Genomic DNA, 144,179 nt, shown 5'->3' on the forward strand with positions numbered 1-144,179 from the left:
CGAAAGATCTTCTAGAATGTAAGTTTATAGGACAGCACAGTGCAGTTAAAAGGCACAGACACTTGGGATGTGGAGCTCGTGTGTGTGTATTGTTTAGAACTTGAAATATGATTTTTTTTTCAAAACAGCTTATATTAATTTTTTTTTACATATATGATCAGTACATGTGCTGGGATTGACAAAGATATATATCTTATTTGGATTTTAAAGGCACCCCAAGTGTCTGTGATAAAAGGTATCTATGACAGGGACACAGCCCAGTGTTGGAATAGTGTAAAAAAGTAATTCTAAAAAAATATATATACTGTATATACAATAAAGTCTATATATACAGTATATTTTTTTAGAATTACCTTTTTACACTATCCCAACACTGGGCTGGGTCTGTCACAGTGTGGTATCTATAGGTTTAAAGCACCAGCCTGTTCAAGTATTACCCTATTTAAAATTAATTAATACCCGCTGGTGTTATTATTTATCAAAAAACGTCTGTTGATAATTTCTTAACAGATCATAAGGATTATTTGAACGGATTCAGATCGTGGCCGAGATGATCGACTAGGTCGTGTTCATTTAGGGCCGAACAAGATGATTTCAATTTACTACTCGGCATTTGTGTAATTCACTCACAGATGGACAGCAACATTCACTACTATATGTTTTTATTTTAAAAACATAAGGAGTGGTCCATTAATTACTTCATATTTACTTCATAGTAGATCTATGCAAAATATAAAAATCCAAATTAATTTGTAGAAAATCATGAACATCCGAGCGGCTATTTTAAAGCCTAAACATTGATTAAAATTGTTATTATTTACTCGTAAAAACAGTCAAACTCCTTCGCTTTAACCATAACTTTATTGATGCAATGAAATATTGACAGTATTTAATTTAATTGCAACAGCAAATGTTCTCCACTAAAATAGTCTTATGTTTCTCACGTCTGACATTTTTCACGACCCTCCCGTGAGATTCGTAAGATCTTACATTTTTCACGGGTCTGACGAATCTCACGCTACACCGGAAATCACACTTCGTTGTGATTGATCATGAAATCCTGTCTACAGTCATTCGCACAAGAAGTTAAAATATCGCAAAGCAACGTTACATTGATAGTACTAACAATACATCACCTTTTGCGTAATGGCTAATTGATGTATCAACGGATTAATTTCGGGTTAACGTTTTATTATTGCAGAACATTCTTAAGTAGCGTATTTTATTATTACATTAGTATAAAAGGTAAAAAGCTGTAACACATACGCCTATGAATCAAAACTTATCTATCTTGAATTGCAATCTATTAAAATGCATGGAAGAAATGGAAATCATGAATCTCAAAAGTGTAAGCCCTTTTTATTGTGTTACACAATTATTACGCCGTCTGAGTACGTAAAATAGTAACTGTTTCTCGCACAGCTTTTTAAGCGTTATCATTGCTTTAATCTGTAAAACGACTTGATGACAACAAGCAGTTTCCTTTTCCATTTACAGATTGATGTACATTTTTATGTATTTAGCAAAAGCTACTTAACCCTGTGAGTAATGGAGAACATAATGGTTTCGATACTAGAATGTAAAATGTCAAGTGTGAACGCTCTTTTTGTTACATGTATGATTGTACACTTATTAAAATGATATTTTATGATCAACAGTTCATTTCATACATGTATTTGTTTAGGTGGCGTAGTTGCCAACTTTTGTCATCTATTATATTGTTTATTATAATAACGGTTTTTTATTTGAAACCACATTTGAAGTTTTTGGTTTATCATTTTGGGGGCGGCGAATTGGTTCGGCGAATTGGTTCCCCAGTTAAGACATAAAAAAATTCTAGATGATGTTATCCATTTATCGGCTTAGAATTAAAGTAAAAAAAAACGAAGAAACGTTATGGCCAAATTCACCTATTTCAAGGGCTGGAAAACTCGTCAGTTTGCCATAAATGTGTTCAATTTTTTTTTTTTACTATGAAAAAATAATCGATAATTGGAAATTTCTATATTGTTTCTTTTTTCGGTAAATCGCCATTATAATACCGAATCTTTTGAATGGAATTCAACTGCACAGCGAAACATAAGTCACTTTTAAAATCTGGACAAGATTGATATCTCGGGAGCATTAAAAAAAACACAAAATTACACGAAATTTGGAAGTTTGATTGAAACTGTACGTGCACTCGATTTTTAACACAAAATGCTTTGTTATCAGTGATCCCGAAAAGTTTATGATATTTGCTTTTGGTATGAAACTTGGGCAAACGCATCTTGCAATACTTCTCTTATATTTTTACATAAAATTTCAAAGCAATGCATGCACGTAGGTCTAACGCGGGATTACTATTTTCATTAAGGATCATTTGGGAAACGATACACAGATCGCTATTATATTCAAAATTGGGTTAAGTTGGATCGTGTCGGTCGTTTTTGGCCTGCAAGCCATCTGATTTGGAAAAGTTGTTCCGGTTAGGTGGTTTCCTGCTTACATTTGTTAGTGCATGATTGAACGAGAAACCAGCTGCAATCGTGCCAATCACAACTTTTCGGCCCTTTCCGTCACTCTTCGGATTAATGATAATAGACGATGTAGTTCCGATTGCAATCGTGACAATTCGGGCGATTCCGTCATACTGCGGAATCAGACGAAGTAATATTACGGAAATCTAAGCTATTTTAGTTACTTCGGTAATCCCAGTTTGTTATATAAATAGGATTTCTATTTTTACTTGATTTATCGGTTTAAACCGTAATAAATTATAAACGAAATTGTTCCGTTTCAATTCTTTTACAAGACGCAAAAGTTAGTTTCTTTTATAATTGTTTTTTGTCTGTATTACTGTAGTAGTATTCCGTCTCCAAAGGGTGGTCCTGCTTACCAAATCACACAGAATATAAGTGCATGATCGAGTTATATTTAGATCTACTGAACGCGGTGAGGTAATCTAAAAAAAGCTCATTAACCTTACCACGTGCTGATGTACAGATAGCGCATCGTATCTGTGATCGTGTAACATAGTTGATACATGCTTATTAATTGGTACCACGTAACGAAGTATCTTATTGCATTTACTTGTCTATAAAGCTGCTATATAAATGATATTAGCTACTGCCAAAACGAATGATTTCTCTGCGAAAAAAGTGGAAATGAAATGTGCACACTTGTTCTCTTCAGTATGATAGATAGATCTAAACGTTAGTATTTTTACGATTGATTATTTTCTTTTATATTAGTTTTATACAATAGAGAATAGGTTTCAAATCGTTTTGACAAAAAATATTCGTTTTTACAAAATAAAAACTAAATAAACCCTTTATGATATACAAATACCGTAATTAAAAAAAATTTTGATACTAAATTGAAACAAAAAAAACAATTTTAAAGGGTTGGGATGAAGGCACAACTGAGCAAGCCTTTCCTTTTAAAAGGAAACTTTATTAACATTGATCTTGAATCGTTTTTTAAGTGCACAATATAATTTAGCCGCGCCATGACAAAACCAACATAATGCGTTTGCGGCAGTCTGATCAGGATCCATGCTGTTCGCCGCTTACAAACCCTATAACAAGTAGAGAAACTGACAGCGAACAGCATGGATTCTGACCAGACTGCGCAGATGAGCAGGCTGGTCTGGATCCATGCTGGTCGCAAGCCCATTCTGTTGGTTTTGTTATTATCATTATGTGTTTTTGCCCTAGAATTGATGCTTTTTCTTGAAACAAATAGTTCAAATACAACATGTATTTTCTTTGTCAAATAAAAATGCAACGATCCTGATTACTTGTTGTGAAATGAATTTACCATATTGCTTTATCGATTTTTATGATTGTAAAATTGAATTTTTATTTATAAGAAAAATGCCCTTTATCAAACTTGTCAAAATTCGAGAGAAAAAAATGTTCACAAATATTGAACAGAAGTATAAGTTTATAACCATTCTGTTCTTATGATTTGAGACAAAAGTGTTTCCGGTAAGGATTTTGATAATTATATTGTGTTCTTCAGCTCTATAAAAACAGTTTCTATTAAATAACTAATGGCTTAGAAATGTATTATTTCAGATAATCCTACAGTATTTGTTTTAAAGACTCAGTTTTCTTGATTTGATCTGATTGCATCAGGAAAAAAATTTATGTCCTTAAAAGAGAAAATTTTGTTCTTTATTGATGGCATATAAAGTGTACAGCTTCTTGCGTTATTTTCGAATGCAATGTTCAGCCACTAGATATTTTGAAACTGAGATGAGTACACTTGAGTACCTTGAACTTTTTCTATGTGTCAAGTACACAGAATGTTGTACTGTAACGGATAAAAAAATGTAATATCTACGTGTGTGTTTTTATCCGACAGAGTAGTTATTTTTATGAAATGTTTAATGTATCTTGTCAGAAAGTCAGAAAAATAACAGATTTTACTAAAATTATATTATCGAATTAGTTTTGCAGAATGTAATGGAGAAATCTAACTTTTTCTATCAGAGTCAATTTTTTTCATAGATGCCGGTATTACACTTATTATAATGTATTATTTCTGCACACCCATGTCATTTATAAGTACAATTCATTCAAGCCTATTTGATATCGGAATTTCAGAGGAGTAGTTTTGGATCTCGACAAATCAAGCACCTGAAATATGTCTTAGATTGTACAAGGTTAGCTTTTAAAAAAGCTAGTAGCGACTCGCTTCGTAATTTTTTTCAAGGGGTGTGTTTAAATGTAAAAATGACAGTTCTGTTAGCTGAAGAGACTTCAGCGAACAACAAAATAAAAGTGAAGTCAACACTGGCCCGGTGCCCGATGGCCAGTGTATATAAGTTCAGGCCAGTGTAAATTTAAGAAAATTTTGTTAATTATTTAGTAGAATAAATTCAAAACTGGAATTCGGGCCAGTAAATTCAAAATCTTAAACTCATTGACTGAAAGTGACATATAAAGTTCTCTCAGTTTAACCAAGATGAGTATGAGTATGAGTATATATGAAGGTGCATGTAAACAGATTGAAGAACCTATGTCTATGCACATTTACTATATGGCCTGTTGACCTTGACCACAAAATGTTAGATAGGTAGATTTCATAAAGATGTCTCTTTATACAAAATTAAGTTGTAATACATGTATGTTATTTAGTATTGGAATGAGAGGCACAAGTCCTTAGGTAAACACAAGTTGTCAATCAATTCAGCCAGAAAAGCCGGGATTCTACTAAAAAATATAGGGATCCCAGAAATTGACCAGTCTAAGAAGATGTTTTTAAGATAAGCCGGGATCCTATTAAAACATATAGGGATCCCGGGAATTGACCAATTCAAGAATATAGTTTTCAGAAAAGCCGGGATCGTATTAAAATGCAAATAGATCTCACGGATTGGCCAGTTCAAGTATATAGTTTTCAGAAAAGCTGGGATCGTTTTAAAACATACAGGGATCCCGGGATTTGACCAATTCAAGAAAATAGTCTTTGATTTTTCCAATTAATTAGGCATATAATTATAACTATTGTGATTTCCGCATTTTAAGTTTGTTAATAAATAGCTCTAAATATATCTATATTCTAAGTTAAATTAATTTAACGTTCATTATATACAATAAAAAAAATTAACGTTTAATGGCCTTTCATTACGACAACAATCAACACAAATATAGTTCATTAGGACTTTCCTCCATATCTTATACGATCCCGGATCCCGGGCGTCCCGGATCCCGACCAGTAAATACATACACTAAATACCGGAAAGGATAAAATGACCGGAAAAAAAAGGAAAAATAAAAAATGCACAGAACCAGATGTACACTTATGTTAATTAACCAAACAAAAACTTACTACAGAGAAAACAGGTGAAATCGCTAAATCAGAAGTCAGTGTAAATATGATTTATTGAAAAGAATTCATACAGACAAACATTTTAATCATCATTATATCTTTGCGCTCAAAACAATACTTGCTGATTTTTAAAAATGGCGTGAAAATTGAAGGTTTTTTGACGCTATGTAAGATTAAATTTGATTGGCTAAATAATTTTGGATCCTAGCCCTGATAGATAAATTTTGTAGAAAGCTGGAAGCCAAGCTTCGATTAAATTTTTGGATAGCTTCGGAGTTTTAGGTTGTTTCTCAGTAAAATCCTACCGTAATACCGGCTCGCCGTGGCGAGCCGGCATAAATCAAGTGGCTTTGCCTTTGATAATTGTTGAAATAATTTTTCAATGGAAAAGGGATTAAACTACCATATTCCATTTTTACGCAATCTTTTGATCTTTTGATACCAACAATAAAATGTCAACATCAACAACAGACGAAAACAAGTTCTAGTTACTTGCTCTCTATATTTGAGCAACTGTTCGTAATTAATGTACAATAAAGTCGTTCTAAGAATACTAACATCCCATCAAACTGTTCAAACTTTTAACAGCGACAAATGACCTAGCTAATAAACATTTCCCCCATTTTACAGAATTCTTCAATTGTAATGAATTTCTTCTCCAGTAATGTTTCCATCGACGTGTCCAATTATTTACTCGGATTCAAAAAGAAAGTTATCTTGTTTCAAGAAAATTGAATAAATCTTTATACTGTTTGTTAAAATTAACACAAATACTGTAACTTTAACTATTATGGTATATTTACTAAAAAGTAATTACTACGTTGGTGGTGGAAATATTCCGGTCTGTTTGGTATTTTCTTTACGTATTCGTTTCTGCTTTTTCAAAATATTTTTCTCATACTTATTTAAAGCACATAAATGATGAGATCTTAAATACATTTGACTTCTCATTTGTGTAAGTCATAGTATATAGGCGCCAGTCAAAAATATCAACCTATATACCTTCAAACAAAAGACACATTGATAGAAATTAGCATGCATAAATAAAATTTATTAATGTACTTTAACATATATATGTACGCCAGATCTAAAGCAAAGGCATTTATTTACGTTTCTAAGGAATGGTAGCGAATGTAAGTAAAGCGTGACTATGTAATTTAGACGTATGCTTTAGCCATCAGAACTTAGACAGATAATTATCTAAGTTTACATTGTATAATGTTTCATGTCAATTGATATAAAAGTGATTGCAATGCCTTCAAACTCAATCCCACATTTTGCCAAATTGTGACGGAAATAAAACAAGATATTGCACTTTTTATTAAATTCAGAGTCTTTAATCAGGTAGTTTCTGTTTCAATTAATGTTTGAATAAGCTTGATATACTCATAAGTAACCGAAAAGTTGCCACTTTATCACAAACATTTGTCATACGTCAGGAGAAAGTAGACGACTTTTTCAATTAATGGAACTAAGTAAACAGTATATTTGACTGATAGTGAGACAATCTATTATTACAAGACCAAAAGAACGCAAAACTTGACATATAGCACCACTTGATCACCAACGACATACCATTATTCAATTACCAGCAGAAAGTTTTCTTTTGTTGCGTTTTTTATAACAATACAGAATACATGACTAAGGTCCCGGTAGAGCAAACCTTGAACTGGATTCACTAATAAACTACGGTATGTCTGACATTTGTCAGCGAGTTTTTATTTAACTTAAGGTCACGATAAAAGGTCCGAATAAGAGCTTATTATTTCGTCAGAGACACGTTAACGTTATAAATATTCTAGGCAAAATTTCCCGTTAAATTTGTCTAGATTATTCGCTAAAATCACGTTCATACCGTTCAAATATTGTCAAGCTTGCATTTTCATTCTGAACGAGTGTTCATAATATAAGGACGTTATATTATACAATCATTATGTAAAAATAAGTGATAATTTTAAGCATGACGTTTTTTTTCAGGGGACTCACACGATTAAAATTAGGTTGAAGCAGAAACATAGCAATACCCCATTAATTTATCATTTTCTTAAACACATATAAAGTCCCGAAGTTGAAAAGAGGCCAGTGATTTATAAGTAGCGACAAATCATATTACAGCATAGAACACTCGGTATGTTATGCAGACTGTGTCCGTTAGTATTTTACATCATCAGCAGCATTCTCCTTTTACTAGACACTCAGTAGATTATCAAGCTATTTACAATGTTTTCAAAAATTTCAATACTCCCTTTTACAGTGCTACACTGTAAGCAGGTCTCGGGATAATTTCACCCCAAACCAAGCTTTATGGGGATTTTCATCTGTCAGATTACATTCTGATTTGAACTTAAATTTCTTTTACAGATAAAAACAATTATAAGTACTGCTAAAACGTGTCCGTTGTTTGCTATATTATGATTTCCATACATGCATTAGCTTCAGATCTACATTATATCGCTACTGTATATATAATTGCGCTTATAAGAATGTAAAATCGATTACATAATTACAAAAAAACTGCAGTATTTAAAAGTATTATGACATTCAATATTATAACTGGCAATAACGATAAGAGTGTTTTTCTTTAAATGACATCAGAATGAATTCTTTTGAGACACTTGTTTGGGCACCTGTTTGAACGTTTTACAAAAATGCTACTCATAATATGAAATTTCCGTGTTGTAAAAATAACAAAAGTCAATTGGGGAAGACAAACGTCCTGAACTGTAAACGATTAAAATATAGTTTTTATTTCAATTTCTTAGATGAATATAAATTACAAATTAAGCCTCCGTAATTTCATAAAATGTATTCATGCGATTATATTTGAATTTAAATCAGACAAGGTAAAAAAAAACGTTTCCATGATCCTAGTCATGTTTTCCTGAATCAAACGTTACTGCTGTATTGTAGTCTGACAGATATATTTCAATCATCAGGCATGTGATTGGAATATTTTAAACTTAATATAATGGTCGAATTGCTTCTAGACACGAATTGTCTGTTTGCTATCATTCTTAAAAGCATGTGACTCAGCTGTTTTTCAATAGGTATGTGTGTGTTTTGGTATATTAAGCCAAACCAATATTACGAATATCCCTCTACGTATCATTCGCAAGTATTCCATGCTTTAAAGTTTTCTCTCAAAAGTTCATTGAAAAGAATTAAATGGTGCAAAGCCGTGCAAGGTAACGTTCAGTTGTCAACAACTTATATATCTGCCATATATTTTCTGATTGTTTTTAGTTTTCTTTTTTGTTTGGTTTTAAGGCGCACCAACACAATTAAGGTCTTATGGCGCCGAAACAGGAAAGATAATTTTGCTAACCTCTAGAGTTACAAACTTAAAGCAACACAAAGTGTCAAAAACACCTCACCTTCTGGAGCCAAAAGATGCATGACTCCAGTAATTCGAACCCATTTAGTCGCATCTTACGATCACGCATGGCTAAACGGTGGCTACAATTATGTTGCCTTAACCCTTAAATGCACCAGCAAATAGTAATGGTAACCTAACCTTTGCCTTTGTGACCTCGAAAGCAAGAAAAAAATTACAAATGTTATCTGCTATGAAGTTGATAGATGTGCATAAAATTACGGTGGACAACTACTCGATTCGAGAATTGTAAGTTTGAAGAATGTGTCATGAATTTCAATTCTCGAATAAAAATGTTCAAGTCCAAAATATTATTTCCCCACAAAATATAATCTGGTATTTTATTATAAGTAAGAACATTTCTTGTATTTGAAGTACTAACAAACTGAACTTAAAATGGAAAATTTTAGTTATGTAGTTAAAATTCCAATATTCGTTTGTGTCATTTAACAAACCAGAACACAACATTGATATATGGAATCTGTTGTTCAAAAGATGTTATATTAAGAAACAAAGGTAAAATATGAAAACCTGAAAGGGCGGCGTTTAATGAACGTAAATCCGTTTTCAGGCATTATTCAATATCTTTGGAACAAATATTAATTTAATTAGATATGACGACCGCCATTTTTTCAGTAGCAAACTTACAGAAGCAAATTTGTACTATACAGCACATGTTATACAGTTTGTATAAGACATGGTTTTATATTGATTTTAATTTAATTTTCATCAGGAAGTTGATATTTAGTTATATTGGAAGATAGATTTTATTTCAATATTGAAGAACATGATATTTCATTTCAATTTTGAGCCATAAAGAATATTTGACACCATTTATGAATAACCTGAGTATGATTTACGTCAAAACACATAAAGTATTTCTTTGGACCTGGACTTACAGTGCAAAATCATTATAAATGCTAGCTAGATGTGTACATGCAACAATTATACTTGATGGTCTAACATAAAGAGGCATAAAAACATAAGAAAAAAATATAAGAGCTGTACTGGTGAGTTAATTTGAAAACTTATAAATATGAGTATAACTAGATTCATGAAATTACTATATATTTAATAACATAACAAATAAATATGAAATACATTGTAAGTGAAACTACCAATTATAAATAAAGATGAAAAAGAATTGTCATGCAACGCTCTTTAAAATCTGTAAATATTGCGAACTCACTGTATGAACACTTATGCGAATGTTTCCAAATTCACAATTCCACCATTTTAATGTGCATTCTGCTAAAGGCGGTTCTAGAGGGTGTGGACGGTAGCTTGCCAATACCACTATGAACAGGCACAATCAAACAGAGCCTGCAGCATTGTCACTTTTCCGTTTTGAGCGTTCTTTAGGGATTCTGATATTGTTCCCAATTTTATATCGGGAGGTACCATGTTCCAAAACTTGCAACAAATATATTAGAAGGACTTTACCCAAAACCTTTAACCTTTGGATGCAAAAAATGATCCATGCTCACCCATGGACTGGATACTGTGCTGCAAAGTATTGGTGTGCTTCTGCATACTTTTTTTATTTTACTTTCACATATTTTCAGTACATTTAGAAAAAAATCTGGAAGAAAGGTGATCCCTCAGAAGCATTTATCACAACAAGATTACATGAAAATTGTAGACTTGGTTTGATTGAGTCTGTACATCAGGGAAATGAAAAAGTGCAGCATCCCTCACGCCCCTAGCACAAAGTAAAGATGCTTAAGAGACATTAAGTTAATGGCCATTCCGGCTACTCTTTCAAACTCAAATCTATTATTATTCTATTCAAATTATTAAACAAAAATAAAATATCTTACTATTTAGTGAGAAATATTACCTGTTAATTTCAATGGTGAACAGACTCAAACGGAGTATGCATTTCATTCGTTTTCATTGTTGTCGTCAGGTCATCTCTTCCAGAAAACTGTACAAAGGTGATTTAGCTCTTACACATAGTATGAGATATTGAGTTTATTTTGCATGATATGCTATAAATGATAAATTCCTGCCATTTATATAATTATATAAAAAAAACGTCCACATAACTCAAAGGTAAAGGAAAACTAACCAAAAATGAAAATTAAATTAATTTACCAGTAAGTAAATTATCAACACATCACTTACTTATAATTTTCGTTACGAACCTCCTAAAAGTCACAGAAATACTAAGGGGTGTAAGTGATTTACAAGCAGCGACAAGTTTTGATGCCAGAACTGGAAACCTAAACATTGTCATTATCCGAAAGTACTTACGTTATCCATTAATTTAATCAACAGCGTTACATTTATATTCCCGACACATCATTAGTCATTCTATTTAGAGCATTGTATGTTATGTCAATCCTTTTTTCTAGATAATTTTTAATGGAAGCATTTCCAAAGTAAAGCTAGCACTGACATAGCTTTTCGCGCAGTGTTTTCTTATGGTAAGTGTATGGCTGCCTCTTTTTTTAAACCAGCGGTATGTTTGTGCTGTTTGTCATTTATAAGTTTTACACTAAAGGTGTCACATTAAAGGTTCCATGATAACCGCCGTATTAACACATCTGCGGATGTTTCTAAATTCAAAAGTTCACTATTTTCATGTTTAAATGTTGAATTCTGCTTATGCCGTTGTTAGGGGGCTTGGACGGTAGCTTGCAGTAAACGGTATCGTGCGTGATCAGGTTTAATCAAACTGAGTCTGTAACCTTTTCAATTTTGCCGTTTCGGACTTTCTTTAGTAATTCTAGTTTTTTTTCTTTTTTACGGACTTTCACAAATGACTGCTAAATCATATTAAAGTCCTATTAAAGTTGTCCATGATCTGTTTAACATCACTATAAAGATATTCACATAAAGAGTATAGTCATAGATACACACTTTTCCGTAAGTCTACAATTGTCCATAATTGCAGACGGTCCCAAAGGCGTAATATACATTAATTCGTTGTTTTCTATCGTCGAAAGCCGCCCTGAATCGCATGCATTTGTGTACAAACCGATGAACACTAAAGGAATCTTAACGCACGGTGTTGTTTGTTTTCTATAAAAAAAAGAAGCTCACTCGGTAAACGCAATAGCGTTTAACTTTAAACGTTGTTATATCTTGAAATATGTAAAACAAAATGCGCATACCAACTCGGAGTGCGCATTATTATCGAAATATTTTAATAGTTATACAAATTCTAGTAACATAAATTTAAAACTCTAAAATTGAAATCATTTTCTTTCGCATCGAATATTCTGTAAATAATTCGAATAATTTATCTTCAATTCATACGGATGGAATACAGCAAATGAGGACAATTTAAATATAACAGACAAACTTGAGGGCCAGGATGGCCCTGAAATCGCTCACCTGTATATAGGCCCCCGAGGCGGGCCAATTTTAAGGGCTTTTATTTGAACAAACTTGGTAGACACCCATTTGAAGGTGTTTCCTCTAGCTCTAAGAAGATTTTTTTAAGTTTTTACTAAACACATATAGGGAAAAACAATGACCCCCCCCCCCCTCTGGGCGGGGCCAATTTTGTCCCCAGGGCTTTTATTTGGAAAAAACTTGGTAGATAATTCATGCTTAATATCTAAACTCTATAGCTCTTTGGTTTTTTTAACAGAAGATTTTTTAAAGTTTTTACTGTATACATATAAGGAAAATCAATGATCCCCGGGGCGGGGCCAATTTTAACCCCAGTGTCCTTATTTGAACAAACTTGGTAGACACTGACTAGATGATGTTTCATGCTAAATATTTAAGCTCTTGCTCTTTCGGTTTTCTAAAAGAAGTTATTTTAAGTTTTTTCTTTCGGTTGCCATGGCTTGGAATTAAATTCTTTGAACAATTTTTAAAGTTGACTACCAAAGGAACATTCCTGTGAAGTTTAATTGAAATTGACATAGCGGTTTATGAGGAGATGTCGTTTAAAGTAAAAGTTTACGGACGCCGGACAAAAAGCGATCACAAAAGCTCACCATGTCACTTTGTGACAGGTGAGCTAAAAATTAAAACAGATACATTACAATTAAACATACAAGTTTTGACTTTTAAATACACAATTCGAAAAAAGGTAATTTTCAAAAAGCCGTTACCAATAGAAGGAAAGATTCTTTGATAAAGCAATAATTTCAAAATGTAAATACCTTGGTAAATATTTGTTTAAGCCTTTTCACCTAAAGGCTATGTAAATATTTTTTTATTATTATGTGTTATCAAATAATTAAGCTGAAGAAGTCTATATAAGGACAACTATTTTTAGACAATAATTACAATACAACTCGTATATTGCCATTACTCAATCTTCAGTCGTCAACTCAACAATCCAACAATTTTAAATACATAATCAGGAAATACACGATTTTGCATTTAATAATTTCTAGAGGATTAAATAGAAAATGTCGTTTTCTTTTATTTGCAATGGTGCATGATTCAGATCACAACAATTAAAGGAAATAGAAGTACGATCTCAAACATCTCGTTACTACTTTAAGTGAGCGTTGATCGGTCCATGCCTAGGCATGAGAGATGCTCTATTTTTATTGCTTTTCTATAAAAAAAATATATATATAATGCGCCTCGCAAATGTTTTAAAAAATTATATCGTTTACAAATTATACGTAATTTGTTTGACAAGTACTATTTTTCGACAATGAATAGATTAACTAATGATTTTCCAAACTTGTTTTAGTAACTCCATTCTTTAACAATCGTTTGACCTAGGAACAAAACGTATAATTTATTGCCAAGGTTAATTTAGTTTTTCTGCATAATCTTGTCTTTTCCTAAAATTAGCTATAATAGAGGAAATATATCATTATGTGTTTTTGCCCTAGAATAAATGATTTTTATTATTGTAAATTTGAATCTTAATTTACAAAAATGTCCTTTATCAAACATGTCAAAATTCGAGAGAAATCAAACTGTTCACAAATATTGAACGGAAGTATATAAGCTTATTACCATAAGATCTGAGACAAAAAGAAGAATTTTTCCAGTAAGGATTTTGCTAATTTCATCGTGTTCTTCAAATAAAGATTTCAGCTCTTGTACTATAAAGTGTTGCTTCGTCAAGCAATAACAGATTTATATCTATAACTAATAGCTTAAAAATGAATTATTTCAGATCATCTTACAGTAATTATCTTAGAGACGCAGTTTTCTTGATTTGATCTGATTGCATCAGGAAATAAATCTTATGTCCATAAAAGGGAAAATTATGTTCTTCATTGATTGCTAATTAGTATACAGCTTCTGTTCTGTTATTTTCAAATGTCATATTTAGCCACTAGATATTTTTAAAACTTAAATATCGTGATTTGTTTTTTTTTTTCTATTTGTTAAGTTCACAGAATGTTGTACAGTAACTGTTCGGATATACATCAGAAAAGTAACTGATAGTATTAAAATTATATTTACTTATTCGTTTCTGGTTTTCAAAATATTTTCTCATACTTATTTGAAGCACACAAATGATGACCTTAAATACATTTGACTTATCACTTGTGTAAGTCATAGTATATAGGCGATATCAACCGATATATCTTCAAAAAAGACATATTCTTAGAAATAAGCATACATTAATTTAATAATGTACTTGGACATATATGTTAGCATGTTCTAAAGCATGACAATTTATTTATTTTTCTATAGATATGTAGCGAATGAAATGTAATTAAGACATTTGCTTTAGCCATCGGAACCTATATAATGCAGACAGATAATTACCTAAGTTAACATGGTATAATGTTTCATGTCGATTGATATAAAAGTGATTGCAATGCTTTAAAACTCAATCCCACATTTTGCCAAATTGTGACGGAAACAAACAAGATATTGCACTTTTTTTAATTTCAGAGTCTTTAATCAGGTAGTTTCTGTTTGAACTTATGTTTGAATATGCTTGATATACTCATAAGTAACCGAAATGTTGCCACTTTATCACAGACATTTGTCATACATCAGGAGAAAGTAGACGACTTTTTCAATTAATGGAACTAAGTAGACAGTATATTTGACTGATAGTGAGACAATCTATTATTACAAGACCAAAAGAACGCAAAACTTGACATATAGCACCACTTGATCACCAACGACATACCATTATTCAATTACCAGCAAAGAAGTTTTCTTTTGTTGCGTTTTTATAACAATACAGAATACATGACTTAGGTCCTGGTAGAGCAAACCTTGAACTGGATTCACTAATAAACTACGGTATGTCTGACATTTGTCAGCGAGTTTTTCTTTAACTTAAGCCGGGAATAAAGGTCACGATAAAAGGTCCGAATAAGAGCTTATTATTTCGTCAGAGACACGTAAACGTTATTAATATTCTAGGCAAACATATCCGTTCAATTTGTCTAGATTATCTGTCAAAATCACGTTAATACAGTTCAAATATTGTCAAGCTTATATTTTCTTTCTGGACGAGTGTTCAATAGTTAGACGTTATATACAATCATTATGTTAATATAAATTCAGAATCTGTACTTTTATCTAGATAATCTCTTTCATTCATACTTATTTTTTTTCTCTCATTTTACTTATTTCTTCTTTAGGATAAAAGTGTTATTTCATGAACGAGCGTTACATAGGTTGTCTGGCTCCACGACACATATCACATAGATGGTATAAGTATATTATAATTTGCACGAAGCGAATGAAATTAATAAACATCCATCATATATTAACTAGACATGTATGACAACTAATAGACAAAGTGATAATTTTAATCATGACGTTTCTCGCATGATTAAAATTAGGTTGAAGCTGAAACATAGCAAAACCCCATTAATTTATTATTTTCTTAAACACATTTAAAGTCCCGAAGTTGAAAAGACGCCAGTGATTTATAAGTAGCGACAAATCATATTACAGCATAGAACACTCGGTATGTTATGCAGCCTGTGTCCGTTAGTATTTTCATCAGCAGCAGTCTCCTTTCACTACACCCTCAGTAGATTATCAAGCTTTTAACAACGCTTTCAACTAGAACTATCGCTGAATGCGATTCATACCACCACCAATGTCCTTGACAGAAGACGACTTGGAAAGGTGGTTAAGGGAATAACTTTAGTGGCACAAATACATAAAAAGAAATTATCTCTGGTGAAAAAAGACTAATTGTACAGGTAATAGTATAAATATTTATTATCAAATCATGTTCGAAACAGTTACAATTTTTGACCTTCAAGTGTGGCCTTGACCTTAAGCTGGCACAGATGGGTTTTGCACATCGCCCAGTTGGGGTGAACATTTGAGTAAAGTTTGAAGAAAATCCTTCCATTCGTATAGAATTTATAGAGCGGACAAAACATATTGTCTAGTATTGATTGCATGTAAATTTAAAGACTTAAAAAGGGGCATAACTTTGTCAAAATGCAATACAGAGATATGAAACTAGACCTGCATATCTTACTTGTGACACCTCATATATCTTTTAAGTTTCAAGCAAATACCTGTGCTAGTTTCAAAAATATTCAAGTACATGTTAAAATCTAAGAACATTTACTAAGTCAATTTTTGACCTTCAAGTGTGACCTTGACCTTTAGCCGGCACAAAGGTGACATGGATTCTGCACATAACCTTGTTGAGGTGAACATTTGAGTGAAGTTCGAAGATAATTCTTCCATTAGTATAGGATTTATAGAGCGGACACGACATATTGTCAAATATTTGATTGTATGTAAATTTAAACTTTGTTAAAATGCAAGACAGAGTTATGAAACTTGACCAGCATATCTTAATTGTGATACTTCATATATATTTTAAGTTTCAAGCAAATACCTTTTCTAGATTAAGAAATATTCAAATAAATGTTAAAATTTAAGAATATTTTCTCAGTCAATTTTTTACCTTAAGTGTGACCTTGACCTTAAGCCGGCAAAAGGGAGACACGTATTCTGCACATTACCTTGTTGAGGTGAACATTTGAGCCAAGATTGAAGAAAATCTTTCAATAAGTGTAGGACTTACAGAGCGGACACGACATACTGTGTAATATTTGATTGTTTGATATTTGAACTTCAATTAAGACCTTGACCTTGAGCTGACACATGGGCAACATGGGTTCTGCACATCCCCTTGTTGAGGTAAACATTTTAGCCAAGTTTGAAAAAAATCCTTCAATTAGTGTAGGACTTACAGAGCGGACACGACATATTGTGTAATATTTGTTTGATATTTGACCTTCAATTGTGACCTTGACCTTAAGCTGACACATGGACAACATGGGTTCTGCACATCTCCTTGTTGAGGTGAACATTTGAGCCAAGTTTGAAGAAAATCTTTCAATTAGTGTAGGACTTACAGAGCGGACACGACATACTGTCTAATATTTGATTGCGTTTGATATTTGACCTTCAATTGTGACCTAGACCTTAAGCTTACGCATGGGCAACATGGGTTCTGCACATCCCCTTGTTGAGGAGAACATTTGAGCCAAGTTTGAAGAAAATCCTTCAATTGGTATAGTAGTTATAGAGCGGACACGAAAATGGAGACGGACGGACCGACGGACGCGACAAAGCGAACCCCACATTTTGTGGTGGGGGTATAAAAATTTCAATACTCCCTTTTACAGTGCTACACTGTTAGCAGGTCTCGGGATTATTTCACCCCCCCCCCGAGCTTTGTGGGGATTTTCATCTGTCATATTCTGATTTGAACTTAAATTTCTTTTGAACTTCGAATCTGTTTTTTTGTAATTATGTAATCGATTTAACATTCTTAAAAGCGTAATGATATATACAGTAGCAGTATACAGTAGAGGCTTATGCATGTATGGAAATCATAATATAACAAATAACGGACACGTTTTAACCGTAGTTATAATTGCTTTTATCCTGTAAAACACAAAGGTGCGCAGTATTTATAAGTGCAATGACATTCAATAATATAACTGGCAATAACGATTAGAGTGTGTTTTTCTTTAAATGACATCAGAATGCATTCCTTTGTGACACTTGCTTGATCACCTGTCTGTAACGATTAACAAAAATGCTATTTATAATATGATATTTCCGTGTTGTAAAATAACAAAAGTCAATTGGGGAAGACAAATGTCCTGAACTGTCAACGATTAAAATATAGTTTTTATTTCAATTTATCAGATGAATATAAATTACGAATTAAGCCCCCATAACATCATAAAATTTATTCATGCGATTATATTTGAATTTAAATCAGACAAGGCAAAAAACCGTTTGCATGATCCTGGTCATGTTTTTCCTGAATCAAACGTTCATGCTGTACTGCAGTCTAACGGCTATACTTCAATAATCAGGCATGTGATTGGAATATTTTACACTTAATATTATGGTCAAATTGCACCTAGACACGACTTGTTTGTTTTCTATCATTTATAATCGAAGTCTTTCACAGCCAAACCATTATTACGAATATCCCTCTACAATCGCAAATATTCAATGCTTAAAAGTAATATCTCGAAAGTTCATAGAAAAGAATTAAATGGTAGGTAACATTCATTTGTGAGCAACTTATATATCTGCCATATATATTTTTGATACACGGGGATAAGTAAGTTATAGTTTGGCAAAATTGACCCGAGACTCATTAATGTTCGTTTTTTTCTCGTTAGTTTCCGTTATTTATTATGATTTACGCTTAGAATTTTAACATTAGTATTAAATCAATAAACCTCGTGGTAAGTAGAAGGAATTCTGACCACGTAGTAGAAAGTTCGTACCTTGGACAAACCTTTTTTGTAGTTTTCATAAATTGTTTTTTTTACATTCTTTCTTTTAGCATGTGTTGATAAATCGTATGCTCATTTTTAGCATTTTTTTTATTTAATTATTTTGATAAATACCTTGTTTTTCATTTCATTAATTTAAATATGTACGACTTTACATAGTGATACGCATACATAACACATAATGATCAAGTTTTGCAAAATATAATTAAATTCATACAAAAAAAACCCATAAAAATTCATTTCATTCTAACCTACCATCTTCAACTTAAAACTAACTGAAAGCCTTATGCCTTGTCACCGATGCTAGTGAAGCAAGTGATATTTATACATATGCATGTACGGTTGCACCAAATCTAATTAAAATCAGCTCTAGATAACGCTCCGCTTCTAGATCTAACCGTGACCAAATATGAAATCATTTCTGTTGACTTTTCACTGCTTTGAAATTTTAACCCTGGGAAAACCAATACTGAGTAGGTAATTTTCACGATTTCAAGAACAAACATGGCGTTGTCGATTTAGCCGACAGTTAAACTGACAAAAAAATCTTGCCCATTAAAAATTGACTCAATTATTTCAAGTTAATTTGTTAGAAATTACTTCAAACATTTTTTTCTAACAAAAATCAACATTTTGTTTAACTTCCATGGAAAACGGTATTGTAATACTTCTTCTAATGCCTAGGAAACAAGAATTTGTAACCGAGTTACCGACGTCCCCCGCCTCGGGTTAGTTTTATATGAAGCATAAAATTGTGATATTTCAAAAGATTGAGGTATGGATCTCAGGACTTTTAGTCCAAAGTTATGATCAATGCTAGATCTGCAAATGCAACAATAAATTTATTAAAGAAATAAAATGAAACACGGAATTTAAAAATCTATAATGTTAAGCTTTGACCTCTAAGTGTGACCTTGACCATGGAGGTTGGGGTGCAAATGGTATGCATGACATATCGTCTTATTATTGTTACTATTTGTGCCAAGTATCTTCAAAATCCCTTAAACTATGAAGAAGTTTTAGATCGGACACAAAATATACCCTATAACAGACTATGTTAATCTTTGACCTTTAAATGTGACCTTGGAGATAGGACCCATGTTTCGCGCCTAACATATCGCCTTATTATTGTGATTATTTGTGCATTGTATTTTTAAAATCCCTTGATCTATGAAACAGTTATGAACTGGACACAAAATATACCCTATAACAGACTATGTAAATCTTTGACCTCTAAGTGTGACCTTGACCATGGAGGTAGGGACACAGGTGTTACGCATGACATATAATCTTATCATTGTTACTATTTGTGCCAAGTATTTTCAAAATCCCTTGATCTATGGAGAAGTTATGGACGGGACACAAAATATACCATATAACACTCTGTTAACATTTGACCTCTAAGTGTGACCTTGACCTTGGAGGTAGGGGTGCAGGTGTTGTACTTGACATATTGTCTTATTAGACATGTTGTCTTATTATTGTGACTATTTGTGCCAAATTATTTTAAAGTCCCTTGAACTATGAAGAAGATCTAGATCGACACAATATATACCCTATAACAGACTATGTTAATTTTTGACCTCTAAGTGTGACCTTGAACTTGGAGGTAGGGATGCAGGTGTTGCGCAGGACACATCGTCTTATTATAGTGTCTATTTGTGCCAAGTATTTTCAAAATCCTTTTATATATGAAAAAGTTATGGACCGGACACAAAATATACCCTATAACAAACTATGTTAATCTTTGACCTCCAAGTGTGACCTTGACCTTGAAGGTAGGTGACCAATTGTTGCGCATGACACATCGTCTCATTGTTATGAACAATTGTGGCAAGTATTTACAAAATCCCTTCAAACCTGACACGACATATTCTCTCAAATAGACAATGTTGACCTTGAATGAGCAAGTGCGACCTTGAACCTGGAGGTAGGGATCTGGTTGTTGCGCATGACACATCGTCTTATCATAACAAACATTTGTGCCAAGTTAATTCAAATTCCTTTGATAACTGACAAAGTTATGGACCGGACACAAAGTGTGATGGACGGAGACTATTTCTATATCGCCCTTTTTTTTCGAAAAGGCGGGGGACAAAAACTGGTTTGATTGCATGGCTAAACATAGCTTTCTCGGGAAATCCAAATTAAAAAGAAGGCGAAACATAAAAGGTCGTCCTCAGATCTACATAAAAGAAATAAGTAGATCTCCACTCTTAAAAGCAACCTCTCAACCACAATCTTGGACAGAACACTCCTAAGCTTTCAGTCCAATCCCAAATGTATAATGTACTGTCCTAAGATGATAATTTGGTCTTAACGGTACATGGGAAAGTCGAAAAACGGGGTTATCTGGATTATTATCCGATATCGTAAAAGTAAACACTTACATATACTATATAGCATAATTCTTACAGAATCGTTTGTGTATTACCGTTATGGCTCTGTCGGTAGGTCGGAGTAATTGTAACTATTAGTGTTTTGTACTCATAGGTTCGAATCCCACTTAGTGTCATTTTATAACCACAGTTTTTTCTTCTTACTCTGTTTTTTCATCATTGTTCTTTATTTATTTTTCGTTTTCCTTTTTGTTTTCTTCTTATAATATATATTTTATAGTATATATATACATATATAATTTTTTTTATTTCCATTCTATTTTCTTTTTGTATTTTTTTGATCGCAGTGTAATAAAATATTCGATGTCATATTCATGTATCTATATGAAAAACTGGTCAAATTTGTTTTCTGAACAATTGACTGTTCTGAAGTTAACCAAACAAATGTACCATGTTACCAGTAGTCGAACTTTTGCCTGTACGGGTAAAACACACTGCAGTCACGGTTGCTCTACCTACCGCGCTAACAAGTCATAAGTTAATATGTAGTTTTAATTTCATTTTTATAGGTTGGGGCATTGATCTGCCTAACCTATTTTTCGCATTGTTATTGGTCTTTGTTATGTAAACAAAGGCTCAAGTTATCATCCTAGGACAGTACATATTGTTCATCATAATGTAAATATATCGTATAAAATATGTTTAAACCAATAGTAAATAGTAACATACTACATGTATATATCTATACTGTACTATGAAGGAGATGTGCATCAAATGATACCATATTTGTGACACGGTGGACAGCAATTATAAGTTTGAAGAATGTGTCATGGATTGAAAATGTTCAAGTACAAAACATTATTTTCCCCGAAATGTTATCTGGGATTTTATAATAAAAATACATTTCTTGTTTTGGAGTACCAGCAAACTGTTAATAATGTAAAAGCAAAAACAAAAATAATGACATCAAGACAACATATTCTACTAGTTTGGACTTACGTCGTATCAGAAACAAGAGTTTATGATTTACCAGAAACAAGAGCAATCATTTATCCGTGTCGCCAGATGGCCAATTAAGCAGTCTTAACGGGAGATTGACCAGTGTGTTCCCTTTGTCACAGCTACTTTGTAGCAGGAGAAAAAAAAACTCTTTAACAGGCCAAAAATAATTATTCAAGCGTCATAACTCGGCCAAAATCATTCAACTGGAAAACCCATTAATTATGCACATTCAGTGCGCGATGTATCGATCAATCCTGTAAAGTTTCACTTAAATAGCATTAGTAGTACGAGTTTAGTCTAAACAAAACATTAAGACAACAAAAAAAAGGGCCATAACTCTTACAAAAATCTTGGAACTGGACAATGCTGTCGATATGCACAACTAGACTTGGTACTGATCAATGAAATTGCACTAGTAGTTTTGAGGATTAATACTTACAAGTAATATGACAGCAAAGAAATGATCCTTATAAATTGTGGCTACTTTGTAGCATGTATCAGTTACTGTGTAGTAGCATAAACAAGGCCATAACTCAGCAAAGAATCATTCAACTGGCAAATTATTGTAATAAGCACCAGTACTTCAGCTACCGATCAGTCCAGTGAAGTTCAAGTCCTTTTTCAGTTTTAAAGGACGGAGACCTAATCCGCATCTGTCGCGGCTACTCTGTAGCAGACAAAAAAATACAAGTAAAAAATAAAATAATATTAATTATAGTAATAGAATGTTTTGTACTTTTGTCATCTTGAAATATAAGTTGATCTTGGCTGAAAGACTTCAGTCTCTGTGTTATAGTCCTGAACTTGAAACAATAGACAATTGATATTCCTTTTATGATTTAAATATAATTAAGAACCATTCTCTGATATACCGAAGAAATAACAACACATTTTAAGCTGGGATAAAATTTAATCTAAATCTAGAGAATATGGGGTAATAAATTTTAAGCAATTACTTCAATTTCATCAACTTTAAGCATAAGCCAGAATGTAAAACTAATCATTCAATGCTGTGAAGAATATTCTTTTCTTATCATTTCAATTTCGAAGACACAAATCACAATTTTTGTTACATTCAACTGTTCAAATTACAATGTTTATATTAATTAATGAAATAAAGCCAAATATATCAATAACAACCTAAATCCAGAAACTCCAAACAGTTTAAATCTAATTAAAGCATAAAAAGTAAACTTCAAAGATACACCACAACACCAAATGGGGGGAAAATTATTGTCTTTTGGTTAAAGTTTATTTCACTTTAAGAATGTCATATCCAATGGTTTGTCTAGCCAAGATCTGAGGAGACCAAAGCGACACCACGTTCATAGAAACTATGATCCTTGCCAGAACCTTGCCCTTCTGTGTCAAAATCAAGGGTAAACAAGAGCTGGGCACGTGTAGAGTTCAAGTAGACAGGCAGAGTGACTTTGTTTTCTGGTTTCTTGCCTTCATACCTGAAAATAAGGAAAATTTTATCAATTGTTTGTTAGTTTGATTGTTTAGTAAGTCATCAGTGTACAGGCCAAAGTAATAAACAATTCTTTATAATCTGCATGAATACATTAAATAACCAGTTAAGAAATGCTAAGTAACCCATCTAATCAACTATGAATAAAACAAAGAAAATGTGACCTGCTTTAGTTTTCATTTGTATAGCCAGTTATTCAGTGTTGTTAACCAAGATAGTTAAGGATAATGAAATACTGTACAATGTATATTGTTCTTGAAAAGTTTATAATGACTTAACTTGTCATTAGCAAAGATAACCATGTGTACCTAACCATGTGTACCTAACCATGTGTACCTACACATTTATGTATTTGTCTAACAAATTACTTTGGTAATTCTACAGCCTTTAAGACACAAAGGAACACATACTTGATCCATCTGAGAAGTGTGAGTGGTAAATCAGTGGATATCTTTGAGGAGAGTTGTAATGTATTATTTTTACACACAGCTCCCTGCAGACGTAGACCAGTCACACTAAAACTGCAAGCGTCCAGAGCTCCAGATTTCCCATCAGTCACCTTCACCTGTAATTAATAATTATACACAGTGCATTAAAACAATACCTCAAAGAATACAGAGAAATGTGCGGTGGTATGAAAACCTTATCAAAACTTTGACACAGACCGAGTAAGACAGCTTTACCTTTTAAACAATTTCAAATATAAGTCAGCTAAAAAGTGTTTATTTAGGCTTTTGTAAGTTCTTGGACTATTATTGATATCCAACACACAAGCCTTGACTGACGTCATCGGTGGAAATATTTGGCTCCAGTGTAAGTGTACAATAGGAACTTGATGGAGCTTTATTATCTTCATAATTTATCCTAGCATAAATTCTGGTTTGTACCAGCATTCTTATTATCTCACCGACTTTATTTCCAGTCATATGACAGACTAAAACACTACAATTACCCATTACCTGATATGGTTGCCAAATAACAACATATGTATACATTATCTACTGAAAGCAACTTAGATAGTTTGGTAAACAAGCATTTGATAGTATTGCGGGCAATACAGTAGTCCCCTACCGGTCCCTCAAAAAGTTCTTTAATTGTCATACACTCCTGTGTATTGCCATTTATAATGAATTTGAGGATGAAGTCTGTATTTGAAAATATCAACCACAAAACATAATAAAATAAGTTTGTCTATATCACAGTAATGTGTTAAGTTTCCATGCTTAGTAAGGAAATTATGTTTATACAACCTTGTCATATTATTACGATGTGGGATTTTAAAGTAAATCCTATAAGGAATGAAGAAGTTGGAGTGAAAATACCAGTTTCTCGAAAAAAATCTAAGTTCAAGGGGGACATAATTCTGGAAATAGTCTTGCTAGAGTATTTAACCTTCTCAAAAATGTCGAGTGATAATAAGAAACATATATATGAAGTTTGAAGTAGATACATTAGGAAATAAAGAAGTTATTTAAAAAAGACAACATTTTTTCCCCTAAAAAATCTAAGTTCAAGGGAGGTAATACTGATATTTTTTGTGCTAGAGTTATAAACCTTGTCACATATGATGTGGTTGATGACCAGAAACTTATATTTAAAGTTTGAAGTAAACACCTTAAGAAATAAAGAACATATAGTGAAAAAGCTGAAAATTTAAATCAGAAATCTTGAAATTCAGGCTATTTGTTGCCATAGCAACCAGAATTTTCAACATAGGAAGAAAAGAAAAAGATGTGCATAATCTCAAGACTGCCATCTACACATATTTCAAGTTTCATAAAAATATTTTCAGTACTTTTTGAGTTATCACTGGATCCAGTTTATGTGTTAAATTTGCCATATTTTCAGACTATTTGTTGCCATAGCAACCAGAATTTTCAACATAGGAAGAAAAAAAAAAGACGTGCATAATCTCCATACTGCCATCTATCCATATATCAAGTTTCATAAAAATATTTTCAGTACTTTTTGCGTTATCGCGGGATCCAGTTTTGTGGACGGACGGACTGACAGACAGACAGACAGACAGACAGACGGACAGACGGACGGAGGGTAAACCTAAAGTCCCCTCCGGTAAAACCGGTAGGGGACTAATAATATACTTTATTTTCATATATTATATTGGATAGATTAGATACATGTTATTATAAAGCAGAGGATGAACAAGAATGGTGAACATACATCTAGGTACAGCTCCTCAAGTGACCAGCTGTTGGCCTGGGCCACATATTGTCTTGTTGCAGTGATGTAAGCCTCCGAGATAAACAGTCCACCAAGCCATACTTGTAGATTCTAAAACATTTCAATACATTTAACTATCAAACAATGAATTTCAAATACTGTATCAGTAATTTCATCAATAATTTTACAAAAATGATAAACAAGAACATGTGTATTTGTTTTGTTTTATTAGTATTATGAATGATATTACTAATTATTAAATAAATGTAACCTTTGTGTGATTATAGATCAACATTTTGATTTTGTTTTCAACCATCTTTATTTTACTCAACAAGAGTCTGTTAAAATACCTATGGAGGACAAATGGCACTAGACATAATGCAGTCAATCAACATAGATAAAGTATATTTGAAAGGAGTTACCTTAAGTTCTTTAGCTCCTCCTTGTTGTGTAACTTGTACAACATTCTGTAACTGTTTAATTCTCTGACTGAAGTCAGTGATCCATTGTATAACAGTGATAGCAGCTGGTATAGTGTATCTCCTCCATGTCTGTGGGATCATACCTGAATATATACATTGTATCATAGTTTGGAGACCTTTCTGTTGAAAATGTGTCAGGGTTAAATCGTATACATATACATGCACAGTGCGTTAACTGGAGTGCGGGTATTAGTTACCCGCACTCCAGAGCATGCCCATTGATTGGTTCGTTTTTGCTGGGGTTTACATATTGTGACGGCAGTGAAAGTGAAATCGACAGAAATGTCATATTTAGATGCTCGTTCATTGGTTCATTTTTGCCGGGGTTTCATATTGTAACAACAGGGAACGTGTTTTTATGTTTGACTATGATACAAAAGAGAAAGAACACCAAAACACTCGGTAATCTGATTAATACTCGGGGGGCTACGCCCCCTCGTACAAATCAGATAACCTCGTGTTTCGGTGCTCTTTCTATTACTTATTTCTCTTATATGTGTATTTTAACATCAAACTGCAGAATCATATCATTATATATTTTTATTGATTTATTCTTTGTTGCACTTGTTACATGTTTCTCAAAAACAGCATTTTTTATCAATAATCCAAACCGGTTTCATATTGTTTATTTTAATACCAAATCAAAATTTTGCTGCACCAAATTAAAATTTTGCTGCATATAAGTATATAACACTGCAACATTTAAAAACAAAATGTTAATACATGACAACAGATGATTATACATGTACTTTATTGCAACTACTTATATTGATATATTGTAATATAAATAAATCAATCATATGATCTACTTTTAAAATGCTCCTTGACAAACGTTTACATTCTTTGTATATTCTAGGAAAATGAGATTGAAGTTTATATGAGCCGTGCAATGACAAAACCAACATAATCCTTTGCGACCAGCATGGATCCAGACCAGACTGCACGGATGCGCAGGCTGGTCTGGATCCATGCTGGTCGCGAACGCATTACGTTGGTTTTGTCATGAAACGGCTCATATTGCCTTACCTTTAGCTAGATCAGCCATCATAGTTCTATGATGGTTAGTTGGTTTTTTAGAACCGACACACACTTGTAGAACATCTTGTAGATCACGTCTAACATCATACAGTAGTTTAGCCCCAGCATTCACCTCACGCTCAAAGAAGCGGAAAAGTGGGTCCTTTATGTTCTCCATGGTTCGCTTCATTGCTCCAACAGCCTGAAATTATTAGTACAAACATCTGTCAAACAAAATACACTCAGCTTTACTGGTAACTGATACTCTCTATATATTACAATACTATTCACAATGATGAAATCAACTTATCTATATTTACAGTACACATTTAAAATACATGCATAGTCAAACTAAGTTTGATAAATCTTAATTTTTTTTACAATATTAAAACTTTTTTCTTATTTATTTTTGGATCATTTGTCATTAGTTAAAATGGTGGGCCTCAAAACCCACAGAGATACATGTAAGTGATTCAAAATCTAATAGAAGTAAAATCAGATTTAACTTAATAAAGAAATCCATTTGTAAATGCCATTCTTCTTAATTAACAGTTACCTTAAATGTTATTTACAAATTATAAATTAATGGTGGTCATAAAAACACACAAAATATCATTATTAAATACAGACAAACTTACCTTTATGAGTATGTACAAATTAGGTTTTATTGTGTAAGGATGGAATGTTATGACATGTGTGTTAACATAAGGAATGCTACATCTATTATTTGTCAAAATGAGACTTCAAGAAAGACATTGTCCATGTGAACATAAAAATGACAGATATTATGACATTTAAATAACTTACCTGCTAAGACATTAACTTGTATAAAAATACCATGAATATTTAAAAAGCATAAAAATCAAGTAAAGCATTGAAGCAGACAAAATCAACCAAACTGAATTTTTCCTCTAACCCTTACAATATGACCACATATTTCCCGTCAATGACTAGGGCTGGGGTAAGGATCTGAATCCCTGTCTGGAAAATGGACTGGGTGGGAGATACATTTACCATATCAAAATTATACTAGTACTTACAACATCTTCATAACCCTGGTAAGTGACAAACATGGCAAGGTTAGTAATGAGATATGAGAATCCTGAAATCCCTAATTCAAACATGTTTTAGCCTAAAATTATTCCATAAATTTCCATACTGATATGAATGCAAGTTCTTAGACAGATAAAAAAAAATGTACATGCAATTCTGAATATTGATATAAAAATTGTAAGGAAACATATCCATTTATTATTCTAAAAGTCTTAAATGTGCCTGAAACTTTGTTGAATTCATAAGATCTTTATATGTAAACTATTATGTTATAAAACTATTGTTGTGTCTTGTTGTTATAATATAGAATAAGATGATAGAGACAAGGGTATAAAGATAAAAAGAGAGAAAGCTACAAATATTAACTGGTTAACAAACATGACAATATTAGGTAAAAACACTACATGCACTGTTCTACATATGTGTGCAATTAGTAAATAAGAATTATCATAAGACAAAACTTTTAGTATGCAAGAAAAATGTTAACTACATGTATGTTGCAAATATTAAAAGTGAAATATTATACAAAATATCAAGAATTTGAATGATGTTACCTTAGGAACAAGATCTAGCCATGTTTTAACAGATGAGTGTAGAGTTCTCATCCATGCAGGTCGTCCATCAACCATGGCTTTTTCTGTATCATCTTCTATGTCTATCTCATCAACATCTACATCATCTTCCAATAACTCAACCTGTATATCGTCAAATTACATTAGTACAAGCTAGTTCAAGCTACCATAAAATTTGATATACAACCTTCATAATAACATTGTTACATCTTTTTCTTTTTGTTCATGTTTTAGTGCCCCCCAAAAAAACAAACATTTTTGCAAGCTATATGGTAAAGGAAGCCCATCAATGTATATGCAAACTAATTCTTAGCATCTTCTATTTCAATATGTTTGCTGCATTGCTTTCTCACATAATTGATTATGAAGTCCCTAGCAGGAATTCAATCAGCAGTACTAAGGGGTAAATGACAATCTTTACCACTTCACATTAATATCAGCAGAGTTGAGCACAATCTATTATAATTATGATAGTTTTGTTCATCAACATAACAAGTAAACATTTTTTCAATTTAACTTTAGTTGAAATACTTTCAATTAGAAACTACCTATAGAATTTATATAAGGATTTTTTCAGTGTTCTCTGCATTTTTCAACACTTACCTTCATAAGTTTAGCACACATATCTGAACCCTGGTTGGTGAGAAGAACTTTCTCTGCATTGTTAGGCAGACCAAGCCAAGCTGGTGTCTGTCTGTCACCATCCAGATTCTCAGAAAACTTCACAAACTCCTCTCGTCTAAAACATTTTATATAGCACATCATCAATTTAGCTTTTTTTAATGAATCTTTTCAGTAAAGCTGTATCAGATGATACTCATACAAATTCCTTTTCGTACAAATTACTATCTTATAATAAACTTATTCTGATTTTGACTTAACCCAAAAAATAATTAACAATATGTTACTTTACCTTAAAACTTGCCTCCAGATGTGTCAAAATATTCCATGAAAAATTAGGCTTGAGATAAATGTACTAGGATTTGAAGAAAATTAAAAAGATTCAAGTAATGATTTACATGTTAAGTGTGATTTACGTGTGATTTTGCAGTATGTATCACCATATTTATGTTGACTAACACAGTAAGGACTATTTTTACATATTTTGACATCTTTTTCATAATTTATATGAATTATAAGCTTCATTTGCAATGTGTGATTCAGTTTACAATATTTTACTTTTAAATACATTTTCAAAATTTTCATGGCAATTAGCATGAATCTGTAGGCATGCTGCTTCAAGTCTGTTGGCATTGAATCTACCTATGAGCCCAGAGCAGACAAGCATTAGTTTATGTCATCTGACCTTGGTTTGCACTGTTGCTAAGCAATCAGAACTTATTGTCTATGAAACACTTTTTCTAAAATTGATTAATGATTTTGTCAAGATTGAAAGATGGACAAATCTGTTTAAGTTATTTCTATTATATTAAGTATATTCCTAACCTTATGCTGTCAGGCATGACAATCTTTTTACCAGGACCATCCATGTTAGGTACAAGAGTAAAGTCTCCCTCAAAACTCCTTGGTGTGAACAGCTTGTGTACAAAGCTTGTCAAAAGTCTCTGTAATATAGAGAAATCAAATTTACAAATTACATAAACTGCTTGTAATGGTCAACAAAATACATATGATCGAAATTAAATAATTAAATACCTACGATTAAAACTTGGCAAGAAAATGTTAATTTTTTAAAAGAAAAAGAAGTCATTTCCTAGATTACCTGATCGAAGTTATTATCAATCTTTCCTCCATAGATACACTGTGCCAATAAAGTCCTCACAGCATCCCAGGGCACCTTCTCTGGGGGCAAGTTTGTTCTTCCCTACAATATATAATCAACATATAAATATGTAAATAACACAGTCAGTTCCATATGTATATAAAAAACAGTTCCGTATGTATATAAAAAACAACAACAAAAAACAAAATCTATCTGAATAATATTGTTTCTGAATAATACTGTTGTGATTTTTCATTTTATTTTTGAATGAAAACTCCATTTCATGACTAATTGGTAACTATGTGGCATGAGAACTTGCTACTAAAAGTGAGACAAACAGAAGAGGAAACAATTTAAAAGAAATACAATGAAAGGCAATTTATTCAATGTTATAAACATAAGAAGCTGAGGCCATGAGGCATCTCATGCAATACTGAGCATGCATATATAATGAATGGAAAATTACCATAGCAACTGAATCAATCCACGTATCAAGCATGTCACAAGCAACTTTCAGGTCGGATTCAGTAAACTCGTATTTCTTGGCCCAACCAAGAGGCATGTACCTCATCCTTTCTTGTACAATAGCATGGAACCAGGCCAACAGGAAATATAACCTTGATCTCTCATTTGGTTCCTAGAAAGTCGTTTACAATCTTTTAATTATGAGACACTTATACACGTAAAATAGTGGTTAAAGACAAAAGTTCAACAAGGTGTTCATCATCTTTAAAGTGTTTTCCCCAACAAGTTATTTTTAGTGCAAGATTTAATTAAACTAAATCAATAGCTCAATAGCTGTGCATGAAGAACAAGGCTGATTCAAACTTGTTTATTTCACCATTTCTGATAGAAATTAACAACATCAAGAAAGCCACACTCAAAAGAGTTTAACTTTTAAAATAGAAAGTTAATATTTAAATAATTTCCCTATTTTGTTGTTATAAATATTGATAATTCCCCTAATTTACTATCATAAATACTAACTCGGCACATTCTGGTGGCGGGTATAGTACTGAATGTTCTCAGTAAGTTGGCTGACACACCAGGTGGAGGTTCAAATGTAAACACTCTACCAGCACGGAGTAAGTTTGTTGGTAACTGAAATATGGAACATAATAAGCATTGATTCATATTTATTTACAAATCTGCAAAAAAAATCTTCATACAGTTACTTATCAACAATTAAAGAAATATTCCATATAAGGGAAACTTGTTATTGATTTTAAAATACAAATAACAACAGAACAAATAAACAGAAATTGAAAAGCAAGTACATGTATTTTATGTTTTAATTACCTTTGGATTGATTTCCATAGTAAGGAAAAGTCTGAAGCTTGGATGTGGAGTTAAGTTGTGCAACTTCTTCTCCAGCTGTACCAACCACTGTGGTGCAAGGTGTACATTCTTCAGCATGACCCATCGACCTGACTTACTAGAAGAGTTGATCACCTTATCTGCTTGTGTGAATCCTTCGGCAGAACCTTTAAATAACAATATGAGGCATGTTTCAATTCTGTAAATTCTGTTTCAATTCTGTAAGTTCATTACCAATGAATTCTTATATAACAATGAGTTTATGCATTTTAGGCCAATTGAAAGTAAACATATTTGAATTTGTAAAGGTCAGCTTGTCTTAAGCTGCAATCTTTCTTCCAGACAGAATCAGTTTATTTTAAACTATGTGTCAATGAACTTACCAATAGCAATGGAAGTAATCTGTTTGCCTAGCTCTGTAGCCAGGTCATCTACTCTGCTACTAGCATCATATCCTGGTAGTGAGCACATCAACACTGGTGTACTGGCCTTCAACTGAAATAAATTTCTTACATATTACACATAATACCATTACAAGTTTATAGGAATGACAAAAATAGTAATATCAGTTACTAGCACAGTATTATATACACCTTTTTCAAAATAAGTTATATGAAGTTATTCTGTAAAAATACCATCGTAATAGATATCATCATGACCATTAAAATTACAGACCACTGTAAAAACACTAAGGCCAAACAATAGAATCAGGGATGTACAAATGATTTTTTGATGATTCTGATAATATATATACATATATATGGTCATATGTTTTACCTCAGATTCAACAATTTCAGCAAGATCAAGTTCCTTATCTGCAATGTGTGCAAAACTTGTACCCAGCACTTTCTCTACAAAGAGTCTAGCCATTGATGTTAGTCTATCCGGTCTCATTGCTTGAACAACCAATAAACCATTAACTGCCTTCCCTATATCACCTGAAACATAAAACATTTACAATCCATTAAAACATCCTAGCATGATTTTTCTTAAACTTTAAAGTATTCAAAATATCTGTAAGGAAAGCTAGAAATCATGTTTTCTGTGATTCTTGTTTAAACAAATATGTGACAAAATATATGTTTTTGTTTTGGTTGGGTTTTATGTCACACCAACACAGTAGAGAAAATATGGCTGTATGTGCTATAAACTAATGAGGCACTATAAATTACTTACTTAATGGTTTATCAGAATCCCAGATCTCTGGTATATTTGTCTCAGCATAATCACTCTCCAACCATGCTTGGATCTCCTTTATTACAAAAAAAAACAAAACAAAAACATAAAAAGTGCATCAGTCATTTCAGTTGTGAGAGGTTTATATCAATTATATAACAATTTGACTAAATCTATACAGCATAAACAACTGATGTGATAATGGCAAGTGTATATCCTTTTTACTTACATGTCAATAATTTTTGGCACATTTTGTTCTATTTTGAGACACATAATTAATGAACATACATATGTTCCCACATAAACAAACAATAGTAAGTACACCTCTGTACACACAACAACACATGCAATACCTTCTTTTTCTTCTGCATTTCACAAAAAGTAACAGATAAATAATTTTAATAAAGGAAAATCCAGGTTAACATGTAAATTATAATAAAATAACTCAGCTCCAAACTTATTGGTATTTCCTTCAAGAACAGTATCTTTTTTCGAAGGCAAATTAAAAATGAAAGTGAAAATGATTGAACAAACTGGCCGGCATAAAAAATTGTTATAACTAGTATTTAAAGATCTTATTTAAAGACACATACTTTTTGTAAAGATTACAGTACAGGAAAGATAAAGAACAGAAAGTGACTGTTATTTGCAAACTTACAACATTTCCTTTCACTTCATCAACAATCTTCTTAAATTGTCTCAACTGACTCAGTCTAACTAGGGACTCGACCTAGAAAATCAATTATCAGATTATAGAAACAATAAATATTGAGGGCAATAATGTTGTTAAAAATTTTGAGTTCAAATCCATTAATTATTATACAAATTTACCATCAAACATGTTCAACAGGAATTCTTATCAACACTAGTTCACATTGAATAGAGTTACTCCACAATTAAAAACATTTGGGAATTTCTCAGCTAATCCAGATGTACAAACAAACTTTAAAGATTACAACTTCTTAATGTTGCACTTATTAATGGTAAACATATTGAAATTAAGTAAAATACTTTGAGCACTTTATTGTGAACTGTAGTGCAATATAAAGCTAAAAGATTGTTCTTTACCCTGGCTTATATGGGGAAAACCAACATTTAACCAACATTTAACAAGTTCCAGATAACATACTGTTGTCTTGATGTTCAGATATTTTTCTCTGACTTTAGAACACCATAACAGGAATATAACAATGTCTAAGCTGAAGTAAATTATTCTGTCCAAGAGATACTATCTGTGCAATTTTGTAATTTATTCTGTAACATCTAAAAACATTAGCATTCAGATTTTAATTCTTTCCATTATTTACAAACTAACATTACTAGAACCTCCAGTATATATTTATCTACTGTATTTTTTTTACTTGCCATTAATGCTATAGACTATATTATATCATTATATACCTGTTGCTGTGTCAAGCCCTGGATAGCTGGTGGAGGTTTAGATGAGATAAGTCCTTCCTGACTCCTTAAGAACTGATGGAACTCACCATCATATGTTGACTCACTGAAATTAACAAAATACTTGTACAAACACACAGCTAACTGGCGTTATATAAGACGTGAAATTAGATTTTAATTCTGAAAATCTAAAACTAACATTGAAGTACTTATCAGAAACAGAAATTTAACAATCTTGATTTAATCTCCAGGATATGTAAATCACATGTGATTTCTTACCCCTGCATGCCCTTAAGATGTATCCTACACAATTGTATAGCAAATGTAATCCTGTCCTCATGTAACATGCCTCTACCTACACGACTGTATGTCTCCTGTAAATAAAACATACAAAAATATTTATTTAAATAACCTTTCTCATAATAAATCTAAAGAATATGAACCAATTGCAAATACTTAAAACCCTTTTATTACAGAAAATTGTTAAATTTCCTTAGCAAAACAACTTAAATAAACTTTGTAAATGGCTCACAACATATTCTTAACAAGAGCTGTCTGTAGGACAGCACGCTCGACTATTCTAAGTGCTTGATAGTAAAAGAGCCTTGATAATGTTGAATTTTTTAAGTTCACAAAAGGGCTAATTTTTTTTATAAATTCATGTTATAGGCCTTAGAGTGAGTCTAATTATACAGTATTGGCTTGACTATTCGGAAGGTAATGTCACAAGGGTGTTTTATTGAGTATAATAATACTAATGACCTATGAATACATAAATTTGACAGAAAAGGTACAAAGGCTTGTTATTAAGATGTTTTATCAAGTAAATCACTGCTTTATTATTATGAATGCATAAAATTGTCCCAAAAAAGGCACAAACTCTTCAGTAGTTATGGAGATAACAGCTAACAAGCAAAACTTTACCATGAATTTCTAAGTTGAAAAAGGGGAGAAAAATCAGTCTAAATGCAAGATAGAATTATGGATTTTTGTCAGTGACCTACAATTATGACCCTAAATGCATATGTGAAGTTTTAAATAAATATCTTAAATAGTTATTGAGATATGTAAAACTTGCATGTAAACATTAACCAAGAGACTAAGTAGAAAAGGGGATATGAATCAGCCTTAATGCAAGATAGAGTTATGGAACTTGGTCAGTGACATACAATTATGACCCTCCAATTATGACCCTAAGTGCATGTGTAAAGTTTCAAGTAAATATCTTTGAAGACCTTTAACCAAAATTTTTAAGTTTCAAAGGGGCAAATAATTCTGCAAATATCGCAGGCAGAGTTATGCAATTTTGCAAACTGATGTACTTTGTTACTATAAAAAAGTATTTTAAATTTCAATTGAATATCTCAAGCAATAATTGAGATATTTGACTTTACAAAAAAACTTTAACCACAATTTCTAAGTTAAAAAGGGGCATGATTCTGTCAATATTGTAGGCAGAGTTATCCAACTTGTCAATCTGATGAACCTTGTTACTATAAATAAGTATTGTAAGTTTGAATTGAATATGTCAAGCAATAATTGAGATATTTGACTTTACAAAAAACTTTAACCAAAATTTCTAAGTTAAAAAGGGGCATAATTCTGTCAATATTGTAGGCAGAGTTATCCAACTTGTCAATCTGATGTACATTGTTACTATAAATAAGTATTGTAAGTTTCAATTGAATATCTCAAGTAATAATTGAGATATTTGACTTTACAAAAAACTTTAACCAACGCAGACGCCGACGCGGACGCTGACGCCGACGCCGACGCCGACGCCGGGGCGACTACAATAGCTCTCATATTCTTCGAATAGTCGAGCTAATTATGAAATACCTACTCATGAATCATCTTATTATGAACTGATGGTAACATTTAATATCATAGAAATTATCGATTGAGAAAAGGAGCAGTAGTCCAGTGGTAGGACGCGCACTTAGGGATCAAGAGGTCCCAGGTTCGAACCCCACTAGGGGCACTGCTAATTTCCTTGAGCAAGAAATTTACCTGCGATTGCTTCACTTCACCCAGGTGTAAATGGGTACCTGCGAGGGTGGTATAAATCCGTTGCGCCAAAGTGTCGGCTGCACTAAGCGGAGTTAAAAGACTCCCCAGGGAGATTGATAGATAGATACCAGTAGCCCGATGACCAGGGGTAATAGCTGTAAAGTCGGTGAACGTGCGTAAGCATGAAACTTAGACTATAAAATGCAATTATTATTATATTATTATTATAAAAGCAATGCAAGATATTTTACCTGGAACAATTCTGATGTAATAACTGCCAGTCTTTGAGTATACTCTTTGATACCATTCAGTTTGGGACTGGCGAGGACAGAGTGGAATATCTCCAAGAAAAACTGCAGTGAGTACTGATACAGGAAGTGAACCTAAAATCAAAACATACATATTGTACAATGGTTGTCACATAGTCACAGATTCGAGGTACAAGCATGCGGCCCATACCAAAAATTGTCATACAAAGCTAATAAATTTACTTCAAAACTTTTGTGGTCAATGACATTAAAGAATCCAATAAATGTTATAATGTTGAAATTTACCGTTTGTCTTATATCATTTGAAGTAATTTTCAACAAATCACATGTACTATATGTAGTGTTCACAAATGCAATATAAATGGTGACTTTTAACCCTTGCTTGGGCCCAACAGACCATAATGAATTCCTGCAGTCAAAAGGCCAATTTTTGACAAGTATCTGGAAAACATCATAATTAAAACATATTATACTTCATTCTAATTCAGATGTACCTGTTTCAAAGCCTCCAGTGTGAAGTATATACTACTACAGGACATAGCCAGTGGCAGATATTGTTGTGATGTTGTCTCAACTTCAGCCATGATAACGTCTGTCTCCTCCATCTTACGTGCAACTTCTGCTGCCTCTTTCTTCAATGTCTCAAGGTGAGTAATGATACTGTCATCGTCAAGGATACGACCTTTCACCTCATTAAGGGCTTGCAGCAATGACTTCTCAAGCTGTCGTAGTCTAACCTGGAACTCGCCCTGTAGTTTGAGCAGGTCAGATCTCTTCTCATCAACATCGGGTCTCTCAGACTTCAATACCTAAATATTGAGAAATTTTGCAAGTTAGTCTGTCCACATATTTTTTGGTAAATCCAATCACTGATCAAGACTTGTTCTTAATCTTTTTTGACCATAAATGAATATACGTTAAATTTTCAATATGTATAGCAACAAGATATGTTTGTAAAACATGAATGCCCCCTATCAGCAGCCAATTAGTCATGTGATAAGGTTATTATGCATGACTTCTGACCCAGTGATCAAACAATTAATAAGGGTTATCAAGTATCTACTGGTCATGACCTTAACCTTTGACTCCTTGACCCAAAACTCAATAGGGGTCATCTGCTGGTCACGACCAATCATCATACAAAGTTTGAAGTTCCTAGGCCTAAGTGTTTTTAGTTAATTGATCGGAAACCGTTTTAACATACAAGGTCAATGTGACCTTGACCTTTGACCCCTTGACCCCAAAATCAATAGGTCATCTGCTGGTCATGACCAATCACCATACCATGTTTGAAGTTCCTAGGCCAAAAGGTTCTTAAGTTTTTGATTTGAAAGCATTTTTACCTACAAGGTCAATGTGACCTTGCCCTTTGACCCCTTATCCCCAATATCAATAGGGGTCATCTACTGGTCATGACAAATCACCATACCAAGTTTGAAGTTCCTAGGCCTAAGGGTTCTTTAGTTATTGATCGGAAACTGTTTTTAACTAAGAGGTCAATGTGACCTTGACCTTTGACCCCTTGACCCCAAAATCAATAGGGGTCATTCTACTGATCATGACCAATCACCATATAAAGTTTGAAGTCCTTACGCCTAAGGGTTCTTTCGTTATTGATCGGAAACCGTTTTTACCTACAAAGTCAATGTGACCTTGACCTTTGACCCCTTAACCCCAAAATCAATAGGGGTCATCTGCTGGTCATGACCAATCACCATACCAAGTTTGAAGTTCCTAGGCCTAAGGGTTCTTTCGTTATTGATCGGAAATCGTTTTTACTTACAAGGTCAATGTGACCTTGACCTTTGACCCCTTAACCCCAAAATCAATAGGGGTCATCTGCTGGTCATGACCAATCACCATACCAAGTTTGAAGTTCCTAGGCCTTAAACTTCTTTAGTTATTGATCGGAAACCGTTATTGCTTACAAGGTCAATGTGACCTTGACCTTTGACCCCTTGACCCCAAAATCAATAGGTCATCTGCTGGTCATGACCAATCACCATACCATGTTTGAAGTTCCTAGGCCAAAAGGTTCTTAAGTTTTTGATTTGAAAGCATTTTTACCTACAAGGTCAATGTGACCTTGCCCTTTGACCCCTTAACCCCAATATCAATAGGGGTCATCTACTGGTCATGACAAATCACCATACCAAGTTTGAAGTTCCTAGGCCTAAGGGTTCTTTAGTTATTGATCGGAAACTGTTTTTAACTAAGAGGTCAATGTGACCTTGACCTTTGACCCCTTGACCCCAAAATCAATAGGGGTCATCTACTGATCATGACCAATCACCATATAAAGTTTGAAGTCCTTACGCCTAAGGGTTCTTTCGTTATTGATCGGAAACCGTTTTTACCTACAAAGTCAATGTGACCTTGACCTTTGACCCCTTAACCCCAAAATCAATAGGGGTCATCTGCTGGTCATGACCAATCACCATACCAAGTTTGAAGTTCCTAGGCCTAAGGGTTCTTTCGTTATTGATCGGAAATCGTTTTTTACTTACAAGGTCAATGTGACCTTGACCTTTGACCCTTAACCCCAAAATCAATAGGGTCATCTGCTGGTCATGACCAATCACCATACCAAGTTTGAAGTTCCTAGGCCTCAAGGATTCTTTTGTTATTGATCAGAAACCGTTTTTACCCAAGAGGTCAATGTGACCTTGACCTTTGACCCCTTGACCCCAAAATCAATAGGGGTCATCTACTGATCTTGACCAACCACCATACCAAGTTTGAAGTTCCTAGGCCTTAAACTTCTTTAGTTATTGATCGGAAACCGTTATTGCTTACAAGGTCAATGTGACCTTGACCTTTGACCCCTTGACCCCAAAATCAATAGGGATCATCTACTGATCATGACCAATCACCATACCAAGTTTGAAGTTCCTAGGCCTTAAGGTTCTTTCGTTATTGATCGGAAACCGTTTTTGCTTACAAGGTCAATGTGACCTTGACCTTTGACCCCTTGACCCCAAAATCAATAGGGGTCATCTACTGATCATGACCAATCATCATACCAAGTTTGAAGTTCCTAGGCCTTAAGGTTCTTTAGTTATTGATCGGAAACCGTTTTTGCTTACAAGGTCAATATGACCTTGACCTTTGACCCCTTGACCCCAAAATCAATAGGGGTCATCTACTGGTCATGACCAATCATCATACTAAGTTTGAAGTTCCTAGGCCTAAGGGTTCTTTAGTTATCACTCGGAAACCATTTGGTCTACGGACCGACGGACCGACGGACCGACGGACCGACAAGTGCAAAGCAATATACCCCCTTTTCTTCGAAATGGGGGCATAATTATTTTATGACAAGTTATAATCCTATATGTCTATTGTACAATAACAGTTAATACCTGGAAAGCTTGGTACAAGAAATTAAACAAACCTGGTTCAAACACTGATCCTGTAAACTGCTTCTTGTCACTGTAAAGTTGACAAAGGTCACCCTTGAACAAAGATCTGGTGGGAACTCAACCTGAAACATTGTCAAAATATCTAAAAGTGATTTGAAAATATATCCCAAAATAGTTTTCCATGGATAAGAAATAAATAAATATTAGTAATGCATGTGTATGATACAAGTTTACTATAGCGATGTTAACTTGGTAATTGCATGTTGTATTCAGATGTATCACTTACATTTGGATCCCTGGTAGACAGGAAGATAGTGAATGATGGTGACAAGTCAATATCCTGGTCTCCGAGGGTGATCAACACACGACCTCCAGTACGCCTCAATTCACGATTCAGTACAGGGTTCAATATTGGATCATAACTTTCTACATCTTGTACCAGCAATGGATTACCAAATCGCAATGCACTTTCTAAATTCTTACGGAATGAATCATCCAGGAAACTGAAATTTTGAAATGTTGAAAGATAAACATTTAATAATATTTCAATTCTAGTACACAGACTATTTTATTACCACAGTAATTGTTACAAATAGAAGCGTAAGAATGTATGCATTTAATAGAGGATAAAAATATGTACATATAAATTTAACTTATTAAGAGAATTATTACCTTGTTCTGGTAATCTTCTTCTCCCTGTATTCATTACAGATGAAGGTTGTAGCCTGACCAGAGGGATCAATGATCAGTGGGTATCTATTAAATCTCTTCAACATAATGGCATTCTCTGTACACAGATCATCAGCTGGTAGTGCATTAGCTTGCCATCTCAAACGTTCATCAGCATTAGACAGATACTGTGATAGTAGATCAAGTTAATATTAAAACAAGTAACAAATTAAACACAAATATCAATTCACATCATTTAACATTTATTTCAAAATAATAAACATTATATTATGGGGTAAAAACTCAAAGGATTTTAAAACCTAGACTCAGAGCCCATTCTGCTTGCTTCTCCATTTTGTTATTTTGATATCAAAATTAATTAACTAAACATAAGAAAGTTTGGGTATGTTTGGGTTTTATGGCAATTTTAACACAATTTGGTCAAATCTTGGCAGACTGTCCACATAACCAGCTTTACTAGATAACTAACAAGCAAACACAAATTTGTCCACAAGTGACAAACATTAACTAATTGCACATGATTTCTGAATCAGCAGTGAGAGACAAATGATAGTTATACTCAAATAATAATATGTGAGATCACTCATCACAAAGAAATTTAGCCGCATCTGAGGATCAAACCGGTGACCTCTTGATTACAAGTCTGATGCTTTCCCTATTCAGTTCATTATACAAATTCAGTAAGGTAAATAAGATCACAAAATACTACTTCATAACATCATTAAAATTAAATTATATATCATAGTATAGTTCCGAGTATAAATTTAAACCATACTTACTTCAGTCCTAGCCAGGTCATTTCTGAACTGTATGGAGGCCTTCTGTAGATGATTGGACCAAGTAGAGAACAGGTTTCTTCTCATCTTCTGATCAAAGTAGCCTGTGATATATTATACCAAATGTAAGTTATAGCCTATATTATCATATTATATAACATTTTTAAAATCTGAGCACTAGCAGTAGTAAGGACATGCCTATTCTATCTGTATAAATTCTGGCTAGCCTGAAAAGATGAGCACTTGGACAAGAATTTAGTTTGTAGGCTAGTTAATGGAAATCACTTTAACAAGAAACGGTCATTATATTTTTGCATGTGGAATCTTGTATAAAAATTCAATATTGTACCAGTTAACAACTGCACTAAAATGTTAATTTTACATATGAAATTAAGCAAGTATAGTTTAAAAGTTCAAGCCTTTAAACTTGGATATAAACATTTGGAATCATATGATAGATTGTTTAAAGTGACATACCAGCATATGCCATAAATGCAGATGAAATGAGGACATCTCCAATGATTGTGGCCATTTGGTTCTTGAATGTCTCACTTCCAGCCTCCCATCTTACCTTCTCACTAGTCAATGACTCAAGAAGGGCAACACTACGTTCAACCTGTAATTCAAGTATAACAGTCATGTTTTATATCTAGAATCTAACTGTTCTGTCTAACAAAACAAGATGAAATCTTACACGTAAAGAAGTTATTTTTAAGAATGTAAGGTTCAACAGAAATGTCCCTCAAGCCAGAAATAATATAGAAGGGGTTATCAGTGATCTCCCTCTACATTGATAAAACAGTAAAGTTGTCATGGCTTGAACATAAAACAGCAAAAACATCAAGATAAACTATTTTGTGTACAAAAATTAAAAGGCCTGTTTTTAACAATGATTTCAAAATGGAATACCTTTAGTTCTACAGCATTTAGATCTGTCTTGATGGCCTGGGCCTGACTGATAAGTAAGGCATACTCCTCCTTGTATTTGGCAATACTTCTCTCTAGGTCAGCTATCAGCTTCATTACATCGTCACCTTTCAACTTGTTCTCATTGGCCTGAGATTCAAGGGCCAATAACTCATTACGGAGAGGCTCCACACGTTTCAACATGTCAGCATAGTTGATCTACAATATACATTATACAAGATTTTTGAAATACAATTTTTTTTATTTTTTTTGACGATGTTTATGTTATAAAACATTCAAGAATCACAATTTATTAAAGGAGGTTTTAAAGATTATAATAGTTACGGTAAATAAGTAGCAAAGACAATACTTCAGAAAGAAATTTTTGTGCAGATTAACATGACCTAATCAGCACTTATGGGACTTCAAACTTCAAAAGATACTTTTAATTTCTAATGGCTTTGCAAGACTATAAGTGATTAAAAAGCTATCATGTATTGTCACTTCCCTCAAATAATAACAGCATTTTCATTAAATTGTTGAACAAATCCAAATCATTACCTGAGCAATAGCCCATTTCACCATAGGACCACAAGCCAAACTAGCTCTGTTCACTTTCTCATAGTTGAAATCAGGGTTACTTAAATACTTGGCCTTCATTTTAGATCTTATATCATCACTGCAATTTCAGGAAAGCAGAGTTAAATATATGTACCTTAAGAACAATTTAATGTTATTTTACCTTTTATTGTTTTACAAAGACTAAACATAACAATAAGTGGAACATGATTATTAAGATGTTTACAACAGCATAAATTGTGTGAAAATTATATATTTTGTAACATAATTAAAGTCATATATAATGTATGAATACTTCCCACTACTGTTTTTACACTTTCACATTAAATGCGGACTCCAAAAGATAAATGATTACTGTATACATATACTAAATCTTTATTTGATATGAAAGAATTTCTAGCACATTCAATTACATCAACTTATATATGAATGACAATGTTTCTGTGTTGCCCCTTACAGCAGCATTTACTTACGAGATATCATCAGTTTTGAGAGCAACAATTTTTGCAATAAAATCATCCTTAACAATGATTCCACGAACAGCCTTCCAGTCACCAGACTCCCCAAGCAAGAGACAAATTGCCTCAAGAGCTGTTTTCACTGCCTGGGGTGGATTACCCATAGATCGTATCTCTACAAGATCCTTCTTCTTGATAGATTTCACAGCTGTAATTCACAGGCCATAAAAGTCTTTGTTTTCAATACATAACAATATTTGATTTAAAGATAGATGGAAGTATTTTTGTGTCGAAAGGTCAATACATTCTTTTTAAGTCTTCATCCATCCCTCATATATAATTTTTGAAGATAAAAAAAACTCCATTAATTTATCTTTCAATATACTGTAGACCCCCGATAAGTTAAAGTTGAAGGGAATTGCGTAAAAACTTTGCCACATTAGGACTTTGACTCATGAATTAGTCTCAATTTAATGACAAAATTTTTATGTAAAAGCTGTATAATAAAAACTTTACCCTTACAATGACAGAAAATAGGAATGCTACATTTCAAATTTTACTCAACTTCCATCTACCTTTTCTTTACATATTCAACATAAAAGCCTTGAGTTAAGATAACTTACGATAAATCATCAGTTCTAAAATTGACAATGCTTGAGATGAAGTTGTCTCTCATTATAATGGATCTCATTGCCTTCCAGTCGACATCTGGCTCACCAAGGAGCATACAGATGGCCTCTAGGGACAGCTTGACAAGCGGGGGAGGATTGGGCAGTGCTCGGATCTCCGCAAGATGTTGTTTCCTGATGGATTTCACAGCTACACACAGGCAGAGAGGAGAGGAAGTGTGCAAAATAAATACAGATACAAGCATGCAAGGTATATCCAAAACACCAGAAAACATAAATGTTTACGAAACTTCTGAAATGCCTTATCCCAAAATTTATTTACTTCATTCCTTAGTTGGATTCATATGGTTAGCAGCATTATATATCCTTATAAAAACTGATACTTTTGCAATGATTTTCACAAAAACTGAAAGTGTTGTCTATTATTCAGGATAGGCAATAGACAGGAGTCCTTCAGCTACATGAAAATGTGATTTAGTGGTGTGTGACATATACGCCTGCATTACAGGACTTGAAAACAGTACAGAAAGTTATGGTATGCAAAGCATGTCATGGTAAAAAAACACTACATGCTTAATCTTTTTTTTTAGGAAATAGTGATCCATTTCATGTGTGCCATGCACTGAAAAATTACGTCTCTGTTCCATACTTTTCAAAAAACAGCCAGTAGAACTCAAATGTTTGATTTTGTCCAATTTGCACAGACTCCTGTTTTTAATACAGCTGTGTCAAAAAATCATTATCAAACTCCAATATTTGACATCCTGTATTATGCCATATATATGTTTCAATGTTGGGATTAAATTCAAAATTTGGAACACAAATATTTAATCTATTATAGCAACCATAGGTGACTACTTTGTGATTATGTTTTATTACACTATAGTGGTAGAAAGGATGAGACAAGTCTGCTGATAAATTAAACTTCATCCACAAAATTCATATATGAAAAGGCATTTCAAAAGTTTCTCTAAACATAAATAAACATAATAAAGCAAAATGTTTCAAGTATTTGATATCTGAGGCTCCTAAACTTACAAAATTTGGTTGTTTTTTTTCCAAATTTGATGGAATATCATTTAAATACATACAATGTAGAAAATATGTTCTGATTTTCATTATGAACTTCACCAACAAGGCTTATTCAACCCATTACCTCTATTTTTTATATATTTGACTACATATGAGCTATACATATCATCAATAACTTGATACCCTTTAACTTATATACATTATTTGATAAATTACCAATCATAAATAAATATACCTCAATACCGTTCAACAGAAATACACAAATTACCTCTTTGAAAATGTAAACTTAGGAGCCCGAATAATAAATTACCATTTCAATTTATCTCCAAATAAACAAATTCAAAATGTTTCATTATTTCAACAAAATAATATTTCTGTCAATTAAATGGCCTATAAAAAGTCATCAAATTTGCTACAGTGGATATCATATAATTCTAAAACATTTCACTTCTACCCTATTATATCTTCCTGGATCTAGTAAGAATAATGTATTTTCCATACACAGGAACATATTTTTAAAATTCCAAGGTTATCATTTCCCATCATTTTAATAAACAATTTTTATTTCAATCAATATACTAAACCACCTCAAACCTGTAACAAAGCTTTGAAAAAGCCAACACAAGTGTTGTTCTCACAAACAGATGTTATTCAATGAGAGTTTTTCAAAGCTTTGTTACATTCATGCAGCTAATCCCTCCTATATGTTCACACCATTCTATTTAGTACAATGTACATTACAAAAACTGAAGCGTACATGATGACAATAGCATTTAAAGGAAAAAATGGGTCAAAGAATTGATCAGAAACTTATGTGCAAGATAAAAAGGTGGTATACTTAGTAGGTAAGACTTTTTTGCATAAATCTTGGTATATTTATACATGTAATAAGGAAAATATGTATTAAGTGAAAATGTGGATTCATTGCTACGTAATCAAAGTTTAAGGTATCACGGTATGTCTGTATAATTAAGGAAGAATTCCTTACTGCAAGGAGGAAATTTAAGTAATTTAGATATATAATTGAATATTAGGTAAAGTCAAAAATATATACAAGGTTATATATGAAGTAAATCTCAGGAAGGCTGGTCACCAATTTCATTTGTTAATCATATATATTTAGTCCAAAACAATTGTATACAAGTAATCTTAATAAACTTTAAAAATAAAAAAAATTCACAAAAATAAATTGAGAAAAGCCCAAATAAAAAGAAAAGCTGTCAGTTAAAAAGTAAAAACAGCAACAAAACTTTACTACATAAAACAAATTGACCAGCAACTAAACAAAACATAAAATGGCAAACTGTTCCTGGGATAGGCCATCTGTTTTTTAATGGTCTCATGTCATAAGTTATCATTACCTTCGTACTTCAACAAAATACATTCCTATCAAACACTTTAACAAAATACATTTCTCAAACTAAAGCTTCATCAAAGGCTAAATGAAATAAACCACACAAAAATATAAAGGTATTTATCAACATTTTCATTCTTCAACTTTGAATTAAATGGCATTTCAAAAAACCTGCTGTATGTACCACTTTAAAACAGGATGTACATATCTAATTTTTTTCTCATTCAAGTATAATATGCTATAATATGCTATACTTTTCTATTGAACATAATTCATAAATCCTCAAACTTAGTTCTATTCAGTTATAACAATTTCATACATTGTATCTGGCTATAGAAAGAATGAATGGTATGGACATACCTTGTTGGGCCTCTATGACAGCTGGCTCGACCTTGTCTAGATCTTCCTTCACATCAACTTGTTTTATCTGGATCTCCTCTGTCTGTTTCTTCAATGCTTGCTGAATCTCCTGTGATGTCACCTTCTTACCTTCAGCTTCTTGTTGATCTTTTACCTGAGATAGCAAAATAAACTTGCTTACAGTCTGTAGTTACTCTACATTTTTTTTTTATTATTCAGTTAAACTTTACAACTGTGATGACATTTAATGTGAGACCAGATACTCAACAAAATAGTTAGTCAAAATAGTTCACAAAGATTTTTCCATTCAACACAAACTAAGTGTTTTGAAAACAATAACTTGTGCAACACAAACTTGAAGTTAAATTTTGTAATGATATACAAAATTCTGTTGAAAAGCATCTTTGACTTGTGTCGCATTGATAAGTAAGCACATTATAATGTCTTCTGATTGCATCAGTATTTAAATATATATTTTATTTTCTTATTTAATTTCAGGGGAGTGATCTAAATCAGTTGAAAATTGATGATGTTATCATTTAAAAGCCATAGATAGCACTTATTTGTAAATTGTAATGTGTTAAAACATAATGAATTAATACTAACAGTATTTTAAAACTCCATAACTTAATTATTCTTTTTTTCATAACTCAAACATAGATATTAATTTCTTTAAATCTATAAGGTGATCTTTAAAAAAAAAGATAATGCTATGTTTTTTTATTAAAACAAACAAAAATGTACCATTTGTTTAAGTTTAGAGTTGGCAGCATTGTTCTTCTCCTCCAGTTCAATACGTTTAACAGAGAGAGATTTCTGTAGTTCTCCGACCTGTTTTACAGTATCATGAATCTTTTGTAGACCAATGTTTAGATGAAGTTGCTGCTCCTCAAGGTCAGATCTCTTCTCATGGTATAACTTTACCTACAATACATGAACCCAGTGAAATATTGTCATTTCTTGTATTACCGCCCAACAGTTTCAACGAATTTAAAAGATTACTGTAATAACAAAGATTACCAATTATTGATTAATGAAATATTTAATAAAATTTAATTAATCGAAGAAAAACAATGTTTTTGCTTATGTTGTCTTTACTCATTTCAGAAGTAAATCATCCATTCCAGAAATCTTTTGTGTTGAATGATTTGTATATCAAGTTACAAAAGTAACAAAATAAACATTCTGTTCTAAATTATTAATGATATAAGAGAGACAACTCTTACAAAGTGGTTGATAAAGTCAAGGTAATGTCTGGGTGTAATCGCCATGGTTCGTCCACCTCGTTTCTGTACGTGTGTGTTAGCCTGATGTAAGGACAGATGTACAAACACAAATGCATTGATGACAGCATCACGATGTCCTGGTGGTTGTGGCAGTGATGGGTAGGCAATGGGGTAGTTTTCTGGAGCAATGTACTGAAATATACACAAAGCAACCAATGTCATATTTACATTTTTTAAGTACACAAGTTCTGAGGAGGGCAAACATTCGACTACAACAATTTTATTTTAATAAGTTCACAAAAAAATATTTATGTTCATACCAAATATTTTTCCACCTGAGAAAAATGATACCAGTTTAACAATCAAAATATGCCTTGGATCAAATTAGACATACCTGTCCTTTCTCCAGATCCACTTTATTTGTGAACTCCTTACCAACTTGGTATAAAGCCCCTGTAGACCAGTCACCTAGCCAGTTCAATACACATCTGAAATAGTTCAAATTCATTTTATTTAATTTTTTACTTTTATGATGGACTATAAGCAAATTGTTCACCAAACTGAGATACATACATGTACAGATCAGCAGTTATTATGTTATGTATTCTTAAGAATTTACCTGGTATAAGATTTAAAAAGTTATTCGGAAATATCAAAATATTTTGAGCAGATTTTTCAGAGTCAAAGGTAAGCACCTGTTAAAGAGAGCAGGTGATGTAGATGCTCGGTCTTTCAGTCCTTCAGCTGATGGGTTCATTGTAAACACCACATGGAGGTTCTTCATTACCTGTATTATACAAAAATAATGACTGTTTAGGCACTTTGTTTAGTTTTTAGATATACAAGTGTAAGCTTTATTTGTTGCAGGTTTACATCTTTAGGAAGATTACATGTAATTTCATGCATTTATTCAAATGCAAGCTGGCAACTAAGAAGAATTAGGGATCTTACATGAAATATATAAATATCTACTTATCTTCTTCAAGGCATGGTCAGCTAATAAGGCTTATAAATATATAAATGTCTTCCGATTATTTAAATTGATAATAAATATCATGTGACATTAACAACAGTAAGTTCTCCAAACCATAAAGAAATTTGAAATAAAGAACTGAATAATGAAAGCTCACTTGTTGAGTGAACCACTTGTAAAGTTCCTCGGAGGAGTCAAGCATGGAGCCCTCTCTGGTAGCACCCTCCTTGCACTGTGTCATCAAAGTAGTGTATTCATCTCCTTCAAACAAGCCTGGTACCTCTCCATTAGCCAACAATGTATTCATTCTTTCCAAGAAGCTAGAGTCCAGCACATTAGATTCATCCATTATAAAAGCTATCTTCTCATTCTGAAACCAAGTGGTGATAAGATCATACAAAAGTTAAAACAAATTGCTAAATCAGATATTATTGAAACCTGTACAAAATGCTCAGTAAAATGTTATTTGAGCTGGATAATCATAGTGGGAATCACAATGAAAACATCTCTATCTTCAATATAACAAAATTATTAGATACTATTTCTTACCTTGCAACCTGATCTCCTTAGTACAATTCTAAGATCCTCATCAAAGTCGGCAGCTGTGTATTTATTGTGTACCTTGATCTGATACACAGTCAGTCCATTCATCCAGGCAACAAATCTAGACAAAGTTGTCTTTCCTGCTCCACTAACTCCAATCAGGAGAACGTGACCTTGAGGTTGACGGAAGATACGATCAATACGTAATACATGATCTAATACCTCATCGAACAGTACCAGCGGCACGTCCAACTCTTCCTCATAAAATACCTGCAATGATAGAAATTTACAATGAACTTTAACAAAAAGTAAAAGCAATTTTTCCCAAACAACCTTTTAACATTCTGGTACACTGCTGCTTTTCTATACTGGTTTAAACATATTTATTTAAGCTCAATTGCGAAACAATGTTCTTGCAACTTATATTAATCACTTTCTTGTCTACTTCCTGGAACCAACCAGTACTGCTGTCATATGAAGAAACATGGTCGTGAGCCGATTTCGACCTGAACCCATGATCCATGGGTTGAGAGGTAGGCACCTTAACCACTAGGCCACCGCTCCTTCTCTAAATTATAACATAATATAAAATTATATCAGCTTAATCATATGCCTTCCTAATAAATAGTTACTTCTTATTTTATTAAGCATGCTATGGTTTATTTTCAGTATAACTAACCTTCAGCCTAGCCTTGGTGTACTCTCTCAGTTCCTCCCTATCTACTGGAGTGTAATCCTTTGATAGCCAGTTAGAGAACAATATAGGTCTAGCAATAGCTTCCTCTCTGTTGATACCTGGGAAATGTTTCATAGCAACCATGTCAACATTCTCATCTGTCCAATGACGTTCTTCATCTTCTATCAACCTATAGGAAACAAAAATATGATTAGTTAAAACATCTACTTTTAATCTTCATAAAATTAATGTAAACCAAACAGAAATAATTTGTTCTTCACCACCTTTACAAATGTACAGCACACAAATAACAACAACAACTGAAACAAGAGCCGGTTGAACCGGGTGATGCTCCCCGAATAGGTTTTGGACACAGGAAGGTATACCTCTTGCAGTGTCAGAGTTATGTCACAGACAAAGTTCAAAGTGTAAAAACAACCCAAATGTTGTGCACGACACATTGTCTCAATATGGTGATCATTTCTGTGAAATAGTTGTAAAATTAGACATGATTTTGCTGCAAGGTCATGCTATGACCTTGACCTTCAAGGTAGCGCCTCAAATGTTGCATGTGACACGTCAATTCAATATGGTGATCATCCCTGTGAAATAGTTGTTAAATCCGACTTTAAGGAACGAAGTTACTGGCCGAACGCGATTTTGCTGCAAGGTCATGCTGTGACCTTGACCTTCAAGATAACGACCCAAATGTTGCGCGCGACACGTCATCTTAATATGGTGATCATTTCTGTGAAATAGTTTTAAAATCCGACTTCAAACAACTAAGCTATGGGCCGGACAAGATTTTGCTGTAAGGTCACGCTGTGACCTTGACCTTCAAAGTAATGACCCAAATGTTGCGTGCGACAGGAAGTCTTAATATGGTGATCATTTCTGTGAAATAGTTTTACAAGAGCGATCAGTAATCACATGTGTCGCCTCATAATAGCCAATTTCATGTTGGGACAAATTTTGTGACAGACGGACAGACAGACAGACAGTGCACAACTAGACTTGGTACTGATCAATCATGTAAAGTTTGGATAAAATTGCACCAGTAGCTTATGAGGAGTAGTCCGGACAAGCTTTTGCGTATCTGGCAACACACAGAAAAAAACACCTTTTTATCAAAGGGCCATAACTCAGCCAAAAATCATTCAACCGGAAAACCCGTGCAATATGCGCAAGGACTTGAGCTACAGATCAATCCTGTAAAGTTTCATTGAAATTGCATAAGTGGTATAAGAGAACTAGTCCGGACAAACTTTAAAAATAAAAATTATTAAAGGGCCATAACTCTGACAAAAATCATTGAACCGGAAAATGCTGACAATATGCACAACTAGACTTGGAACTGATCATTCCTGTAAAGTTTGGATGAAATTGCACCAGTAGTTTATGAGGAGTAGTCCGGACAAGCTATTGTGTATCTGGCAACACACAGAAAAAAACACCTTTTTATCAAAGGGCCATTACTCGGCCAAAAATCATTCAACCGGAAAACCCTTGCAATATGCGCAAGGACTTGAGCTACAGATCAATCCTGTAAAGTTTCATTGAAATTGCATTAGTGGTATAAGAGAAGTAGTCCGGACAAACTTTAAAATTAAAAATTATTAAAGGGCCATAACTCTGACAAAAATCATTGAACCGGAAAATGCTGACAATATGCACAATTAGACTTGATACTGATCATTCCTGTAAAGTTTGGATGAAATTGCACCAGTAGTTTATGAGGGGTAGTCCGGACAAGTTTTGTGACGGACAGATTGACAGACGGACAGACAGACAAACAGACAGACGGACAGACGGACGACGGAGAAGTGATCCCTTTATGTCGCCACTACTCCGTAGAGGCGACACAAAAATCTGACTTCAAATAACGAAGTTATGGGCTGGACAGGATTTTGCTGCAAGGTCATGCTGTGACCTTGACCTTCAAGGTAGCGACCCAAATGTTGGGCGCGACACGTCGTCTCATTATGGTGATCATTTCTGTGAAATAGTTTTAAAATCCGACTTCAAATAACGAAGTTATGAGCTGGACACGATTTTGCTGCAAGGTCACGCTGTGACCTTGACCTTCAAGGTAGCGACCCAAATGTTGCGCGCGACACATCGTCTCAATATGGTGATCATTTCTGTGAAATAGTTTTAAAATCCGACTTCAAATAAAGAAGTTATGGACTGGACACGATTTTGATGCAAGGTCATGCTGTGACCTTGACCTTCAAGGTAGCGACCCAAATGTTGCGCGCGACACGTCGTCTCAATATGGTGATCATTTCTGTGAAATAGTTTTTAAATCTGACTTCAAATAACTAAGTTATGGGCCGTACACGAATTTGGATGTACGGACGGACGGACTGACGGACAACCCGACGACTATATGCTCCCCCGAAATTTTTCGGGAAGCATAATAAATGGATTTGAACATATTTTCTAAAATCTGTCTATAGAAACTAAAAACAGTGTGACAACTTAATAATTTATCAAAGTAAGTAATATGCTATACATATGCACATCTATTATGATATGTAACATAATGGACACATACCTGTCCTGGAACAGTCTAAGGGCTTCATGTGCCCAGATTCTGACCAGACCCTCTACTGAAAGGCTCTCCATTGGTCTCAGAGCTTCACATATACCTCTAACCCAGCGTGTCATTTCACGAGGACTGTACACATAATGGGGCTGCATGTCCTGGGTAAATCTCTCCTACAAATTATATATATATATGTGTTAATGATTACTTCAAATTACAATACACTAAACAACATTACTATTACCAGAAGTAATTTCATATATTATTGATGTAATCCTTTTCATATGATTTACAATTGAAATTACAAAAAAAAAAAAATCTTATTCTTTTTTAAATATTTGTCATGATCAACTTAAAACACTGCTCTAGAAATACAATAGATACTTACTTTCTAATGAGAATGTTTAAATTTAACCATTTATAATCTCAAATGCAATGCATTTACTGTATGTCATTTATTTTATATACCTGTGACATGAGATAGAATTCCACCATAGCATTGGTGAGAGGTTCAGCATATGGTTTAAGACTAGGTACAAGTCTAAGCATGGCTCTGTTGAATGTTCCATAAATCTGGGTGAGGGAAATCTTGCCTGGATAATCCACATACACAACTGGTACATGACGCAAGAACCTGTACATTAACAAAATCAATGTCAATTTGGTCTATATTTACAAAAAAAAAATTAAAATTTTTTGTATGTTAGAGTAAATATTAGTATTCAGAACTAAGTAAATATTGATTTTAAGCATATCAACCGTAACAAACAAGCTTTTACCTTTACAGCTTTACTATGTGCTTTCTGCTGTGATAAACCTGTAGCTCTCATTTGACAGATTTTTACACTTATTAGTGCAACAGTACAAAGTTGTACCTAGGAAAGTTTGTTTGTACCCCCAAATTAGCTGGAAAAAACCAAAGATACTCTTAATTCTGCAGTAACTGTATTAAACAAACCTGTGTGATAGAGGTTTTCTGCCAGGGTCAGTAGGAGGGTTACATGCACCAACAAACTGTATTCTTTCAAACTTAACCCAGGTCTGATCTGCAGTCCTGAAGAAACCACCATATTCCAACATCTGACGCAGAAATGATATAACTCTCTGTGTTCCTATAATACAATAATAATGATATACAACTATATCTTTACACTGAATAAATCTAACAAAACAAATCAAATTTATGACCTTATGAAATTTAATTATCAACAGAAACATACGTTAAATTATACATGTTACATTTGTTACAACAAAAGTAGGTTCTTACAGTTTATCATTAACTACTTTGATCTCAACTTTATAAAGAAAAGAAGCTTACCATATTTATCCATATTTGGTAAGTTGATTTCATCACAGAACAGAATAAGCCACTTGTTAATCTGTACTGGAGATAGAATTACACCATTAGGTGTACGTCTGTATTCACAGTAATGATCAAATGTCTTCAATAACAACTCAGGAGTTGTGGCACTGGAGAAGTTGAGACCAACAACTTCCATGTCTGGTAACGATCTTAAAGCACTGAATAAAGTCATGGTTTTACCAGAGCCTGGTGGACCACATAGTACCAGAGGCTTGTGTTCAGCCAGCCATGTAAACAGAAGATTCTCATGGCGTACAGTGTCAATTGTTGGTATGACAACATCAGGGGACGCCACCTTGTGGGTCTCAATTTCCACGACTGGAACCCTAGACTGCCATGGTGTCCATTCCCCTGTGATTGATACCTGAAATATTCAAATATTTATTTTAATGATACTTGAATACTTTACATTTTACCTTTATAGATATGTAACTCAAAATAACATTCAAATTTTCCTATCTTAATGTAGATCAAGACAAAGAAAATACAAGAACTTATAAATCAAAACATAAATATTTCTTATCATTTCAAAACTATGAAAAACTTCATAATCTTTCAGTATATATTTCTTCAAATATTTGGACAACTAACTTATATTTAAAAAGCTGAATAATATATCATATGCTCCTGGCATGCTGAATATTTCAGAGACATTCTACATGAACATAAAATAAATAATCTTTGCTGTAAATATAAATAGTTTTATTTCATTACCTCATAATCAATGATTCTCAAGTTTGTAGCAGGTGGTAGGGGTATAGTTGTGATACCACGTATAAACTGTCCCATGTCTTCTCGTACTTTCAGCTTGCCATCTCCTGACAGTGACCACAACAGACTGTGAATCAAATACTTGCTCATGTACGACTCTAACTGGTTTTGCTGAAATATATTACATCAAGGTTGATATACCACATGATGTCCAGAAATATTCAAACTCATGATTTTGCAAGAGAGCGATACAAAAAGCATTGTAAATGATCTCTTAACAACAAGTTTGTATTTAACTATGATTGGTTCATGGATTTTGTTACACTGACAATGTCAAGGTAATCTGGTAACCCCAATAATTAGAAAATCATCTCATAACACCTTACCAGAAAGGTTTCTTAACAATACCTAGCAAACTCAAAGCTTGTTGTGAGTGTGTGATTTAATGATTTTATGTAAACTACAACAACATGTAACTTACAACATTTGAAATGAAATATGGAAAAAATAAAATAACATACAGCCATAGGGAAATCAGGATGACTGCTGTTGTAGTTCAAGATATTTCTCACAGCTTGATTCAACATTGAGAAGAGAGAGTTCAATGCACGTAGGCGAGTAAAGTCCATGATGTGTTCTAGATCCATAGCAAACTCTAGACATCTGTTAACTAGCCCATCTGATGTCAAGTGACTGCTCAACACTAAAGCACAATCTCTTTGTACCTGTAACAATAAGTCAAATGACAAGTTATATTGAGGATGTTTTATGCAGAATATCTTATCTAAATTTTATGACTAAATAGATACCACACATGTTAAAAACAAGTTACAAAAAAATTAACAGCCATTCAAATACCAAATACACAGGTTTTTAAACAAACATTGTGGCCTCTTGAATAAAACATTGGACTAGTAATCTAAATATTGCTGGCACATGGGTTTAAACCACCTTCAAGAGTTAACTGTTCTTTCTTTGAGCAAGAAACATTACACTCATTGCTGAGTACTGGTTGGTTAAAGGAATGAATTTGAGAGTTTGTCTATAAGATTAACTTCCTACACAACATATATTCTGCATAAACTTAACTTCAAAAACAAATTATTAATAATAATCATCAGATACATTGTAGAATTAACTTCTTTCATTCACATTGTGAAACTTACCTGTAAAAGTGGGGAAACAACCTCCTCTTGTTCTTGTTTTCCAATCTTGTAAGTATCCACATCATCTGAATCATCAAGAGGTATGTTTTTCAGGCGTGACATGAAGTTTTCAAATACCATCTCAACAGACAAAACATCTTCACTAAACCATACCATACCACATCTACTTACAGTAGCCAATGTAGCATACCTCAAGTCCTGTACCTCAAACATTATACGCACCTACAAACAGATAAATACCAATACATCAATTCAACATAATGTAAATACAGAAAGCTGATCTAACAACCTATTGCTTGATAAAAACCTTTATCATCCCAAAACAAAGACTTCCAAATTTACAAAAATGTTCATCTGTTATGCCTTATGTCATACAAAACGGTAAGTTTAAATATTATGAAATTGAAACAGCTATTAAATGGGAATTATGATTTAGGCAGATATTAATAACTTACTTATGAAAACAAATAGTATATTCTTGCACTTGTAAAATGGTAAGTAATCATCAATGACATATTTGTATAATAAAACAAGACTTACATTAGGTGGTATACCAAGACGTTCACCATTTGGTAAAGTAAGAAGTTTGTTATCATCTAGTACTGAGTTCAGATTCTCCACCCATTCAGGATCTACATCTCCATCAAATATGATCCACTGACGTTTCTGTAACTCTCCTCTTACATTGTCAATTATCCTAACAAAAAATACAACAAAACATTGTTAACATTTTGAAATACATGTAAATTTCTCTTCCTTAAAATTTTACCGATTTCATAATTAATTTTACATCAGTTATTAAAAAGACAACATTGTAATCAAAACTAAAGTAATACTTTTTCAATGACTACACAGCAGCTAACTCAGTACTATTGACTACACAAAATGCAAAGTATAAATTATTCCACTTACTTCCTAAGAGTGTGTGTAAAGAGACCATCAGTCCATTCCCTTGTGTTCGGATCCATGTTACCATACAAATAATCCTTGGAAATTGACTAAAATAGAAGAAATTAAATATGATGCTATCATTGACAGAAGTTTCAACAAACTTGCATCAAATTTAATTTTTTAACCCAATTCACAAAGTAAAATAATTCTACAGACTTACACATACAATCAAAATAGTTAACTGTAGATTGATATAGTCACTTACTTTAGGATCAATGACATGTGCGACACCTTCCACACCTTCTAGTCTCTCTAGAGCTTTAAGAAGGACTCTCCAGGCTGTAGATTTACCACTACCACTGGGTCCTACCATCATCAAACCATGGTGTAACACGGTGATCTGGTATAACTGTAACACCTACAATACCAAATATATCACAGTATAAATCATGACATCATTTGAAGACTTGCAATTAAAAACCAGCACTAAAGCCTACCAATAAGGTGATGATAAAACACTCCTTCAACAATAAATTTTTTATCAAAGCATCACTTTGGTGAATCGATTGTATTATTAATGGTTTTTAACCAGAAATAAGAGGCTGAAACTAACAACCTACATTTACAGGACTGTTAGATTATTAACCTCACTATCCATCCAACTTTAAAGTAAAATTCTCTAGTGATATAGGTAACAAACTACACAATGAATCACATATAATGTTTACTTTTTCAATCCACATTGCACCAAGTTCATCACCCTCTCCATAAACCAGGAACATTTCCTCACAGACTCTCTTCACCTCCCTACGGAGAGCTTCCATCATTGCTGGGTTATATTTCACGCCTGGGAACACATCCGACAACAGACTGTGTAATAGTGGGATATCTTCAGCAACCAACTTTGGTACCATTGTTTCCATAACACTTTGAATCAAAATCTGTAAAACAAATAATAGTAAGTATATATATATTTTCATAAAAAAAATGTGTAATTTCCAAAGAATTTGCTGAATATAAGCTTATCGACAGAAACTGATTTACAGGTCAGTATCTTCTAAAGTATTCATGTATTTGTGGTTGCTACTTAACACTTGTTACTAAGGATTACTATCAGCGTTGGTTCAACACACATCAGAGGCAAGCCTTTGTTTCCTTTTAGCATGAAACTTTACACTAATTGTTCAGTACTGGTTGGTTCCAGGGGAGGATTGGAGCTTGTGTCAATAAGCTTAGAGCTTCCTACACTATCAAACTGAACAAAGTCTGTAGAAACTGGAAGTATTTCAAGCAGTGCAAACAGTTCTCACTTTAAAATATAATTTCCTGTAAATACAAGAACTTTTTCAAAATTTAATGTTCATTCATATATATACCTCTTGTTCTGGTAGATTTTCAGCTATAGAAGCCTCCTCCACAGCTTGTCCCTTCTCCAGTAGATCTTCCTTCACTTTCATTATCCTGTCTCTCTTTACATTACCAGCTGATATTAGTACAGACTTCAACGCTCTCAGACCAAAGTCGTAGTGGGACTGAGGTGATAACTGCTCATCACAAAGTCTAAATGATATGAGGGAAAGATTATACTAATATTTCTTCACAAAATCTTTGATATTACAATCTCACATATAGATTTATACACTGTGTATTACACCACTTCTTTTAAATTCTAAGTCTATCTTGATATAATAAAAATAAAAACAAATATATATAGGTCTTGTTTTACAGGAATTGAATAAAACCATGGATCTTCTTTAAGGTGTGAAGTTTATAGACATTAATTTATTACACTGTCCCAGATATTTCAGCATTAGAACTTACTTGAAGAATGGTACAATCTTTGATGAGAGTTTTTCGGCAGTTCTAAATCCCTGGGAGTACAACATAACCTCAGCAATAAGCTGTCTATCTGGTTGGGTCATAGCAAGACTACGGAACAGTTTCTTCAAGTTGTCGGGAAGGTTTGATCTTCCAGCATAGCCAGGGTTCATGGTTATAAATATAGCCATGTCTGGGTTTACCTTTACTGACTTTCCAATCAGTTCTACAATCATTGGATGACCTGTAGAAATAAATGTAATAATAACAAGAACTATAAACTTTTCTTATTTTTGAATATTTTTCTTACATTGTTTGCTTTGCTGGTGCAAGTATATACACATGTATTGTCACAGTCTAGATGAAAAAAAAAATCAGAAAAAAACATTAGAACTGCTTACAACTTTACATTCCTGAAACAGTAATATATCCTTTACACAAGTACAAAGACTCTGTTTACCAAAAGTGTTATAGTTAGGTAAATATAGACCCCAACATCTGTGTTTTTATATGATATCAACATAATTAAGGTACAACTCTTTGTGTGACAGTTTTGCAAGCTAACATATGTAATCATAAGATTTATGGTCCCAAATATTTCTAAAATCTCCCTCATAATGCACTTGTAGATTTGTAGTTGTTTGAAACAACTATCACATGATAATGCCCAGAATAAATACTGACACCTTACAGCTTATTGCATAGTCATGGCAAATTTAACAATTTGATGCATATTCATATATTACTACCAGTTTTTCTGAAATATATTCAGTAAAAACACTTCAGTTTATAGAGGCACAAAAAGCTGATGTATAAAAAATAATAGAAAAGAATCACACAAGCTGTTGTAAAAGCTGTAAAAGGGCAAAATAAATTAATGGAAAGCTAAAATATCATAAATACTATAGTATATATAAAACAAAATTATCTCTTACAATACTTTTTGTAATAAAAGTCAAATGTATATCAATATATCTTAAAACAATAAAATCAAGAGTAATTTAAAATTAAGATTACCTTATTTTTATAAGGATTTTCAACACAATAAAAAGATTTTAATATTGCAATGCTTAAAACTAGAACTGAAGTGCAAGGAAACATTTGGTCAGTATCAAAACATCACAAATTTACTTTAGTGTGCACATCCAGTCTACCACATACTGACATAACTCTAACTTAACAAAAGTCCCAGGATTTTTACAGTATTAAACCAGATTTTTTTTCATCAGAATTTGCCATTTTTTACACTTGCATCTCTTGGGACAAATGACTTTTAGACACAAGTCTTCAATCTTCCAAGTTTCAAGCAATAACAATGAGATTTTTAAGATTATTTTAACATGATAGTATATAAAATAGTCCCAAAAAGTAGTAGACTGGTAGTGGGTGGGGTTTAGTACAAACAGCACACAACAATCATACCCTTCTGTTTCTTGCCATCTGATAGATCAAAAACAATAATTTTTTTAAACCCATCTACATTTGTTAATATTTGTACAAAGAATGATATAGTAAGTTTTAGTTTAGCGTAAAACTCTCATCAGAATACATGGAATACACAGTGGCCAACAATAAAATATTACAAACTCTTAAATTGTTATAAATCTTCACTTGGTTGTGAAATATTACCACAAAAGCATTCCATACAGTTATTTCAGAGTGATATATCAACAAATATAAAAGCGTAGTATACCTTCAATCTTGCTTCCAGCAATAACATACAAACACTAAAATTTTAAATAACATTTTAAATGCACAGATTCTCCAACCTTACAATTTACTAACACAAAAACTTAAAGAAGACATACACACCTTTATCTTTCCTGCCCATCATGTCTTTAAGAGCTTCCTGTATGGTCTGGATCTGCTGGGAGACTGCAGATAACATGCGTTCCTCCAGACGATTGAACTCATCAAAACATCCCCATGCTCCTACCTGACACAGACCAACAAAGATACGTCCCATCGCCTGAAAAGAAATATACGCAGATTAAATTTCAGAGCAAATAAATATCAATAACAACAATCTATTTCAGACTAACAACTTTCCCCTTTTAAGAAACTTTTTTTTTTGAAGTTACAACTTTATTTTTCAATACAATTACATATCTGGGATGAAGTATTTATGTTTTTACTAATGATCATAGTATATTGTGAGGCCTACCTGGAAGTCAAATGTCTCGTCACAGTTGAAGACAAGCACAAATCTACCTAACTGGTTACCAAGGGCTTTCACAGACTCTGTTTTACCTGTACCAGCAGGACCTGAAGAATTAAAGTTTTATATCTTAGTTTAAATATTTCTAAACTTGTGTCTATCCTAATATCATGTATGAGACGATACAAGCATTATTTCATAAATATAAATTATATATAATTTGGGCCAACATCATACATGTACCTTATTTAATACATCAATCTTATGTATGCATGAAGTTTCACTGACAGAAGGACACGCAATGCACAAATATTTTCCGCAGAATTTTCAATCTTTCTGAACATTCCTTATTAATAATTATTACACATAAATCAACCTAACTTTTATCCTATTACATGCAAACAAGTCTTGAAAAATGAACAAAGAGCTTGCCAATAAAAAGACCTTATTATAATAGAAACAAAGAATAAATAAATTCCTGTATTTTATTACCAAAAGGAGATCCTCCTAGCCTGGCCTCAAGTGCTTGTGTCATGGTGAGATAACATCTGTCAGTGAGAGGGGTCTGTACAAGTTTCTCCTGCACTCCTAGGTACTCAAATCCATAGTTAAACTTGGCATTGGCCATCTGTATAGACAGCTGCTGTAGAACATCAGGGTTCTTCGGATCAAAGTAGAATCTCATCTGACATAGCCAGTCAAATGACTTGGGACTGTTAACATTGTCCTTGATCAACTGTCTTGTAACATCCCTCTGATGTACCAGCTCTGTAATCTATATATATATATAACACAACATTATCAATAAATGAATTAATAACAAGAAAATAGCTTGTATTTATCAAACATTGTAAGAACTGTATCTTCCTGTCTCACTACTGATTATACCATAATCATGTTTTAAGTTTCTGATATACAAAGTTAAATGGTCATTTTTGAGTTTTCATATTTCAAGATGATGGTTTATAATATAATTTGAATAAATATATCATGTCAATTTCAAGAAATACAAAGTATAGAAATTATTACCAGATGCTCCAATTTCTTTCTGCGTACTGGTGGTTGTTCATGAAGTACAGAGTCGGCTAGAATATTGAGCGTGGATTCAACAGATCCTAGAACATCATTGAGAGGTCCTAAATCTTTTCCTCCCTTGTTAGCTATAGCAGTAAGTGCACCATCCACACTTTCTGACCAGGAAATCTGTGACGCCAACACTACCAACTGGGCCTATTCAACGCATCAATGCAATAAGGTTAAACAGTCAATTGAAAATAATTCCAAGTATTAAACAAATATAAAATATTTTAAAAGTATTTATCACTGCAATTTCATATCAATTTTGTGAATAAATAATAAGCATCTAAAACAAAATTGATATGAAATATAAATAAGCTGCATTTATACATTTATAAAATATTATGATTAAGGATGTTTTAAGATTAATATAATCTGCAACATTTTACCTGGAATTTGTCTACCCAGACCAAGTACTGTTCTCGATCAATGGTTCCTGATTTGAATGTAGCAACATCTTTGACTGCCTGAGCTAACAGTTTAGCAAGTGTTACTCTCATTTCCTTTTCTACACAAGTCAGCCATTCATTGATCTTAGGGTGCTGGGCAATAGATACTGGTGTTGCAAATACAACCTAAAATATATAAATTGTTAAATAAAGCTCACGATCTTAAAATTTTATTTCTATGTATAAATCTATTTCTACAATAAACACCTTTCTATTCAATTATATCAACCATATGACTTTTTTGTTTGGTTTTAACACTGATTGTAATACATATTTTGTTATGTCTCGGCAATCTGCCAACATAACCAGCTTTCCTTGACAAGTAATCAGTAATTACAAGTGACTAACTACTATTCTCAAATGGTTTCTAAATCAGTGGTGAGAGACAAAATGACCATTAGGTTGGACTCATCAATAATAGTGACCATTTATAAATTTTAATAAAATGTTACATCATTTTATTTAGAATGATGAAGTAACCTTAAATAATTTGATGTTCATTTTACTAGTCCTCAGTGTCCTTCAATTCTAGTAGGAACAAAACATAGATTGTACAAACTCAGCTTATACTTACATCCTCTCCCTCCTTGGACAGTAGACCAAGCACCTGTGAGTTATCATCATTGAGATTGATGGAGGCTACTCCAGCAAACATTTTCTTGAAATGTTTCTGTAACCTGGCGACATTCTTACTGTTACCAATAATCTCTAGTAAATCTTCATCTCCAACAAAATAGAATCTAATAAATAAACAAGACAAAATACAGGGTGAAATATCATAGAAACTGAAAAATCTAAAAAAAGGAATAAACTTAAACAAGAGGGCCATGATGGCCCTGAAGTCACTCACCTGTATATAGGCCCCCAGAGTGGGGCCAGTTTAAACCTCAGGGCTTTTATTTGAACAAACTTGGTAGACACCCATTAGAAGATGTTTCATGCTAAACATCTAAGGTCTAGCACGTTGAGTTTTTAAAAAAAAGATTTTTTAAGTTTTAACTATACACATATAGTTAAAAGCAATGAAACACCTAGGGCCGGGCCAGTTTTGACCCCAGGGCTTTTATTTGAACAAACTTTGAAGACATTCACTAGAAGATGTTTCATGTTTAATATCTAAACTCTAGCTATTTGTTTTTTTTCAAAGAGGACTTTTCAGTTTTTGCTATACACATATAAAGAAAATTAATGTCCCCCGGGGAAGGGCCAATTTTGACCCCAGGGCTCTTATTTAAACAAATTTGATAGACACCCATTAGAACATCGTTCATGCTAAATATCTTAGCTCTAGCTCTTTGGGTTCTTTAAAAGGAGATTTTATAAGTTTTTACTTTATGCATATAGGGAAAATCAATGACCCCCTGCGGCCGGGCCAATTTTGACCCCAGGGCTTTTATTTGAACAAACTTGGTAGACACTCATTAGAAGATGTTTCATGCTTAATATCTTAGCTCTAGCTCTTTGGGTTCTTTAAAAGAAGATTTTTTAAGTTTTTACTATATGCATATAGGGAAAATCAATGACCCCCGGGGCGGGGCCAATTTTGACCCCAGGGCTTTTATTTGAACAAACTTGATAGACACTCACTAGAAGATGTTTCATGCCAAATATCTAAGCTCTACCTCTTTGGGTTTTTTAAAAGAAGATATTTTAAGTTTTTTCTATCGGTTGCCATGGCAACCAGAGTTCTGCATGGAATTAAATTCTTTGAACAATTTTTAAAGGTGACCACCAAAGGAACATTCCCGTGAAGTTTGGATGAAATTGGCTCAGCGGTTTATGAGGAGATGTCATTTAAAGTAAAAGTTTACGGACGACGGACGAAAAGCGATCACAAAAGCTCACCCTGTCACTTTGTGACAGGTGAGCTAAAAAGTAATAAATCAGACCAAAACTGTTGGTATGTTACAGTAATTATTACACAATTCTGCTTCTACTATTTATGTATAGTGAATGCTTTTAAACAAGATATGTTTGTAAAACATGTATGCCCCCTATCAGCAGCCAATTAGTCATGTGATAAGGTTATTATGCATGACTTCTGACCCAGTGATCAAACAATTAATAAGGGTTATCAAGTATCTACTGGTCATGACCTTAACCTTTGACCCCTTGACCCAAAACTCAATAGGGGTCATCTGCTGGTCACGACCAATCATCATACAAAGTTTGAAGTTCCTAGGCCTAAGCGTTTTTAGTTAATTGATCAGAAACCGTTTTTACCTACAAGGTCAATGTGACCTTGACCTTTGACCCCTTGACCCCAAAATCAATAGGTCATCTGCTGGTCATGACCAATCACCATACCAAGTTTGAAGTTCCTAGGCCTAAGGGTTCTTTAGTTATTGATCAGAAACCGTTTTAACATACAAGGTCAATGTGACCTTGACCTTTGACCCCAAAATCAATAGGGGTCATCTGCTGCTCATGACCAATCACCATGCCAAGATTGAAGTTCCTAGGCGAAGAGTTCTTTAGTTATTGATCAGAAACCGTTTTTACTTACAATGTCAATGTGACCTTGACCTTTGACCCCTTGATCCCAAAATCAATAGGGGTAATCTGCTGGTCATGACAAATCACCATACCAAGTTTGAAGTTCCTAGCCTAAGCGTTCTTAAATTATTGATCAGAAACCCTTTTTACTTACAAGGTCAATGTGACCTTGACCTTTGACCCCTTGACCCAAAACTCAATAGGGGTCATCTGCTGGTCACGACCAATCATCATACAAAGTTTGAAGTTCCTAGGCCTAAGCCTTTTTAGTTAATTGATCGGAAACCGTTTTTTACCTACAAGGTCCATGTGACCTTGACCTTTGACCCTTTGACCCAAAAATCAATAGGTCATCTGCTGGTCATGACCAATCACCATACCAAGTTTGAAGTTCCTAGGCCTAAGGGTTCTTAAGTTATTGATTGGAAAGCATTTTTACCTACAAGGTCAATGTGACCTTGCCCTTTGACCCCATAACCCCAATATCAATAGGGGTCATCTGCTGGTCATGACCAATCACCATACCAAGTTTGAAGTTCCTAGGCCTAAGGGTTCTTTAGTTATTGATCGGAAACCGTTTTTACCTAAGAGGTCAATGTGACCTTGACCTTTGAACCCTTGACCCCAAAATCAATAGGGGTCATCTACTGATCATGACCAATCACCATATCAAGTTTGAAGTCCCTAGGCCTAAGGGTTCTTTCGTTATTGATCGGAAACCGTTTTTACCTACAAGGTCAATGTGACCTTGACCTTTGACCCCTTAACCCCAAAATCAATAGGGGTCATCTGCTGGTCATAACCAATCACCATACCAAGTTTGAAGTTCCTAGGCCTAAGGGTTCTTTTGTTATTGATCAGAAACCGTTTTTACCCAAGAGGTCAAATGTGACCTTGACCTTTGACCCCTTGACTCCAAAATCAATAGGGGTTATCTACTGATCATGACCAATCACCATACCAAGTTTGAAGTTCCTAGGCCTTAAAGTTCTTTAGTTATTGATTGGAAACCGTTTTTTGCTTACAAGGTCAATGTGACCTTGACCTTTGACACCTTGACCCCAAAATTAATAGGGGTCATCTACTGATCATGACCAATCACCATACCAAGTTTGAAGTTCCTAGGCCTTAAAGTTCTTTAGTTATTGATCGGAAACCGTTTTTCCTTACAAGGTCAATGTGACCTTGACCTTTGACCCCTTGACCCCAAAATCAATAGGGGTCATCTACTGATCATGACCAATCACCATACCAAGTTTGAAGTTCCTAGGCCTTAAGGTTCTTTAGTTATTGATCGGAAACCGTTTTGCTTACAAGGTCAATGTGACCTTGACCTTTGACCCCTTGACCCCAAAATCAATAGGGTTCATCTACTGGTCATGACCAATCACCATACCAAGTTTGAAGTTCCTAGGCCTTAAGGTTCTTTAGTTATTGATCGGAAACCGTTTTTGCTTACAAGGTCAATGTGACCTTGACCTTTGACCCCTTGACCCCAAAATCAATAGGGTTCATCTACTGGTCATGACCAATCACCATACCAAGTTTGAAGTTCCTAGGCCTAAGGGTTCTTTAGTTATCACTCGGAAACCATTTGGTCTACGGACCGACGGACCGACGGACCGACGGACCGACAAGTGCAAAGCAATATACCCCCTTTTCTTCGAAATGGGGGCATAAAAATCTGAATAACTTTATAGTACGATATACATGTTTTGATATAGACATATATGTAGAAGTGTATGTACCTTGGGAATGATGCCCTTTCTCTCTCTAGATACTCTCCTAAAGCCTTCTGTATCTTGCCGAGGAGGTCGGCTAATCTCTCCAACTGTCTCTGTGAGTTAGGAATGTTGAGTACATCCATCACTAGTGGAGACTTGGCTACCTTCTTCATTAATGCCAGGAACTCTGTACTCACTCTGAAAACAAATGTTCACTCAATAATGTTTGGGTCTATTTAATGCATGCTTCAATTTTAATCATTTCTATAGGTTATTCAAATTCATAAACAAGACACCATAAGCGAAAAACAGAAATTTAAATTTAAAAAAAAAATTATTTGGTTTTTTAAGAAATAAAAAAATCATTAAAAAGCTATATTAAAATTAACCACTTCCCCCTGGAATTTTTGTGTCTTACTGGGGGAAATGTTGAATTCAGCATTTTCCTGTAAAAAATCCTTCAAGATGGGCCCCATTTTCTTAAAATTCTACCCAAAACCCATAAAAAATGCATTGATTCTTTTTAACCTTGCCCTCCCTCCCGGGGTTTCCCTCCTAAAATTGCTGCAATACAGACATTCAATACTAGATATATGTATTCATACACAATTTTTATTTCATACTAGATATATTATAAAGTTATTATATAAGTTACTATTTCTTCAGACAAAAATTTGCTGTTCACATAAAAGCAGATAATGCACAGATTACTTAATTAATGATGTACTCTTAGATAGTAACTTTTTACTTATAAATTCAGATGTTTTAACTAAGATATTTTGAGAAAAACTGTGTATACCTTGTAGTAAGGGGAGAGTTTCATGGCCATTACACTGTTGATGTGTTCCTTGACCTTGTTGAAGAGGTCATCCCAGCCTCGAATCAGTCTGCACCTACCCTGGTAACTCACCATGTCCAACTCATATGCTCTCCATGTCTCACTCACCTAATATTTTAAGTACATGTGAATGTTATTGATAAAACTACATCACACTTATAAGCTACAGTATATAAAAATTTTAAGTTATTTCATTAAATAAATTAAGGTATTCATCTATCAAAAATCATAGCTTTAAAGCCTGCAAATTCCACCAGAGTTAATGATTGTAGTTCTGAAACAGACATTACCGTACAAACAATCTATTATCTATACATATTCTTGTAAAAGCTACCTACCTGTTTCAAGAATTCTTCCAAAGCCATTTCTCCCTGTGCAACAAGGATTATATCTTTGACAATATGTTCATTCTTCAGTAAGTCTATATCCCATACATGACCCAAGGTCAAATCTGACAACACCCACTTAACACCAAGACGACGAGTCAGTTGTTTCCAATGACGCTCCTTCAAAGCTTCAGATTTTAATTCAACTACCAACACATTCACCTTGAAATAAAACAAAAGAAATTTAAAATTTGTATTCCCTAATCACTCAAAAGCTATATTACTTTTTTCATTGCAAATTAAATATAAGATTATGGCAAGATGAAGCACACCTAAAGCACACATAATGCTGAATTGTTTATATACAACAAATATAAATATGAAGGGAGCCAAGAAAACAGCAATGTTATACATGTATTATGAATGCTAACCTTAGCAAATCCTTGTAATAGCCTCTTCACATGTTCATACGAGGCATAAGCTCTCAGTCTGGCAGGTAATTCTTTCATTTGGTTCAACAGGCCATCAACCCTTTTGTGGGAACCCTGAAAACCCAAAAAAAATTTTTTTGAATAACTTAAAAAAACAAAGGGTAAAAAAGGGGTAAAAGAAAACTTCAAATTTTCCCACCAAAATTTCATATTGAAAAATTTAAAGGACTTCATGTAAGTTTTATTCTTTAAGTAAAATTTTTTCTTGATATCGGGAAAGTTTCAGGGCTTTACGGGACTAATACATCCCCTTCGGGGTTTGCACAAAAGGACCAAGGGGGTTTTTCTTTTTTCATTTCAAATTTTTTGGCCCAAAATCTTTAAGTTCTGTCCAGACCCCCTTCGGGGCCCTTTGAAAACTCTTCAATGACACCTGTACTCTCCCCTCATTTGGGGCTCAACTGACCCTAATGAGGGGAAAAAAAATTATTGAATATAGAAGCTGTTTTAAAAATCCCAAATACTTTGAAATTTTAAAAGTAAAATTTTTCCCAGAGTCGGACAATATGCAACAATTCACTTATAATTTTAGTGCATTTTGGTTACAAATAAACAAACTTATATTTTTGTAAGATGAATACACACAAATCTACAATAACATCAACAATCTAAAATATGAAAAGATAGCAACTACTTTTCAGCTGGTAATTTAGATTTCTCATAGAATTGTTAAGTCACTAAAAATTACCTGGTTCGGCCAATTCTAGAGCCTCCTTTGCCTTAGCAACATTATCTCTTTCTTCCTTTAGTCTGGTAAATTTGCCTTCAAATATTGTTATAGCCTTTAATGCCTCATCTGGTGGAAGCTCACCCTGTATTCATTAAGTTATAACATGTAAATTATTTGGATATGACCATTATACACATTTAAAAAGGTAATGCAATACTATTTGTATACATATTTTCAGTATCTACTTAAGACTGAATAACTAATGGTGTTCAGAAAAGGGGAATCATTGTAAAATGTATATTCATGCCAGCTGATATTCTTCTTATGTACAAATATCACTTCTTTAATAACTTAACAAGCATTTCACTATAATTTTTGTTTTCAATATAATTAAGTACATACCAATTATAAAAAATTTCATTCAGGTCTAGATTCCTTTAGGAAAAAATTAAAAGGAAAGTAGACAATTTACAGAATCTTTAAACAGAATTATTACTTATTAAAACATTCTGAACAGAAATCTTACAGCAACAGGTTTATCTTTCTCCCAGTCTACAAGGAGATCCGATGTTTTGCCCTCGACAATCTTGTCCTCGGAGACAATCTTCATCTGTAGACTGGCTACCTGGGTCTGTATAGAACCATCCTTACGTTTCATTATGTCAGTGAAAGCTCCCCATTCTCCCTCAATATTGTCACTGTATAACCAGTTAGTGGGGAACTGAAATCTTTGTCTCTCTAAGATACGCTGACCTTCTTTATACATCTATATGTAAAAATAATAAATGGCTCAGTATGATATAATCACAGAAAAATACACCATCTTATATTCTCAGGTAACAAAGTAAATTTTTTAAACATTTTCAGGGCCGACAAAATCTGATTTTACTTATTTATCCATTTATATCTTTAAGCATTTCTGAACTTGTCCGTATAATATATCTACAGTATATTCCTCCATTGTAGTTAAGATCATGGGACAAGTACATAATGGTTTCATTTTGTATCAATTACAACAGTTCTGTAGAAATCCTGCAAAATACTCTGATAGGTTTAATGAAAGGAAGAAACCAAATACTAACATCAACTTGTTTCTCCCAGTTTTTCATCTTGCGTTTCAATGCTTGTACTTGTGTGATTAGACCAACAGCTTCTGATGTGTTAGCAGTGTCTATAGACTGTTGTTCCAGCTCGGATCGTGACTTCTGTATGTGAGAGTGGAACTCGGTCATCTCATTGCTCAACATGCCACCAAACCTGCTCAGTACATCCTTGTGCCAGGAGTCATATTTCAGTGTCACCTTGGACTGGACTTTACCAAACTGTACAATAATTGGACCAATCTCTTTCTGGGTCTCAGAAGTGTCAAAAGTCTTTCTTGCAGACCTAATGATAAATAAAGTATTTGAAAATCTTGTTCTATTAAATCTTTTAAGAACAATCAACTCATTCAAACCTACAAGGAAGTTAATTCAATTAAGTCATATTTCAAAAGTAATGCTATTATTTTCCAATACTATTACTATTTTCCTTGGTTAGAGTATGAATATAACTGGCAGAAAACATCCCCCCCATATCATATTACACTAGGTATGAACCTACATCATATACATGTATATGATTGCTGTTGCATTTTCTTAATGTGTTACTTTCTTTAAATAAAAATATTATTATTATTATTATTATTATTATTATTATTATTATTACATAAAGAAGCAACCATTGCACTTACTTGATCTGTTCCAGTGTTGTCATCCATGTAGGTAGATCTCCCATCCTCTGATAAAGACCATCTGGTGTAAGATCCCACAATGCCTGGTACCTCAACCATACCTACAGTGTACAGGTCATATACATTAACATATGTAACTAAAGTTGTAATCATAAAATAAATGGCCATTTATTTAACATTGTGTACCTTTGTATTTGTGACCTCTCAAAAAGCAAAAATTTAAAAGTACATGTATCTTCATTATACAAATTACAAACGGATACAGAATGACATTTTTACACATAAATTCAGTGAAACAGTAATCCAAGCTTTTTTGTTATTAAGAAGAGGGTTTGTGGGATACAAAATAGATCTTCAATTACTATAATTATGATATAACCATCATAGAAAAGCTTCTGAAACTTCAAGGAACCTTAAAATAAATAGGCACTGTCAATGCTGCTACATCAACTATTGCATAAAATTGAAAAAATAAGAAGCTTATGAATTCATCAAAGACTAAATATGTAAATATGTTATGACATAAAGGAATGAGTGTTACCATGATATAGTTCTCCATTTCTTTAACAGTTTTCTGTATAGCATAGTAAGATTCTTCAATGACTTTCATTCCACCAGGCAACTTTGTTAGAACATTCTTGTAGGTGGCAGCTGCCTCAGATTCTACATCCAAACCAACCTGGAACAAAAATACAATTTTTACAGTCTGTTGTAAAATTATATTTGGTAATGAACTTGTCACACTATAATGAGTTTCCTCTGCACTGGCATGGTATTTCTTCAGATTTTTAGACTGCCATGAAACTGCAAAAAGTTATGTTTATGAAAATGGGAAATATCACGAGGCCCTCATAACATCATTGTGTTGCCACTTGACTTTCACAGTGTCCTATCTATCCTATTGCTATGGAAATATTATTGTTGACTGTCAATACTATCATGGAGCTACCAGCATCCACTGCATGCACTCCGCTTTTACTGACATTACTGTCCCTAGATTTTAAAAAATAAGGAAATGAATGAATGCGCCTCAAATTAGCCTTATTACAAACCAATGTAAATCTCATAATTTCTGAGTCATTAACATTCCAACTTGGAAGAATGCACTTACCTGGTATCTAGAGTGCTTTATTTTAGGGAGACTGGTGACAATGGCTTCCCAGCCAAACAGTTCCTGCATGATGTTGACTCGAGCCTCTTCAACTGGTGGGTTAACATAGATCAGTTGATTTGTTATACGCAACTCATGAATCATTGGCTGAAAACAAAATAGAACATCTATACTGTCTCATGAAACACTGAAATATCAGTAGAAAAAGTATTTCTTGATACAAACAGTTCTCTATGTTAAACGGTACGAGACAATTTATTAAACAATTGGTTACAAATTTATCAAATAAATCATTTTAAGCTAGAGAGGAAAAAAACTTTCACATAAGAAGCAACAATCACTTTTCTTAACTCAAACCTCTAACATCTCTTTGAAAAATACACTCACTTAAAATGTAAAAAATTTGATTCCTTTATTAAAATGTGTTTATGATTAGTTTACCTTGATGTTTGGTTCTCCTCCAAGTTTCATGCTAGCTGATTGTGGTGTATCAGTATCCATACTGTAGTCAACATGATCTTCTTTCTTACCCAGTAAACATTTGTTCCAGGCATCCAATGCTATCTCTAGACGTCCTGCAAGTCTCTTCTCCACCTGTTAAATACGGCAAAATAATTATATTCATATACAAATCTATTATATAAAATGTAACATAAATGAAATACTGACATTCAGCATCTGCAATTGCTTGCATTAGACTATGCCTATATAAATGTTAAGTTCATATACTTCCATTAATCTGTCTCCATACATTTTTCATACCAAAGTCAAGACAAAAGGTGTAACAGTTTGTAAACAAAATAAATAACATAATATCCACAAACCTCATCATCGAGCCTGGCTACCCACTGTGGTAGGTTAGAGTAGGAATGTAGACTAAGATTGTCTACAGCTTTCTGTATCTTGCCCAGTATCTCACTGAATGTTGTACTACTGTATGCACAAGTCTCTAGTGACTTTACTTCCAGATCTATCTCCTGTTCCATAGCTAACAAATCATCCACCTGTATTATCATCAAAAACTTATTACATTTATATCAAGTGATGGGTTAAATACTTGTAGCTTATAATATACTGAGATCATAAACTAATGGACATTTCAATTGAAAGTTATTGAACGAACTCAGCCTCATTTATAATTTATACCTTTACATTTTAAAGGGTATAATTTTAACCAAGGTAACAGAAATTTATTAAAACTGGCAAAGAAAGAATACTCTCTATATTCCAAAATTTCTATTTCATTGATTAAACATTATATAACGCTATTATAATTTTCCTCCAGCTTCTTTCCTTTGAGTTTTGATGCAAAATTGTTTAACTAAATGTTGCAGTAAAAATATCTTACTTTTTCTTGGAAATTGACCAATGTGTCAGCAAGTTTTTGTACATATGGGTCTAGTTTGTAGGATTCCCACACAAGCTGTACTCCCTGTAACATGTATACATAATATTGATAGCTTTTCATATTAATACAGTTGTGTATGAAATAGCATTTTCATATTAATACAATGTGTATGAATAAATGTAAGTTATAAACACACATTCTTCAATAGCAAATGTTTAGATTAAATACATGACAAATTTTAGGATTTTACTATCACTTGAAATAAACACATAAATCAAACAGCACATTTTTCTGTTTTTCTTTCCTTGTTATGTATTACAGACATACATGATAAAAGAAAGTGTTTTAACAAACCTCTTCAATAAGTTTCTGGACCTCCTTGTGAAGTCCTGCTACAAGTAAATGTATTGATGGACGTTCATCAACTTTTTCTAGGGTCTGTTGATAAGTGCGAACACTCTCAAACAGAGACATGGCAAATGGGTAAAGTTGGTTCGCTTGATGAGCCTTGTTCACTATAGATAGTGGAACACGAAAACCCAGCCATTTCATGTTTCTCACCTGTAATTATATTTAACAAGTTAAAAATGTCATTCAATTCATACCTTACTTTATAAGTTTTATTCCATTCTCAGCAGTTTTTCCAATTAATTTTAAGTACTTAGACAGCAAATATTTTAATGTTTAATTCTGTTACATTTGGTAAGATGCTATAAACAGAGTTGGATAATGATCCATCCATTTCTAATGAGAAAAAGTCATGTACTTTCAAATGAATTAACCATTGTTCATGCCCAACAACAAACAGATGCTGTATCATTGAGCCTACTCTCACAATAGACATGTATAGCCTTTCATTTATATATATGCATCATGACAGCCACAGATACTCAGTAATTTACATAAATCTACCATAACTTACCTCCTTAGAGAGAGTAATAATGTCTTTCTGAAAGTTAACACCCAGTTTGAGAACATTTCCTTTACCAGGAATCCTTGACTTGATGCTGGTTATTGTGAAAATTCTACCAGACACCTGCAGCTGTCTCTGAGTCACCTATATACATAATATATAGTTAGTGAGAGTGTTTGACTTCAATATACTTCTAATCTGATAACATTCTAGAATCAAATGAAGCTGCAAACATTGTATGTTATACATTAAAAGACTATCTTACTTTAAAACAATTATTCCTCTTTGAACGGCATATTAACTGTAAATATATTACTGAAAAACAAAATGCCATACTAACTTTTCTAGACCAATCTTCAAACAGTTCCTGGGTGTTAAGTTTATTTCTGAAGCTATCACCATCGGCCTTCAATTTCTGACCTTCAACATGATTTTCCCATCCTTTTCCAAGAACATCTTCTACACGCCTCAGATACGCAGTCAATTGTCGCTCAATCTATAATATACAAACATTCAATTCAAAATATGCTGATAACATAACTTGTATTGTAACAAACTCATCTATGAAGCTAACTTGTAAACTAAATACATGTGTAAACCTGACTTGAATTTCTGTTCTTATTTCCTGTTTCTTATTTATATTACACATTTTTAATACCAGTTTATTACAACATTAGTTCAGCAGATAATTTTTCAATTTGCTGCATAACATAAGTACATCCTAACTGCGTCTGTTGATTACAATGGTTTAAAAGAAGATCATTGTAAGGGAATAACAAAGAGTCATACCTGTCTAGCAAAGATGATACTACCAGATACTGAGGGGAAATCTCTAGCCTTGCTCATTCTACATGTCTTACTTTGTGGATATTGAACCTGGGTAATAAAATATGTCAAAATCACATCATTGCTTTAAATTTGTCAAATGTGTCGAAAAACTTATGAAATCAATGCATTTGTTCTTTTCTATAAAATACTAAATCCCATTTTTATATTAATTTACGTAAGCCAAAATTAGTTAATGTTATATTACCTGTATCATTAACACCATTTCTACATAATCACAACAATAGATAAAATTGAAATGATGTCGCTGAAAATTATCGAGTTTACATACAAAAATACTCTTCTAAAGAACCAATAATAATAAATGAATAACAAAATTTTAATCCCTTATTGATTTAAATACATTTAATTGTTATATGGTACCTTGAACTTCTCATGTAGAGACTCGATATCATCTTTCACCCTCTGCATGAGCTGTGTCTGATATTCACGTATAGCTCCACGAATATGTGGTCGTACAAACAGAGCGTTGAAACGTGAGAAGATTCTAAACATTTCATTGGCATTCTTGGCTGTACCTAGCTGGTCACGTAGTCGTGCTGTAATTCTTGTCTCTACTCGATCTATCCTCTCATCATACCTAGTAAATATAAGTTAACATACTGTTTATAAACTCTATGTCAACAACAATTAAATATTAATACATGCTATATAAACAACCATAAACTATTAGTACATTCTATATATACATCCATAAATTTTTGTTAATAAACTTTTAATACATTCTATGTAAACAACCATGAACTTTTAATACATTATGTAAACAAGTTACAACCATAAACTATTAATACATACTATGTACACATCCATAAACTGCTCATAAACTATGTGTAAATAACCATTAACTGTTTATAAAATCTATGTTAACAACCTTAAAATGTGTATAGACTATTAAAACAACTTTTTATGAACTAAAATGAACTGTTTATTAACATAACCTGTTAATAAACTCAATGCAAACAACCATTAACTGTTTACAAAATATAATTAATGCGTTCATATCCTTGTAAAGTTACACTTGATTAACAGATACTAAAAAGTAACTTGAGAATGAGGGCAAGAATTTACAAACACTCTTCATATACTAAATTCAGCTTAAAAACACATTAACAGTGGCATAGTGAATTTAAGGTTTCTTTCCACATAAAAAAACAAGTGAAACAAGTATGCATAAAGGAGATTAATGTAACCATACCTTTTGATGGCAGCTTCCCAAGCATCAGATCCTTCCTTGGAAACATCCAGACCGTCTACAACCTTCACATTCTCATATGCTAGGTTTACCTCCTGTTGATATAGAAATTTAAATGTTTTAAACATGATCTTTTTTGAGTTTTCTAACTGGTAGAGGTCATATGGTGACTTACCAGCTTTACTGGTGATGGTAGACCTCAGGGGCCTCTTATCATCATTAAATTAAATTGTTTTTTGCCAATAACAAAAAATTTGGATTAGTTTATTTTGGATACACTTAACTTATTTAATTTTACCCATGAAATATGGTGCTATATCAGTCAAATATATTTCATATTTTTTAAAAATAAATATGAAATATAAATATGAAAGTGGGCGGAGTCAAAACTCATATTTATTTTAAGGGACTTCTTTCGCCGTTTTGTTTGAAAAATCTGATAAATACAAAACAACTTTTTCTTGAATATTGTTTTGAAAACTATCTAGCATGATAGAAAATGGCCTAACTAAGAAAATTAATCCGAACACCAATATCTTTAATTCAGTAATTAACGCTGTACAGACGTTTAAAGAGTTGTTTACATGACGTCACAATGTAGCGCCAAACAGCGCGTGCTTACGCATAAATTACTGCGCGCTGTACAATTGCAGTTGGTAGCAAGCAAGGGGATTCGTTACCATTTTCTTTGATAACGAAATTAAATAAAAAGGTTATTTTTTCGTTTTTTGTGAAATATGGTATATATTTTCACTCAACATGATAAAATGCCACATATTTTCACTCGCCGTACCGGCTCGTGAAAATATGTGGCATTTTATCATGTTTCGTGAAAATATATTCCATATTTCACGCAAACGAAAAAATATCCTCTTATTATTGCAGATAAACAGTATGGAAAAATAAATCATATAAAAATACAGATTTGAAAAAAAATCACTATTGCAAAAGAAGTTAATTTTACAATTAAAGAAAATATATATATAGTGAAATGATTTCTACATACAGTTGTTGTTATTGTACAACCTATCAAATTGAAATAGTCAGATATTTACCTCAATAGCATTAGCATCAGCTGCCTCATCTACAACAGGTTCAAGCTTTGGTGCGATCTCCTCTAGAGGTGTACCAGGCTTCTGTTTACTGGTCACAGGTCTTAATACTCTTACAATCACTTGTCGAAGCTGCTCGTGCTGGCGACGGAATCTGGGAAAACAATCAATCACAGTTAATCACAAGATTTAATATATTTTTATAAGTCTCTTCACAACATAAATATTCAACAGAAAGACATAGGATATTGTTTTAATTTTCATGATTAACTCATTAACAGAATTATCAATGATACATCAATAACTAACAATGATCATGCCACTTACCTGGTCATTTTTCTCAAGATTTAAAAAAATAAATTACTAGCTTACTTATTTAAATATATCAATATAGGACTGCACATGTTTTACAAATGGGTTCAAAACTTAACTTCATTCAAAATTTAAACAAAGACATGTAGACTTAAACAAATAATTGAAATCTGTTGCAGTGCTACAAAAATGTAATATTTTGTACTAACTTCCTCATGTGATCAAGACGCCCCTGCAAGCGTTTATGTGCAGGATTTACACGCCAGACCATACGTAAGTGTTCCTCTCTCTTTTTCTTGACGATATCTCTCAGTAAACCTTGTAACTTATCATACTCGTCATCCCAGGTAGAAAATACATCAAAACATGCTGACATCACTTTCTCAAACTCATCATATGGTATATGCATCAAACGTCTTGTACCAAGTACCTGAACAAATTAAACAATATGTGACCATGTTCCTTGCAAGTAAACAACAAATTTAAAGTCATACATTCAGATTTTGATATTTCGCAATGTTGGTAAATGTAACTAACATGATAAAAGACTTTTCATTACTTTTTTAAAATTTATATTTAAAATAAAATAAACTTTCTTAGATTTAGAATTGTGTCTCTGAAATCAGAAACCATGCATGAACAGTTTTTAAAACTAATATTCCTACAACATATTCTCCTGATTCACAGTCTTTATGAAACTGTATAAGAGTTCATACTTGTCACTTAGTACAACCTGAAAAAGCATGCAGTAAAGACGACGGTTCACACTGATTTAATCTACTAATCTATGTTCACTTTCAAATATCATGCTATAAAAATTTATCTGAAGGATACCATCTTATTGTTGTTAAAGAAAGTTCAAGTCTTGACAGCAATCTTTTATCAAATATGATAAGCAAGATCAACAAGGAAAGGTGGCGTTCAATGAACTTTACCTTTAATAGCTGTGTGCTAAGATCCCTGGAGATAGCCTCTACCAATCTAAGGGCTCTCTGTATGGGGTATTTTGTGGGTCTGATCTTCCTAAGGTGTTGGAAGATTGCCTGTAGAGCAACACGTATACGGTCTAATTCTGTGGCAGACAGCAAGTCATTTAATGGAAAATCCTTCATCAGTTGATTATAGTCATTCACAGTGGTCATAGCAGCTTTCAGGCCTGAAAAAAACAACAACACTTACCAGTAACATATAAAAAGTGCTTGTAAAATCATGCCGGTTTTAGCCTCAAATCTACAGCATTATTTGGTTATGGAGGTTAAAATTGTGAAAAATTGCAGCTTTTAAAGATGAAAGAAATGACCTTGAAATTCCATAGATACAATCATAAATCTGAATTTCCAAACACATACATCTAAGGCCCTATTTTTGATATCTAAATAGGAAAGAAATGTGCAGTAAAATTGACAACAAATAAAAAGCCCTCTAGCTAAAATTAAACTACTCTAGCCCACCAACTGACATCTCAAATTAGTGACAAATTTAAGACTAGGACAAATATGGTCTTTAAATGTTAAATTCAAAATAACTTTTAAGCTAAAAATTGATCATACCTGTATCTGTATCAAAACTGACAGTAGCATGGAATCTTTTGCCATGCTTTAAGATATCCAATGTTAGGACAATTTCTTGGCTCTCTCTTTTCTCCTGAATTCTCAACAAAGCTCGCTCAAGGTTTAACCAGAAACTGATCTCCTGTAAAGCTGTGCCTGATGAGGGATCCCTGTCAAGCTTAGTCACCTGAATTTATACATGTATAATATCAGCTTTTGTGCTCTATTAATAAAAACATGCTGCATTTTCATTATATTCAATAATTGATAGTTACACAACTTTTTCTATCATGTTTACAAATTTATCATACTCCGTTATCATCATATAAACAAGTCCATAAAATAGTAAAATAACTTGTGAAATAATGTTGTTAAAGTTGAGAATAGCAAAAAATAACATTTTTACCTTCTGTATTTCTCGAATCCATCTGTTAACACCACTTTGTAAAGCATTTAAAAATTGTGCATCCTCAACTTTGTCTCCAAAATCTTCAACCTTAGGCTTCCTACCTTCCTCAGCACATTTTTTTATAACAGAAGACACAACAGCATGTATAGGTAAACTGATCTCTGGTATATCTATATTTTGCTGGAGATGTAGAAGTCCCATCTCAAGGTCAACAATCTTCTTCTCAACTGCTGGAGCCATCTTGTCACCATCCCTAAACATTCAAAACTCTTCTTTATCATAAATAACATATTGCAATGAAATAATGATGCCACTTGTGACTTGTCTGTAATAATTATCTTAAACACTTCAAACTATCACAGAAATAATATCATACAGTAAAGATACACATTAAAACTTATACATGTACATGGCAAAACTTATCATAAACACTCAATTTATTTGACAGTAAAAAAAAAATTACAATGATAATGAAATAAGTTAAAACATTATTGAGTAGACAAATTTTCAAGTGTAAATCATTACCTCTCAGCTTTGCCAGTTTCTCTAATATAGGACTTAAAGTAAGGGGATACAGCATGGCTGATGTAGGAATGCAGTGCTTCATAAGGGGAACCATCGCTGAGATTCATAATTTGAAGCTGCGAGGGAAATGATTTATCTGCCTCAACCACAGCTCCTCTCTTGATAAATACCAAACTGAAATAGCAATTAACAACGACACTACAGTAACTCTTCTCTTGGTAAATCAGTAAGTAGTGCTAAAAAATATGTAATTGATAATCATACATACATTTAAACAGCACGAAAAAGCATTTAGTCAAACGATAATATGAGATACTTACTATCCCTTTTAGAAAAGTATTTTTTGGATTAAAATATTTTTCAGAAGTGTGACAACTTGAATTATTTTTTAAAAATGTAACCTGAATATTTTGGAGCTTGTGAAATGCACATCTGAGGATATGATGTATGACACTCCGGCCTCACCGTCTCCTTCCCCACTGTCTGCAACTTCCTCAGACTCATCTGGTAAATGTATAAAAGAAAATACTCAATAATTCTATTCTTGAACATTCTACAAAAAAGGTGTCAGCTTACTTTCTTCAAATCTGACAGGGTCTTTGAAATGAAACATATGAGCCGTGTCACGACAAAACCAACATAATGAATTTGCAACCAGCATGGATCCAGACCAGCCTGCGCAGTCTGATCAGGATCCATGCTGTTAGCTTACCAACCCTATTACAAGTAGAGAAACTGATAGCGACCAGCATGCATCCTGACAGATGCGCAGGCTGGTCTGGATCCATGCTGGTCGCAAACCCATTATGTTGGTTTTGTCGTGATGCGGCTCATATAGTTAAACTAATTATTTTTTGATAATGATTTAGAACATTAAATTATCATTTAACTAGGGCAAATCATTATCACTTTTAATACTGATAACTGGCCATGAAACTATGTACTAAACCTGCACATTGATACACAGTGGTACAGTAAAGATATGAATACATAAATGTTTATAATTACAACGGCCTTACCTATTTGGAGAGTGAAAGAACTAATTGCTAAAGAAATCAAGATTCTGAAAACTAATTGCATGCTAAATTATCAGGGGCCCAGAAATTTGACAGATACAATATAGATACTTTTATGTATAAAAAAATGTCCTTTTTTTCCCTAACACACATTTGGTAAGACCTTGAGAGGCAGCATGAAATACCCAAATATTGCCCAAATTTACTAAAAATAAATATTTGTATTAAAAAGCTGTTTTAATTCTGAATACAATACAGGGTTTTTTTCCAGGATTTTGGGAACATGACCCATACCCTATTTGGAATTTCAGTGAGGTTTTGTTAAAATTTAGGAAAAAATGCATGACTAAGTTTGCAGTGATTAAATGAATCCAAAGAATCACTGTCTAGGATGGCATATTCAAAATTTAAACACCATAACAGTGAAGAAGCTCTTATTTTCAAAGATTTTACAATTTATTATTTAATATTCTTATTTTGTAATTTGCAATAGGGATTTTTTTCCTGTGAATTGGGAAAATAAATTACTATTTTCAATTGGGAATCTGACCAAATATCGGCTATAAAATAAGCCAAAAACTAGAAATGTGCCCCCACCGCGCCACTGTTCTGTCAATCTTATGACTCTAGGTCAAATATTTTTTGAAAACTAAAAATCTTTTACTAAGTAAAGGGCAAGAACTTTACAAAAACTGAATAAATCCACAAGCAAACCCCAAGGTGCATAAGTACACATGTTGACCACCATTCTTGTTAACTTTCAGGCCTACAAGTCAAATACTTTTTGAGCTATGCATGAACAAGTTGAAAATTGCAAATTTATACTACTGTAAGTCAAGGGCAATAACTTAAACAAAACTGAAAAAAATCCACATGCAAAGTCCCAGGTGCATAGCGTCACAGTGATGTGAATCATTATTCCTGTAATTTAGTGATGTTGATCATTATTCCCGTGAAGTTTGTTGATTCTAACTCAAGCACTCAAGGAACAAATAACAACATAATGAAACGGTTTTTACTAAGTCAAGGGAAATAACTCTTCAAATACTGAATAAATCCACAAGCGAAACCCCAGGTGCACAACTACATATGCTGAGCAACCTTCCCATAAGGTTTAATGACTCTAGGTCAAATCCTTTTTGAATTACATGCGACACAAGTTGAAAATTGCAAAAATTTAATAAGTCAAGGGCAATAACTCTAAAAATACTAAATAAATCCAGACATAAATACCCAGTGCACAACTACATATGCTGATCAATATTCCACGAAAATACCCAGGTGCACAACTAAACTTGCTGATCAGCATTCCTGTAAAGTTTCATGATTCTAGGTCAAATACTTTTTGAGTTACATGGGACACAAGTTGAAAATTGCAAAATTTTACTTAGTCAAGGGCAATAACTCTAAAACTACTAAAAATATCCAGATGAAAATACCCAGGTGCACTACACTTGCTGATCAACATTCCTGTAAAGTTTCATGACTCTAGGTCAAATACTTTTTGAGTTACTTGCGACACAAAAGAGAACAGACGGACGGATGGACGGACAGACAAGGGTAAATCTAAGTGCCCGCCACTAAGAATTACTCAGCTAACAAGCCCCTTTGATGTGGTAATGTTAATGGATTATCGATTATAAGTAAAATTAGATCTTTTTTTTTTTAATTCAAATAAATCTTGAGGTGAAATAAATAACAAAAAAGTCAAAATTTAATTTTAAAAAGATCTGTTACATAATGGAAATTCACTGTATCCCACTGTAACCTTTGTGTAACCCATGTATCCCTGTATCCCTTGTCATGTGGGGGTGAAAAATAAATGTGATTTTGTGCCATATATGAAAGTGGGGGCACAAAAATCCTTACAATATATACTTACCCTAAGACATAACTAAACATACCCAAATACACATTTTCCTATCATTGTGTTTTGATCCTATACTCCATTAAAGCTGTTCTGTTACGAAATTAAAAAAAAGGGCAGTGTTTTTCCTCACTTAGCCACTTGATTATGCGAAAAATTTTCACTTAAATTGCTAATTTGGGAAGTAAAAAAGCAGGTTTAAGTTCAGATTTTTGGGAAAACTGCATGATTTTAAAGAAAATTTCAATTGGGAAGAGGCCTTTTATCAGAGTCTATTATATAAGCAGGAAAATCACTGAAGGGACACTTGTATGAAATTACAACAAACAAGAAATGTGTCCATAGGACACGGGTGCCCCCACACTCCACTGTTTTGTCAATCTTATGACTCTAGGTCAAATATTTTTTGGGCTACATGTGCCACAACGCTACATGTGCCACAAGTTGTAAACTAAAATTCTTTTACTAAGTAAGGGCAAAAATTTTACAAACACTGAATAAATCCACAAGCAAACCCTAAAATGCATAAGTAGTAAAGTACACGTGCTGACCAACATTCTTGTAAACCTTTCAGGCCTACAGGTCAAATACTTTTTGAGCTATGCATGAACAAGTTAAAAATTGCAAATTTATACTTAGTCAAGGGCAATAACACTAACAAAGCTGAAAAAATCCACATGTATGCAAAACCGCATTTGCGAAACTTCACAGTGATGTTTATCATTATTCCTGTAAAACTTGTTGATTTAATTTCAAGCACTCAAGGAACTAATAACACAACATTATGGAATGGTTTCACTATGTCCTGGGCAATTTCTCTAGAAATACTTGATAAAACCACAAGCGATTGAAGCGAAACCCTTGCTTTCGACTACTCGAGCATTTTATCGTCATTTCCGGCAAGTTTAAGTCATGAGAGAATTATAGTGTTGTGTCCGGGCTCAAGAAGGGAAACAAGAGCACAAATGTATTCTAGGCTCTGGTCGCGTATTGACTATTGGTTGGACCGTTTACATTTGGGAGTTTGCAATCTTTACTTTATTGAGACTTAATGGTAAACGGTATTTTTTCATATATGTACAAATTGTTTGAAAACAAGTCTTATTGTTCCAACAGATGTCCCATTCGTGTTAAAATATTTCCGATAAAGTGTTTACAGGGGAATTTTATGTTGGGAGGCAGAATCTGACCCCCAAGCATCAGTGGTTGAGAAAAACCCAACAGCGGTCCTACTAAACACTGCTAAGGACTGCTAAGCAGTCCTTTGTGCCTCCACAGGAGCCTGAAATTATATCAACAAGAGCTGTCAGAAGGACAGCGCGCTCGACTTTTTTAGTGCTTGCCTATAAAACAAAACTTTGACAGTTAAGGGCACACAAGACTTTAACTAGGAATTTCTAAGTACAAATCAAGAAACATTTTCACAGAGTTATCTTCTCTTGCTTACAGATAGGTCTCATGATGGCACATAAGAACTCCAACTTCCAAAGTAATATCTCAAATGGTTAAGTCAACAAGTGGACAAGAATGAAAATCTTAACTGAGTTTCTAAGTCAAAAAGGGCCATAATTCAAATAAAATCCTTAACAGAATTACCTTCTCCTGCCCATGTTTTGGGACCATGATGGTAACCAAGTATTCCAACTTTCAAATTAATATCTCAAACAGTTCAGTCAAAAAGTGGACTGGTACTAAAAACTTAACCAAGATTCTAAGTCGATAAAAGGCCTTAATTTTTAAAACAAATCCTTGACAGAGTTACCTTCTCTTGCGTACAGATGGGGGTAATGATGTGAAATAGCATTAAAAGTTTCAAAGCAATATCTCAAAGGGTTAAGGCAATAAGTGGATTTTACCCATATTCAATGTATTTTCTAAGTCAAAAAGGGGCATAATTCTGTCAAAAACCTTGACAGAGTTATGTCCTCTTGTCTGTTGATGAAGGTCGTGATGGTAAACAAGTATGGTCAGTTTCAAAGCAATACCTCCAATGGTTTTGAAATAAAGTGAGGTGGTACAAAAAACTTAACCAAGCTCAATACACTTTCTAAGTCAAAAAAGGGCCATAATTCTGTCAAAAACCTTGACAGAGTTATGTACTCTTGTCTGTAGATGGAGGTTATGATGGTGAACAAGTATGGTAAGTTTCAAAGCCATACTTGTAATACTTCTGAAATAAAGTGGGGTGGTACGAAAAACTTAACCAAGGTGTGACGCCAACGCTAACGCCGACGCCGGGGCGAGTAGGATAGCTCCTCTTTTCATAGAAAAGTCGAGCTAAAAACAAAAAAATAACGATTTAAAAAAAAAATCCCATATACATACTATAAAAAACACAAGGAAGGCAACAACATTTCCCCACCCACCGCTACATTTACAAGGAATATTTATAAAAACGCCTGGGATTTACTTCCGAGCACTTTTAATCAATAAAGCACATTAAAATCTTTCAGAAACACTGATTACTCTTATCAACTATCCAACTATTACGCCAATTGAATGAATTTATCACTGCATTTCTCCCATCGTCGGTTCCATTGCCAGTTCTGTGCTAAATTCCGTCATACCGTTATTGACCGGTCTTTGTAGATACCGAAATTCTTTCCAAAACAAAAAAAAATAAGAACGATTTAAATAAAAATCCTATATTTATAATAGTATTTATAATATGGGATTTTTATTTAAATCGTTCTTTTTCGTTTTTGATAGAATTTCGGGATCTACAAAAACCAGTCAATGACGGTATGACGGAATTTAGCACAGAACTGGCAATGGAACCGACGATGGGAGAAATGCAGTGATAAATTCATTCAATTGGCGTAATAGTTGGATAGTTGATAAGAGTAATCAGTGTTTCTGAAAGAGTTTAATGTGCTTTATTGATTAAAAGTGCTCGGAAGTAAATCCCAGGCATTTTTATAAATATTCCTTGTAAATGTAGCGGTGGGTGGGGAAATGTTGTTGCCTTCCTTGTGTTTTTTATAGTATGTATATGGGATTTTTTTTTTAAATCGTTATTTTTTTGTTTTTGATATAATTTCAGGCTCCTGTGGTGCCTCCCGAATCCGGGTCAGCTCGGCCCTAAAACGTACTCGGCCCCCGAGTCAGCTCGGCCCTATTCCAACTCGGCACGGGTCAACTCGGCCCACTTTTCAATTATTAATATTTAGGTTTGTGTTAACACTATTTATTGTAATTATTGTAATTATTTATAATACACGGATTGACAGTTTCGAACTAGCAGCAGACAGGCTTTTCTTATCAGTAGAATTGCGAGTAAAGATAAACGATTGCGTATCTCACTGTATTTCTACACGTTTTTGTTTCATTTTTTTTAAATATTACTTTACAAACACATTTTATTAGAATCTAGATCTATATTAATATTATCGAATCTGTAAAACAGATAAATAACATTTTTTTCTAAATATACTTTATTTCAGAAGAAGTACAATGTATCATTTATATAATAATAAGATATTTCTTATTATTCATTTACCTTAACAACATGCAAAGCAAAGTTAATACGTTATATATATTTTTGTAAAGTGGGCCGAGTTGACCCGTGCCGAGTCGACCCGTGCCGAGTTGGTATAGGGTCGAGTTGACTCTTTTCCGTGCCTCCCTAGCGGTCCTGCAACTCATGGAAAGCATAATTCAGAAAACAGACCCAGAAAACAGAGACTGAATAAATTTTTGGAATATTGATCCATGAACTTACCGTTGTGTTTAACATCACCAGTTATTTAGTATACAATATAAGTAAAAATGCAGCCCCATCAAGATGACTTCTTAAAATTTGGCTCATTGCCAACTTGCGAGATGATGATTCATTTCCATAATTTTCAGGGAAAATAATTTAAAACAACCAATGGCAACTATTTTTTGTGAAAGTGTTTGAATTACATACCTTTAGTAGATGAGCGTTGTACCAGTAACGTTGGTGTTTGTGGATCACTTAGAAACTTTTTTATCTGCTCGACATTATTGCGATCTGACAGCGCGGCCTTGAAAGATGCAGATGTGCCATCACAATCGTCGAGTAAAACAGGCACACACCGTTCTAAATATGTGACAAATTTATCCGGATCTGCCACAGACTGGACAGGTTGAGCTGGCTGACCCTCGGCTTCCACTTGGTCTGCCATCCTGCCTGATGTCTGGAGCTATTTTGAATTGTAGTCGTGTTCCTGAATCGATACAGCAACCTGATGAATCACGAGAACATCGGACGTTATCCGGGGACTTTGACCGGGGTTCTGGATAATTTGAATCACAGAATATTCGGTAATATTTAGATTGAACGCCGCTAATTTTTCTGTGCAGTGATCTCCCCTTATCATTGTGAGGAGATTGCAAATTAAATTTTTGTTTATTTTGATTGAATATTTATTTATTATATGGGATATACTTATAAATGAAATATTGAGAAATATTGATGAAATAAAATGCGTATTTTCATTTTCCGTATTTTCACTGTAAAAATTTATTTTTCACTGCAGTGAAACATATTTTCCGTATTTTCACTGGTGTCTTGCCGGACTACTTTCTTTTTAATTCTGCCAGTACCCAAAATATAAGGGAAAGTCTTTCAAATTTTATCGCAAAAAAAAGAGAAAAATGTATATAATAAACAGAAAATTCAAGTTTTTTCTATAAATACATGATTTATTTTCATCTTGTGGGATGAAAATTACCATATTTCACTCGTGGCTACCGCCACTCATGAAATATTTATTTTCATACCATTCGATGAGAATAAATCATGTATTTATAGAAGAAACTTGAATATCCTCTATTTACTATATACTTATATATGAATTATTGACAAATATTGATGAAATAAAATGCTTAATTTCATTTTCCGTATTTTCACTGTAAAAATTTATTTTTCACTGCAGTGAAACATATTTTCCGTATTTTCACTGATGTCTTGCCGGACTACTTTCTTTTAAATTCTGCCAGTATACAACAATTTTGAGAAAAGTCTATCAAATTGTGATGTCAAAAGAGACAAATGTATATGATAAATAGAAAATTCAAGTTTTTCTACAAATACATGATTTAATTTCATCTTGTGGCATGAAAATTATCATATTTCACTCCGTCTCGTGGCTGCTGCCACTCATGTAATATTTATTTTCATATCACTCGATTAAAATAAATTATGTATTTAAAGAAAAAAACTTGTATATCCTCTATCTATTGACATCGAGGCCAGTACTGTAGAAGCACAAAGTGCTGTAACTAGAATAAAATAGAATAACATATTATATTTCCAAGCAAGGGTTATACAACAATAAATGTGGACTTATTCGTATTAGAATGAAAAAAAAAAAAACAGGTAACATGCAAGCAAATGTTTTCTTTTTGTTGTTGTGTTTACAGCAACAGTGTATTTTGTTTTTACGGACTATATATGTGTTCACCTACAGTTACAGACGACGTGGTTCGACAAAATCGGTAACGGACGAAATAATTTTAATCATGCAAATGAAGTTCTTCTGCAATGCTCAAAAATGCTATTCTAGCATTCAACGGTCATTCTTTAGAAGTTTTAGGTTAAAAAAAGATATTACTAAAGAATCGCCTACGTATGATCATCTTGGGGCTTACTTGGACAAAGATTTATCTACATTGCAATCTACAAAGAGCGCCTGCACTAATTTTGGAGGGACTTAGCTGAATATTATAAACTATGGTGTGCACCCGAGTTCTATGAGCCCTGTGACTGTGGTTATACTAAGGCACTTTACGGATGCGAACTTTGGAATACTTACTCTAAAACGATATGATAACGTAGGAGAAAGCTCATAGATTTTTGTAATATACACATTCATACTCTCCACATCAGTACTGATACTAAAATCGCAATGATTTTGCTGAACTGTCCTTCATTGAATTAACAATATACTATAGAAAGCTACAACTGTTTGAGCAATAGTGTAGTTTACCCGGACAATACCTAGCCAAAGAAGTGTTTGTGAAGCGCCTTATTCATTTCGCTAACGGCGATAAAGTCAGATACTTACCGTTAATTTAATATATACGTTCATACCAATATACAGACATCTATATAAGCACTGGATGGTTTCATTTTAAATACCAGTAAAAACAAATCTTACAAAACTGTTTTAAAAAGGGAAAACTACATTGACGAAAATGATCTGTCATTTGTTTTTGGCATGAAACTCACTGAAAATCTACTGTGCTGCGATAAATGTTGTACTGTCTGGACCATTGCTCGACAAATGATAACCAATATGAAATGTACGGCACACAAACCCTGTAATTCAAAAGCTAGCTCACCTCCATGAGTAGTGTCTTCATATATGGGAAACATTCCCTAATGTTTATTCACCAACTTTAGTTTTTGCAAATTATTATGCTCATTATCAGTATTATGACGTTCTACCAACTTCGTTACACTAACTATATGATGTGAGCTATTTTGTTTGCTGTCCAATCAATCGCGAAAATATCTTTTTTTGAAACAGTTCACCAGACGCTGTCCTTATTGAAGACTTTGCAATACACAGAATCGGCTTTGCCACATGTTACATAAACAACGGACTTTGGCATACGATTATTACAAAAGTCGGCAGTTTTGTTCAATTAGATGTTCAAACTCAATATATAAATCTACTTGAATCAGCGACATCCAATAATGACAAAGCTCTTATATCAAGCTTTCTTACATGTTGATGTGATTCGGAAGCGCATATAAAACACAATTTTATGATATAATTACATGTACATGTAATACTCTGACGATGGCGCTTATTTAAGTATAATGATTACTACATGTATTCAGAAAATTATATGTACAAATGTTCAAGTGACTTAATGTATATGCAATGATATATGGGTTTTTTTTTTGTTACAATTTATTTGTACAGTTAGACATGACCTTTATATTTTAACAGTACAGCTATCGAAACAAATGGCGATCTTCAGTTTCGCTTTCGATTAAGGTCGCCAAATATGAATTTTGAATTATTTAAACTGGCATATTAAATGCTCTTTCTGCGTAAACATATTGCCATTTTGGAAACCTGGGTTGATTTACATATTCAGATCTACTGTATGTAAGTTTAGGAATGTTTTTTCTCTCCATGATTCATGTTTAATTGCCATTGTACTTGCACATATGTTATGCTCTTCGTATACGGAGGATAATTAAAGGTCAGTTCTATTCTTCATGAGAAATAAGTCAATGTGTAACAAAAAATCTAGTTCTGAACCCCGACTGGGCAGTGATGAATGTAATCACGCCCATTTAGCCAATCTTCTTAAAATACGCTAGTAAAGTTACCTAATGTGATTTATTAACAATATGATTTCCACGATAATTTTCTGGAACAAAAATAAAATAAAACCAAAAAATTACTGTTTTCTAAAAGTTAATTAAACAACCTGCGTGCGTGCGTTTAAATTTGAGTATCATTTTATTATAGGTCTACACCATTAACTTGTATGCAGTATTTCAGATTATTCAATTATCATTTTCATTGTGCAAAATGATTCAATAATGGAAAGCGTTTCAACGCTTATAACTGAAACCTAAGAGTCGCCAAATATCAGTTTTCAATGCAATTTTGAATATATTTCTATACAAGTATTATCTTTTACATAATTTGCCGTTTTAAGCGTCTCAGTTGATCTTGTGAATTACAGGAAATTGTAAGTAACATCTTTTTAACCTTCTTTTAATTAAGGACGATTAATCATTTTATATGTTTAGGTAAACAAAATGTAAGTAAATCGTAATGGCGGATGAAGAGTGATAACATTCCTAACTTTCAATTCATCCAAAATTTAACTGAAGTTGACAAGAAATATTAGAGATATTATTGTTAGCAATGTCTTTTCCAGCAAGAACAGTATTCAAATATGCATTACATTTTGCACAACTTTATAATGTAGTTGATACGTCAAACGTGATATTATTGGCAACCTTATCTGCTAGTACTAATAAGTAAGTGTAGGGATGTTTGCAAATGGTAAAAGATGACCATTTTCACGATAAAATTAATTCTACAGTAAAATAATTATTCTAGATATACTATGCTTCCATGTTGTCAGTACATAACTGTCCATATTTTCATAAAGACATTGAAAAATCTTTGATTGATAAAGCTATTCGACAAGGACACACATTGAAATCTGTATAAAAAGCAACTATGTTTAGCTCCTAAAAAAGGGTCCCAACTGAGGATGTTTGACTTCACAGGACTGGAAATAATTTTTAGAGATTTATGTTCCATTTGATTGCCTACATATTTTTATGTATAATAAATGCCACGGAAGAAGGCCGAAAGTAAATTAAAATTAGCGTTTTTAATTATATATTGCAAAATAGATTTTATCTAATAATACAAGTAAATATATCACCTTTGATACGCTCATTTTTAGTGTAAAACGTTATAAAATTGAACACATACATGATATAATTATCGGAAAAAAGTACGTCACCAGAACTCCAGTGGCCCTTTATTTTCTTGACCATCGTTATAATACACGCGATATAATATAAGCGTTTAGTGGTCAAAATTCAATGACATTGTTAAAAAGCGACCCTTTAAACAAATATTTGTTTTATTGCTGAGGGGGAAATTGATAATGCATTTATACGTGCAAGTTATTTCTATTTAGCACTGTATGAACGTTTTTATACTTACACTGTACATGTGTGTGCATACGTGCATGCGTGCGTGCGCGCATGTGTGCGTGCGTGTGTGTGTGTGAAAATATTTGCGACTACAAAATACGTTATCCCGAGAAAATAGATAAATAGAATAAGCGTTCGTACACATAACAGTGCTAAATTAAAATTCATAGCGATAAAAATGAGAGAGAAATAGAACACGTTAGACATTAAAAAATAAGGAGAGAACACTTACAAACACGGCAAACCGACGTACACAAGACCAGGCTTGGGGTAATGATACTGGTAATGCAGTAGGAATGCATAACTTTTCTTGAGAGTAATGCAATGTAATGATACTGCATGCCAATTTGCATTACTTGCAATTGTACTGGAATGCAAAATTCAGGTAATGAAGGTACATTACTATGCATTACTTTACATTACTTCACCAAACCTACTTAGCTTACGGAACATCGGTGGTTCTACTCAGGTGCCCGTTCGTGCCTGAAATAATGCACGGAAGGGCACCTGAGGTCTTCCTCTACCAGTAAAGCTGGAACGTCGGGATATGACCTATACTGTGTCGATGTGACGTAACCCCAAAAAAAAAACAACAAACAAACCAAACCTACTACATCGTATATGGTATGGATGATCGAAAGAACACAAGATAAAATTGTGATGGCCTTAATCAGTCAAATAAAATATAAAATCATGAAAATTCAATGTCCCCTCTCACTTATATGTCTGCACTGATTTTGGACCTTTCCAGTGTTTACAGTTTTATGTAAATTGGCATTGCTACTCTGAGATAATACATATACTAGTAGTCACTGGTTGACCTGGTTTGCACAAAAGAACACATGGTTATGTTTGTGATACTGTTTGTGAACAGTAGACCTAGCAATGAATGGAAAAGGTGTGGCTAAATGTTCCGCTACGAAAAACCGGAAAGGTCCAAGCAGGCATGTACATTGTTCAGTGTAATATGGGGTTTAAATTATGAGTTTGAGTTCACCAATTTTACAGTTACATATCAATTATTATAGACCTGAGTAAATAACCCAAGACCGTTACAATCTCATTATTACAGATGATATAGCTCAAGGTAAATATCATATATACCGTGTCAGTTTTTGAGAAGGTTGTCATTGCTGAAAATACGTTAAATAAAATGGGTAGGGCGGACCAATTTGTCTTACCTGACGATACAGATGGGAATTTTAAGGCAAAGTGCATGCAATGTTCTTCCATGATATCTGATAGTCTGCACATCTCGTCAAAGACGCAGCCCCTGACAAGAATAGCAAAATAATATCCCTGTACACTTCAATGTTTTCATCAATTAAATAAAATGTAAGCTTTATATAACTTGTTAAAATGTTGTAAGCGTGGTCAGGGTGATCCCTTTAATAGACGGTATAAGAAATTCTATCAACCGAAAAGACATAAGTTGAAAAACCACCATCAGCGGCTGAAGCAAGTGTCCCACTTAACCTAGGTAAAATAGTCAAACGTTATGTTTTTATGCTTAAAGTGTTTTGTCATAATGTAATTAATTGGAATAATTCATCCAAAAGAAAATGTCATAGAGTCGGTGAAGTTATGTCCCTGCCATGGCATGTTGTCCTATCGCTCAGGCTCTCCAGCACCCGGTGCAACATCCGCCAGTACTGGTTGTTGCACAACTTTACATCCTCGTATGAAAATAATGAATCGTCAAATCCAGCATGTTTCAAGCGATTTACGCGTTGCATCTGACCACGGTGTGTTATATTCAACGCAAAAAGGGACTGTGTCCGTCAAAGTGAAAATTGTTGTGCGACTGAAGATCTTAATTGTATATGTTGAACTTACATGTTCTCTAGTCAGGGCGGTGTACATTCATTCATTTTCTGGGAGAAAGTTAAGTATCGCGAGTTTTGTTTTGTGTACACAATGCAGGAGTTGTGGGATTTTTATCTAAATGTTCACTAATGTGAGACTGATGTGGTCGTATTTTGTGATAAAATGACACTTTAATAAATTTCATTTTCTTGACACTTCAAAATTGTTTATGCCATGTGAAGACCGTAACAAGTCGCTCCGTCGTTCAATCAGAGATGTTAAATTTCAATCATTGAAGATCGCATGGCATTATTGTTATGTGTGGTACTTTTAATATCCTAATAAAAGCCTTCAGCAAAGAATTCGACAAATTCATGTATAAATATGATGTAAAATGATGTAAGAATGATGTAAAAATGTCATCCCGTGTAAGACCGAGATGTTTCTAAATTCTGATTATTCGAATCTCGGATCGGCCGCATTTTCCACATTAACCAAGTTTTGACATTATAAACTACATGTAGGTTTACATGCAGTCAAACAAACACATTGGCCAGTTTGTTTGTTTCATTTTACGCCTTTTCCCAACAGTATTTCAGTCATATAAAATAACCATCGTTCCTGGAGAGTTACACCAGTACTAGCTAGACTACCTTCCTCCGCGCTAAACTACCAAAGCAAATTGGCCAGATTCTAGCTAAATATCAATACCGAAAAGAATGTTTTTAATTTAGAAGTAATCATCAATTTTAGGAAATCATTAAAATAAGCTTAGAACGTTTAGAATGTATTTGAAACTGAAACATGATGTAAAACATTTGGTTTTCATTGTATTTAGATGCACTGTTGCACCAATAAGACTGGAAACCGGAAGTTATGAAAATATGTCAATACATGAAAGCACTGATGCGATACTTAACTGTTATGTTACACTGTCGACTTTACAAACAATTCAGAGAAGACCTATTTGAGTCTGTAAAACAATTTATAGTTATTTTGACTACCTATCCGATGTTGAGAGTGTTTTTGCTAACCTATGTTTACAGTCAAAGCTCTCTTTAATTTTCTAAAACATATGCGTCTTCTTTTTTATTATAAATAACGTTTTATGAAAGCATACTAGTACTTTATTTGTCAGGAGTAATGTTTTCATTCCGGTTTAAATGAATTCTATCCTTTCTACAATCTTTAAATTCATTAGAATAGATATAACATCAGCCATGTGAATAGCTTAAATACAGTGTTTCTGATAACATCAGTAGAAATATGTAAGCTCTAAAGATGATAGACTTGCAGCATTCCCCCATACATTTAAAGCAATGTGTGTATTGTATATACATGTAATGTAAATATGATTTTTTATTATAAACCTATATTTTTTCTCCCTAAAATACATGTATTTTTTGGACGGTCCCGATGACTTCGAGATAACGAGAGTCGACTGTACACGCAAATCTTGATATGCAAATACGCTTGAACGGAGAGAAATTTCCGTATTATGTTAGTGACAAATACGGTATTCTAACACGACCCGCATTTTTCTCTATTGAACATAGAAGAACCGAAAGTGTGTGTTATTATGCAACAGAGTCACAGTTTTACGTTCTATATTTAGACATGTGACGTCATCATTATACACGTGACGTAACCACCAAAAATCCAACGCGCTGAAAAAAGTACGGAAACAAATCAGGCGCAATTTTGCTTAATATCAGGTACGGCAGCATTTATTTGTTTATGTCGTGTTAGAATCGAAATAATATATCCAAATCGGTGATTTTATCGCTTGATAACATCACTGTTTGTCGTTCGGATGCGCATCATTATATCACTCGGGCTGCGCCCTCGTGATATAATTCCTCGCATCCAAACTCCAAACAGTGATCACGCCCGTTTAACTCACAACGAGTGAAAAATGTCCATCGGTAAAAATGTTGTGAGCAACTTCCGTTCCTCGTTGTGAGCACCCATCTTTGACGAGTGACACGATAAACAAGGTGAGTTTTTCATAATTTTTGAAGATTACAGACATTTATGTAAAAATATCGAAATGCAGTTAGCTAGCGATGTGTTTTCCGAGTATGCACATGTAAAGATATTGCCTGTTGGTGGACAATTTGATGGAAATACCGTGCGACGCAGTCACTCGGGGTAGCTGGAAAACTGGAGACAACTTCTCTTTGGACCTAATTTAACATTGAAAACGTCGATTCTGGTGACGTTTTGTGCAGTCTAACCTTAAACAGATGCCCACAAGTCTTCAGCGTAAATTATTATCTGAAAGACTTCATAGAATCGAAGATATACCCTTTTTTGCTTTAATCCTCGTTGTGAGCACCATAACCTCGTTGTGGGCAAGACAAGCGCAGTGCGTGTATGGTTTTAATATGTAATTCAGATGGTGAAAATATAATTTTTCAATCTACCGCAGCAATTAAAACGTTTTTGCACAGCAGCATTTCTTTGCAAGACGATGTGCATACTCCAAAGGGAGCTAGGCATATTAGTTTTAAACTGTCCGTCTGTCAGTCCGTCAATCTGTCCGAAAACTTTAACATTGGCCATAACTTCCTTATTAGTAAACGGATTTGATTCATATTTGAACACAACATCCCTTAGCACCTTCCTACGGACCTGTATTTTTTACCTTGACCCCTAAATGGCCTTTACCTTGAAGGTCAAATTGTCCAAAAACATTTAAGATTGGCCATAATGTCCTGGCATAATGTTTAGGCACAACACATCTTTGGACAAGGCCTTTCAACTATCCTATATTCTTTTGACCTTGACCCCTGAATGACCTTCACCTTGAAGGTAAAATTGTCCAAAACCTTAAAAATTGGTCATTACTTCCTTATTAGTATACGGATTCTACTCATATTTTGAAAACAAACACCCCTTAGGCAAGACCTTCAAACTGATCTGTATTTTTTTTACCTTGTACCGTGAATGACTTTCTAGAACATCCAAAAACTTTAACATTGGTCATAACTTCTTTATAAGTAAGTGGAATTAATTCATAGTTGGACACAATGCCCCTTTGGACAAGACCTTCCAAATGACCTATATTTATTTCACCTTGACCTTGAATTACCTTCACATTTGAAGATCTAATTGTCCAAAAACAAATAATCTATCTGGTCCATAAATCAAAGGACAAAGCACCACTTCAGGGGCATTGTCAACTTACCGTGATAGTTCTTGTTTTACATAACTTGGTCAGTCTTCAGCTCAGGATAAACACATGTATGTTTGTATCACACAGATTGTGAAATTGTTGAAAATATTCATAAACACCCCGTGATGTTCACTCGTGCCACACTAAAGTATACGAAATAAAATACCTGATTTACCTCCACTGATTAGTTCTTCTATTAATCTGATGACTTGTGAATAATTTTCAAAAGAAAAAGAAGAACTATTGCAAAGAAAAACTATTGTACAAAAACGTTTTGATTGCTTTTGGTAGATTGAAAATTGTATTCTTGCCATTTGAATTACATATTAAAACCAGACAAGCACTGCGCTTGTCTTGCTCACAACGAGGTTATGGTGCTCACAACGAGGATTAAAGCAAAAAAGAGTATATCTTCGTTTCTACGAAGACTTTCAGATAATAATTTACGCTGAAGGCTTGTGGGCATCTGTTTTAGGTTAGAATGCACAAAACGTCACCAGAATCGACGTTTTCAATGTTAAATTAGGTCCAAAGAGAAGTTGCCTCCAGTTTTCCAGCTACCCCGAGTGACTGCGTCGCACGGTATTTCCATCAAATTGTCCACCAACAGGCAATATCTTTACATGTGCATACTCGGAAAACACATCGCTAGCTAACTGCATTCCGATATTTTTACATAAATGTCTGTAATCTTCAAAAATTATGAAAAACTCACCTTGTTTATCGTGTCACTCGTCAAAGATGGGTGCTCACAACGAGGAACGGAAGTTGCTCACAACATTTTTACCGATGGACATTTTTCACTCGTTGTGAGTTAAACGGGCGTGAGTGATGTTATTGAGCGATAAAATCACTGTTTGGGATATATTATTTCTTAATTATATATGGAAGTGTCGGACTATTTTTGACGTTGGTTCCGATCTTAGCTTTGTATAACGTTCCATTTGGAAACGGGAACCGAAAATTATTAAAGGCGTGGCCGGTTTTGCAAGACTTACGTATTCATCCGTCAGTCATGAATTTATTTCTCGAAAGCTACATTTCATTTTCTGAATAAAACGAAAAGGTATATAATAAAAGGAAAATTATGTTGTAGTAGCTTTCTGAGGCTATGTATTTTTCCACTCGCAATTGTCCCCTTTCAGAAGATGTCAAGGAACTGATTTGTTTTACGCCAGTGCCCGCTACAACTTTTTTGGGTTAAACTACTGTCACAACTTCCGTTTCATCAACATTCAAAATCCTACATGCATCAAATCCATGCTGGTCAATTTTGAAATGTGTCTTATTTATGCTGTTACTCTAGCAATGCTTGATGCCTCTGATGTTCTCAGACAGTTCAGGGTGACGTTTAAGAAATAATGATAACCAGTAAGTACCTGCTATTTCCTTTTCAGTCCATGACACAGGCATCTTTATATCAAATCTTTTGGCGCATTCATATGCTAAAACTCTAACATCCCTCGCACACGGCCCAAAATGAATAGAGGATAAATGCTTTAGATAAGTCACAATTGTTGCTTCTTGATCGTCTGTGAAGACTTTTCTAGGTTTTTTGTAGCCAAAAAACAAATTCTCAGTTAATCTCTCAGACTCTGGCATTTTTTGGAACCTTTTAACGTAGTCATGAAGAGTTGATCTTGGTATACCAAATAGTTGAGAGGTCTTTTTGTAACCATCTGTAGTATAATATAATGTTCTAACGCCTTTTTATAGATTTCTGTTGGTCTGTCATCTTTTTTCTTTTGTATATACGCACCATTTTCTGAGGAGGGCTAATCTGAAATAAATAAATAAATAAACAAACAGTACAGTAAGTTGTATTGAACCGGCTTAAACATATCTATTACATATAGATACATATACTAAATAGCCAAAAATTACAGAGAGTTACGAATCAAATGTGTCTAAGATGCGATACGTACTAACGTTGATAGTTAAAAATGTATTTTTAGTCAATTAAAAATAAATTTAAAAAAAAAAAGAAACAAAAAAAACCAGCAACTCTAAGGGGCTTTTTTGGGAAATTTTGGGGAAAGTTCGGGTACAGGCCGAACTACCCCGTTTTTAGGGGCCCAATTAGGCCCCCAACTGACTTTTATTAAAGACAAAGTGGTACCCCGCATGATAGTTTTTATAATGAAAATAATAGCTTAAATTTAAAAGGATGGTTATTAAAAATTTTTTTTATAAAAAAAAGGGGGAAAATAAAAAATCCCTAAAAGAACGCCCCGACAAAAAAGAAAATGTTGCAGGCTCGGGTTTTTTTGAACCTGTTACGAGTACTGTCGAGTGCAAAAACCCCTCCACCCCCTAGCACCAGCTTTCAGAATTCAACATTTAACATGAAAATCGTACCCAATTAGAAATTTTTTAAAAATCCGCAGATGTTTCACTTAGCAGTAATCATAGAACCTTCAATGTGACACATAAGTGCCATTCCATGAAAAGCGGCATATGGTCCCCAACTTGGGGCCCAAATAAAAAAAAACGTGTGCCCTTAACGAGAAGACAATGGGCGAAACTAAAATAAAAACTGCTATTGAAAAATATAAAGCATCATACAACAAATAAAAACTTTACTTAATGTATAAAATTTACTTACCAGTCAAATTTTAAGTTTTCTCTTCAAAAATCGTCAAAAAATCAGAATTCAGCCATTTTGGGTCATACGAAATTAGTTATGTTGCAAGTGATGTAATATTGTAGATACGCGCTCTGTATCTTTTATTGAATGCTTAAAAACATAAATGCGACCGGTTTCCCCTACAAGTCGAAAATAATCTATTTGAACAACTTCTATACTATATATAGTTAATTAATAATAATTGATATAAGAGAAAAAAATCAATGCCTGTGGCTATTTGATTTAAATCTATCAGTTAACAAAAACGTTTAATTAAAGTACATAACAGTCATTGCCACGCTAGCTGGAAAATTTCTGTTTAGTTTATTGTCACAAAGCTGGTTTCAGGTGTAAAAAGGAAACGTTAATTTAGGAATAGTCTTAAATACAAACGTCCTGCTTCAGCGATTAAACAAAGAACAATTCTCCACATTCGCCTGATTGCTCATTAATACAGAAGAAAAAAAAAAGAAAAAAGAAAAGACAAGAAAAAAAAGAAAATAATAATGAATATTTTTTTTAAAAATGTTGACATCAAGAAGTTTTCAATCTGGTTTAGGCTTACAGAGATTCCCATGGACACATATGCAATATTTAATGAACAAAATTATGCGTAAGGTTTTAGGGGTAAAACAAATAAATTTAATAGCATTATATGAATATTAGGACTTCCTCATTGTTTTGGGGAATTATAAACGCTGGCAGAAACGAACACAATAGTAAAAGTGTGATCCCTAAAAACAAAAACAAAAAAAAAACAACAACAACAAACAAATACACGAAACAATGAAAATGTGCAACATAAATACCCTCCCCACATCACCGACTTGAGAGGGTACTGTAGTCCATTTTGAATCATTAATGTGCTGGAATCAATGACCAAAATCTACAGTAAAAATATTTATATTGACTAAGAATCGCAAATTTGACACATTTTCAAGATTTTGCAAAAACCATATTTATCATCATTTTCTTTCGGTCTTGTATATATCGGTCATGTATCATATCATATAAATATTAGTATGCCCCACTTCGAAGAAGAGGGGGTATATTGCTTTGCACTTGTCGGTCCGTCGGTCCGTAGGCCAAATGGTTTCCGAGTGATAACTAAAGAACTCTTAGGCCTAGGAACTTCAAACTTGGTATAGTGATTGGTCATGACCAGTAGATGACCTCTATTGATTTTGGGGTTAAGGGGTCAAAGGTCAAGGTCACATTGACCTTGTAAGTAAAAACGGTTTCCGAGTGATAACTAAAGAACACTTAGACCTAGGAACTTCAAACTTAATATGGTGATTGGTCATGACCAGCAGGTGACTCCTATTGATTTTGGGGTCAAGGGGTCATAGGTCAAGGTCACATTGACCTTTTAGGTGAAAACGGTTTCCGATCAATATATAAAGAACGCTTAGGCCTAAGTACTTCAAACTTGTAATCATGATTAGTCATGACCAGCAGATGACCCCTATTGATTTAGGGGTCAAGGGGTCAAAGGTCAAGGTCACATTGATCTTGTAGGTAAAAACGGTATCCGATCAATAACTAAAGAACCCTTAGGCCTAGAGACTTCATAATTGGTAAGATGATTGGTCATGACCAGCAGATGACCCCTATTGATATTTGGGTCAAGGGGGAAGGTCAAGGTCACATTGACCTTGTAGGTAAAAACGGTTTCTGATCAATAACTAAAGAACGCTAAGGCCTAGGAATTTTAAACTTGGTATGATGATTGGTCATGACCAGCAGATGACCCCATTTGATTTTGGGGTCAAAGGTCAAGGTCACATTGACCTTGTAAGTTAAAACGGTTTCCGATCTATAACTAAAGAACCCTTAGGCCTAGGAACTTCAAACTTGGTATGATGATTGGTCATGACCAGCAGATGACCCCTTTTGATTTTGGGGTCAAGGGGTCAAAGGTCAAGGTCACATTGACCTTGTAGGTAAAAACGGTTTCCGATCAATAACTAAAAAACCCTTAGGCCTAGGAACTTCAAACTTGGTATGATGATTGGTCATGACCAGTAGATGACCCCTATTGATTTTGGGGTCAAGGAGTCAATGTCATAGTGACCTTGTACTTAATGACCGTTTCTGACCAATAACTCAACAACTCAAGTTGCCTTGGTTGATATTTTTATGTGCTTTTGGTATACACATTTGAAGGTCTTATGTAATATAACAACTTGGCTGTCATTAATGAGGCCTATGTGATTCATAAAATTTATGTATATATTATTTGGTAAGATTTTTAATAACTTTAATTGCTGCACACAACCTATGGGGTCACAATGATTATTACCTTGTGACTAGTCATGACCAGTAGATACTAGAAAGCCCTTATTAATTATTAATTGCTTGTTCACTGGGTCAGCAGTCATGCATAAAAACCTGATCACATGACAAATTGGCTGCCGATAGGGGGCATACATGTAAACATATCTTATTTTGTTAAATAATGTACACTGTTTTTATGTATGACGTCTTATGAGCTGATTTAAACTGATTTGCTTTTTAAATTGTTGTTGTTTTTTTGTTGTTGTTTTTTTTTTTTCTTTTATTTTTATTGCAATAATTGCAAAAAATATCTTTTTATTGATGAATTGAACCAAAGGCGCCTAAGAATTCGACTATGTTTTAGAGCAACAAACCAAAATATCTCTCTCCCAAAAAAGGCTTGTTACTCTGCGGACGGTTAAAATATGTAAATATTATCTGTTGTATCCGATACAAAAAAAGAGAGTTCTAAATATTGAAATAGCGTTCGAAAGAATCAGAAACCACATGCAGACATAAAATTATAATACTGCACGTTGTGTAACGTCATTTTCATTGGATATACACGGCTGCTGTCAATTCATGAAGAAATCTTACTTTTTTATAAAATGATTCTGCCCCGTTTATAAATTCGTTATAAAAGATCGTTTTAACAGGTTATATGGGCCGTATATGAAACGCTATTGTGCAATATAACCGTCGCTAAAAAGGCTCGGGGTTAATTTACAAATAGCCGTTTAAAATAGGGCCATATAACCTGTCAACCCATTTTTTAAATAAAGGGATAAAAATTGAAAAAAAAAATATCCCCTTAAATATTAAATCCCCCAGGGAATTTTAATTTTTATTGGGAAGTTTAATACTTCCTGTCATTCCAGCCTTAGCTCCCTTTTTTAATTTTCAATTAGTTTGTATTCCCCAACCCGTTGAAAAATTTTTTATTTTTGAAACCCTTAAAATCTTAATTTAAATTTTATCATTATCTGACTTTAAATTTTGGCCCCCCAAATTTTTGTTTTTTTGGCTGTGAGCCCCAAAATTGTATTTGCTCTTGACCATGTATTATACAATATCAAGAAGAAAACATTATTGTATAGCCATACTTTGTCCGGTAATATATGGTTTATGATATACGGAAATGAATTATTATATTCAATAAACACTTGTATAGACATGAGTGCAAAATCAAAAAGGAGGGTTTATTGTGTGTATATTTCTAATCCGTTATGTTTATACTATTTCCACACAGAAACCCGTTTATATCACTCTTTAATTATGGTACAAGCTTATGATATTTCAGTCTTCAAATAAAACGCGTGAAACATTTTTCAAATGTCACAAAGGGAAACAAAGAATATTCCAGATAAGAACTTAGTATATGTTAGTGTCCCAACTTTATTTGTCATCCAATGGAAACGCTGTATTTCTTCAAAATTATGTTTCTGTAATTTTCATAGAAGAACAAAAAAAAGTCGACACTATAAAAGTCGCCTTCTAATTTTCCATAGTGCTTCATAGAACCGCGCCATTAGCATTAAATTGCACATGCGCTTTCGTTGGGACGCTTTTTTGAATATTAATTAAGTAAAAAAGCTATTTTCAAATAATGAAAAACAATTTTAATTTATTTGATTACATTAAGTAGTTTTAAAAGAGTGCAAAAAACCAAACAGATAAATTCTTATATCACATAGATAAATTCTAATCTATTTATACTATGTTCATTACATTTTATCCGCATGGGCGTACCCAAAATGATGGCGAAAACGTGTTTTGAAATATGGTGGACGTAAATTTGTATCTTTTGCATTTTCGGAAAAGTGGCGGGCAGTTGTATTTTTTTTTTCGCTGAGACAATAAATAATTGTTTATTAGTGTTAGTCTTATCAAATCTGACAAATGAATGAATACTTATTTTTTAAGAAGTGTGTTATTTGTGTATTTATCATGAAAATTCATTCACAGATGGACATTTATTGTACCATTTTTAAACAAAACAGTGAATGTATATTTTCCCATTGCTATTGCTGTTTCTCTTTTGTCATAATTTCACACGTCAGGGGCAAGCCGTTTTTCCCCTTAGCAAGAAACTTTACAAATTCATTGCTAAAGTACTTTGCTGGGTTCCAGGAACGAATTCTGAGAGTGTTTCAATAAGCTTACAGCTTCCAAAAACAACGAACTTAAATAAATTTGTATAAACTAAACACGTGATTTTCGTTCAATCTATACTTACTACCTAAGAACTATCATAATATATAGGAGTCTTTTAAAGACGAGCTGTTAATGAGATAGATTTTCGGTAAGTTCCGTAATATGTACGCAGTAAGATGTGATTTTATTTAATTCGTTTTTGTAAAGTAATTGTACAAAATGTTATAGCACAGTAGGATAAACTACGAGATATACTTTTTAAGTGTCCTATACGTGTTGTACGACGCCGCGTTGGTTCGTGTTTTTTTCTTATCTACATGATTTAAGTCGGATTAAAATGTGTAAATGTTATTTTAATACCGTATGAGGCAAAACAGTGCTTCTAACTTGCTAGACAATTATATAATCACCTGGCCATTTCCATTCAAATATATTGCAAAAATAAAGAGAGAATAGGTCTAAAACAATATCAGTTAAGGGGGTCCCAACCCCAGACCCTTTTATTTTAAGCAATCATTTTTTGGGCTTTATATTTCGGTGTAACGACCATTTTACATTTTAAACTTTTGCCTTTTTAAAACTTAGTTATTTTAAATCCCCATTTAAATTTTGTTAAACAACACCCCCCCCCGACCCCCCCCCCCCCCCCCCCCCCAACCCCCCCCCCCCCCCCCCCCCCCCCCCGGAAGGGGATGAACATTTAATGAGTGTTTTAAAATGTATTTTAAATTTTACAGGGAAAAAAAATCAGAATTATATAAAATAAAAAATCAATGAAAGGTTTTATTATCTGGTTCCAACCAAAGTAACAAAAATTATGGTGCTCAAGATTTTTTGCATAATTTTTTTTTAAAAAAAGTACAATTAACATGTTACCCTTTTTTTCTTAAAGTACCCCATGTTTGAATTTTCCCGTTCTAAATTAATAAAATTTTTTGTTGTTCTGTTTTGTGACTTGACAATGTAAATCCCTTCAAAATACAACTAGTCGATTTCATTTTCAAAAAAAAAAACAACGAAAAAACACCTTATCATGTTTTTAACAGATCCCTTTGGGGTTTTTTAAATTATTATATGTTTTAAAAAAAAAATTCACCCCCCAAAAAAATTTTACCCTTTTCCCAAACCCTAAAAATCTCTCCCCCCACATTTCACCGGGTAAAACCCCCCCCAAAGCACGGTCCCTTCCCTTCACATTAACCCCAAATGTAAATTCCTTCCGCCTACCCTTCCCGTACGGACAACAACCGGGATAAGTACCCCCGTCCCCCCCGATTTCCCCAAAAATCCCCGGAGAGCCCCCGGTGTTACCCACCGACCCCGGTTTGATGCGGACCCCCACCCCCCAATTTTGGACGGAAAGCCCCCCTACCCCGGGTACCCTTACCCCCCGCTAAAGGGGAAGGCCCCCGGGGTTTTAGAATAAGTACGGTCTGATACCCGGGAAAGAAACGAATTTATACGGAGAAGAAAAATTCCCCCGGTCTATACAAACCAATACTCCCCTCCCACCCCTTGAAAATCCCCACAAAAAAAGAACACCCGGAAAAAAGAATTGGGAGAGTTTTTAAAGAAAATTTTGGGGGAGAGGAAATTTGGCCCGTCGCGTCTTTTACCCCCGGGGAAAACAAACAGGGGGGGTCCAAAAAAAGAATTTCTTTAAGGGGCCCGGGGCCTCAACAAGTTCGGGGCCCTGGAAGAGCCTATACTAAACAGAAGGGGTTTCGTAAAAGCCCATTTCCCGTCCCCATCTTTCCTGTCCTCTCTTACCGATTAGAATTGGGCTAGGGAATCAAATTTAAAAAAATGTTTATCAAAATTTCTTATTTTTTTAATTTTTAAAAAGTGCCCTTTTTTCCAAAAAATTTTTTTTTGTGAATGTTTAAATTTTAAAAATATGTAAAAAGCTTTTAATTAATCTTCTTATAACCAAAGGGGCAGTGTTTTCCCAAGGGTTAGAGACACTTCCCTTTTTGAAACATATTTACTCAAATTTCACATCCAATGTTGTTAAAGGTAACATTAAATTTTTTACCTATTACCCCAAAATTTTCAGACGATATTAATATTATTTTCCCTCCTTTTGCCCCCCTTCAATGCCCTCGACCACTTCCCCGCGCATTCCCCGAACCCCTTTCAATTTAAAAATTGCAACCAAATAAATGGGAATTATCATTTAAGAATGTTTCCCCCCCAAATTTTGTCTGTTTTTTAACCCAAAAAAGGTAGTACCCCCCCTTTTGGGGAAAAACATATACTTAATAATTATCCCGTTCTAAACAGTGGTGGACATACAAGTCCCTGTTGGGAAAAAAATAAACCGTATAAACCGTGCTAATCCCCCTTCTCCCTTTGTACAACGTATTACGATGTGGGTTTTCCCTATTAATCCGTAATTTAAAAAACCCTGCTTTAAAAGTAGGTTTTCCGTACCCCCAAACCCTGGAAAACCTGAAAAAGTGGTGTGCTACGAAACGTACGGGCTAGTTTCGAAAGTTTTTGTACGGGCCCGTAAGTTTTCGTACTTTTAATACGGCTACAGGGATACGCTACAGGGGGAATTTTTTCCGGGAGCAAAATTTTTGTCCCTGTTTAAAAAATTGTTTAAAGGGATCGCTACGGAAATAACCAGGAACACTACGATTTATTTCCCCCGGTTTTCAATCGGAAGCAAATGAACCCGGGACGGGTTTGCACGGGGGATGCCGGAATTAATCCGTGGCTCTTCCGTGGGCGTATTCCGTGAATATGTGACCGGGGTATCAGAGAGCTGCAAGACTAATTCTAGACAAAGATTATGACACTCCATCTGTGAACTCCGCTGGATGACCTTTTCACAGAGGGTTGCTTTTCAAAAAGCCATTATGATGTTTAAAATAATGAATAATCAGGCGTCTTCCTATTTATTGAATAATTACATTTTATCGTCAGATGTTCATACTCGCATTTTGCGTTCATCATCTGATTTTCAACTTTATACCCCTAGACCAAATACTGAACAATTTCGTAAGTCTTTTGTTTATTCTGGATCTTGTATTTGGAACGGCCTTCCTGGTTATATTTAGCCTGCTACATCTGTGAACCATTTTAAAACCTTATACTTGAGATATTATCACACATTGATGTACATGTATACAAATTGATAATCTCCTGTATGTATTTACATTTATGTATTTTAATAGTTTGAATATGTTAAATTTATATTGTTCCTTGTTGAGGGCCTCATGGAAGATTGATATGTTTGATCAAATGAGTTCTCTCGTTAAATAAAGTCTTTATTATTATTATTATTATTATTATTATTATTATTATTATTCCATATCTAAGCAAATACTTACATGATGTTTTTTCTGGTAACTCACTGTTTATATAGCTTAACATTTTATGTCATTTTTTCTCGAGCAGACGACCCATTAACGCGTAACAGGTTAGTGTACTGTAGAAACATGCATTTCCCGTGCTTTGTGATACCTTATGCAGACTGTTTTGAAATGTATTAGGGCCAGTGGACACATACGAACTATGGCAGCGTGAAATTTATAGATTTAAAGGTACTGAACATATTTTCTTGTTTGCCTGTAGAACTGGAATTTTTACCCAAAAGTAAACATTTTGGGAGCTATGTATGTATTTGTGACTGAATGGTATACTTTGTATTGACGTTTTGAGAGTATTAATTTTAAACAATGATGCCTGTTATCACAATGATAATACACCATTTTTCAAGGCCAAAATAGTTATTCGATGGAAAGACAAGCATGCTCTGGTGTGGATGTAATGCGCTACTCAGTCACCAGTCCTAAAACCCGCCAAGAACATGTGGTATTCCATTTTTGGCAAGTTGAAGGAACACATTCCTGGCAACATGAAAGATATTAAAACCGTGCTCGTAATCGATGGGCAAACAATCCCAAAGGCCTACCAAGAGTACATTCCTTTATTCGGGTCAATGGTTGTTACAATAAGATCTAGTGAAACAAATCGATTGTAATTGGTCGATGTTTAAACATGTTCTCCTTTATCTATAGATGTTACATTCAGTTTACTAGACTCATTTAATATTTACGATAACTACAATGCAATATTTTAAAGGTGTAATGATATTTAAGGAGTGGCCTGTATATATCTACGGAAATGTTTGACGTCATTATTATTGTGTTTGAATTTGTAGCAATATTAGAAATTTTATTCTATTAATCGTTTATTTCAAATGAAAAAAAAAGTCAGTCAAACGAGGTATGCTATTACAAGTACTTTAAACACTTATTGTAACTGTTGTGAATGAAACAAATCCCATGCTAATATATATACAATTTTTTTGTTAAACTTTTCTCCGTTTATTTATGTCGGCAGTAAACGGACACATATTCATGAAAGATATAGATTTAATGATTTATTTAATAGATTTAGAAGAAGGTTAATGCACCCTTTTTCGTGCATTAACATGTGCAGATGCACAAGGACCTCGCATTTAAGCCCCCGTACCAACAGGGACGAAAAGGTATGCATTACCTGTACCGCTCTTCTTGCACAAACGTATACTTCTAAACCGGTAATGCCGAATAACAAAACCGGTTTTCGTATAAAGAAACCATTTAGTCATTTTTCCGATTGCTAGTGTGATGTCATTTGACAGTTATGTTTTGATAAAGACACGGTTATGTATGTTTTCTCTCCTGTTAATGTATACCTGCGTAAGCAATTTTTATGCTAGTATCAAAATTAATGATAAGTTTGATAAGTTTGATAAGTTTATTTTCAATATTCCATAAGGCTATATAGCCCATGAGGATATACAATGCATTTTAATATGGCAAGACAGTATACTGTATAGCATAAATAGCATAAATCTACAAAACAATTTAAACAGCGGAGAAGGTTTACAAATAATTAAATGTCTTCCTAATTAGTATGACATCAGATATTCTTACCAAATTCCACTTGGGTATAACTTTAATTTTACTATGAGAAATTTTTTCAGATATTTTAGAACAAGATATCTACGGTTCTTTCAATCGAAAATTACATCATACTGTACCGCATAAATGTATCGAGGAAAATGTAACATATACCCATGTGAAATTTCACATCGCACAAAATGAAAACCGAAACTCTATTCTATAAGCACATTTAGGCTAAATTATAAATGCATTTGATAATAACATGCAATATATAGTATAACAACTCAACATTACATGAAAAAATATCTACTATGAATACACGCAACTGCACCTATACTGTATACTTAACTCTCAAAAGATATTTCATCAAAAATAAGTGGGGGATTCTTGTCAATAATAATATCTTGATCTTGTCGAAACGAAACACAAGATCAACATATTACTTTTACATTCACACGAAATAAAAGTTTGTTTACACATTTGATATCAATCCAGGTACAGTCAAGATATAAAGCAAAAAGAATGATTGTGTATAAGTAAGATACAGTACCTAACTTGTATGATAAAGTTGACCTTGTCAATATGAAAACACAAAGTCAACTTATGTAATTTATATCACTTTAGTGTATCTTTAATACATTTATATTTTATCAATTGTACCTGTTTTACATATCAGGAAAACATACACAAATCAAGAAATATACACATATCAAGAAACATACACATATCAAGAAACATACACATATCAAGAAACATACACAATATCTGTATATATACTATAAATAACTATAAATCTACATAACTATTTAAATCTGCTTACGAACTATATATAATTTCCCTCCTAATCTGAAAAGCACTAGATACAAAATTTGCAAGATTTCGAGTTAATTTTTCTTTATCTGTATTTAACAATTCCAATAATTTTTGCATATTCGGGCGTCTCCAATAATAGGACGGGATAAAACGTTGTCTCAATTCAGCGTATACATTACATTCTAATACAAAATGAAATTCATCTTCTAAAATACCACATGCATAACAGATTCTTTCATTTATAGGTGTACTATTTGGTTTCGTCCATCTACCAGTTTCAATATGTAATCTATGTGAGGACACCCTCAGACGTGCTAGTTCGCAATAATATTTTTTAACATTAACTAAACTGAGGTATGGTTGCAATTTAAAACATGATATTTGCCTGTAAAATAATGCTCTACTGGAATCCTGTAAACGACTTGACCAGTTTTGAACAAAATGATCTCTTAATCTTTGTTTTAATGTAGATAATGTTAAATTAAGCCAAGTTCTCTTTTTATAATAAATACGGTAGTAATTTCTCTTAAAGGCCAAACCAAATCTATTGTGGTGTTATGTGTTCATGTTTGTCTTATGGGTGATTAAATTTGTTTTGCAAGTTGTGTGATGGATGATTGGTTTTGGTATGCAAGTTATTTTTAGATGATTTGGTTCTGGAATGTAATATTTTCTTGGTAATGCCTGACCACTCCTTGTCTCGCTTTCGAAGTGAAAACACCTATAATTATTAGTTTACTGTCAGTTATTTCTTTATAGAAATACTTGTATTCATTTTATTTATTCAATATCAAGCCTGGTATGTATCTTTGTATATATCTATTTATTTGTGAAATTGTTTTTATTGTAATTTGAATTGTTCTTTAATATTTTCTATTATGTATTTTGTGAAATGTATTTATCTTGTAAAATATTTGTTTGTAATGTGATGTCTTATTATTGTTTTATTTTATTGCAGGTTTTATTCTTTATTGAATAAACACATATAATCCTCATTGAGTGGCCCACCACTACATTAATAAAATAATAAGTAATTGAAAAAAAAGTATAAAAAGAAATAAATTAGCATTTTTGTTACATTTTTCTTTATTTGATGTATACAGAACAAGACACAGCGAAGCAAATGAATATGAAAGGAGAAATATCAACAAAGGAGCGCGGCGTTTATTTAACGCAGTCTCGAACAATACACAGTTAACATAACAGGGATAAGGGCAGAGCCAGGAAGCTGGCAATAATGGAACTTTTTAGGTCTCAGTTTGAATGTGTTTGACCATTAATGGAAGTACAGATGTAATTAGTACAAACGATAATACTGCAACACAAAGCGAACAATATGCTGAAGTGACTTCAAAGATCATAAATATGACTGTTTGGGTTGAATGTACGACGTCAGAACCTCGCTATTCTTCTCTTTGTAATAGCAAGGTATTCTCTAAATGAGCCGCGTCATGACAAAACCAACATAATGCGTTTGCGACCAGCATGGATCCAGACCAGCCTGCGCATCCGCGCAGTCGATCAGGATCCATGCCGTTCGCTTACAAACCCTATTACAAGTAGAGAAACTGATAGCGAACACCATGGATTCTGATCAGACTGCGCGGAAGCGCAGGCTGGTCTGGATCCATACTGGTCGCAAACCCATTATGTTAGTTTTGTCATGACACGGCTCATATGTGTAGGTAAGTTTGTGCATTGTCCCTTTTCAATGTTCAAGTTGTGTTCTGACGAACAAAATTTTGTACTCGATTTATTTTGTCCTTAATGTAGTAAATCTAATTTTCAAATGTTCCTTGATATGCCTATGATTATCTAGGCGACAGAACAGTACCAACTTTGATAATTAATTTCTAATATGCCTCTTTTTATAATATTGGGTTTGCCAAATGCACAACCCGATTGTCCGCATTTATCAAGTTTTATCTAATTTTGAATAAGGGGCATGATTTACTGTGGGATGCACGATTTCTTTTGTTACTTTATTCACATACATCAGCTAATGGAAAGAGCTTCTTTAACAAATTTTGATAAATGTTTAAGCTTATTTTAATTTTTTGAGTTTAACAGTTAAGTAAATTTGTATTCTAAAGGATTTCTGTTCTAGGAAGCTATTAAGTGTTGTTTTCTTATAACATCATAGCATTTACATATATACATAAAATGATACTCGTCTTCAATAACAAATTTAATAACATTCATATAACTACATCCTACATGTATATAAACATATACAACAGGACTTTTTTCAAGGTTTTAAAACCATTCTTGTTTGAAGGAATCAATCAGACGGCATTTAAATTTGGATAAAAACATAGCCTTGTCTATATTATTTCTTCGCCCGTTATTGCTATCTTCATGTGCCTGAGTGTAAACTGTTTTTAATATTATATTGTCTGAATTTACAAGTTTTAACCAGAACTTAATTATTCTAACTTATCTATGAATATATAAAGGATATTTGCCAAGTTCACAATGTATACTAGTATTTGATCTAACTTTTAAAAATCTTTTACAAAATTTTAAATGTCTTAGATTAAGAATAACCCCAAATTTCACATGAATAATTTAATACTGGTGAAACGAAGGAATCAAACAATTGACATAATGTTTTTAGGACTAAGATTCTAGATATAGAAAAGATTTACCAGTAAAATTAAAAATAGTACCTAGATAATTGAAATCATTAACAGCTTCGATCTCTTGGCCATCATAGGTCAAATGCTCAGAGGCTAAAAGTGCACCCCTTTTACGAAATGCCATAGTTTTTGTTTTTGAAGTTTTTACTATAAGGCCCCCAGTATTACAATATGACAATTACATATTCAAAAGAGTCTGTTTTATATTTGGACTTTTACCTATGATAGCCAGATCATCAGCAATTAAGAAAAGAATTCAAAAAGACCTGCTTCAATTTCAGACTGAAGATTTAATTCAAGGTCTTCAACAAAAAGAGCAAATAAAAGAGACACATTACTTTCCCTTGACTTAGACCTACAGCATATAGAAAATTATCACAATATCTAGAACATGACTTAACATAAGATTTTACTTTTTGGCACATATCACGTATTATACTGAGTTACTTCCCTTGAATTCCGCAATTTTACAATTTAAACCAAAGGCCATTTCTATAAATAGAGTCAAAGCATTTTATCATATCAACAAATATAACATACAATCTTTTATTATCATTAAAATATTTCTGAATCAATGTTTTAAGAATAAATATTGCTTCTACAGTAGATCTTCCCTTAAGAAATCTGAAGTGTGCGTTTGAAATAGTGTTGTGCTGTTACAAAATTTATAGATTCATCTACAATGCATTTATAACAAACAGTACAAGCAACTTTCAAGTATAACGCCTCTATATTTTGATTCCCTTTTTATTCAGAGGGATAATTATACCTTCGGTCCATTTATCAGAAAACAGCTCGAGTTTAAAATACAATTAATTTAGTCACTGATATGAGACGATGAATTATCAATACTTTATATAAAGTATTCATTCAATCATAATCTTTATTACGCTTCAGTGATTTAACAGCCGACAATATTTCAAAAAAGTAATATGCTCGTCTATGTCAGGAAAATTTTATTAGTAATTGAAAAATCATTATTTTTACAAAACTACTCAGCTTCAGCGTTGTAACACTGAAAAAATGTCATTACTTAAACTAGAAAAATATACTCTAAATTGTTATGAAGTTATTTTATTATCAACCTTTCCCGTTTGCGTTAAACACGTTGTCTGCAGACAAAACGCATCAAACTTTATCAACTATGTTCGCCAAATTCAAAATCATTTTGGGTAGATGCTTTAACACTTAACAATCTTTTATGAAAAAAAAAACTTTTTTTCTACATGTAGAGAAAAAAAAACCTTTGAGGAATACATTTAAATTGGCATAATTAACTAATCAAAGAAATTAAGTGTATGTTCTGGTAAAAAATCTGTAAAATACAATTTCTAACTCCTGAACATTATAAAAGAAAATAATCTACCTGATTTTCTGAACATTTAGTTTTTCCGGTATTTACTGTTAAGTTCCATCTGTTACAATATTCTAATGAAACAATTAGAGGATCTTGCAATTAATTATAAATCTGCACTTTTTCGCGAAAAGAATTATATCATCGGCGTATATCTTTATCATTCCAACATCAATACCTTCTATACCTCTAACATTAGCTCTACATCATTTAAATACATGCTAAAAAGAAAAGGTGAGAGACAGTCATATACTGTATATGATTTACGTGTTAAGTTATAATATTAGTTATATATATATATATATATATATATATATATATATATATATATATATATATATATATATATATATAATATATATATATATATATATATATATATATATATATATATATATATATATATATACAAGCTGGTGATGGGATATATGAAAGAACGTAAACATATGTGATATTTAATGTAGATAACATGTAAGGTAGGTAAGGTGTCGACAATGATTATGAATATTAAATAATACTATTATTATTCTAGCGGTCATATTTTTGCATCAATCATCATCATACTTGCTCGGATGAGTTCGATTGGTCAGGTGAGCGATCTAGGGCCATCTTGGCCCTCTTGTTTATTTTGTCAAAAATGTGGCTAATGGGTGTCAGAGTTTCAAACAGAATAAAAGATACTATTTCAATCAGATTAATTACTATTTTTCTTAAGTTCCACTATCAGCAACACTATACCACTACTCTACTCCAATTTACGTGTCTCTTGTTTATAACTCTTTAGTCACTGGCACCTCTTCTGTTCTATTATATATACATGAAGACAGCGGACGGGCTACAACACTCATTAAATAATTCATTGTAAAGTGGAAATTAAAGGTAAATGTTGGGGAAAAAAACTAAAGAGGGGGAGGAGGAATAGATATGAACACCTGTATCATGATGGGGAAACATAAGAAATTGTTATAAATTTCAATTATTTAGGTATTGTTTTTCGATATGTCACATGTCTAATGGTTACGTCACATGTCTTAATTAATATAGAACGTCAACAGTGATTCTATTGCTTAATAAGTGCCCGTTCTGTTGGGTTTCAAACATTATTTTTCACTTCTTTCCTATTTTCGAACATGAACGGACGTATTAATGCTTATCTGATTCATCTGGCGTTACTTCAGCATGGTTGAAATTGAAATTGCACAAATCGTTTACAGGCGGAGGCGCCGAAGAAGGCCAAGAAGATACCTAGTACGGCCCTGGCTATCTGTAGATAGCAGGCCCAAGTTTGGATACTATGACACAATGCTGAGAGAACTCCAAATGGAAGACACCAATATTCCTTCTTGTGTTCATTCTATAGTGCACGCCCCTTTATATGTAGGAAGAAGGAACGTAGTAAAAACATAGTAGCTAGGAGTGTTGTAGGAGCGTTACCCGATATGTTCCCAACTGTACTTTGCCTTTACTGTGCTTTTACTACGATTATGAAGATCTCTCTACGATGCTTCCGCGCTGCATGTACGGTTACGGCGTTTCTACTACGCTCTTTTACGACATTATCCAGATTTCTTTTGGCCACGATCCCGCTACGCTTGTTTAGAGCATGTTCAAAATAAGCATGGCGAGAGCGTAGAGCTTCCCGATCATGAATACCTAACCGCACTCATACTGCGCTAATGAAGACTCACTCCACTACGTTTCTATCGCGGTTTGTACCTATCATCCACGTATTCGGCCACACTTTGGTTGTTGTAGAAGCGGCGTCTATGTGTGAACGGGTGGCAACACACACTTTCGGTCGTTCTATGTTCAATAGGGAAAAATGCGAGTCGTGTTAGAATATCTCATAACAGTTACGCTATTCAAGTAATCGCTATTCATGTAATTTCATAACATAAATATTAAACCGATGTTGTACTTCTCGCTGAATTGCATAGTTTTTTCTCTCTCAAATTATCTTCAATTTTCTTAAATGATTTATCAAAATTTGGAGTGTCCAAGTCTGCGTCAATCCGTGTTTTTAATTTTTAAGTCACACTTTGGTATCGCTTATGGTCTTTGGTTACATTGCTCTTATTGACATTGTATTATTTTTTAAGTAAACATACATTATTCCAAATATTTGTCGTACAGTATGAATATGATACAGATTGAAAATGTATTGGAAATTTCGGTACAGCTAAAAAAGACGCCCGTGTCTATTATATTTGTTTAGATAAAATGAAAATTATTTCGTTGCTGCTTTTGATCGACTCGATTTTCAATTTATTTACAATAGCACTAAGTTTATATAATGTATTATGAGCAAATCAAATATGTAAACATATAAAAGAAATAGGTCATCCTTTCACAAAACAAACATAATTATATATCATAAAGACAACAACGTTGCTGCTTTTGATCGATTGTTTATGTGTTTGTACGAGAAAAAAAAACATATTCAATCTTTTTTATATAAATGAATAAAGTGTGATAAACGTAATATCAGAAGGCTTTCTGGAGAAAATTTTTAGACATTGAATTACGGGACTCGGTATATCCAGAGTATACAGTGATGGTAGACGGAGAGATCGAGGTTTCTCACACGAATGTATTTCTGACAAGTCAAAAGCCGTGGTGGTAAAATCATGAAGCTCAACATGTTCATATGTTTAAAAAGACAGTACTGATCCTTGGAAACCTATATGAAGCTCTCGTCTCGTTTGCAACTTACGTAAACGCTTGACATACGGGTCATTTTATAAAAAAAAAGAATTGGTTAAAGGTTGAGTATACCAGTATGTGTCAAGATCACATATTCTTATTTAGTATACAAACAAGAAAATAAACTCGATCGGCAAGTGTGAATCAACCTTATATTTTAATCATTTGCAATATCGAGATCCGCACACAATGTGGACATTAATCTTGAGAATGTACAATTGAACATGTTACACTTATCAATTTGGTGTCTGTTTTATTATTGTTTTCTTTACTACATTCTTTATGTCACTTGTATTAAAAAATACTGAAGTTATAGTGCTCCTCTTTGCGACAATGTCCGTGTTGGCATACCACTTTGGTGCAACATCTTGTATACCATCATATGTCATGAACCACTAAAATATTTGCTTGTAACTTCACAAATGTTTCCGAGATCATCCGTGATAAGAGTTCCAAAGCCAATAACTATAACATGATTTTTGTCAGAATTATAGCCCATGTTGAATCAAAATTAAATTCCTGCTTAAAGTTTTCTATATGATATCAATGTCTTCGGGATCATTACTGGATGTTACTTTCGAAGACAAAATTTATTCAAAAACCGTAAATCTAACTTAACTTGGGGTTTACTAAACTATGACCCTTTGTGAACTTACTGAAGGTATTTACTTAATATTAATACATGCCTTTTTGGCCATAAATAGAGGTCACTATCCAAGGACCATTACTGATTTTGACTGATTAGTAGCCCTTGTGAACTCGGTAAAAATCTTGCTTTGTTATGTATGTAATATCAATTTTCAGAACAATGGAGGCATTCATTTGAAACCAAATACAAATATATATGTTTTCAGGGTCATAATTGGAGGTCACTCTCTCTCTAACATAGATTTAGACTGAATAAATGGCCTTTTGTGAAGTTACAAAAATTCTGGGTTCTGCAAGCAAAACCAATCTTCAGAACGACATGTTTGGACTGGTAGTATTCATTTAAAACTTAAATATATAACGTCGGTTTTCGAAAGAAATCTGATAATATTCACATGAAACTTAATATATGTCTTATAATAATAATTGGAGGTCATTATCCAAAGCCCATAAAACTCTGGCATAGAATTTTACTACCCTTTGTAAATTTAGAAAATTCTTGGTGCAACATGACTGATGTCTGGCCCATTGTGACAACATTAACGCAATGTGCACCTTTCATATGCGTCAATTTAATTTTTAAAATAGATCATCATTATGTTTTGAAACAATTTACAACAGAAAGCTCATTAGAAGTTTTTATGTTATACGCCAGAAAAAAATGCGCATAATGTTGTCTACCAGGTCGTCCGTCCGTCTGTTAGCAGGTTTCGCGTTCGGTCTGTATCTTAATTTTGAACCGGTCTAAGAAAATTGAAAGTAGTAGGCAGAAATGTTTACAATAATAAGACGATGTGCAGAGTGCTGGACTGAACACAGGTTTGGGATTCCTGAGAAAAAAAACTGGCCCGCCCCGGGGATTACTTGATTTATAAAGACTGGCATAGGAAAACACGTTTAAGTTCTGTGCCCTGTCTGCGTAAAAGGAGATTAAACAACTTGGCTGAAATGTTAAACATAATGAGAAGATGTGCAGGACGCAGGTATGACCTTCCTCGTGTCAAGGTGAAGGTCATACATAGTCATTTTGTATCAATTTCAAAATTATATGTCCGCTTTATATCTTTTGAACCGATTGGTAGATATTAAACATTTTTGGTAGAATTATCACTTAAATGAGAAGATGCGCAGAATCCAGATTTGGGCTTCCTTAGATCAAAATTTGCCCCGCCAAAGGGATTTTTTAATTTAATCTCACTATTTGAGTCAATTTTGGCTCGCCCAAGGGTCACTTGATTTATATAAACTGAGGATATATTTAAGTCTTACTGTGTGAAACTACAAAGGTCGGTTAGAAATTTGGCATGTAGTATAAATTTGTACATTTCTATAAAAGTTATATTAAGCTTGACCCTCCGGTCAAAATTGGCCCTGACCCGGGAGTCACTTGCCTTATGTATGGGAAAACACATCTCATCTTTTTGTGGATAAATACTATGCCTCTACAATCAGATTAAAATCAGCTCTAAATAACGCTACGCATTTAAATCTGACGACCACCAAATAGGAAGTCACCCTGGTTTGACAATAGTAATTAAAAATGACTCAAACAATCACCAATACACCTATGAAAATTTTCTAAAGCACCAAGTATTTTGTGTGCTATGATTTTTTCAACAACAGAACAGATATGTTTTGGTTGCAAAATCAAAAAAAAAAGAAAGACGAAATTATGGAAAACAAGAAAACAGTTAAGGAATTTGTGCTCAACCACTTGCTGTTACACGGACAGACGATCAAACGCCTGTCGCAGTCACCATCATCAAAGCAATTGAATAAAGTATTCTGCCCATAAAGTCAAGAGGTGGCTTGAGACAAAATTAAAACTAAATTAAAGGTAGGATACTTATTAGTGAAATTGGTGATTTATGAACAATTGTTAATAAGCATAAAACACTTCATTTTATAAAATGATACAATATCTCTGCATTAAATTCTTTATATATAGTACACAGTACACCAGCCGACATAAAGGTTCTTTATCATATGTTGGAAAAAGATGTGCAGTCTGGATTGGATTTAGGACCCTTCAAATACAATTTTGCAGCTCTACCAATCCAGATACAATGTGTTTTTCATCCCAATCTTTACTTTCACTAGCCTAGCAAAAGCATTTCTTCTCAATTAGGAAGAGGCCATAGTCTGTTGATTTTAGGAATAATTATTGCTAGAATGGCAGATTTGGCGAGCAAAGAAAGTCGGTGAAAGTGGGAATTGGGGAAAACTGCATAATTTTGAATAAAAGAGAGAAAGAGAGAGAGGTATTTTATATATAGATAGGCCTATGATTAATAAGGTGAAAAAAATCAATGGAAATAATCTATATCTATGATGGAATTCATATAACTACAAGTTTTTAATGATAAAGTTTGAATAATTCATGACCAGTAATGAGTTAACAAGACAAAAAGAAAAATAACCATTGGTTCAAATTAATTGATCTATTAAAAAATTATGTTTATCTTTAACGACATATTAAAAAGTGATAGAATGGGTAAAATGACATTCAGAAAAAATATCAGTTATTGATTACAGTGTTGTACCTTTAGCATTATACTTATATTTCACTGACTTGAATTGTTGATTGAATTAGATAGTTAATTCTCAGAATTCATGGCTTGATTTTTCATTCGATTTGCTTTAGATATGAGAGTCACAAAATGAAATCTATAACAAAAGTCAAAAATGGAAACAAGATAATTCTAATGTTTTCTGCCACAAATATTAAAATTCAAGAGATAATACCCCTTTTAGAAAATTTAAGTATATATCAAATCAAACCTGACCAAATGAAAGTTGATGAAATAGCTGATAAAATCTGCAACAGTTTTCTGTTAAGAGCAGATAAAAGTTTTCCAACAAAGTAATAAATTTCATAGTCAAAGAATACAATGAAATAAACCTTGGTTCGGATGTGAATGCATGTCCGCCAAAAAGGCATGTAACAAAGCAAGACAAAAGAACAATAAATTTATTAATATCCCTAAGAATATAAGAAGTTGCATATAAAGTCAAGGATGATAAATTAATTAATATGAAAATACAACAACCCAAGATCATTGGAGATTCATTAAATATTAATAAAACAGCTAAAAGGCATACACAGCAATCGGAAATAGATAAATTATATGGTTACTTTCAGAAGATAAACAGTAGACCAGACCGTAGCACAGATGACACTAAAATAATAGAAAAATATTTATCTTACAAATAATAACAATATACTCAACTAGAGAATCACTATAAACGAAATCAAGCAATATATCGGTCTATTAAAAGATGATTTGCTACAATTATCATACTAAGTTTTCATTTTGTATATTTTATTATAGCATCTTTTAAACATTTCTAACGTAGCCATAAAACACGAAGATGACCTATCTGTTAGATTTTGAGGTGTGGGAGTTCAGGGGATTCAGGGGCTCAGGCAAAGAGATAAATAAATGGTAAAATCGGGAAAGCACTACTGCTTTAATGCTTTAAAATAATTTCCTTTCAGACGGTGTTTTATTCTTTTGTTCCATATTTTAAGAAGTTTTTATTTTCAATTCTATGAATGTGATTAAGTTCTAATGATTTTTTTAAAAAATCTAAAAGAATCTTAATGCCCAGCGTATCGAAACTTTGCTATGCACAATACAAAACACCTATAAATCATTTGTTTGCTATTTATTCTGACAAACAAAACTGAGAGGTTGACACAATGCGTCCTCTCACATAAATATCTGTCAATTTTTCTTGCCCCTATAAAATACGAATTATTGATTCATAATTCTGACTTTTCAACAAAAAGTGTAAACAAACAGTTCAATATAATAATATAAATATAATGATTTGGTAAAGGTACAATGTTTTCACCCAGTACAACAGCTGATTCATTATATAAACTGTATCTACTGTTAAATATAATGAAATGAATAGTTCAATAATAGTATCACTTTGAGCAAAGGATAATACTAGTAAATAGTAGAATGGGAGTTCTCCATGGAGTCGCGGTCGGTAATTCTAATAATAACTGTCTCCGTATTTTTGTCTTGAGGTTGACCTTATTTTATTAATTGAATTTTCTGAGCTTTTATTCTAAAAAAATTGAAAAGGATTAAACTGCAATAATGATTTTAAAGTCGACACGAAATTTCAAATTGTGTATTGCTCTGTTTTTTATATTTAGTGTTTCAATAGGGTTATACACAAACTTTGTCGAGAATGGTGAAAACCATACATTTCTATCAGTATGGTCCAAGTCTACGATATATCAACCTTCAAAAGAAACAAGTACATCAAATTCGGATAGCTCAATGGAAACAAAAAATATTTCAGACGAGAAAAAACTTTTCTTAAGAGGAAAGACGCACATGTCAGATATAACCGGCACAAAACTAAATGACGGGAGTAAAAAGTTTAAATATGAAGCAAAGGTACAAAAAGTTAATACTACACCTATTAAAAAAAGGAAAACAGAAGCTGATAATTGTACGAAGAAAGAAGTTGTATTGTCTCAAACAAACTTGTCTATCACAGGTCTAGTCAGCTTCCCAGGATCTGGAAACACGTGGACCCGACATCTTATACAGCAAATGACAGGTACTAGTATTATATATACATTTAAAAGTGTGGCGGTTTACTTATAGAAATTATAAGAGTGTTAATTTGTCAAGCGCAGAATGAATGGAGCAAAATCAATAATAACTATCGCTGGGATAGCGATAATTTAAAAGTTCAATAAAATTCAAATCTCCGAAGTAATATTTCATTAATTATGAAACAAAAGTTTACTTTACTGATTAGGTGATATTTAGTTATTTGCAATACTATGTGCGCATTAAAATTAGCGCATTTAATAAGATATATCCCCTGTTTTCTATAAAACGAATAAATGTTTACTCTTTAGAAGGACAAACGCGAGTTGTTTTTTATAACGTTTCAATAGTTTTAGAGTATATTAGATGCTTATCACACGTAAAATATAGCGCTGAACGTGGAATTATATGTTCTAAATATAGCGAAATGTAAACAAAGTAGTAGTTTGATTTCCATACAAAAAACTAAGTCACTATAACTGAACTAATTTAAAATCAGATGATTGACAGATGACTATACCTTTTACAAAATTACAAGAGTACACCAATAATAAATAGCTTTTGAAACACACTACTTAATAAAAGCATTTCTGTGGCATCATGTGTTACAAAAGGATATGCAACATCTATTGTAATAGCACCCTTATCTTCTTATAACCAAATTGGTTAATACGATCTTAATAACGATGCAGGTAACTTATTCAATTAAGATCTCAGAATAATTATACGTAGTTATATACCTTAATTCGGCATGTGTCAACATTAAAGAGAAAAGTACCATTGTATTGAGACGAGAAATATCCAGGTCTTTGGTGGCACAAGGCATGGTCCTTTCACATAACCGGCGAGATTGATTTACTGTAACTGTTTAATTACATAAAACCTATATCAAAATTTTAATTAGACAGGAAATCTTAATTTGAATTTCTTTTTCATTGTTAAATAAACTTCTCCAGTCGCTTTTAATGGTGTAGTAAATACGTGTAAATGGCCGATTGTTCGCTCCCTGTATCGTTAAAGCCGATAAAAATAATAAATGTGGCTTGGCTGATCCCTACGGACACCAAAAATCCATAGCTGTCAATGATTATGTTGTCAGGTATTCAAACCGTCGTGGATTTTATGAAAACGATATATAAACTAAACATGTAAAGGGCTTAGAATAAAAATTATTGCTAGGAAAAATGAAGATGTTTTGTTAAAAAAAAGTGCCGCAGACAAAACTGCCTCTTTGCTGAATACCCCGACCCAAGTACCCTATGGCCTATCCATATATTTAGTACTTTTCAATAGCCAAGAGTCTGTTTGTTGTATACGGTCCATAGATGCGTGAAACTATTTGACTTCAATTACGTGCGCTATTTGAAACAAGGCATGTATTTTTGTTATTGAAATGCACTTCATTTTTGAAATCGCACTAGCTGTTTTCAACAGTTTGAATATACATGTAGGTAGAATTTCCATCGGTTGTTCTAAAATAACAAACTGAATTCAGTGAATCTTATTGGCCATTGTTAAATAAGTAAATTAAAAAAGGATCTTTCTGAAACGTGTAAACGTCTATTTTAAGGAGTTTCGGAAACAAAGTTTCTAGTTAAATTTCTCGGATATTTAAGACTTCCTTTCATTTAACATTTTACAACACTAAAATTTAATATTGTTTTTAAATTACTTGATTTTCTAATGAATAGCTTTTTAGCATAACAGTTACACTCATCATCTGTAACCGGTGAACATGATGGGAAAATGAACTGAAGCGAAAATGTTATAAAATTACTATGTTTCGCTTCAACAGAATGATAATAATTTGTTTGTTTGGTTTTAAATTTTGGAAAAATGAAAGATGACTTGACAGTTAAAAGGATGAAGTTGTTACAAAATGAAACTAAATTGTAGCTAAATTAAATTTCCATTTAGTCGCCCTCATAGGGAAATAAAATAGGGATTTAAAAATAGTTGGCTAAACTTAATTTTTTGGAATTTTCCTTAACCCTTAAAGTTAACCCCTCAGACACTATGGAGTACACGATAACGAGAATTTGCAAACGTAATTACAGTCATTATTAAACAAGCGCTCAGCTAAGATTTCTTCATGTATATAACCTATGCAAGTAAAAGCAGGTTTACTTCGGACGAGTATCTTTTTAAAGATTTTTCTTGTTACAAATTAAACATGCTACAGGCTAACAACACCAAAGCATGATATAACAATATGAATGTTTGGTTCTACTTTAAACGCGTAAAATATGAAATAGAATATTTTTTCTTTTGTAAACTGTACAGTATGAACTTATTGAAAATTCGCCACAATACACATGACGCATTTGTCGGTATTTATTTAAGTAATGTCAAAGAGATTTAATCGATTATTAGATTTTCATTCAATACTAAAACGAGATTTTAAATACATGTACTTCAAATAGCTGTCGTAAACATAGTCAGCTTTAAATACATTCATAAGAAATAAATAAAAAGGAAGAAAGGAGAAAAACAATTATACAAAAATTAGTAAATTACATTACAGGCCTTGGTACATCCAGTGTGTATTGTGATGCAAGTCTCAAAGTGCGAGGTTTTCCGCATGAATGTCAACATGACAAGACAAAAACCGTGGTTGTAAAAACCCATGAAGCAAAGCACTTTAAAATGTTCACAAAGATAGTATTGCTTCTAAGAAATCCATATGACGCCCTTCTTTCGTATGCAAACTTTTTAAAGGCTGGACACACGGGTCATCCACCGGAAAAAGTTTTGATTAAAGGTAATATTCATCAATATGTCTTTGAACAAGGTTATATTTTAGAAATTAATTTTCATGGAGTAACTTGCGAACTTTATAAAGGCTGGACACACGGGTCATCCACCAGAAAAAAGTTTTGATTTAAGGTAAATTACATATCCAAACCAGCGTATTATGCATCTAGATTTGTATTCTAATATCTGGCATTTCCGAAATGTATTCATTTGTGAATATACATGAAACATCTTTATTATATTTACATGTTGTACGTTTCGCTTTTGAATACGGTTTTATTTAGCATCTATTTTACAAATCAGACTGCCGATCTAATAAATGTATACTAGCATGCGGCTACAATTATAGTAGAAAGTTTAAACAAACGTATCTTTATCATTATTATTACTTTTCATATAAATGTACATGTATGTCAAAGTATTGGTTTGATCTTCCAGCAAGCAATGCGTCGTTCGAACACTGGTTGCGTTGGTATATCAATCTGACAAGAAACACAATAAAGACATTCAAAGGACCAGTGCACGTTATTCAGTATGAAACACTTCAAACAAATATGTCATGTGAGCTGAAAAAACTTGCGTCCTTCTTCGATTTAAATATCTCTGATAGAGATATTGAATGTACAGTCAAACTTCAGGAGGGAAATTTTCATCGTTTGACAAACGAAAAGAAACATGTAAAACTTCTACGAGCCGTTTATTCAAAAGAAAAACTATTACGACTTCAAGAAGCTGCAAGGTATTCTGAGAAAATGATAAAAGATGCATATAATTTAAGTATTGACCTGGGTGGTCACACTGAGAAAATTTTACTGCAAGGTTTCTAATGTGAATAGAGATTTTATGTTGTCTATGTCTTTGTTATTCGGCAAATATTTAAACTTTAATATGGCTGTGAAATTTGGAGGTTTGGTAAATTATTGCACATTATTGAAAGAGTGCAACTTAAAATTTAAAACATGTTTTATGCCTAAAGAAAAATACTTTTTTAAATAATATTATTGTATATAATGAAACTGATTCCAAATCAAGGATGATGTTTCATTTTGGGCAAAACTAATTGTTACAAATTACAAAAAGCTTACAACTGAAATCTATGCAGTTTCATTGAGCAATTTTGGATATAGGAACTCAATTTTAAATGGATGCCTTGCATCAAGGATATAGAATGCGGGATAGCTAATATTTAGTATTTGGATGAGTCATGAATGTCCTTAACTTGAATTGGCTGGTTAAAGCAGTTTAAAAAAAATTGTCTGATATATTCATAAATCAATGGTACTCAGACTCAGAAAATACATCTAATTGTAAATGTTATTGCAATTTGAAAAAAAAATTGAAACTGAAAAATATCTTAGTCACTAAACAAATATTTACAATATATTATCAAATTTAGAAACTGCCGGTTGAAACTAGAAATTGGTAATGGGTAACCTTAAAAAGAGAAAATGCACTCTTTAGGCGAGAATTTCATTTTCTATTAGAATGAATTCTGTATGGAAATCCCATTAAAATATAGTTTAAAAACTAATAAAACTGACCTGTACTATGTGATATACCGGTATATGTAACAAAACTTTGGATGTTTATTTTCAAATAATCTTAGAAAAGTATTGACTAAAACATTATGCTAAATTTTGATAATTATTTTTGAAATAATTCGTTTCATTTTGTAGGAATGTTTTATTTTTTTCCTGTCTCTGTAATTAGAAAATTGTAAGATGACATACGTGAGTTATATGCTATAAACCTAGTCAATTTGTTGTTGTAAAATTTGTTATCTACCTCATATTTACTTTTATTGTGTATAATATCTTAAAATCTTGAAATCTTGAAAAATCTTAGATCTTGACAATAATTTTTTAACCAGTTTAAATAACGACTATAGTATTAGACTGTTTAAATGTATTTGTTTTCAAATAACAAAAGAGGATTTCTTACTTTTTAGGTATATCGGGTATGTGTGTGTAATTAAAATATCGGTAAATTTGTAATTTGTGGTGATTTTAATAGCCGTATATAGCGAATATATATGATTATATTGGAGGAGTAGATGTCTGATTGTATTCTGTTGTTTCTGAACGAAGTAGAATCAATTAAGTCTGAATGTGAGAATCAGTTGATATCTACATGTACGTGAAATCTTGATTATTCATGAGTTAAGAAATACATGATAACCTGCTGTAACTAAATACGTGTGTAAAAGACCTATACCTAGATCATGGTAGAATTTAGGATATAAAAATAAATTATACGATTGTGGACTGATATCTGTACGATAATACGAGTATGAGGTTATTAAACAATATTATACATGTATATTTTGGTATTAATGGACGAGTACATAGTTGTCGAAAATATTATGGACGAGTTGCTAGTCGAGTCTGATATAGGTTTTGCAGGTGTGTATGAGTCTAATAGAATCAGTATTGTTCTCAACTATGTTTAATGGCCTGTTTATTTCACACCTACATTTTTGACATTTTGGCAGAACTTTGATACTTCAATAACAATAAAGATTAGGTAAGGATTTCGGACTCTAGAAATGAAAACGTGGCTATATATGGGATGTGATATGGATTCGATATGGACTTTTTGGACTCTGGAAATGAATATGAGGCTAAACTGATAAAATTGAATCAAATAATGATTTCTATTGGAGCATCACGTTGTTCAAATGCTGAAGTTTGTTATATTTTATGAGGTGTGAAATAATACTAGCTAAGCGTAAGAGTAAAATATCTTCAAAAACTTTGGCAGTCTATCGGTGAAATAATGATATGAGTCGGTATCTGAAAACATATTGCTATGAAAATTGTAAATAGTAATAGATAAATCACACAGGAAAAGAATGGTGTTTTAACAAAATGGAAGAAAATATCTTGTATATGGTTATAATTCTTCGTCTCATGAAGATATTGGTCATTACTGAAGATACAATGACAAAGACATTGGTCTCGAAGGTTCTCCCTTTTTCCAGAGTGTTTGCGCCGACAGTCATTGTGTACCTGGTGACATCTCGACAGGAAACAGATATACATGTAATTGCATTATATATTTATATCTTAACTTCCGCTAGTCGGCAAAGCATATAGATTTTATACATTAATAATATTGTTGCTTTTCATTACTTATATTAATCGGATATTCTAATATTTCATTCACAGTAATCCATAGTGTTAAATTACATATAACAGCACCAAAAAGGCGTGGCCATTATTGACCCGGGGGGGGGGGGGCATGAATAATACCAATGTTTTAGAGACCAACATGGCAGTGCTACATGCCAAATATCTTAGCACTAACCATTGTAGTTTCACCAAAATAAAGCTTAAATATGTTTCCTATATACAAATCTATATTATCTAAGCGACACCCCGGGGCGTAGCCAATATTGACCAATACCAGTTATTTTGTGGTCTACAAAGTGATGGTATATGCTAAATATCTAAGCTATTGGCCTCGTATTTCATACAATAAGTCTCAGAGATATTTTCCCATATAAATCTATATAAATCAAGTGACACGTGGGGCGGGTCAGTATTATTCCAAGGGGTATGATTCGTATCGGTTTTGTATAGGTCAATAAGGCATTTATAACAGTGCTACATGCTAAATATCTAAGCTCATGTCTTATTGTAAATAATGTTTCAGCAATAATCTTTTAATTTGTTTCTATTGGTTCGAGGGATGCTGAGCGGACATGAAATTTAAAATTGATACAAAATGTCTAAGTGTGACATGAGGACGGTCAAACCCGCGCTTTGTACGTCGCCTAAATTCTTCCTTCGGTTCAAAAGAAACAGACCGGACATGTAAACTACCGACAGACGCAGACGTATAGATGCTGGTACGCTGGTATTTTTTCGGGCGTAAAACGCTGTATCTAAACCCACCGTGTATATCCAGTAACGCCAGAATGTGAAAATAACCGATCTGAAAAAAGGAATAGCCGCATACGGATGCAAAGACATTACTCTGTATCCCTCATCAAGATTATTTCGACGAAATTGCTTACTTTTCAAAATCATTCGTGAAAATGATGGCTTGACCACCGTTTTGAGGGTGATTTTGGCTTTTTGTCGGCTCTTATAAGTACAACGTACAATGCATATTATACTGTATAATTTTGATTTTAAGTATTTACTTAACTTCTGGTGACAGAGAATGTTTAAATGTGATTAAAGCCATTTTATGGGGTAAAGCCGATGTAGTGAAGAAGAAAAAATGTTGCGAGCTCGGTTTGATTGAGCCTGTTTGTAAATGGAAGTGGAAAGTGTAAGCTAACGTCCACGCCCCCACCCCAGCACCGGCATTATTCGACATTTAAATAGGAAATTAATGATGTTTACTTTAAATTTGGAAACATCTGCAGATGTGTTCATACGATGGTGTTCATGGATACCCGAGCGTGACATGATTTAATTGTTGTGTACAGAATCTACATTTTTTAATACTTAACAGTCATTGTAATATTTTTTTTAATTATAAACTGCGATTAAAATGTTACAACAGTGATCAATAGTTCATTGTTACATTTATTTAAAATCAAATATTCAAATATAATAATAAAAAAAATCCTATTATAATAAAATGTATCAGTGCCTGTTTGGTCTGGAACAGTGCATAATACATGATGTCCCAGGTTTGCTTGAGCCTGATTGTGGACGGCAATAGTCAGTAAATAGCGACAGTTATAGAACTTTAAGTTCCACTAAAACAATAGGACTGTCACGTTGAACATTCTAACGGCTATTATCGTTTTTTAATTCCATTGCATATGACACGGCACCTGTATAATTATATTATTTTGCTTGCTTTTATTGTCTATTTGTTGCTCATAGTGTCCTCTCGATTAAATATCAGTTTATATTTTTGCTACAAAATAAGAATTCATGATTGACTGCCCTGGCTTTTCAATATCATTTTTTCTGCAGTAAACATAAAAGTTCAATAATAATATAAACATAACAATGTAGCAAAGGTACAATGTTTTTCACCCAATACAACATTGAATGTTCCACTGTTAAACATATTCAATAGGGCATAGCTCTGAGCAAACGTACGTCCCATTGCGAACATTCTATCAATGTAAACAGTTGGATAATTGTAAGATATAAATATTTCTTCACTGGGTCGCGGATCTTTAAGTCATAAATTTCTCCGCCTTTTTCGAAGTCTTACTTGAATTTTCTGTGTTTTTATTCGAAAAATTCAAAAAGGATTAAATTGTTATGATGATTTTAAAGTCGACACGAAATTTCAAATTAGGTGTTGTTTTGTTTTTGATATTAAGTATTTTCATATGTTTTAATACAAACTATTTCGGAGACAGTGAAAACAGTATATTTAAATCAGAATTGTTCAAGCTTATTGTAAATCAACCATCAAAAGAAGCAAATACATCAATTTCAGATATCTCAACGAAAACAAAAAATATTTCAGATATAGACGTTGTGTACAAGAAAATGCTTTCCTATACAGGAAAGACAAACATGTCAGAGTTAACAGATACAAAATTAAATAACGGGAATGTTAAGTTTCGGGCAAAGTTACAAAACTCAAGTACTACACGTATAAAAGACAGTACATTGGGAGCTGAAAATTGCACAAAGAAAGAAGTTTCATTATCTCAAAGACAGTTACCTGTTACGGGACTCGTCAGCTTTCCAGGATCTGGAAACACATGGACTAGGCATCTGATACAGCAAATGACAGGTATAAAATATGGCGGTTTAATAATTGAAATAAGTGTTTGTCAGACGAGAAATCTTTCATGTAAATTTGAACGGAGTAAAATCGATGTTAATTATCTCAATATGTAGCAATAATTTAAAACTTTAATCTCCTGAGTAAAAATTAATTTTGTAACGAAACTAATGGGAAGATGACTACTTTATTGATTGAATCCAAGACGATCAATTTATTACATTAACTATATGTGATGCAGAGGGATCTATGAATATCTTTATACAGCTCAACTCCCTATATTCGTCTTATATTCATATATATTATACTACATAGAAAATTAGTCTTATATGTATAATAACGTCTATAAATTTCCTTCAATGTGGTAAGAACCTATCTTCTAGAAATATAATAAATGTATTCGTTAAATATATTGGTGTAAACATTCATTAACGTGAAAATCAAGATATTATGGTCATATTTTAATGCATGACCTCCGCATCAAGTAAGAAATTGTATCTGTATTGTTACGTTGCTGCTGGTCCTTCGATACCACACGATTGATATTGGAAACCCTTTAATTGTAAATAGACTAAATCGATTATCAGTTTTTTTATTCAATACTTAAATGAAACTTTCATTAGTTTATTGAACGCAATAAAATATATCTTGTGAACAAAGACATGTTTATTCAGTTTATTTAATACATTTCTAAAAACACTTTAGAATTTGAATTACAGGACTTGGTACATCCAGTGTGTATTGTGATGGAAGTCTCAAAGTGCGAGGTTTTCCGCATGAATGTCAACATGACAAGACAAAAGTCGTGGTTGTAAAAACCCATGAAGCAAGGCACTTTAAAATGTTCACAAAGATAGTTTTGCTTCTAAGAAATCCATATGACGCCCTTCTTTCTTTTGCAAACTTTTTAAAGGCTGGACACACGGGTCATCCACAGGAAAAAGTTTTGATTAAAGGTAATATTCATCAAGAAACAAAATTATTTTTCAGAAATTAATTTTCAAGTAGTAACTTGTATTACCTATTACGTATAATAACAAAAGACTAATTGATGCAAATACAAGAACCTTTCTTTATATTCTAGTAACTGACATTTCCGAATTTTGTTCATTAAACATATGTGAAACATTTTCATTAATTAGATTATTTTCGGTCCGCTATTGAAACTTATTTTGATTACAATATTTGAGCCGCGTCATGACAAAACCAACATAGTACGTTTGCGACCAGCATGGATCCAGACCAGGCTGCGCATCCGCGCAGTCTGATCAGGATCCATGCTGTTCGCTTACATACCCTATTACAAGTAGAGAAACTGAAAGCGAACAGCATGGATCCTGATCAGACTACTGATCTGGATATTTTACTGTAAAATGAAATGGTGTTATCACAAGAAAAAAAACAAGATGGCATAGAGGACCCTGGATCGCTCACCTGAGAAATAGGTCCAAAAGTCAAAGAGGAGTCCGTTTTCACCCCAGAAGCACAATTTGAAAACAAAGGCCAGCTTAGTCTGAAAAATCTGTGTACACTGTCACCAAGGACATTTTTGTGAAAAATTATTTCAAAACTGAACCAGTCGTTTAGATGTGTTTTTTTTTCTCTAATCTAAGCTCTGGCAGCCATTTTAGTTTAGCCTGTCACTAAGTGAGAAGTTCAGCCTGTCACTTAATGAGAGGTGAGCTAATAAAAGGATGACAGAAAAAGAGAAGGAAAACAAACATTTGACCTGGCTGGGGATTAAACTGTCGACCTCGATTTCCTGGGACGAGGCCAATTTTGACCCTGGGGGTTACATTTCAACAAACATAGTAGACATACACTAGAACATGTTTCATGCCAATATCTAAGCTCTACCTCTTTTGGATTTTCACAAGAAGATTTTTTAAGTTTTTACTCTATACATATAAGGAAAATCAATGACCTCTGGGGCCGGGACAAATTTTGACCCTATGGCTTTTATTTGAACAATCTTGGTAGACATCCACTATAAGATGTCTTATGCCAAATACGTAAGCTCTAGCTCTTTTGGATTTTCATAAGATAATGTTTTAAGTTTATACAATATACATGTATATATAAGGAAAATCAATGACCCCCTGGGGCGGTGCCAATTTTGACCCTATGACTTTTATTTGTACACGCTTGTGAGACATCCAATAGAAGATGTTTCATGCCAAATATCTAAGCTCTATCTCTAGAAGATTTTTTTTTAGTTTTGACTATATACAAATTCATTAGGAAAATCAATGACCCCTGGGGCAAATTTTGACCCTAGGGCATTTACTTGAACAAACTTGGTAGACATCCAATAGAAGATGTTCCATGCCAAATATCTAATCTAAAGTGAATTTGGATTGTCACAAGAAGATATTTTAAGTTTTTACTATATACATTTAAGGAAAATCAATGACCCCTTGGGCAAATTTTGACCCTAGGGCATTTATTTGAACAAACTTGTAGAAATCTACTAGAAGATGTTTCATGCCAAATATCTAAGTTCTAGCTCTTTCGGTTTTTACAAGAAGATTTTTTAGAATTCTTTATGGAATTTAATTATTTAAACAACTTTGGTAGATCTATGCCAGGAGCATCTCTGCAAAGTTTCAACAAATTTGGCCAAGTGGTTTAGGAGGAGAAGTTGTTAAAAGAAATTGTTAAAGCACGCACGGACGACGGACAATGGACCATTACAAAAGCTCACCTTGAGGACATTGTTCTCAGGTGAGCTAAAAAGGTTTTTAAAAAGGCAATTGTGAAAGGGATATTGCAATACTTAAAAACCTAGAACAAAATGCTGAAAGAAAACTAATAAAACGTTTAAATATACAAGGTCATATTTTGACCATTCAGGCAGACATTTTGAAAGAAGAAAAAATATGTAAAATCAATATACAATTCAAGAATAAACTTCTTCAAACGACATTTAATTCAATGACGAATCAACATCATTTAGCAAGAGCAACTGCAAGTTTGGGGGGGGGGGCTTTTAATGCTTTGTTGGTTGATAGTCATAATATGATGATTAGGTCCTTAATCATGATTTTATTTGAATATGTGCGCAATGGAAAATCGGATCACTCAAACCGACTACTGTTTGCAATAAGTTGAAATAGCTAAATGCTCAACAATTATTTTCAAAATATGACATTGAGGGTTAAGGTCATTACGGATTCAAGATCATACTTACTTCTTGTTGTTCAACATGTTGTGTCCAAATATTTATCAAATCGTTGCAAAAATGGAAAAGTATAAATCAAATGAAACATATCTAAAATACTGAAACAAATCAATTTAAATCTTTCGGCCAGCTGAAGTTAAAATTTAAGATTCCTGGAGTTTTACAACCTTAGTTCACCAAATTCTAAAGAATGTAAGCGTATCTAAGAACAAAACAAACAAACTTTAATGCCCGCACAAATAAGTACAATGTAATTTAGATTTTAATTGGAAACACTTCTAGTATAGAGACTTACGAGTATATAACTCTGCGTCTAGTATAAGTAAAAAATATATAACAGATTCAAAAGCAAATGTAACACTATGAAAATTAAAAAAAACACACACATACACAAAATCTCAAATAAAATTAGAACACGAAAATAAAATTTAAAAAATAACAACTTTTTTTCAAAATACTACATATATTATATACACCAGTTAATTAAAGTAACAAACTCCAAATACTAGTATTATATTTTTAGAATAATACTATTAATCAGATTAAATACTGATGCATTACAGAATTCATTATTGCTAGAATTGTTCAATGTTTAAAACAATTAACTAAATAGTGAAAACTACAAAGGCACTATAAATATTTAATTCGTATTAAAACGATTGCACTCGTCCTCTTCAGTTATCAGTCCTTAGCACGATAGCTTAATCAATAAATGTTCGTTTTTCGCGGAAAAAAATATTGTTTACACATCTGCTACTTATTGAAATATATATGGCCATAAAACGTGGTGCAGAAACATATTATCCATACGGATGTCTCTTTATTTCAGAACATTTGTTGTTTTTTCTTGCAGCAAGCAATGCGTCGTTCGAGCACTCGCTGCATTGGTATGTTGATCTGACAAGAAGCACAATAAAGGTATTCAAAGGACCAGTGCACGTTATTCAGTATGAAACACTTCAAACAAACATGTCTAGTGAGCTGAAAAAACTTGCGTCCTTCTTCGATTTAAATATCTCTGATAGAGATATAGAATGCACAGTCAAACTTCAGGAGGGAAATTTTCATCGTTTGACAAACGAAAAGAAACATATAGAACTTTTACGAACCGTTTATCCAAAAGAAAAACTATTACGACTACAAGAAGCTGCAAGGTATTCTGAGAAAATGATAAAAGATGCATATAATATAGACATTGACCTTGGTGGTCACACCGAGAAAATTTTACTGCAAGGTTTTTAATGTGAATAGAATTTTTGTGTCTTTTTTATTCGCCAATCACCAGGTCCCGTGTTCAGGATCAGGTGATCCTGATTTTATTTCCATTGTTTTATAAAACTAAAATTGATTGTATTATGCTAGAATTCAATGGTGCATATTCTTATTGTAAATAATTGCTTATTTGCAAAGAAACCAACCTATTTTGGGATAAAAAATAACTAATAACAAAACAAAAACAAACGGATCAAAATGAGGATCAATTTTAAGATCAAGATCAAAATTTGGATCAACTGTAAAATGCCTATTTCTTGTAAAAATTACGATAAATTTATTCTAAAATTTCATAAACATGCTATTTTTAAGGCCAGTTTTATCAAGTTAATATTGAATATTTAATCTATGAGGATAAATAATGGAGAATATTTGAGTTTTTAAATTTGATCCTGATCTTGATCCTGATCCTTAAATCTTTGTGAACACGGGGCCAGTTTCAATGACGACTAGGGTATTAGATTATTTATTTGATAAAAGAAAACAATACATATAACATAAATATCACTGTTGTAATCTTAATATCCATTTTACGGATATGTCTGATTATACAAAGCAAACCATACAAGGATAGAGCGAAAATCTCACCAGCACCTAGCTGGGCACCGAACAAAAAGCAAGCGAGGACACAGATACAGAGCGCGGACGGGGAGGAATAATAGACAAGAATGTGGTTGACTATAACATAAATCTTTCATAATAAAAATTGCAGTATTTTGTATGGCGGTAATTTTGCAACAAAATAGTTTAAATTTGTAGCAACACGTGATAAATCAGATTATAATTATATTATTCCATGTGACCACTAGACAAACTTAAATAGATAGAGTCATTGTTTTACACCTTTATAACGTAATTCTATATATAGTGCACTTCAAGTGCGTAAGTTGTAATGTAAGTTTAATGGTTTAGAAAATGTATATATGTATGTTATTCATTTTCATAGAATTTTGATAAAGGTTCAATTGTGAGTTAGTGGATTAATACATTGTAGTCTCTCATACTGCTTTTAGAATGGTTTGTGTGATAATTTGAAACGTAGATGTATTGGGTATATTATCACTGCAGAGTAATAAATATTTTTTTCTTATCAAATGTGTTTGAGAAATAAATAGATTAGAATGTAACAGTTTTATTGTTTAATTAGATGGCTTTTCATCAGTCAGCAATGGGTACCGGTATATTATATAAATAACACATGGGTGTGCGGGTAACAGTAAAAATATCATCCCGAGGAAAATACTGTTACCCGAGGCGTAGCTGAGAGTAACAGTATTTTTACGAGGGATGATATTTTTACTGTTACTCACAAACCTATGTGTTATTTATTTTATTACCCTGAACAAAAACTACTGTTATGATCTGAAATTATCAACTAAATATAACTGTAACAAAAATAAACCAAGAGTAACAATAACTAAACTGCCCTTACCTTTTAACTGTTTAAGTTTTAAGTGAACTTTAAGCCTACTTGAGAAGTTTTCTTTTTCTTTTACTCTTTAAGCAAGTGATGATATCTACCAGTCATAAACATACCAATAAGCTGTGTTTTATTTAGAAAACAAAACACTAACCCATTTATAAGGTTGTGATCTGTGAAATCTGATTCTTCTGTATCCAGAATATTCTTCGCATGGTTTTTCACAAAGTGCATTTACAAATTAACGATGATATTCTACAGATGTCTTATCTGTAACGTTTCACTGGTTAAATTGTTAAATAATCCTTTGTTGCATGCTTTAATCATCTACACACAAAATCATTCACATTACAATAACTTTAATATTTAAAATAAGCACCATGCCTGACCTTGTAGGTTGTAAATGAATCATGAAAATGGATTTCCAGAAACTTATTTATAAACAATATCTTCATAAACTGTGAATAAATTTAGAAAACATATTTATCCCTTTTATTCATTAAGGTTTGTACTGTAAATACTGCAAGTTCATGTTACTTCTTGCTGTGCAGGATATTGTTGATTGTGGAAGCTGAGCTTCCGTTAGCATTGTTCCACTACATACGTGAATTCAGTGTGTGCGGGTAGGGGTGTATATCAGATATCTAATTCTTGTATTCTAGTTTGACTTCAATAAAACGTATACGTTTTGTTCTCGGATAAGATTGTAGCACACACATAGCCCCCCCCCCCTGATATTTTTCAGATATTTAAACTGTTTAAACCAAGATCAATAAGAGTTGATCAGCTAACAGTCGTGTAACAAGCTAAATAACTTCTCTAGACATTGTCTTTATTTAAGATGATTTACTTTATACATCTATGTAAAGTAAGTGGCCTCCGAGGCAGGACAATTATTTATATAACCTTTGCAGAGGTCTGTTATGTCATACTATATGCCTAATATCAAAGCGCTAGGCAATGACGTTTTAAATGTTTTCAACAGAAGTTTTATGCAATTAAGTGACCCCATCCCCAGGACTAGACTAATTTTGACCCCTGGGCATGATATAATACACAAATTTTGTAGAAGACTATAAGGCGATGCTTCGATCATGCTAAATATCTATACTCTGAAATTTCCGAGGGCTTTAAGTCATATTAACTTTTTCAATCTTGGATAATTAAGTGATCGGCAGGGCGTACAGTTATCTAATTTGCTTTTGTTGAGGCAAACATGGCAATGTTACATGTAAATTATCTAAGTCCTGGGTATTTGATTTCATACATGAAGCCTGCATTTTCCTACAAAAAGTAAGTTATCACCAAGAAGGTGATACCATTTTTAACAACACAGCCATGATTTCTATAACTTTTTGATAGGAACCACAATGTTATGTTACAAGCAAAATATCTGACCTGCAGGCATTATACATTTGTCACATTATATACTATCATTTTTCGAGATTCCATTCCATCTTTAGTTCTTTTTACACATTTATGCATCTTACTGACTAGAAACCTTTATATACTTTTATAATGGGTCACTAAGGATCTGCGAAGTCGAGTCAAAATCCATCAATGACCATGCGGTTAAAAAAAAGATTTTGTTAAAAGAAATTGTGAGCAACTAGTGACAAACTGCCATCACAAAATGTTGAAATGCATAGATATTACATTTGGATTATATATTTTCATTTTTTTTAAACACATTTACAAACGAAATTATGTATCAAATTCTAAAAGCTGTTTATAAACGGTATACTTTACATGTAACTGACAATAGTACATGTATATATATATATATATAAGAATAGGTCTTAGAAGATCTGTAAGGGACATCAAAATGTAACAAGAGGGCCATGATGGCCCTGAGGTCGCTCACCTGTATATAGCCCCCCCCCCCCCGGGCCAATTTTTACCCAAGGGCTTTTATTTGAACAGACTTGGTAGACACCCATAAGAAGATGTTTCATGCTAAACATCTAAGTTCTAGCTCATTGGGTTTTTTAAAAGAAGATTTTTTAAGTTTTTACTATACACATATAGTTAAAAACAATGACACCCCTGGGGCAGGGCCAGTTTTGACCCCCGGGCTTTTATTTGAACAAACTTTGTAGATATTTACTTAAAGATGTTTCATGTATAATATCTAAACTCAAGCTATTTGGGTTTTTTCAAAGAAGATTTTTAAGTTTTTGCTATATACATATAAGGAAAATCAATGACCCCCGGGGCGGGGCCAGTTTTGACCCCAGGGCTTTTATTTGAACATACTTGGTAGACACCCATTAGAACATGTTTCATGCTAAATATCTTAGCTCTAGCTCTTTGAGTTCTTTAAAAGAAGATTTTTTAAGTTTTTACTATATGCATATAGGGAAAATCAATGACCCCCTGGGGCGGGGCCAATTTTGACCCCAGGGCTTTTATTTGAACAAACTTGGTAGACACTCATTAGAAGATGTTTCATGCTAAATATCTTAGCTCTAGCTCTTTGGGTTCTTTAAAAGAAGATTTTTTAAATTTTTACTTTATGCATATAGGGAAAATCTATGACCCCCTGGGGCAGGGCCAATTTTGACCTCAGGGCTTTTATTTGAACAAACTTGGTAGACACTCATTAGAAGATGTTTCATGCTAAATATCTTAGCTCTAGCTCTTACGGTTCTTTAAAAGAAGATTTTTTAAGTTTTTACTATATGCATATAGGGAAAATCAATGACCCCCTGGGGCGGGGCCAATTTTGACCCCAGGGATTTTATTTGAACAAACTTGGTAGACATTCACTAGAAGATGTTTCATGCCAAATATCTAAGCTCTAGCTTTTACAGTTCTTTAAAAGAAGATTTTTTAAGTTTTGACTATATGCATATAGGGAAAATCAATGACCCCCGGGCTGGGGCCAATTTTGACCCCAGGGCTTTTATTTGAACATACTTGGTAGACACTCACTAGAAGATGTTTCATGCCAAATATCTAAGCTCTAGCTCTTTGGGTTCTTTAAAAGAAGATTTTTTAAGTTTTTACTATATGCATATAGGGAAAATCAATGACCCCCTGGGGCGGGGCCAATTTTGACCCTAGGGCTTTTATTTGAACAAACTTGGTAGACACTCATTAGAAGATGTTTCATGCCAAATATCTAAGCTCTAGCTCTTACGGTTCTTTAAAAGAAGATATTTAAAGATTTTTCTTTCGGTTGCCATGGCAACCAGAGTTCTGCATGAAATGGAATTCTTTGAACAATCTTTATAGAGCTTCATACAAAGAGTATTCCTGCCAAGTTTCATTAACATTGGCCTTGCGGTATCATAGAAGATGTCCTTAGAATATTTAAAATGTGGACGGACGACAGACGACGGACGCCATTTGGTTGGCCATCCTAAAAGCTCACCTGCACTTTGTGCAAGGTGAGCTAAAAATCTGAAATAAAACGTTATGTATTCTTGTCTAGAGATGGGTACGAAAAAGTATTCTGTCACAAAAAGTTATTTTTTAGGCTTCCAACAATTTGAATAATTCTGTGACAGTTATGAGGAGGTGAAGGTTATAAAAAATGTTTCAAGTTTCAAACTAATCCATGAAAAAGTTATACAAAAAACTCAACCAATGATAGATACAGACAAAAATTTAATACATGTAACAAATTATAAATTATTCATTTTAATGTAACAAATAAACTTTATAACAATAAATTATAACAACATTATTTAAGTCAAGAATTCAAATTGATGTGACAATCTAGTGACTACATTTATTTATTTGTACATTTACAAAAATGTGTATACTAGAAATGATTATGGTCTTTACCATCAACTAAGAGCTGTATCCATACAGTTTGACCTAATACAAACATTTTTGCTTGTTCATTTGATTGTTATTATTTAGGTATTGATATGCCCTTAAACTCAAAACATGACAAGCAAAAGACGATAGGGTAGGTATTAATATGTCTAAAATATATATGTTTATGCTAAAATATTAGAATAAACTGACTCCATGAAATATAAACCTAAACACTTGGTCTGGCTATCATTATCAATGATATAATACTTTCATGTGGCACTTATAGCATAGAAGTACATCAGTGCAACACTAATAGTCATACTATTCTCAAAATGCAACATTCTAATACAAATGTGTTTGTAGCCAGTAGCATCTAACATTTAACATGATTCACAAAGTCCATATATTTGTAAAACTAAATATGTCTTTTTCCCATTTCTTGTCATAAGTTTCCCCATTTACTGTCATATGTTTTCCCATTTTCTATCATGCTTTTCCCATTTCCTGTCATGCGTTTTCCCCATTTCCTGTCATACTTTACAACTATAGAAATTCCTCTTCAGATATGGTCATCTGTGTTGTACTTCATCAAAAATTCAAAATCTTTATAACTAACTCTGCCATCCCCATCTTGATCTATTTCTCTAAAATATATAATTAACCATTTAGTTTCAAATGAATATCATCACCCTGTGAATTCGACATTTGATAAAATACTGTGAATATATAAGTATTATCAGTTCTGTAAAACTTTAAAAAACAAGCAAAATATATAATACTGAGTACAATAATTAAGAATTGAACAAGATATGAAAACCAAAATCTAATTAAATTTGAACAAGGCATCTGAAGGACAGCTACAGTTGTAAATCCCCTTCCCCAGCAGGCATGACTGTGTACTGTGTTCTTGACCTTTAACCAACCATGACATTGATGTTGTGCCATGCATATCATAAGCAAATAGTTCATGATGGTTATTATTTGTGCCAAATTATTTAAAATCTTCAATAAAGTCAAAAAATTATTGAGAACATATAACCTTGACCCTGGGGGTAGCAACCTGGATGTTATGCTCTGTAGGTTGTGTCATGGTGGGCATCATTTGTTCCAAGTGTTTTAAAAACCTTTAAATAGTCAATAAGTTATAGAGGGGACATGAAATATAGATGTTTTCACATTGTACCTTTTAAGTGTGACTCTGACCTTGAGGGTAATGACTTGATTGTTGTGCTCTGCACATGATATCCTAATGGTGATCATTTCTGCCAAGTTTTCTTAAAAACATTGCAGGGGTTTAAATGTTATGGATTTTTTAACACTTGATCTTTAAATGTGACCTTGACCTTGGGGGTAGCAAATCAATTATTGCGCTCTGAAAATCGTCTTATAATGGTCATCACTTGTGTCAAGTTATTTTTAAAAAAATTTGAGCAGTTTAAAGGAGTGAACACAAAAATGTTACAGACAGACAGATGGACAGAAAGATGTCTGGACAGACAGGGGCCATTCCTTATCATTCTTTCCCCTGTTTGTGGAAGAGGATTAAAAATAGAATTGACAAGATTTACTAAATGACACATCAATCTATAAAATCAAATAAATCAAGTAAATGTAGAATTACATTAATACAATGTGAACATTATTACCTAAATGCTGAATGTACTGTTTGTTCTGGAACATGAGGAGCTACCTTGCTAAATACTTTCTTAACATCGTCCAATGTGAGAAAACCACGACCTATAATATAACATGAAAGATATAATTACCTTATTTTCCAAATTTAAAAACATAATTTCTTTTGGAAACATAAAAGTAGGGTTCAATTTTTACTGGGGGGACCAGTGACCTTCTTTGGGGAAAAATGTTAATTCACCTTCTTTCATCTTTAAAAGTTAAGTTCATAAGGGGGGAAAGTTGTTCATAAACAGTAGACATTCTTATTTGTTTCCATTTTCCTCTTTGTATTGATTTAACAAGTTAAGTTGAATTTAAAAAAGATATTTTAAAAATATTCAAAACTTTTAAATATGGAGATTATTAATATAGTTTAAACCCCCAATGTCTTGCAAACTGAAAAAAAAAAAAGGGCTAGTTTATTGATTCAAACAAAGGAAAAATTTTACAGTCAACCCATGTGAATATTAAGAAAGAAATGATTTGTTTAGTTTTCAGTGTAAAGATCAGAATATATTTCACCTAGTGAGCACCAAAAGGTATATTTCACAAGTGAAATATGAACTTTTGGTGTTCACAAGGTGTAATATATTTCGATCTTACACTAAACTAAACAAATTTTCTTTTTATTATTATTTTAAAAAGACATTAAACCTAATACTGAATGAAAAGCACGCCAAATAATAATACAATGTGACGTCATTTACGACGTCACGTCATTAAGTTGGTTCCCAGTACTGTGCACGATAGAATTTCACTGAAACAACGTAAAGGGCTTAAATTTAAAACAGTGAAATTATCAAATTGATAATTTCACTGTTTAAAACAGTGAAATTATCAGTTTTATATCACTGATATATTTCTATATACCACCGAAAAGCATGTAATAAACATTGACAATTTCTGAATAAAGATACTAAAAAATCTGGAAACAAAGTGATCCCTCAGGAAAAGGCAATAATTTCCACAAACAAAAAAAATTACATGAAAATTGCCAGGACTCGGATTTTGGATTGAGTCTTGTATTATTGGAGGGATAATGAATAAAGTGCCAACACCCCCTCACGCCCCCTAGCCCAATTTATCATAGGGATTGGTTAAAATCCCAATTGGTAAACAAGGATCCCTGCTATTCTCCATTTGTTAACCTGTATTTGGAATTAATTTAATCCAAATTAAAAACATGATGATGTAGTTATTTCAAAGGATGGTCCTAAAAATCTTACCAGTGGACCTCCCATTTAGAGTCCAAAAGATGTGTGTAAAATTAACTTATAAAATACCCTCAAGAAACGTTTTGTTGTACCAAAAATCATAAGGGAAACCCAAAACAAATCCAAAATTAGGGAAAGCCCCAACTTTTTCTTTGGATTGGTTGACTTAAAAAAAAAATCAGTGTTGGTTTCTTGAAAAATGTCTTTTTTTTTTCCTGGTTGTTGGTGAATTCCAGTACAATTCCAAATATTTACCCATTTTAAATTTTTCAGGAAAAAATTTACCTTAAAGGGGAAAAACTCTTATAAGTTCCAAAGGGGAACTAAAAAAATAAAAAGTTTCCATTTTTCTACATAGATCAATTGAGGCCACTTGTAAAAAACAAGAAAAGATATTGGCAAATTAAGGTTAACGTTAAGGAAATTATACTCAGAAATTATAATGGAGGGAAATCATAATTTTTTGTTGCATTCTTTGTGTCCAAATTTAAGGTTAAAAAAGCTTTTTCAAGTTTTGTTATTTTCCACAATTAGAATAATCATTCTGAAAAAAATGGAGTGAGCAAGTGCAAACACGTTATTTATCTAGACCTACATCAACTAGAAAAAACTATTTCAAATTCTCTCATGTCAAAAAAACCTCAGCAGAGTCCCTTTAATATGAAATGTAAAATTTTAAATGAACCTACACTGAACATCAAAAGCCATGAATGTGTGACGAATATCTTCATCTTCATCTTGAGATACTAGCTTCTCACACATACTTGACACAAATTTCTCCAGTGTCATACCTATAATGATACAAAACAAATCAAACCAAATTACCACTCGCTACTACAAGATACATTCATATTATGTCACATTATTATAGAACCTATCAAGTTTTCAAACTGTGCATTACCAAGCACCTTGGATCATATTGAACTGGTAAATCTAAGTTGATTTTTACAAATGAGAGATCAGGAATGTAAAAATTTCTTTTTATCACTAATCAATTTTCCCTACAAAATGTGATGTTCTTGTGGAAATTGATAATTCGCCCCAAAATGACTCGCCCCACTTTAGTGACAAACTGCCCCAGATCATTGATAAATCGCCCCATTCCAAAATAATTATCTAAAATTTCCTTTAAATCATCAAAATTTAGAAATGGTAAGATTAAATGTTTGTTTTGTGTATATTTGTGAAAGAAAATGTTCTCTGTATCAATATTTATGAACAGAAATTTTTCATTTTAACTGTAGGGTAATCTATATTAAAGCTACATGCCTCCAGATGAGTCAAAATATTTCAATAAAATCAAACTTGAGAAAAATGTACTAATGTATAAGGAAAAGTAAAAAGTTCTAAGATTCAAGTAATATTTTTTCATATTATGTGCGATAAATTACTGATATTTCAGTACTTACAACTATATTTCTACCGCGTTATTAACACAGTAAAGGCTATTAATGCATATTTTGACCACTTTTTGGTAATTTACGTGGTTTGTAAGAGCCATTGTTAATGTGTAAATTGCTTGCTTCTGGTTACTTTACAATATTACACATTCAAATACATTTCAAAACTTTCATGAAAATTAGCATGAATCTGGAGGCGTATTGCTTTAATAAAATGATTCACCCCAGATCAGTGATAATCGGTCCCACTTCTATTATCATCATGGCACCATGTTCTTAATAATTTTCCTTCAAGAATGTTTAACTTAGTTATATATTCTTTGTATTTGCTGAAAAAAATAAATGTTTCCAGTTTGTGGCATTCATTGAAATA

The 144,179-nt window shown here is 33.1% G+C and overlaps 3 protein-coding genes across 4 annotated transcripts in view; 1 reads left to right on the forward strand and 2 right to left on the reverse strand.

Annotated features, from left to right (window-relative positions):
* Positions 1-23,122: 23,122 nt before the first annotated feature.
* On the reverse strand, positions 23,123-87,320 carry LOC132723631 (cytoplasmic dynein 1 heavy chain 1-like). The gene is made up of 86 exons (XM_060708395.1): positions 86,975-87,320; positions 80,583-80,685; positions 80,182-80,355; positions 79,654-79,909; positions 79,248-79,434; positions 78,633-78,853; positions 77,907-78,127; positions 77,389-77,539; positions 76,337-76,428; positions 75,505-75,721; positions 75,085-75,171; positions 74,636-74,791; positions 74,305-74,439; positions 73,737-73,943; positions 73,383-73,466; positions 72,859-73,038; positions 72,476-72,628; positions 72,035-72,181; positions 71,465-71,602; positions 70,924-71,024; positions 70,274-70,577; positions 69,718-69,957; positions 69,208-69,333; positions 68,917-68,925; positions 68,462-68,575; positions 68,043-68,252; positions 67,666-67,812; positions 67,472-67,488; positions 66,891-67,064; positions 63,221-63,386; positions 62,587-62,772; positions 62,150-62,350; positions 61,613-61,895; positions 61,127-61,227; positions 60,775-60,931; positions 60,385-60,402; positions 58,966-59,206; positions 58,521-58,704; positions 57,873-58,085; positions 57,410-57,562; positions 57,166-57,251; positions 56,794-56,950; positions 56,254-56,475; positions 55,609-55,812; positions 55,091-55,258; positions 54,332-54,740; positions 53,972-54,125; positions 53,482-53,647; positions 53,023-53,186; positions 50,469-50,655; positions 49,796-50,059; positions 49,404-49,616; positions 48,969-49,060; positions 48,668-48,761; positions 48,274-48,465; positions 47,792-47,971; positions 47,048-47,201; positions 44,296-44,491; positions 43,197-43,314; positions 42,639-42,854; positions 42,207-42,345; positions 41,733-41,833; positions 40,936-41,120; positions 40,550-40,766; positions 40,296-40,385; positions 37,396-37,710; positions 36,884-37,015; positions 34,902-34,996; positions 34,626-34,728; positions 33,883-33,954; positions 33,225-33,300; positions 32,826-32,986; positions 32,432-32,543; positions 32,031-32,215; positions 31,719-31,832; positions 31,198-31,368; positions 30,732-30,833; positions 30,455-30,573; positions 29,612-29,747; positions 28,991-29,131; positions 28,424-28,438; positions 27,393-27,585; positions 26,307-26,449; positions 25,885-25,995; positions 24,114-24,268; positions 23,123-23,689 (listed from the first exon to the last, which is right to left on the reverse strand). Exons 1-86 carry the CDS (start codon positions 87,210-87,212, stop codon positions 23,521-23,523), a joined length of 13,680 nt encoding a protein of 4,559 aa, XP_060564378.1. The 5' UTR covers positions 87,213-87,320; the 3' UTR covers positions 23,123-23,520.
* Positions 87,321-129,259: 41,939 nt separating this feature from the next.
* On the forward strand, positions 129,260-135,537 carry LOC132723621 (WSCD family member GA21586-like). Its single transcript, XM_060708381.1, has 3 exons — positions 129,260-129,886; positions 130,597-130,833; positions 133,912-135,537. The coding sequence occupies exons 1-3, from the start codon at positions 129,403-129,405 to the stop codon at positions 134,298-134,300; spliced, it is 1,110 nt and encodes a 369-aa protein (XP_060564364.1). The 5' UTR covers positions 129,260-129,402; the 3' UTR covers positions 134,301-135,537.
* Positions 135,538-139,349: 3,812 nt separating this feature from the next.
* Positions 139,350-144,179, reverse strand: part of LOC132723623 (EF-hand calcium-binding domain-containing protein 11-like) — a 7,857-nt gene continuing 3,027 nt past the window's right edge. For both annotated transcript variants that reach the window (XM_060708383.1, XM_060708384.1), the window contains exons 4-6: positions 143,096-143,197; positions 141,165-141,255; positions 139,350-140,162 (exon numbers count right to left, since the gene is read on the reverse strand). In XM_060708383.1, coding sequence (XP_060564366.1) covers positions 140,078-140,162; positions 141,165-141,255; positions 143,096-143,197 — 278 coding nt within the window. In that variant the 3' untranslated portion in view covers positions 139,350-140,077. The remainder of the gene's footprint in view (positions 140,163-141,164; positions 141,256-143,095; positions 143,198-144,179) is intronic.

Source organism: Ruditapes philippinarum, unplaced genomic scaffold, assembly GCF_026571515.1.
Source record: "Ruditapes philippinarum isolate M1 unplaced genomic scaffold, ASM2657151v2 ctg1207_1_1_1_1, whole genome shotgun sequence".
Classification (NCBI taxonomy): Eukaryota; Metazoa; Mollusca; class Bivalvia; order Venerida; family Veneridae; genus Ruditapes; species Ruditapes philippinarum.

Coding starts and splice junctions, on each gene's coding strand:
- LOC132723631 (XM_060708395.1), bottom strand. CDS start 87,212: ATGGCAGACCAAGTGGAAGCCGAGGGTCAGCCAGCTCAACCTGTCCAG. Junction 73,039..73,382: donor TGGTCAATTTCCAAGAAAAA/GTAAGATATTTT, acceptor ATGATAATACAG/GTGGATGATTTGTTAGCTAT. Junction 62,773..63,220: donor TGTCCAAGGAGGGAGAGGAT/GTAAGTATAAGC, acceptor TATATATTTTAG/GTTGTATTTGCAACACCAGT.
- LOC132723621 (XM_060708381.1), top strand. CDS start 129,403: ATGATGATTTTAAAGTCGACACGAAATTTCAAATTAGGTGTTGTTTTG. Junction 129,887..130,596: donor TCTGATACAGCAAATGACAG/GTATAAAATATG, acceptor TTTGAATTACAG/GACTTGGTACATCCAGTGTG. Junction 130,834..133,911: donor GGAAAAAGTTTTGATTAAAG/GTAATATTCATC, acceptor TTTTTCTTGCAG/CAAGCAATGCGTCGTTCGAG.